Source organism: Lissotriton helveticus, chromosome 7 (genome assembly GCF_964261635.1).
Source record: "Lissotriton helveticus chromosome 7, aLisHel1.1, whole genome shotgun sequence".
Classification (NCBI taxonomy): domain Eukaryota; kingdom Metazoa; phylum Chordata; class Amphibia; order Caudata; family Salamandridae; genus Lissotriton; species Lissotriton helveticus.
The window spans coordinates 731188366-731332544 of record NC_136068.1 but is presented as its reverse complement, the minus strand read 5'-3'; the positions used below and the strand labels follow the sequence as shown (position 1 = coordinate 731332544).

Sequence of the window (144179 nt, the reverse complement as noted above, 5' to 3'; positions counted from 1 at the left end):
TGAACTTAGAATTGTATTTGAAATTTAGTTTGCGATGCCAAAATAGATCTTTGAATCACAATATGGTGGCGAAGATCCGTCACCTAAGCAGGCACGGCCGGTAGTAGGTGTAACTGCAGGGCGGTGACATAGGGAGGGGGAGGGGCAAATGCGATGCAGTGCACACAACGAAATTCGTTGTATTTATTTATATGTTTACTTACCTGTTATAGTCTGTAATCCATACATTACAACCCCCCACCCTGCCCCTCCCCCTCCCTACGTCACCGCCCTGCAGTTACACCTGCTACCGGCCGTGCCTGCACCTAAGGCGTGAAGAAAGCAATGCGGGGACAAGACTTGATCCTGTAATTGGTGGTAATTGAAATATTGAACAATATTATTTAATTTTGGCCCCAAAACCGCGCTATCAAACGTAATCATTTGTAATTACCTAAGAGCTCCCTGAGCTTACGCGAGAAGAGTATTCCAGCACTAAGCGCAATTCCTTAGTGCAAAAATGCCCTCACACATCCAAAATGGAAGTGAGGACGCATTTTTGCACTAAGAAATTGCGCTAAATGCAGCAAAATACGAATAGCGAACACGAGCGGCCACTCATACTCACTACATGTGCTGTTAGGTTAGGATTTTTCCACAACTTACTCCTGCCATTTAGCGCTATTTTTTAGCACAAAATGCACCCTCATGTCTAAAATTGGTGTGAGGATGCAGTTTTGGTTTAAGAAAAAGCACTAAATGCAGCAGAACACAATTAGCGAGCAGTCACTCGTGCTCACTACATGTGCTCTTACGGTAGTATCTTTCCCACCAAATTACGAGAGTAGGAGTAATTGCGTAGTTATCCATAAATGCCCCCACACATCCAAAATGGAAGTGAGGACGCATTTTTGCATTAAGAAATTGTGCTAAATGCAGCAGAATATGAATAGCAAACACGAGCGGCCACTCATGCTCACTATATGTGCTGTTATGTTAGGAATTTTCCACAACTTACTCCTGCCATTTAGCGCTATTTTCTTAGCACAAAATGCACCCTCATGTCCAAAATTGATGTGAGGATGCATTTTTGCTTTAAGAAATAGCACTAAATTCAGCAGAACACAATTAGCGAGCGGTCATTGGTGCTCACTAGATGTGCTCTTGCTGTAGTATTTTTCCCACCAAATTACGAGAGTAGGAGTAATTTCGTAATTATCCATAATTCCAAATCAAAGAATAATACGGAATTAGCAAAAAAGTCTCACATTTCTCTGAAGTAGTTGAAATTCTACCCAGGCCTAAACTTATGGCACTTGTAGTGTTGTAGACCAGATTTATGTCTCATTTGTGATGGAGTGTCCCATCTGTCAAACTCTACAGATTGGTCACAATGTTTTTCTGTCAAAAAAATCTGCATACTTTGAAAATGTATGCTTGGCTTACAATTGTACATTAACAGACATTGGGCATCATTTTGAGTTTTGTCGAGGGGTGCTCTGTCACAAACATTACTGACATCCCTTCCGTCTTCTTACAAGTGCCAGAGAATATAATGCACTTGTAACAAGGCAGATGAGCTATCCATCACACTTGAGAAGGAGTAATCTGTCCACCAAATTCAAAATCAGGCCCTTTGTGATGTCACATTGGGTGCCCTTTATTTAGAATATTAGCCTTCATTGAAATCTTTCCTGTTTGTACATGATGTTTAATCACTCTGCATTGTGTAAGTGAGATGGGCATATTTCTGTTTTCAGTTTCCTCCAGAGCAAATGATAGAGATGCTGGCCACACTTCGGGGGTCTTTGGGAGGGCCTCTGGGAGTCAGATGGCAGAGCAACCAACAGTGAAGGACCCAGTGGCACTAAGTGTGAGGCAGCTGGCCAGGAGGACACCTCACAATATGTGAATGCTGAAATATTGGAGAAAACAGCATCTGCTCTTGTTGCTGCCACCACTAGCACCGCCCTGACTATTTTTCCTACTTTTACAAGCTAGCACCCAGTCAGTTAACGTACTGGGGCCTCCTTTACCCTGGACACCTCTCCTATCTTGCAAGCACCTGTGCTGGAGGAGGCAGAGCCTCATTCTGGGGAAGATGAGTTGCTGTATGCCATTCAAGTGTCTATCAACAACTCGCTCAAGTGATTAACATTCTGGATAGCATGTCTACACACCAAGAGGACCTGTCTCTTGCAGCGCCTCCTACAGTGCTGAAATTGCCAAAAAATAGTGCTGGTTCTCTAAGCGTTGCTCAGAATCCACAGCTGGTAAAATTAAATATTGGCGTGCTAAATACCAAGTCTGCGTGGTTGTCAATCCACATCATGTCTCTTTAATCGAGTATCAGACACTCAATTGCCTTTATCTCATTGGTTCAGGTTCCTGCTTGCACCATTCCACTATCTGACCCCATTGCAACACCTGGCCATGTCCAAAAACCCACCCCAATTTCACTTTATGACCAAATTCTTCCAATCCCTTCACTATACCCCTTGTACCAAGTCACCCCACAGCCTGTAACACTCCCACTTCCATAAAGCTCGCCATATCCCTAAATATTTCTCCCCCAGAACTCTAGGTCCCGTCCTCCCTGCCCGCCAATATCCATAAATCTCCATCTAGTCCCAAAACATAGGTGCCCAACTATCATCTGCTCCTGGAGGATTGGGAACCATCTGAGGAAGTAGGACATTGCGCAAATGTTGGCAGGCTAGTACCACGCCTAGTGGTGACAAAACAAAAATTGTGATAGGATACTATTTTTTCTGCCCCAACCCAGGACTTTTATTTTTATACATTTTTTGGGAGTTAGAATTATTTACCCGAGGAAGAGTTTTGCTGTCTCTTTAGTATTTGATTGATAAATAGTCAATATTGAGTTTTTGTGTCTGTTGCTTATAGATATTGGTTGGTATTGTTTTTGAAAATGTTATACTTTTTTGGCATATATGATTGCATACTTCAATATGTTGCTTATGCTAGCCAATTTACTTCAATGTCCAGAAGTTGTGTTCTTCTATTTGATGCTTTGTGAGAGATGAAATTCTTTCCCTTTACCATGTCTTAATGGAACTGTGAGTTGTAGTGTGAGGGGTTAGTTGGTGTGGCATGCAGAGTGGGAGTATTTGTGACTCCACTTTACATTATTATTTGGGTAACAAAAAGTTTCAGTACCTCTGTGTGTCACTTTTCTAGCTCGGCATGAATGGTACTATGCTAATCCTATGCTTAAAAACTTTGCAAGAAAAACAACTTTTAAGTGACTATTTTTAGTGTGTTGGTGGTGTTGCAGAGTGCTCCTTGTAAAAGAGCAGCTCTTCCCCTAAAAAAAGAGAACTACCCAGAGTTCTCTCCTTTCTTTTTTGCACATGTATGTAGCAATCTAAGCCTGAAAGGGTATTCCATTGACTTTTACTGGTTGCTCTCTTGTGTCAGTACAAAGCGTTGTCTCTCTGATGAGCTCAAATAGGAGTGAAACACATATGTCAGGAACTGCTGTTATTCATTTCATGATGGCATCCTACCAATATTGAAAGCTGTAAAAATTTGCCTGAAGTTGTAAAAGACATTTGTAATTTTTCAGCTCAACGTGGATGTTGCTACCTGATTGTATGCTTAAAGACTTTGCTACAAAAATGCCAAAATACTTTTTCACTTTGCTAGCTTATCATGGATGGTACCATGCCAATACTATGGTTAAAAACTCTGCTTGTAAAACAGATATTTTAGGTGAGTATTTTTAGAGTGTTGGTGGTATTGTAGAGTGCTCCATATAAAAGAGCAGCTCTCCCCCTAAAATTTGGTAACTAGGGAGCGTTCCCTATTTCCTTTTTTGCATAATTTATGTGGCACTCTAAGCCTGAAAGGGTATTCCTTTGACTTATAATGGATTCTCCCTTGTGTCTAGATGAAGCTATGTTTCTCTGACGAGCACTAATAAGAACAAATGATGTGTCAGGGATTGCTTTTATTCATTCCCGGCTGGCTTTGCCAATCCAAAGCTGAAATACTGTCCTTGGAGTGGTAAAAGCCTTTTGTCATTTTTCAGCTCAGCATAGATAGCATTACGTAATCCTATGCTTTGCCACTTTTCTAGGTCGATATGAATGACACTATACTAATCATATGCTTAAAAACTCTGCTAGAAAAACAAACAGACATTTCATGCGTGCATTTTAGAGTCATGGTGGCATTTTGGAATGCTCCATATAAAAGAGCAGCTTTTCACCTAACGCTTGGGAAATATATATATATATACATATATATATATATTCACTGAAAAAACCATAGGTTTCAGGAGTTATATAGTTAGGAATTAGCTTTTACAAAACCTTTGAAATTCACTCAAAAAACTATAAGTTTTAGTGGTGTTATAGTTAGCTTGACATTTTACTCATACAAAACCATTGAAATTGCTCCTATATAGTTAGTTGTACTAAGTATATATCGCGCACCCGCAATCCACTGCTGATGATGTCACATATTAGATCATTCATGACATGGTCAGTGACATCACTGATGACATCTCAAATGACATCACTGATGACATCACTGATGACATCATCCAGTGAATGTGGTTTGCTTCGTTATTTAAATATGCATTATATACATAGCAATTTGCATTGAAGAATGAGTGGATATATATAAATAAATATTTGGATGGAGGATTTAGTAGCAGTGTAATTGACTGTTTACTTGACCAATTTATAATGTCTCACTAAACATAGTGGATAGTGACTAAACTGTGTGAATATCTGTATCACTTTGTCAGTTGTTGTGTAAACTGATTCTACAGTTGGTTACTAGCTATGTGAAAGTCTATATTAGTTATTGATTAGTTAACTGAGTATTTGTATGGGAGTGTGAAAGTGTGTGTGGTTCGGTGGGGGGTGTGTGACTATCCAAAGATGTGTGAATAGTTGATTCAGTAGATATATGAAGGTAAAACTACATGTTCTAACAGTTTGGGTGAGGGAATCTCTTTATGGGTGTGGTGATGAGCAAATATATTTCTCAAAGGTACAGGTCCAACAAACTAGAAAAATAAAAGGCAGTGTATGTGTCAGTTGTTGTATATAAATAAGTACACATAAGACAGAATGATTGTGTGAGTGACTGTATGGATAACTGTATACTTGTAATAATGATTTTATAATTCACTAAGTATGACTTACTATCTAAATGAATAGAAGAAGTGTTGTTTGTATAAGTGTTTTGCTAAGTAAATATGTAAGTATGATCCATTGTTTGCATAAGTGAGTAGGATGACTTCATATGTGAATAGGATGCGTGCTGTTGTTTAATGTCGATATAGATGTATAAGTATTTTTGATAGTGTTCTATTGTTCATTGACAGCATGTATGAGTGAATCCATAGGTAAGGGATTAGATGTGTGTATACATGTATGAATCACTGAGTGGATTCTTAGATACTTGTATTGCTGTGACAATGGATTTAAATATGATACTCTGTATTTTACAAAGAGTGATGAAAAATTGTAATAGTGTATGAAAAGGTGTATGTGATTGTCACGTGGATGATGTCATCAGTGATGTAATCAGTGATGTCATTTGAGATGTCATCAGTGATGTCACTGACCATGTCATGAATAATCTAATATGTGACATCATCAGCAGTGGATTGCGGGTGCGAGATATATACTTAGTGCAACTAACTATATAGGAGCAATTTCAATGGTTTTGTATGAGTAAAATGTCAAGCTAACTATAACACCACTAAAACTTATAGTTTTTTGAGTGAATTTCAAAGGTTTTGTAAAAGCTAATTCCTAACTATATAACTCCTGAAACCTATGGTTTTTTCAGTGAATTTCAAAGGTTTTTTAAATGCTAATTCCTAACTATATAAGGCCTGAAACCTATGGTTTTTTCAGTGAATTTCAAAGGTTTTTTTAAATGCTAATTCCTAACTATATAAGGCCTGAAACCTATGGTTTTTTCAGTGAATTTCAAAGGTTTTTTAAATGCTAATTCCTAACTATATAAGGCCTGAAACCTATGTTTTTTTCAGTGAATTTCAAAGGTTTTTTAAATGCTAATTCTATTAGCGGATAACGTTTAAATATATTAATATCCTAGTGGGACCACCTGAGCAGCCCAAGGGGGTCAGGGTGTTTCTACCCTGCCCCCTTTTTGTGTTCTACACGTTTGTTTTTCTGCTTTCTTGTGCCTAATTCCTAACTATATAAGGCCTGAAACCTATGTTTTTTTCAGTGAATTTGCAAGGTTTTTTAAATGCTAATTCCTAACTATATAAGGCCTGAAACCTATGGTTTTTTCATTGAATTTGCAAGGTTTTTTAAATGCTAATTCCTAACTATATAAGGCCTGAAACCTATGTTTTTTTCAGTGAATTTGCAAGGTTTTTTTTAAATGCTAATTCCTAACTATTTAAGGCCTGAAACCTATGGTTTTTTCAGTGAATTTCAAAGGTTTTTTAAATGGCAATTCCTAACTATATAAGGCCTGAAACCTATGTTTTTTTCAGTGAATTTCAAAGTTTTTTTAATGCTAATTCCTAACTATATAAGACCTGAAAGCCCACCAGGAATCTCCAGTATGCACCAGGGGACTTCTTTGCAGAGAGGTGTAATTAAGCCACGGCCCTTTTTACACCTCTCTGCAACGCAGCCCTCGTGCATGTTTGAAGAGGGGGAACTCATTCCCCCTGCATACTGGGGTCCCCTGGGGGCTAACTAGCCCACCTGGAACCTCCAGTATGCGCCAGGGGGCTGCATTGCAGAGGTGTAATGAGGCTATGCCCCTTGTTACACCTCTCTGCAACGCAGCCGCCTGCCACGTTTGCAGAGGGGGAACTAATTCCCCTTGCATAATGGGGGTCCCTGGGGGCCAACTAGCCCACCAGGAGCCTCCAGTATGCGCCAGATGGCTGCATTGCATAGAGGTGTAATGAGGCCACACCCTTTTTTACACCTCTCTGCAACGCAGCCCCCGTGCATGTTTGAAGAGGGGGAACTAATTCCCCTTGCATACTGGGTGTCCCTGGCAGCCATCTTGTGCCTTGTTAGAACCAAGGCACAAGAAAGCAGTGAAACAAAGGTGTGAAACTCGCACAGAGGCCAGAGTAGAAACACCCTGACCCCCTAGGCCTGCTCAGGGGGTCCCACAAGGACCCCCAAGGCAAAAAAAATAATATTTTTTTTTTAAAGTCGTGGGGTACAAAAAAACAATAAAAAATATAAAACAACAATAAGAATAAAAAAACTGTTCTTTTCAGAACTACTTCCAATTTATATAAAAATGCTACATTTTTAAAAAACTCTGTCTTTCTTTTTTTCTCGGGGGTACGCGTACCGGTACGTGTACCGATACGTGTACCGGGGCGCGCACCCCCTCAAAAAAAAATAATGAGTGTGTGTGTGTGTGTGGTGTGTGTGTGTGGGGGGGGTGGGTGTGGGGTGTGTGTGGGGGGGTATGTGTGTGGGGTGTGTGTGTGTAGCATGTGTGGGTGTGTGTGTGGGGTGTGTTTGTGGGTGTGTGGGTGTGAGTGTGTGTGGGGGTTGTGTGGGTGTGTGTGGGGGTGAGGAATGTGTGTGTGGGTGTGTGTGTGTGTGTGTGTGTGTGTGGGTGTGTGTGTGTGTGTGTGTGTGGGGTGTGTGTCAGAGGTGTGTGTGTGTGTGGGGGAGTGAGATGTGTGTGGGGGATGTGGGGGGTGTGTGTGAGGTGTGTGTGTGTGTGGGGGGGGGAGTGAGGTGTGTGTGGGTGGGGGTGTGTGGGGTGTGTGGGTGTAGGTGGGGGTGTGGGGGTGTATGGTGTGTGTGTGGGTGTGGGTGTGTGGGGTGTTTGGGTGTGGGTGGAGGTGTGGGTGTATGAGGTATGGTGGGGGGTGTGTGTGGGGATGGGTGGGTGTGGGGTGTGTGTGTGGGGGGGTATGTGTGTGGGGCACCCCCTCAAAAAAAGAAAAAAACAATGAGTGTGTGTGTGTGGTGTGTGTGTGTGGGGGTGGGTGGGTGTGGGGTGTGTGTGTGGGGGGGGATGTGTGTGGGGTGTGTGTGTGTAGGATGTGTGTATGTGGGTGTGTGTGTGTGGGGGGGGTGTCTGTGTGAGAGTGTGTGTGTGTGTGGGTGTGTGTCTGTGTGTGTGTGAGGTGTGTGTGGTGTGTGAGGTGTGTGTGGGGGATGTGTGGGGTGTGTCTGTGAGGTGTGTGTGGGGGGGAGTGAGGTGTGTGTGGGTAGGGGTGTGTGGGGTGTGTGGGTGTAGGTGGGGGTGTGGGTGTGTAAGGTGTGTGTGTGGGTGTGGGTGGGTGGGGTGTTTGGGTGTGGGTGGAGGTGTGGGTGTGTGAGGTATGTGTGGGGGGTGTGTGTGGGAGGGGTGAGTGTGGGGTGTGTGTATGTGGGGGTATGTGTGTGGGGTGTGTGTGTGTATGAGTAACATGTTCAGCTAACTATAACTGGTGTCAAACCTATGGTTTTCTCACAGAATTTCATAGGTTTTTTAAATGCTAATTCCTAACTATACCTGGTGTGAAACCTATGGTTTTTCAGTGAATTTCAAAGGTTTTTTAAATGCTAATTCCTAACTATATAAGGCCTGAAACCTTTGTTTTTTTCAGTGAACTAGCAAGGTTTTTTAAATGCTAATTCTATTAGCGGATAACATTTATATATGTTAATATCCGTATGGGACCACCTGAACAGCCCTAGGGGGTCAGAGTGTTTCTACAAGGCCCCCAAATCTTTATTTTTTTTCTTGTAAAAAAATGAGGTACGCGCACCGTGCGCGTACCGGTACGCGTACCATAAGCGTACCCCGCGATTTATTTATTTTTGGGCCTTGGGGGTCCTTGTGGGACCCCCTGAGCTGGCCTAGGGGGTCAGGATGCTTCTACCCTGCCCCCTTTTTGAGTTCTACGCGTTTGTTTTTCTGCTTTCCTGTGCCTCAGTCTACCGAGGCACAAGATGGCAGCCAACAGTTTCTGTTTTGGAGTGTTGACAGACATTGGCAGCCAATCAGAATGCAGCTCGCGCACTAGAGGTACGCGTACCGTACGCGCATGTACTCGTACCGTAAGCGTACGGGTAAGCTCACGGGTAAGCTGCCATAGATATATACATTTTTTTGAACCTAAATTACTCAAAATCCTCTGGAGCACATATCTTGAGACATAGCAAAGGCACATCGGGCTACCAGTCCCTACAATTATGCCAAGTTTGGTGAAAATCCATTCAGCCGTTCGAGCTAAAAGTGCGACCGACCGCCCTATGGAAATTAACATGGGGAAAACATGTTTTGGGACCCCCCTTTTATCTCAGCCCCCGCTTGACGAATCCCCCCCAAACTTTCAGGGAAGGAGCGGAGAGCCGCGAGGCAAAGTTGCTGAAAAATTCAGGCAGATTCCTCAACCGGCGCCAAGGTTATTCCCAATAGAATGTTGCGATTTCCCTATGGAAAACAATCCTAACTATATATACCTACTGGCGACCGCCAGTAGGTAATATATATATATATATATATATATATATATATATATATATATATATATATATATATATATATATATATATATATATATATATATATATATATATATATATATATATATATATATATATATATATATATATATATCCAAACAACAAGAGTTACCCCAAAGAAAGAGTCCTCAAATAGTTAGGTAGTGCTTCAGTATTTTAATGAAGGCTGTAACACAGGAGACCAACCAGTTCCAAGCAAAGTTTTTCAGCCTGACGCGTTTCGTGGTTTACACTTCTTCAAAGGCTTCAGTTATAGGATTCACAAGCTACGGGTGCCTCTACATTTTAATATTATCTCCAGCCCATGTAGGGGTGGCTGCTCTCTCAGCAGCATTCTGGGATCTGTAGTTGCGAAACAATGAAGCTCCAGTGAGCCGGCATGTAATCCTATCAATGTTCAACATATGTTCATCCACAGTGGGTAGCTGGGCATAGTTTCGTACATGTGTTTCACCTTCTTGCCTTCATTTTCACGCACCTGTCCCATACCGCGCATGCCGGTTGGCGTTGCCTGGGTCCGTATCACACGGCAGGCCTCTTCCACGGCTGGGTCAGCCGTTTTAATCCAAACAACAAGAGTTACCCCTACGAAAGAGTCCTCAACCAGGTAGGTAGTGCTTCAGTATTTTAATGAAGATTAAAATAAAATGTGTAAATTGGTATGGGCATGAATATATAATATGAAGTGATTGAAACAGTTAGCTTCACTTTGTGCAAGTATTGAAGAGTTTTTTCTTCTTTAATGTGTGATAAATCAGCATTAAAAGTTAAATATTTTGTTTATGACCTGAGCAGCCCTTTAGTGACTTTTGTTTACTTCAATTTATATGTTCTTGTATTTAATTATACTCATACTAAGAATGCCCTGTGATTACTCTAGCGATATTCTTTTGTGCAAATAGTAACTCCCATTTGCATAAATGTTAACAATCTTGTGACTGAAGAAATATGTTTGAAAAAGCTGTAATTAGTTTATTTGTCGCCCTTTTTAGGTCGAGTCTGGGCAGTGCATGTGCTGCTCTGAGAGGCATGCTGTTATCTAGACTGTGCTTGAATCTCCTCCCATCTTTTCAAGTTGTTCCTGTTTGTGCCCTTCAAACATGCCTGCTTTTGTTTGGTCAGCATTCGTAATTATTCCCGCCTTTTCGTGTTTTGGACCTTCCCAGCAGACTGCCCCTGCTACATATGGTCTTACACTTTTTAAAATGTATGTTCCTTTGTGCACTATTTTTTTGGGGGGGGTCTGCCTCGGGCTTGTGTATCAGCATGGCGCCCGCTTCACGGATGCCTCACTTGCATTTTCCAAGGAGTATATTTTTATTGTAATCAACACGACTGCTTCTGCAGGGAGTCATGCTTGTATTTTGTTGGGCATCCTCTCCCTGATTGCTGCCTTCCTGTCCATGTTGATGTCCCCCCACCACCTCCTGCATGTCATTCTATTTGGCCCTTCCTTCTGTCGCATCACCATGCCTGAACATGTCCCAGACTTCCGGGTCAGGCATTGGCCGCAAGCGGATGGGGATGGGCAGCGCGAGTGCGCGCCAGTCAGGGAAAGTAAAGAGATTAATAAAGACGCACCTATACCCAGCTTGCGTTGGTGTAGTAATTTCAGGCAGAATATTAAACCTGGCGACGAAGGTGGGATGCGAGGACACCCTCCTCAGTCATACACGAGTGGAGAGCAGTGTCGGACGAGTGTCCAGCCAGAGAGAGGCATATTATCCAGCTGAGTAATTAAGCACTGTCAATCAGCTCACTCTGCTGCCCTGACGAGGACACCCGGCGAGACAAGTCCCTGAGGCCTGAAAGAGTTAGAAATACAGCACTGGGATAAGAACAGCAGTCTTCCACACGTTTTGAACTGGCATACAAGCGTCACATCCAGCAGCCATTTTAAGGTCAAACGCCCCATAGGAAGACATTAGTACCAGCCCGGTGGCCATTCTGAGGTCAGGCAAAGACAAGAAAAGCACCCTAAGCCCGCCAAAAGGAGATTTGAGGCTTTGCAAGTGCCATGGGGAGCATCAGAAGGGACAGTGGAAATAGCAATACATCACCATGTCCACCCGACCTGACTCCACCCAAAACACAACACCAGGACCAGCTTCAGCCGCGCCGCCAGTGCCACACGGGCCCCTACTAATGGGTGTATCGTTCCTGTGTCCACCCGGACCTCTAATACTGACTTCAGGAAACAGCATGGGCCCCAAGTGGAATAGCTGGATGGAAGATTTTTAGGATTTCATGAAAGGTTCAAGAGTAGATGACCCTGACCATCAACTTATAGCACTGAGAAACCTAGTGGGCAAACACATTGGACAAATAATCAAAGAATTGCCCCAAGCAAAAGCTGCATCGTATGCAGATGTGAAGGACGCTCTGAAAAGGAAATTTCTCCACAATCGTAACCTAGATTACGAAGACTACACCTTCAAACTTGCATCCCAAGAACGCGATGAGTCTATGGACGACTTCATTTCACAACTAAAGCGTCTGACAGCGACAAGTATGTATGCATGGTGGCAGACCAAGACCGATTGAAGAAATACCCCCGATTGAACATTCGAAAGGGAAATTATTCAACCAAGTTTGTCCTGGACACAGGGGCGTCACTGAGCTACATCTGCACAACGGAATATGAAAAGATTTGCCCGAAACTGAAGCTAGAACCGGCCACAGTACGAGTCTACACATGGATGTCCAAAGAGCCACTGCCATGTCTAGGACGTTTTCCCACAACACTTATCTGCAAGCACAGAACAATTCAGGCCCAAATCCATGGCACAGAAGGCCCTGAAGCTGCTGACTGTCTACTCTGCTGACCCACAGCAGAACGGCTGAGGCTAGTAGAGAACCTATTTAAAGTGGACGACTCACATGACATGATCAACAAATTCCCAAAGTTGTTCTCAGGCCTAGGGAAACTAGCTAACGTCAAAGTTAAACTCCACATCAATGAGCACATAACACCAGTGGCCCAACACCACAGAAAAGTACCGTTCCACCTCCAACAAGCAGACGATGACGAGCTCCAAGCCCTGCTGAGAGCAGACGTAATAGAACAGTCTTCTGGACCCACTCCATGCGTGTCTCTGGTGGTAGTGGTGCCCAAACGAGGTCATGAAAACAAGGTGCGCCTCTACGTGGATATGCGTGCCCCGAATACGGCCATAGAATGGGAAAGAAATCCTGTACCCCATATTAGCAACATGATTCTCGCCTGAATGGAGCGACAGTCTTTTCAAAGTTAGACCTCAACAAAGGATACCACCAGCTTGAACTCCATGAGAAGTCGAGATATATTACCACGTTTACCACCCATCACGGACTCTTCTGATACAAACGCCTTAATTTTGGCATTTCGTCAGCGGCGGAAATCTTACAAGAAGCCGTTCGGTGAGTGATCCACCACATTCCCAACTCCTTCAACTACAGCGACGACATACTCGTATTTGGTACGACACGCGAAGACCAAGACAAAGCCCTAGACCCCGTGTGCCATGCCCTTCTCAATGCCAACCTCACACTCAACAGAGACAAGTGTGAATTCCACAAGTCAACTCTCAAATTCTACAGACACATCTTCTCTGAAGACGGCATGAGACCAGACCCTGACAAAGTTTCAGCACTCGCTGACTCACTGCAACCTCGCGATGTCAGTGACATTCAGTCATTCCTGGGCCTGGCCAGCTATTGTGCCAGATACATTAAAGACTATGCCACCATCCGCTATCCACTGCGAGAGCTCAAGAGACAAGGCCAACCATCCCACTGGTCCAAGGTGTGTGATCATTCGTTCAACAAGATCAAATGCGCTGTGAGCTCTGCCGCACATTTGGCTTACTTCACTCTCAAACGGAAAACGGAAGTCACTGTTGACGCCAGCCCCGTGGGTCTTGGCGCCATTCTTGCCCAGTGCTATGATGAAAGGGACCATTGTCACATCATAGCCTATGCCAACCGCAGCCTCACTGACACCGAGAAGGCGTACTCACAACCGGAGAAAGAAAGTCTGGCTGTTGTGTGGGCATGCAAGCATTTTCATCTATTTGTCTACGGGAAGCATTTCACACTTATTACTGAACACCAGGCCTTGATTACCATCTTCGGCAACCCTCGATCAAAGATGCCTCCAAGGATCGAGAAATGGGGGATCCACTTGCAGGACTACACTTACACCATTATTCAAAAACCAGGAAAGGCAGAGAACCCAGCAGACTACATCTCACGCCATCCTCAAATACTGACACAGACAGGCACTTCGCTAGCCGAAGAATACCTTCACTTCGTTATTGACCAAGCGCGCCCACCTGCTGTCCCACTAGATGCTATTATATTCGCCACTGACAAGGATGTCACACTCCAAGACGTCATGCAGCTCATTCGAGCAGACTCATGGAGACATCTGGAGACCTCCCAAACTACCACTGCTATCAACATGCATGAACTGTCATTCTTCAGTCACGTCAAGGAGGACCTCAAGATCAGTGCAGATGGACTACTACTGAGAGACAGGAGGATTGTCATTCCTCACCAACTACGACAAGGGACTGTTAATATAGCCCATGAAGGCCACAGAGGTGTTGTAGCTATAAAGAAAGCACAGAGAGCAGGTCTGGTTCCCGTCCCTTGATCAAATGGTAGAAGCCACGCTTCAAGATTGCCCACAATGCCAACTAGTGGGGCGAGAAGAACCACCTGCCCCACTGCAGATATCTGATCTTCCGAACAGCGTTTGGCATCAAGTTGCTGTTGACTTCTTCGGCCCACTAAAGTCTGGGAAATATGTCAAATGTCATCATGGACGAATATTACCATTTCCCCATTGCACACCAATTATCACCTACAAGAGCGTCTGCTTTAATACACATTCTTGACAAAGTGTTCGCAGCATGGGGAATCCCCAAGATAGTGAAGACGGACAATGGACCACCTTTCAATGGATGCGAGTTCACAGAATTCACAGACCATCTGAACTTCAAACACCGCAAAATCACCCCCTTATGGCCGCAAGCCAATGGGAAGGTTGAGCGCTTCATGGCCACCCTGAAGAAAACAATACAAGACGAGCTGTCACAGCGTGACATTTAACCTGCGCTCAGTGAAGTACTGAGAGCATACAGAACCACACCACACAGCACCACCAAAAGGTGCCCCGCCACCCTAATGCTCGGGAGAACCCCGTGCACCAGGATCCCGACGTCAGATGCAGTTATACACTCCAGACTCCCGACCTCGGATCACGAGACACTGATGAACATTGATAGAGACAAGAAAGCAAAGATGAAAGACTACGCTGACAATCGGCGCCATGCAAAAACATCCAGTATCCAAGAAGGAGATTTGGTTCCAGTAAAGCAGGAACAGAAAACTAAAGCGGATAGCTGATATCATGCCCACCCGCTACAAGTAGTGAAAAAGAAAGGAACCATGATCACAGCAGCTTCCACAACAAAAAGAACCACGAGAAACATATCACACTTCAAGAAGTGTAATCCGGCAGCTTACAGTTGAGAAGATGAAATGGAGAGAGACACAGACACCTCAGACCCAGGAATGGACAAACTTGAAGAACGCCTTTGTGTAACTAACACAGATCAACCCGGAGAACAACATCCTTCTCGCCGGACACACAGGACTACTCGAAGGCCAGTTCGACTTATTGAAGAACTCTAAAGAATAATGACTTAATTTACATGCCAATTTACAAAAGGGAGAGATGTCGCATCGCCATGCCTGAACATGTCCTGGACTACCGGGTCAGGCATCGGCCGTAAGCAGATGGGGAGGGGCAGCGCGAGTGCGCGCCAGTCAGGGAAAGTAAAGAGATTAATAAAGACGCACCTATACCCAGCTTACGTCGGTGTAGTCATTTCAGGCAGACCATTAAACCTTCTTGTAAATTGAAACAGCGGCACAAAGGCAAGCTCCGGCTAGTCTTGGGGGCCGTTAATAGCTCTGCCACCTACAAATATTGTCTGCATAATTAAGGAAGAAATTCCTCATAAAACAAATGATGCATCTAGTCAAGTGATTTTCGAATTGATTGTGGGGACAGGTGCATAGTGATTAGGGAGCACATGCTTTAAAGGTCCTCCGTGTGACAGCACGGCCAGTCGAGGAGAAGGCACCCAAAAGGAAATTGATCACAGTGGTTTGGGTTGCTGAGCTCAGCAGCTGGTTCTGACTTAAACCATGGCTTTTCTCAGCCCCTCTCACACTGGTACTGCTATTTTGAAGCTTTCTGGCTGATTTACATGGAGCGGACCCCTCCGCCTCACAGAGGATCCTTGCTCTGTAGTGGCAGTCGGTGATGGACGTTTTGTTGTTTTTCGCATGTTGGTAGTGTTTTTTACCCATCTATATCATTGAGCCAGAACACCCAATAACTTAATTCACTGAAGTCCTTAGGTGCCATTAAAGCTTGTCTCTTGAAAATATATAACTTTACCCACATTAAAATTATGTTTGCAGGTGATGTGCATTTAAGATTGTGATGGGGATTGATATTTTAATTAATAGCGGGGCTTCTTGTTGCCAATTCAGCCCCGCTCACACTGGGACTGCTATTTTGAAGCTTTCTGGCTGTTTCCACTCTCGTCCCAGCCGAGTCAATTGGCACAGCAGTTCATCATATTCAGAGAGGGGGAGAGGAAGCTTAGGGCAGCAACTTTACAACATGACAATGGAGGGTTAGGTCCAAGCCTGAACCGATGTCGGCAGACTTGCACCACCACAGCAGCCCAGCAACAGCTCCAATAACCGAATACTTTTCCTTTCGCTGGTGGTCTTGCATTATTCGCCAGTAGCCTGGCAAAATCATATGGAGGGAGGCTTCCACTATTGCCTTATTGCCAGTAACCCAGCAACACCGACAGCAACATTTCACTATCAACAAAAGTGTTTCACTATTGCCGATAGACTGACTCCATTACCAGTAGCCCAGCAGCCTCAACTGTCGTCAGCAGCTTTCAGCTATTGTTAACTTAGCTTTATAGCCAGTAACCAGGCAACATCTGCAAAAGGATTCCACTGACACACTCATCATTCTATTGTCACTAGCCCTTTAACATCACAAGCATCATGCCACTGACCCCAGTATCATTGCATGATTAACAGTATCCTTCCACAAGCACAGTAGCCTTCTGCTATTCGCAGTAACCCAGCAACAATGTAGCCAGCAGCCCTGCTCTGTAGTGGAAGCCATGCATGATCCTCAGTAGGCCATCAACTGTCCCAGCAGTCTTCCACAACCGAAAGCAGTATTAGTTTTTAGCCATAGCGTTGTCCTTGTCAGCCAGCAACATTTCACTCTTGCAAACTATTAACACATTTTTAGGTTATTATGTTGCTCAATTGTGCTTTGTTTGGAACTATGATTTCTCGTTGTACTTGTTTAATCTTTAGAAACCGTTGCCTTCCCCTTAAAGTATCCGTGTCTGCCATCGCCCGAACCCCCTCGGTAGGGACACATACGAAGACATTCAAAGCTTGCGCTAAAATGTTTATTATCCCTATTGCAGAATTCTGGATCCCTTTAGGGCACGATTACATGCCGGCCCACGTCTCAGTTTGTAGAAGCATTGCCAATTCTTGTTTGTTTATTTTTCAATTTAAAACCGGTATTAAATCTATCCAACTATCACAGCTTTCCTGATTGTATTTTATTCCGCCCTCACCTAAAAATGCCCCCTCGTGCTGTGAATTCCACTAAACCCCACCAATCAACAGGGAGGAGGGCTGTGTGTTATTAAGGTGTAATCCCTAGGGCATTATGAGCTAATTGTTGTTGAAATTCAGATTGGTGCTGCCAAAGATGCACAGAGACCGTGCCCTTTTGTACTGCCTCGAGCATTCTAGACAGCAGTCACACTGCTCTACAACATACTTTTAACACATTGGCAAAGCCAACAGTTGTAGCAAAACACTTAAAAGATCCACAAAGCGAGACTACAAATTTGAGATGCAGTGCTTTTTTTAGTGTTGTTTTTATTTGATTTCCAGAAAAAATCACAACAATCTTCTAGAGGCCACAATGTACAGAAGATATGAGGCAGTTCAATTGTTGGTATGAATCACCGTACAGTATATACTACCCCGCAGGGCCAATAGTGCAGAAGGTTAGTCAGTGCCTACCCCAATCCTCCGAGAACACAGTACAATACAACTATTGGGCATATATCAACCATAAGCCATCATGACGATTAAGGGAATGTGTGCTTGTATTACCAGGGAGCACAGACCCGATCCCAACCCCCCTCTTTTACCGTCCGCCAGCTAAGATAATGATGGGCCCTGTTAAGTCACTGAGTGAGTAGGTACACAGGCCTGTAGGGGGCCCGATATTTTGTGATGACGGAGGGCCTGCGGCATCATGGTATATTATATGCTTGAGCCATAGCCCCATGGTGGGTGAGTGTACCCGGCCCCTGAAAAAGGCCACGCACTGCTTGGCCAGAAGGAGGAAGATGGAGGCGAACCACTGACGTCATGCTCCACATCCCTGGATCAGCACAGCAGGGCCATCTTTGGGGAAGGTGTAAGTGGACTCCTACCATATCCAATAGTGTGGAAACACCTCGTCCCAAAATGTGTGGATACGAGGGCATTGCCAGACCATGTTGGCAAAGTCGGCTTTTGGTACAGTGCCACATATTCCCCCGGAATCCGCTCTCAGTTTGATCTTGAAGAGGTGAAAAAGGGTGTAGAAAATGTGGTGCAGAGATTTGAAGTGTGATAGTCAGAGCCTACCAATGGGGGAGAGTTCCTCTATCCTGGGGCAGCAGTATGCCCATTCCTTATCCTAAAATGTGGCTCCAAGATCCGCTTCCCATTGTGCTCTAGCCTGAGGAATTGTGACAGGGTCTTCAGATTGCATGGTGATGTAGTGTCTAGTCACCAAGTTCCTTGAAGTGGGGTGGTGCAAAGCAGGGCCAGAGTTTTGGAGCTGGGGGGGGCTGTAGAGGAAAGTTGGGATATTTCTTTCTGCACAGCGCCTCGAGCCAGTAATATGTGAGCGCATCAAGGGCAGAGAACTGTCCAAGTGGAGATTGATGCGTAGTCCGGGAAAGTCGACCATGTGCCTAATGCCCCAGCACGACAGCTTTATCCTCTGTGAAAAATTGCGATGGGATAGTGAGTGATGGGCTGCTTGGGAGCCTACAGAATAGGGTGAGCAAGTCGTCAATGGAGGCCCTCTGTGCTGGTTGTGCACAGGAGACAGAGCTGATCTCAACGCAGGCAAAGTGGAGTACCACGTCAATTAAAGAGGGCAGTGAGGCCGGATGCACAGGTAATGTTCTTTCGCCAGATGGGCCATGTATGCGGGTGGCTGCAGCCAGAAATGGGCATAGTGGGCTTGGGCCAAATGACAGTATAATTCAATATATGGTGCTGCCAGTTCCCCTTTGTCATAAGTCAAGGTCAGTACTTTCCAGCTAATGCACAGCTAACTACTAGCCAACACCAGCATCATCGGGAAAGATCTGAGTGTCTTAAAGAAGTGCTGGGATTGTGGGGGAAGAATGTTATTAAATAGGTAGCATAGTTTGGGGAGTATAATAATCTTTATGTGGGTTATCCTGCCTATCAGGGACAATGGTAGATTCTTCCATCTACTGACTCAGTCTTCTGTTTTGGCCATCACCACGTTGTAATTTTTGAGCAGTACTGCAGATCTATCTCTACTGACCCAGATAGCCAGGTACTTCAGGCATGTGGTGTTCCAAGGCAGGGGGAAAATCCAGCTCCCTGGCGGGTGTGGCCAGTGTCAGCTGAAAGATGGTGGATTTGTTCCAATTGATTCCAATGCTGGACAATGCCTTACAGAGGTTAAATGTCCTGATGATTGGGCTGAGGCTCTGGGCTGGTTCCTGTAAGTCGAAGGTTATGTTGTCGGCATACAGGTGATAGAGCGCGCAGGTCACCTCGACAATTTTTTTACCATACTCACCTGGGCCCATATACAATAAACATATAACTTAATCAGGTAACCTTCGCTCTACTACCAGATATTTTTCCCTACTAGGTCCTGTACCATTAACTTACCATCCCTTGTTGCCGGTACCTGTAAACCTACTGGATCCGGGAGTTAGTTTTAAAATAGGCAGCTAAAATTAACATTGCACTCATATAATAACCACAGACTCGGGAAAGTTTTAATTCTTTATCTAAGTTTTCTTAAATGGTCATGATCCAAAGATTAAACACCAAAAGACTTTCAAATATGAAGATCAGAATCAAAATGTAACTATGCATTTAGCAATAGTGAGGGTAAAGAAAAAGAACATGAAATACAATCAAACTTTTGGGCTTTTAACATGTCAAACTTTAACAGTAGGAAGGATAAAGAGAAGGAACATGATATGCAAATATGCAGCAATTAAACATGTAGCGAATGGGAAGGGTAAGAGAGAGAACAAATCAATGACGAACCCACATGGATTTTATATTTACCTAGAATGCTGTGAAGAACTAACCCTGGCCACAGGTCAGTTTGAAGGACAGAACCCCGAAAGTTGCAGCCGCCAGTAGGCTAGCAGGTGCGGATCAGAGTCAAGACAGGTAAAGCCAAATTGGATCAGGACAGGACCACCAAAGGTTAAGACTGGCACCCGCAGTTAAGTTGCAACGCCTGCGCTACTCCCTCTCTGCAGCTAACAGTCAGAACCCCGATTGGGTTATCGATTTCCCCAACAAAGTGCTTCGCCAGCACTTCAGCTTCCAGAACCCCGATTGGGTTATCGAATCTTCTGACAGAGTGCTCCGCAGCCCTCTGTTCTTGGTCACCTATTGAGTGCGTTGGGTCAGTGACAGGTCAGCTATTCGGACAAGTCGGACAAATTAACAAGCTAAGCCTACCCTAGTTATACTATTTTCCAGGTCAGTGTACCACCCCCCTATGTTGCAAGTGTAAGGATCCCAAATTTTGATAGGACAAGGAATGAGGAGAGGTCATCACACCATACCAAATTGAAACTTTCTGCATCTCATATTTACATTTTCGTTCCCACCCATCAATTTTATTTTCACATGACATCTTTATTCCGCCCAACAATGAATGTTCTATTATTTGTTACATTTTAGTTCATATTAGAATTCTGTTTCCTTCGTAGAGTTCAGGAGGTGAGGTTCCCAGGCGCATCTTGGTCAAGACTGTCCCTGGCACTCATTCAATGGCATGACTTGATGGATTTTAGACTCTGGTGCGCAGGCTCAAAGGTTTCAATATGGAGTTCAGCGACAGGCATCAGGCCCAACATGTATTTACATGTAAGAATAGAAAAGAAACAGTTTAAGAACACAGAATAAAAGAATGTATACCACTTATCTCTACTCTATTCCCATTACTTTATATTTAACTATTGCGTTAAGGTTAAGCAGAACGAACAGCTTAGCAAAAGCAGCAATGCAAGCTTTATGCATGCTGTAACACAGATCAGCCATTTTAATTCTAGTGCGCAGAAGTGAACGTTTCCCTCCAAAGCAAAGAGTACGCCATGTCACGTGAGTATGACAGACGCATGCGCAGTAGAAAATCCCGCGTAGCAGCATCCATTTTAATGCAAGCGGATTATAGTTAGTAAAAGCACATATGCAAGCTTCCCTCAGATGTTGGGTAATGCAATATTAGTAATACAAACATGTTGGTTAGTTTATTAACGTTTTGTCGAGAGGACTGAATACAAGCAAGTCGCGTTACGTGCGAATCCTTGCTCCATCAATCCCCTCTTTGATGATATTTTATATCATCACCAATTAATAATACAGATGCCAACTTTCACAATTCACCCAACTGAATTGCTTCAATCTTTCTTCTAGGATTTTTATCATTATTTAAATGAAAAGTTTTCATCTTCTTATAAATGTTGCAATTTAATTCTTCAAACTCTATTTCATTGCAGTTTCTTTTCTTCCCTCTTTCATTTACTGTATATCTCTTTCAGTGTTTACGACATTTGCAACATATTATTATCCCTAAAATCAGTAGGCCTATTCCCACCATTGGCATCAGTATTCTACTTACAAAACTTTTCCCTACGTTAGAAATCCAACTACCTATTGAAGTGAGACCATCAGTCAGTCTTCTCCATGCACTATCAACCTCTAGTGGTTTGAGTTATTTTTCCAAATGTGTAATATTTCTTACATACCCTTTAATTTCAACACTTATGTCAGGTATGTAAGTGCAACAATGTTGCGCTTTCAACATTCTACAGACTCCGCCCTCTTTTGCTAATAATGTATCAAGAGCAAGTCGATTTTGTAAAACCATTGATCTGATCGCAACCAATTCGGTATTGACCATCAAGAACCCTCCAGCAGTGTCAGTTGATAACCGATCCACTACTGTTGACAATTTGCAAATTCTTTGTGTATTCAGAGCCACTCCCACTGTAGGTATCAATGCACTAAATATATCACCTACTATTTCTCCAAAACTAGCTCTTTTATTACGTATTAATCCATTAGTTTCTTCATTGTTTCCAGTGATTTTATTTACATGATATATCTTTGGGAAGACTATTCCAAAATAACAGCTCCCATACCAATGATCTGGCAATTTGTAATAAGCCTTGTTTCCACATATAAAATAAATTCCAGGAAACACAGGTTCAGTTCCATCTTTGAAACCCCAACCCCGATTACCTTATAATTGTGTTCACATTCACTGGAATCAATGAATGTAATGTTATAATAACCAGTTCTTTCCCTATGGAGACAGAGCTTCCCCTTCTTTTCGAAATCCAGCAACATAGCAGCATGAGTCTTGCCATTTGGGGTGAACCCTATATTCTCATCTCATTTAGGAATTTTATGATTCTTGTCATTTGCTTTTCTTTGGAAACTCTCTCCTCTTTTCTCAACCATATTCAAAAATATTTTCTCTTTTTCACGTAATAAGCATGTTAAATTCTTCTTGTGTGCTTCAGCTATATCTATTGTACCTATAGTTAGAAAATATTCACCCATATAACGTGTTACATCACTCTTAGTATGTACAGGATTCAGGTTACTACGTATAGGAAGTTCTGAAAATATCACATCTGAATTAGAATAGTAATACTGCAAAGGTCCTCTCTTATAGAATAGACTAGCTAAAATACTACATGAAATACCATATGTTAGTGGTAAATGGTGGTAAGTAACACCTTCGGCTACCTAAGTAGGTAATTTCATACAAACATAGCAATCTTCTATTTCCATAGCTTCTACATAGTGTACTAATAAGTTTGCAAATACATTTAAGTGAGTTCTGTTACTTATCCCGGTATAATGTAGTCCTTCTTCATCTGATGCTTCTAAATCTAACTTCTTTTGTTTAATGCTAAGTGCCTTTTCTTGTGTATCTATCCTTATAGGTGTATCTATCGTTTGTGGCTTATTAGTATCATTCTTCATGTCTCTTCTCATTATGTACGGAATAGCTATTGTCAGTCCTAACCATACTATGAGTACTATCGCTATACTACATGCGCATATTCTACAGCATGTTTTCAAGCAGTTTCTTTTCTGTCTTCCATTAACAGTACGATCAGCCATTTCTGACTAAGGAGATTTAACCCCTATTTGCAACTTCCACACAATCGTTTTACCCTGTGAAAATTTCAAGTGGGTCTCACTTCTCCGTCTGTCTGATCAGCAATCAGTTCGTCATCACTTTCATCACTTATTTCTAGATTTTCAAAATCTTCAAGCAAGAACAATGTAAGTCCATTCAGGGCCTCTGAATTTATTATTTAGCCTTTTCAGTCGTGTACTTCTCCTTCTTGGTTGTATTTCAGATTGTTCAGTTTGACTTTTTATTTCATTAACTTGTTCAGGTTCTTCATTTATGGTCTTTAGACGGAGGTTCAGCCATTTTACAAACCTAGGCCATTTGCGTCCTTTTCTGAGTCTTTTAGCTGGCACTGTGCTCTGGCCTTCTTCCAATGCTCTTTTATTTTCATTCAGTTGTGGCACATCTATTTCAATGTTGTCTTCTGTATCCCTCTCTATCTGACTAGGACCAGGTCTTATTTCTGTCTCTTCCGCCTGGTTACTAATCTGGCCTTGTTCAGGTTTTGCCGAATTTGACTTTCACTTTGTTTTGACTCACTTTCTTCTTCCTGAACACCTTTTTCTACACCTATCTGGTCCTGCTCGGGCTCTTCTAACTCTTCATTTTCTTCTGCCTGAGCTTCCGTCCTAGTACCTGTCTGTCCCGCCTTAGACTCTGGAGTTCTTGGTGGGGTGTCAGTTATCTGAGTATTCTGATATGTCCTTATCTGGTCCTCCTCAGAATCACTTTTGACTTGTATTTCTATGATCTGTGTACCTTCTTCTATTCCTCTCTCGTCCTCACTTTCACTCTGACTGTCTCGATAAGTTTGATTCCTGGTTTTCACCTATTCTGCAGGTATCTCAACTACTGGAATCCAATCATCTTGACTGGTGCTTGGTTGTTCCTCTTCAGCTACTTCAGGATTGATATCTTGAGACCCCTCAGCTGAACAACCTTAAGCTTCAGTTTCATCAGGTTCGGTCACTCTTTTTGTATGACTGGCATGGATCTAGTGTGGAACTCCTTCGCACTTTACAGCAGTGGTAGTAACTAATATCACTTGACGGGGATTTCCCCACCTCGGTGCAAGGCAAGATTTTCGAGTGTGTTTCTTCAGCACTACCCAATCACCTGGGTTCAGGTCATGTGTGGAGTGGCTTGTCTGGCGACAGCGTCTTCCCCAACCTGGTGAGAGATAGAACGCACTTGGTCAGCCAGTTCTTTGTAGTACTCCAGTACCAAATCATCAGATATATTTATCAACTTGTGTCCTGGCACCCATGCTTGCCTCATTGCTCTTCCCATTAGTATTTCATGAGGACTCAAGCCTGTGTTCCGGTCTGGAATAATTCTGAGTCCCATCAGAACAAGAGGTAATGCATCTGGCCAGTCTAGACGGGTGGATTCATACATCTTTCCCAATCTTGACTTGATTGTGCCATTCAGTTGTTCTACCCCTCCAGAAGCCTCTGGGTGATATGCACAGTGTAGTTTTTGTTTTACATTGAATGCTTTACAGATTAGGCCAATTATTTCATTATTAAAATGGCAGCCTCGGTCTGATTCAATTGTCACTGGAAAACCGAACCTCGGGATGAGTACTCTGAGTACGAGTTTGGCTACATTAATGCTATCATTCCCACGTGTGGGGTAAGCTTCCACCCATTTTGAAAAAAAGGCAGACAATGACAAGAATGTACTTTAGTCCTCGACAAGGGGGTAACTGAATGAAATCAATTTGTAATCGTATGAAGGGACCCTCTGCCTTCCCAATCTTTCCTGGTAACAGTACAGTTTTCTTTCCAGGATACATCTGTTGACAAATTAAACATCTTTGGCAAAGTGCTTCTGCTATGTTCCTGAATTTCGCATTAAACCAACTCTGTCTGAACAATCTTATCATAGCATCTCTTCCCAAGTGGGAATCTCCGTGTAACATCCTAGCCATAGGAGCAAGCATACAGTCTGGTAACACAGGCCTACCATCAAGGTAAACAATGACACCATCTTCAACCCTTCTCTGACAACCTATCTTTCTCCATTCTTCCATTTCCTTTGGTTCTGCTTCATTTTACAAGTCTCTCACTTCTTCCTACGTTCTCACACCTTCAAGCAACATAAGTTGGCAGCTGTTTTCACCTACTTCAAATTTCTTGTTTACAGCCATTTTAAATTTGGCACAATGTTGGGCTAACTGGTCTGCATATCTGTTACCAGCTGTTACTTTGTCATTTCCAGATTTGTGAGCAGCACACTTGACCACAGCCACTTTTTTTGGCAATTGAATCACTTCATGTAAATCTTTTACATAATGACCATTTTTGATTGGAGTACCTGAAGAAGTCAGAAACTCCCTATGCATCCATAATTGGCCATAGTCATACACAACCCCGTAACCATACTGGCTATCAGTGTATATGGTTACTTTCACATTTTTCCCAAATTTGCAAGCTTTTGTCAATGCAATCAATTAGGCTACTTGTGCAGACTTGACGCCAGGTAAGTAGGATGCTTCAATTGGACCCCCCAACTTGCACACTGCATAGGCAGCACTCAAACCTCCTTCCTCATGTCTCATGCATGAGCCATCTACAAATAGCTCATATTCAGAATCAATTAGTGGCTCTTCTCTTATGTCAGGACGTGGTTTTGTACTGTATTCAGTCAAGTCGATACAATCATGTTCGACTTCTTCCTTCACCTCTGCAAAATGTGAATTAGGTAGCAATGTTGCTGGGTTCAAAATATTACACCTGGCAATGGTTACATTTCCTGCACCTACAAGAATATACTCATACTTAGTCAGCTGACTAGGAGTCAAGTATTGAGTTTTTGTTCTGGTCAGTAATATTACAACTGCATGTGGAACATGCACTGTTACAGGATGTCCCATAATGATTGACTCGCTTTGCTCAAGACTCATGCAAGTTGCGGCTACTGCTTTTAGACAACCTGGTAATGCAGATGCTACTGGGTCTAATGTGGAAGAAAAATATGCCACAGGACGTCTCATCAGACCGTGAGTTTGGGTTAAAACTGAAAGTGCACAATTATCATGTGTGTCACAGAATAATGCAAAATCTTTCGAATAGTCAGGCATCCCTAATGCTGGAGTTGTACACAAACATTCTCGTAATTTCAGAAAAGCAGTCATGCTTTCAGCATCCCATTCTACTGGGTCTTTTGCTCTTTTCTTTGTCATTTGTATCAATGGCTTTGCTAGGACTGCAAATCCCACAATCCATTGCCTGCAGTAACCTACTACTCCAAGAAACATTCTGATCTCTCTCTGGGTTTGGGGTAAATTCATGTTTCTGATTATCCTGATTCTTTCTGAGGTAACCCTTCTGACACCTCTTTCTATCTGGTGCCCCAAATATTTCACTGATGTGGTGCAAAACTGTAATTTTTGAGGTGGCACTTTATGCCCCACTCACCTAGATGGTTCAGTAAGGCAATGGTATCAACAACACAGTAATTTCGAGTTTTAGACGCCACCAATAGGTCGTCTATATACTGAACTAGGACTGACTGTCCTGGCAGCACTAAAGACTAAAGAATAGAGCTACCAGGTAGACCGTAACTCACGCATTGAGACGAAGGTGGGGAATTTTGAAGTAAGTTGCGAGGACACGTATCGCTTTTATTACATCATTATCCATAGGTTCAGAACATTAAGTAGTCTTCCATTTATTTTAGCACTGGATTACATCGCATAGGATTCCGTGAGATTGAAGCACATTGACACGAGCAATTAGAGGAAGCGACACTGTTGAAATTCACCACGGGTGAGTGTGCCCGTTAACACAATACCGATAATTCAACATTTGAAATGACAAAGGACTTACGATAATTTATATTTAGTTGCAGAGAGTATACACGCAGCATCCTGATCCATCAAAGTACTCATACCGTCCTGAAGGATTTTTCGGTTGATAGTAGCGGCGGTGAGTCTTAGTTATAGACGAGTATATGTATCATGGAGGGTTTGAAGGTGTATGAGATGCACATTAGGCACATGGTAGGCATGCATATCTAATGATGGAATAACATGTTAGTTGTTAATACACTTAACGGGAAATAGAGTTGTGATGATATGGTTGTTAGTTCACATGAGGCAGATTACCATTCTTATACAAGTATTACAGGTGTTCCTTATCCACTACTCCACATATGGTTATTATGCAGCACAGCATGCACTTATATATGTACCCTCAGTGTGTGATGACTTTAAAGATACCTGTAGTAGAAATGACTCTAGATATTAACGTGGAGGATGTAATATTGATTAACTTTCAATGATCTAGTGGTGGACCCCACAGATATATAACAACTGAGTGCTTATATTTATGATTGTATATATGTTTAGTAATGGAAATATTTTCATTTGCAGAAATATTTCCCCTGAAGAAGGAACTCATGTTCCGAAATGCATTGGGCCAGTAACTACATGTGGTTCAACAGTAATTTTGGATTTAATGCATAAAAAGGATGAAGTAAAAAAGTGATAACATTCATGTATTGCATTTCAAAAATAATGGTTTATCATTATATGTGATGAAACAACATATAAACGATTTATGAACTTATAAATGTGTTAGAAAATGTATCTGTGATATGGTAAAATACGTGAAATGAAATAAATCAGTTGATTTGGATTATGATGTGTTTGAAAATTATGACCATAGTTAAAAATTGGTGAACGGTTAGTTCCATAGGAACAGTGCACACTAGAGCAGGTTATTCCTGTTCATGGTTAGAATACTATTTGCATGTGAAGCCAACACATAATTTTAGTGTAGCACCCTTGTGTTTAAATTTGGTTTAGTCATTAAAAAGAGTTTAAAATTGAGTGCGCCTCATACCCTCTGTTGGGTACTGTACTCTTAGTTTAACGATTGGCACCAGAGGCTGCACCTAAGTAGAGATTTCAAGAAATGGCCACTTTTGAATCAATAACAAACATCACTGACAACAGGGCAGAAACACATATATACACTGATGCACAAGCAACAGACATCTATGCATTAATAGATGAAGTTAAATTAGTTGACTCGCGTGGGGGGTCCACCATGCAACAATTAAAACAGTTAGAATTTTTAACAAGACGCCAGGTTAATCAAAGGTTACATGCCTCAACACTTGTACAGTATCATAGAGCACAACGTATACCTAGGGGTTTAAGATTAGCTATACGTCCTATGTTATTTAGATTTCATTTAAACGCAAAATTTATGAACAGGTGGTTCGCGATTCTGAACAAGTGTTCCCTCGACCTTATTTTATTGATAATTGAGGAGTTATCGAAAACGATACGAGATTTGGAGGAAGAAATATTTAACATCAAGAAAGATCTAGAACGACAACTAGAAACTTCAATCTGGAGCACGACACTAGAAGAGCTTAATGTGAGATTAGACAAATATAGCAAAGAGTTGCAAGAAGGAAAAATAAGGAAGTATCGCCGAGATACGGTAGATTATAAGCTCAACGAGGTGTATACTTGGGCTGAAATCTAAGCCCGAAAACGATTCACCCAGAATAAGAAAACTGCATCATCATCAGAGGAGAAAGTATAGCTACGGACCAGGATGCATCTATGAATAGACCACCAGCTACAAAGAGCATTGGACAACCAGTTGAAGCCAGGAAAGAAGGCACGGGTTCACAACACAGCTTGAGTGAAGGAACAGCTACAACTTCGTCGTCTTTTTTGTTACAGGCCACAGACCAAGGACAACTTCCTTCGAGTCCTACAAGAACAACACTGAGTTTGCCACCAACAACTGCTGCAGATATTTTAAAACCAGGAGAGGACAAGGTAGGGAAGCAATTAAGAAGCGGCAAGAATCTAGTTTAATCATCAATATCTTATCTGTCTCATTAACCCCGCAAGAACTGGCAATTCTCAATAAAGGGAGAACATTTGTACCAACTGCTAGTACCACTAAACTAGACACCGACACTGCATTGTTTAGGTTCATGCGGAAATTAAGGTTAAAACATTACTTCACGAACATAGTGCAAGATGTCACAGAAGAACGTGATGAACTGTTTGAAAAATTAAAACCTAAGAGTACATTTTTGGCTCCTTGTTCACACAAGACACTGGATATGTTCGAGAATTTAGTGAAACATGATTGCGCTAAATTAGATTACAAAAAAAGAACAACGCCGAATTTGACGAAATATGAGATTCAACTGGTACAAAAAATTGCTAACAATAGAGATTTAACGCTGAAACCTGCTGACAAAGGAGGAGCATGGGTAGCAATGGACACTGAGTATTACGAGAGAAAAGTCAATGAACATGTGTTGAATACTGACACATATATATTGCTTGAAGGTGATCCTACAAATGAGTTGCAATCTGTGCTACAAGAAATTCTCAATAATGCAGTTAAGGAAGAGATTATTGACATGAAGCTGAAAGGTTGTTTAACTTCTCATAACCCAAGAAGACCACAGATCTACATGACACCAAAGATCCACAAGAACCCCACAGACCCGCCATTTAGACCGATAGTGTCAGCCTGTGCTTCTATTTTTGAACCCCTGGGGAAATACTTAGATCATTTTCTTCAACAATTCGTACAAAGTTGGTGTACGTATGTGAAAGATACCACAGATTTTCTAAACAAATTGCGTACCATTGAATCTTTAGTCCAGGATAATTGGCTACTCTGCACCATATATGTCACAGCTTTGTATACCTCCATAGCACATGAACAAGGGATGGAAGCGGTGGAATGGGCGCTTTTGAAGATGGATCTATCACAAGAACACAACATTTTTCTTTTACAGCTACTATTTTTTTGTTTACACAATAGTTATTTTCAATGGCAAGAAAAGTTCTTTGGTCAGCTGACAGGAACATCTATGGGTTTTTCGGGGGCACCCGCCTATGCAAATATTTATATGGCCAAGTTCGAGTATGACCATATTTTATCACACAAAGAATGGACACAAGGATTAGCGCAATATTGTCGATACATCGACGACATCTTTTTGATTTGGACTCGTCCACAGGAAATACTTGAACAACTGATTGATGAACTTAATACGAGAGAACCCAGAATCAAGTTCACGTATTCAGTTAGTCGAGATAAAGTTAACTATCTGGACGTGTTGTTAAAGAAAAAAGACAATAAATTGAGCACTGAAATCTACACAAAACCGACTGATAGAAACAGTACGTTGATGCATTCCAGTTTCCATTCAAGAAGCCTTGTGGAGAATTTACCCTACTCACAGTTTACGAGGATCAAAAGGATATGCTCGGATCCGGAAGTTGCAGAACAGAAAATCACAGAATTCAAAGAGAGATTTGCAAACAGAGGATATCCAGAGACAATCTTGCAGAAGAATATGTGTAGAATTCAGATGAAAGATAGGACAGAGCTGTTTACAAAACAAGTGAGATCAGCATCCAATACCCCAACTTTCGTTTCTAAATTTTCAAATAAATCCATGCAGATTAAGAAAATTATCAAGAATAGATGGGAGCTGCTGATTAATGAACCTGAGTTTAATGGAATTTTCAGTCAACCACCAACCTTTGCGTACACGAGGGCAAGAAATCTTCAAGAACTTATTCAGATGGGAGCACGTAAAGTTAAAAATTTAGAGTATAAAGGAACCCAGAAATGCTATAACTGCATACACTGTAATAACATCATAACCGGGAAAACCCTCACAGATCCTAATACAGGAGCAAAAATTCAATTAAGGCATACTTCAGACTGCAACACAGTGAACATTGTGTACTGCCTTAAATGTCCATGTGGAAAAGCCTATATAGGCAAAACTGAGAGAAAATTTAAACTTAGGTTAACAGAACACAAAAGTACTATTAGACTAAAAAGTACTACATCAGGGGTAGCTACACATTGGTCGGAAGAGAAACATACAATAGCGCAGCTACGAGCTCAAATAGTTGAAGTAGTCACGAAGCTTGAGGGGATTGACAATGGACAGAGATTACTACAGAGAGAGGTGTTCTGGATTGAATTTTTACAAACTTTACAGCCAAAGGGTCTAAACGATAACATTGAAATGAGCTGTTTTCTATAGCTATGCATAAATACCAAATTTACATTGAGTAATTATTAGCTTAACAGTTACGTTGATGTAATGGCGACATGTGTGACAAGGTACGCATAGATTGATGATCAGCTTGCAATAACTATAATGGCCGCAGGTTTTATAAGTTGAATGTATACTGGATTTAGCATGCAGGCATCATGACAAAGTTTCTACCATCAGTGCAACTCTAGTATTATAATGTGAACTTGGAATCATTACATCCAGTATGAAGTAGTAGATAGGAATTTATTAGTGAAGTAATGCATTGTAATTTGAATAGCAATAGTTATAGTTATTCTATCATGCTTGTATCTATACAAATTGTATATCCGGATTAGTAATTATTACTACAACAGTCACTATGATCTAATAGCAATATGTGTGATTTGGTGTGAACACTGTGATGACTATTTAGTAATAAGTGTAATGTTCACAGTACCTAGATGTTGAACACATATAGCATTCAGGATAATGGCATCACGACAAGGTTTCAACCATGTGTGTAATTCTTGGATTATAACGACAATTTGGGAACATCAAAATTAGCATGGAGCACTGGACAGTAACATATCGGGACAGCAATGCATTATATTGAGAACTTGGAAACAGTCATTGTATCTGTATGAAGCCAGTATTAACATGATGGGTGGCAGGAATGCCAATGCAAGTACGAATTCACTGGCATATCGAATTTTGACTATTTGGACATACGTGCAGCAGGGAAGCTCATTATCTGCTATTTGACACTGTGTCTACTCTATATATAATGCTTGTTAATATATGAGTTTATTACGCATCACTAGTACATTATTATATCTATTAGCATATCCAGATAGGATAGGTATGTTGTTCTCACAGTAGGGATTGTACGCAATTACCATATCCAAGTTGAGCAGGTATACGTAGGCAGTAGGGCTTCCGCCACCAATATAGGATCAATTCTTAATAGTCTCTTACGAGTAGACCATTATTCATCGAACACATGTTAAATGACACTTCTCGGCAGTTGAACAATATTTCGATAGTTTCCATACAACTTTATCTAAGTGCATTTAACCTTGGTAGTTAAGTTTTGGAGGCACACGTGGTAGGCGGCGCTGTAGGTCCTATCACGGGACATACTCGCACAAGTTTCGCGTTGTATTACGTAGACCGAGAGGCATTCTCGCATAAGGTTCGCACTATACACTACAATTCCCATAAAACTATGTGACACGTGACGTATTACGTAGATCTAGAGGCAGTCTCGGATGCGGAAGCGTTTGGAGTGTTTGTTTGGAAGGGCGGCGCGCTAGTAGCAGTTGATGGTACACCAGCACACGCTGAGATTCGTAGCGGCATCATTCAGAAGTAAGTTTGTATTTAGGAGTGGATACTAGTAACTAAGTTAATAGTACGATGGGATAAGGTTGTAACACGGCATTGTATTTACTGTCTAGGGCGGCAGAGGAGAGTGATCACAAACGTGAATAGAGCTACCAGGTAGACCGTAACTCACGCATTGAGACGAAGGTGGGGAATTTTGAAGTAAGTTGCGAGGACACGTATCGCTTTTATTACATCATTATCCATAGGTTCAGAACATTAAGTAGTCTTCCATTTATTTTAGCACTGGATTACATCGCATAGGATTCCGTGAGATTGAAGCACATTGACACGAGCAATTATAGGAAGCGACACTGTTGAAATTCACCACGGGTGAGTGTGCCCGTTAACACAATACCGATAATTCAACATTTGAAATGACAATAGGACTTACGATAATTTATATTTAGTTGCAGAGAGTATACACGCAGCATCCTGATCCATCAAAGTACTCATACCGTCCTGAAGGATTTTTCGGTTGATAGTAGCGGCGGTGAGTGTTAGTTATAGACGAGTATATGTATCATGGAGGGTTTGAAGGTGTATGAGATGCACATTAGGCACATGGTAGGCATGCATATCTAATGATGGAATAACATGTTAGTTGTTAATACACTTAACGGGAAATAGAGTTGTGATGATATGGTTGTTAGTTCACATGAGGCAGATTACCATTCTTATACAAGTATTACAGGTGTTCCTTATCCACTACTCCACATATGGTTATTATGCAGCACAGCATGCACTTATATATGTACCCTCAGTGTGTGATGACTTTAAAGATACCTGTAGTAGAAATGACTCTAGATATTAACGTGGAGGATGTAATATTGATTAACTTTCAATGATCTAGTGGTGGACCCCACAGATATATAACAACTGAGTGCTTATATTTATGATTGTATATATGTTTAGTAATGGAAATATTTTCATTTGCAGAAATATTGCCCCTGAAGAAGGAACTCATGTTCCGAAATGCATTGGGCCAGTAACTACATGTGGTTCAACAGTAATTTTGGATTTAATGCATAAAAAGGATGAAGTAAAAAAGTGAAAACATTCATGTATTGCTTTTCAAAAATAATGGTTTATCATTATATGTGATGAAACAACATATAAACGATTTATGAACTTATAAATGTGTTAGAAAATGTATCTGTGATATGGTAAAATACGTGAAATGAAATAAATCAGTTGATTTGGATTATGATGTGTTTGAAAATTATGACCATAGTTAAAAATTGGTGAACGGTTAGTTCCATAGGAACAGTGCACACTAGAGCAGGTTATTCCTGTTCATGGTTAGAATACTATTTGCATGTGAAGCCAACACATAATTTTAGTGTAGCACCCTTGTGTTTAAATTTGGTTTAGTCATTAAAAAGAGTTTAAAATTGAGTGCGCCTCATACCCTCTGTTGGGTACTGTACTCTTAGCACTAAAGACTCAGACACCTTTTCAGAATCTGATTAAAAATCGATGGACTTTCTGTGTAACCCTGAAGAACACGATTCCAGACGTACACATGACTGTTGAATTCAAGAGAAAAAATAAATTTGCTATCTGGATGCAATGGAATCGAGAAAAATACGTGACACAAATCGATTACGGTGAACCATCCAGCCTCCCACGGCATCTGATACAGAATCACTGCAGGATTTGGCACAACTGGACAACATGGGACAACAATTTTATTAATCTTACGGAGGTCTTGTACGACCCTGTACTTGCCACTCGGTTTCTTTATTCCAATTATGGGCGAATTGCATGGACTGCTCATGATTTCTTGTAAAATGCCTATTTCAATCAAACGTTTTATTTCTGCTGCAACACCTGCTTTTATTTCTGGGCTCATTTTGTACTGTCGAGTATTTGGGTAAACTGCACCTTCCTTCACTGTCACTTTTATTGGATCGACATTTGCCATTAATCCTACATCTTTTCCGGTAAAATCCCACACTTTAGGATCTACAGTCTGTCGTAATTCTTCTGGTAAGTCTTCTATAGTTAACTTTTTATTTTCAGTTTCCTGTTTCGCAAACATTAATTTATAAACTCCATCTTCGTCTGGGGTCTGAATTTCTACACCACTTGGTGAGCAAAAGATGGTGCAATTCATTTTTCACAACAAGTCTCGGCCTAACAAATTTACTGGACTTGAATCACATACAACAAATCTATGAATTTCTTTAAAATTGCCTATTCTAACTTCCATTGGTTCTGTAACTCGGGTAATAATTTGTTTATTAGAAACGCCCACTACTTGGATCTCTTCTCCCAAGAGGGGTAGGTTTGGAACGTCTGCTGTTCTAACAGTAGAACGGATAGCTCCAGTGTCCAATAAAAAGGTGATGTCATTTCCTTCAACCTTTCCTTCAATATATGGACCTGACTGATCTACCGGCAAGGAGGCGCCAAGTACGCACTCCTCATCCTCCCCTCTCAGGCACCGTCAATAGGTGTCCTCACTGAAAAATGTGTCACTCAAAAGAAATTGTGATGTCGCTGTGTCTCTCCTTTCACTTACCTCCCAATTTGTGGTGTCCACATTCTGTTGTGCTTTGCTCCTATAATTTGGCATAGGTGCTAGGGGTAACTGGTTTTGTATTACCTGCTGCTGTTGCTTCCGTGGTACCTCATTCTGCGTCTCTGGATTCAAATCATTAGTTTTCATATTACCATTTTGCATAGCCTTACACTCGTTCTTCCAGTGCCCCAATTTGCCACACCCGTGACCAGGAAACTTCTTCTTTGCTTCTTCTCTATTGAATTTTCCCCTTGGCTTACCCCCATTTCCATCATTTTGATTCTGATTATTGTTTATTTGACTCAATTTCAATTTATAATCTTTATTCGGTTCTTAAAAAGACACCATAAAAGCACATGCACAGAATACACACAAAAATGTTTTTTTTAAAAAGACGGAGTAAATTTCATTTTTTAAAAGAGATTATAAAGAGATAAAATTGTCTATCATCCTTGTTCTTAAAAGAAGGGGCACAAGAGTTAATTATTCAAGTGGACAGATAATATTAGGGTCCAGATTCTCTGGTGTTCCTCAGCCGTATTGCCATCCGGATAAAATTTATGGTGCAAAAAAGAGTGTAGGCATCCTCGGCTTCCTGTAAGAACTTCAAGGCTAATTTTGCATGTTTGAATTTTAGGTCTTTCAAAATCCCCACCAAGAACTTACGTCTTGGGACAGTGTAAAATGGGCACAATAAAACAAAGTGAAGGGTGTCCTGCGGAGACCTGTGGTCGCAGCCGCAGGGACCCTTCTCTGCCACTGTGCGGGTGAACCCGACTGGGACCGCGAAGAGGTGGTGAAGCATGTTAAATCTGAAGCGGGTCATCATGTACCGGTCTTGGGCGTTATACATGACCCTCAGGTAAGGTTCCATTCCTTGCTTTGTTATAAGCTCATTGTAACATGCATTGGTGGGTTTCTGGCTTTCTTTCTCTGCCCTTAATAATTGAAGCCGAGCCGGGAAAAGTTTTTTCACCAGAGCTTTGCTCTCGTTTGTTAGACAGTGTGGGGCTGTGAAGAAGTTTGTGCAGTCAATCTCTGCTAGTGATTTTTCCACGTACTTCAGCCAGGGAATGACTAGGCCTTTATCTCGAGTGAGGCAGTCCAATATAATTTGTCTTGTTAGGGCCGCCTCAGGGTTGGTCCATATTTTGACCCATACCAAGAGAGGTTTAATTTTGATCTTGTCTTCTAAGAAGGGTTCTCCCACTTCCTCATGAATGATGTGAGCCGATACGCTCTGGGGCACTTTCAGAATTCTTCTTAGGAATTTGTTTTCTTCTGTCTGAATTTGCTGTACTTTATTATCCAGGAAGCCCCACACTTCTGCCCCGTAGGATACCTTCGTGCAGCAGGTTGACCTATACAGATTCAATATTTGTTCTGGGGACCATCTTCCTAGTCTTTGACCATACCCCATGATGGCTCCTACTGATGCTGCCAGTTTTATTGAGTGCTTTTCTACCAGGGGTTTGAAGTTAAGATGATCATCGAACAATACCCCCAAGTATGAAAAGGTCTTGACCTGGTCTATCTTGTGTGACCCGATGTGGTAGGTAAAATTCCCTTTTTTCAGATGCCCCGATGACATGATATAGGATTTTTCTAGGTTTGTCGCCAGGTCCAGTTTAGCCATGAATATGACAAACCCGTCGATCAGTTTTTGTAATCCTAGAGGGGTTCTGGCAAGCAAAACCGCGTCATCGGCGTATAGTAGTACAGGCACAGCACGATGACCGATTTGAGGTGAATCCACCTTGAGTTTGAGGAGGTCTCTTTCCAGCGAATTAATATAAATGGTGAAAAGGAAGGGCGCCAGGATGCATCCCTGCCTTACTCCACTGGTGCAGGTAAAGGGATCGGTCTTTTTTCCCTCTTGGCTATACCTCACACTTGCGGTGGTATTCCAGTGGAGATTTTGCAGGGTCTCAACTAGCGGTTGGTCCACTCCTAGTTCTAGTAGCATGGACCAGAGCTTCCTCCTGTTTACGCGGTCGAACGCCGCTGAGAGGTCCATAAACCCCATGTGAATGGACCCCTTCCCAGCGATGGTATATTTGGCTGTCAGGAGGTATAATTTTAAGCATTGGTCGGTGGTGGATCTGCCCTCCCTGAAGCCATATTGGATTTCCGAGAGGACCTGGTGCTCCTCGGCCCAATCTTGCAACCGCTGTAAAATGACTCGGCCGAATACCTTTGCCGTCACATCAATGAGGGAAATGGGTCGGTAGCATTGAGGGTCATCTTGGTTCCCTTTTTTATAAATAGGGACTATGGTCGCTGTTGACAAAGACCGAGGCAGTCCTGCCACCACTGCCTCATTCAGCACCCTAGTGAGCAGTGGGGCCCATAGCTCAGGTTTGCTTAGGAATAAGTCAGGTGGAATACCGTCCGGGCCAGGGGCTTTGTTTTTACTTAGCCCTGCTATTCCCAGTTCAATTTCCTTCAATGAGAAGTCCAGTTTAGCCGGCCGAAAGCTCCTTGGTGCGTCCCCCTGGGTTGAGTGACTTGAGTGATTGTATAGATTCTGGAAGTGGTACTGCCATTGTTCCGGCAAGATAGTGTTCATGATTTTTGGTGCCCCTTGGTCCTGAAAACATGGGGAATTTATCACTTTCCAGAAGCTTGCAGAATCTTTCATTTCAGCAGCGTCACTTAGGTTCCTCCCAGGCTTGTTTTTGAAGGCTTTGTTTGCGTTTCTTCAGGGTTTTTTTGTATACGGCTCTGTTCTGTGCAACCATGATCTTATCCCTTGGTTTAGCGTGTAGACTGGCTTTCAGTTTTTTAAGTGCCTTACTACAAGTCATGTCAAACCAGCGAGGGTTTGAGGACGCTTTGTTAGTCCCAGAGGTCTTGAGGGCATTATTTACATGAGACGCAATTTCTTCAAATGCCCTGATCACCGATATTCCATCCATGTTTGGGTCAAGGCATTTGTTTATTGCTTCTGAGGCCTCTGCTATCAGTTTTTTATAAAATCTCTCCCCGTCAATCTTAGCCCATTTGATTCTTCTTCCTTGGTCCACTGCTTTTTCTGTGGCAACAGCTCTATTTGAGCCCAAGTTAAAATCAAAGCCTCCAATTGTGATTATGACCGGGTTGTGGTCACTAAAGATGCTAACGTCTATAATTGACTTACTAATATCTCTTTTAAGTATGGACGAGACTAGAACATAGTCAATAAAGGACTCAATTGAAGCTCTTGTTGCTCTGCTAATTTCACTTGTGTTCACATTACCTTTCTTTTAACTCTTTCCGTTTATTGTCAAGTTCATCCTCACAATACTTTGCGTATTTAAGGATTTTATCAATCGGTTTGGCCTGCTAACAAATTTTATGGTCCTTTATCCATTGAGAGATTACTGGCCTTAATCCTGACACAAACTGATAGATGAAATGCATCATATCCTTCATATCTATATTGTCCAAACCACTGTACTGTTTAAAAACCTGCAACAAACGTTCATAATACGCATGCACAGATTCATCTTTATTCTGAGTGGTTCTATCTATTCTAGTCCAATCAGTCTCCTTAGCAGGCACCTTTCCTTTGAGGTAGAGTATTACCAGGTTGTATTTCTTCATCACCTCATCAGACGGTGCCCCTGTCTTTGGGTTTCTTGGGTACTCATCACTAGGCCAATCAATAGCTATTTTGCGTTCTTTCCACAGATTTACAGGTACAACAATGTCAAATTTTGAAACCTTTACAAATCTCTCAACTTGTCTATACCATTCTACAGGTTTTTCTCGAATTTTTTGGAAATCATTTGTAATGACAAAATATCCTGTTGGGACCATGAGACATGTACATAACCTCCACCTGATACTTCTCTCATTGGACACAACCTTTCTACCTTTTTGTTTCTTTTAAAACATATTCAGATGCAACTTTTGATCGAGCCTCTTCTTTTTTCTTTGCCAATCTAGTTCTCCATTTTTCTATATCACCCCATTTTTGCAATAATGACAAAAGCTCCCTAATTTGTACCTTTCTTCCTGACACATTCATATTTTCCAAATCTTTGTCAGAAAATTCAGCTCGATATGGTTTCTGTAACACTTTAGACTTGCCAATGTCAATTCCCATATTAGCAGCCATATCTGTTAGTTTTCGTGCACCACTCTGGTGTTTCTAGTAATGCTTTTACATATGAATAATAATTCATCTTCACTGAGTGTATTTAATCTGTCCACTCCCACATTCCCAGCCCTCAATTCTTCTAATTCGACTCCTAGTTTATATATGTCTAATACTTTTGGCTGTGACTTGGGTTTTTCTATTTCTCGTGACCATCTCTCTATTCCCTCTGCAGTTACTACTGCGGCACTTGTTGTACCTGAAGGTGTCTCAATCTGTACTTCTCTAGAAATTGGGCCAAAAGTTACCGGAATTGTCAGGGCTTCAGGACTTGTATTTAATTGGGAGATTTTCTGAATCAACTCACTTCTTTGTTTATTTAATGGTTCTCTTTCCCTGTCTTGCAGCACTTTTTCTAACGAAGTCTCATGTACCACTTGCGGAATCAGAGGAGGTTTCAGAAACGGAGCACTAGGATTACTCGTGCTTGGCTCCTCAGTATACGGTGGTGGATTTTTCATTAACAAATCCTCCAAATAATCATCTCTGAATTATCACTATTCATTAGATTTCCTGCTTTGTCTGTGCTTTTACTTCCTGACATTTTTTCTTGTGTAAATACAGAATACAACCCTTCTACCATCATAGATTGTCTCCATTGCTTAATTTCTTTATCTCTAGTTTCTCGTGGAAACTTAGGGTAGAACTTACTCAACCCTTTGTCACTTCTGGGTCTGTCTTGTTCAAACGCTTCAATCTCCCACTCTTCTAGTGCCTCATACTGCGTAAGTCTAGGTCTGAGATTTAAGTCACTCATGCGTGTCCTCAAATTAAACAAAACTCTGCCATTAAAAGTACCATATTCGGGAAATGCCAAAACTCCATATTCTTTAGTGTATTCCACCCAATTTTCTAACCACCACAAGTGTGGTAGCCTCTGTCAAACATCATGTATGATGCAGGCATATTCAGTGGTGGAATAATAATTCCTTCTCTGGTTTTAATCGGTTTATCTTTCTTAAAGAAATTTTAACTCTCTTAAAAAATGACATTTTCCTTTCACCTCCGTACATGATATAAGGTCTGACCCTTATCATCTGTTCTCTAGCAAAACCTAAGTATCTTCTATCAGGTCGATTTGCTATAAATCCTGGATCTAAATGCCACATATAATTTGGAATTTTTAAACCTTCACGATAACACTCGATTGTTTACAAAAATACTTCCAATACCAGCGCGTCTTTTATTTTCTAGTGACCAATCAAAATTTTGAATTCAAATAAATCCAACCAATAGTTGCGCGGCTTTTCTCATGAGACTAGTTCTCACGCTCCTGTACTCACCCCTCCTTTACAATTATTACCTCAGCTACACACCCGCTGTTTCAACCAACACCAGTGCAGCTCTGAGTGACGTCAGCGCAGCTCTGCAACTGACTCCCTCCTTTGCAAGGTAATACGAAAACTTAAATCCTTTCATTTGCAAATTTTTATTATTTAACAATGTAAAAACATTCGCCACTGTACCTGAGTGACTAGTTCAAAGGAAAGATAAATTTCACTGCGAGTAAATCCCTTCCGCTTACTCTTCATATACTACGAGTAGATCCCTTCCGTCTACCCTTCACACAAGCATTAGCGAACCTGCTACTCCTTTAGACTTATCCCTTCTGGGATGTACTAAGACCAAATTTTCACCAGCGAACCCCTTTGCTATCAATCAAGCTCGTACGAACCTGCTACTCCTTCCGTGTGACCCTTTCTAGGTGATATCACACCAAAAGTTTTGCTACCGAACTCTTTGCTATCATTTATTCATACATTCATACAGAAAATCTCTAATTAGTGCTTCCGGTTTTACCTAACCATGCACTTATTTCCTACAGGTAAGTGACCTCACTGCAGTGTGGCTTCCATTTACCACCCGCTATTCTGCCCCCGGGGATTCCAGACAAAACATATAACAGGTATGAACAATTTTGGTTAATACATAAATTCAATACAATCAATAATACATTTCAAATATGCAAAAATATTTTTCCTCAACCAACTAACTAACTACCTATTTTACTAAACCCTAACCATACTGCTGCTACCAAAAGAATATACTGATAGAGCACACAGGTCACCTCGACTATATTTTTACCATACTCACCTGGGCCCATATACAATAAACATATAACTTAATCAGGTAACCTCGCTCTACTACCAGATATTTTTCCCTACTAGGTCCTGTACCATTAACTTACCATCCCTTGTTGCCGGTACCTGTAAACCTACTGGATCCGGGAGTTAGTTTTAAAATAGGCAGCGAAAATTAACATTGCACTCATATAATAACCAGAGACTCGGGAACATTTTAATTCTTTATCTAAGTTTTCTTAAATGGTCATGATCCAAAGATTAAACACCAAAAGATTTTCAAATATAAAGATCAGAATCAAAATGTAACTATGCATTTAGCAATAGTGAGGGTAAAGAAAAAGAACATGAAATACAATCAAACTTTTAGGCTTTTAACATGTCAAACTTTAACAGTAGGAAGGATAAAGAGAAGGAGCATGATATGCAAATATGCAGCAAATAAACATGTAGCGAATAGGAAGGGTAAGAGAGAGAACAAATCAATGACGAACCCACATGGATTTTATATTTACCTAGAATGCTGTGAAGAACTAACCCTGGCCACAGGTCAGTTTGAAGGACAGAACCCCGAAAGTTGCAGTCGCCAGTAGGCTAGCAGGTGTGGATCAGAATCAGGACAGGTAAAGCCAAATTGGATCAGGACAGGACCACCAAAGGTTAAGACTGGCACCCGCAGTTAAGTTGCAACGCCTGCGCTACTCCCTCTCTGCAGCTAACAGCCAGAACCCCGATTGGGTTATCGATTTCCCCGACAAAGTGCTTCGCCAGCACTTCAGCTCCCAGAACCCCGATTGGGTTATTGAATCTTCTGACAGAGTGCTCCGCAGCCCTCTGTTCTTGGTCACCTATTGAGTGCGTTGGGTCAGTGACAGGTCAGCTATTCGGACAAGTCGGACAAATTGACTAGCTAAGCCTACCCTAGTTATACTATTTTCCAGGTCAGTGTACCACCCCCAATGTTGCAAGGTGTAAGGATCCCAAATTTTGATAGGACAAGGAATAAGGAGAGGTCATCACACCATACCAAATTGAAACTTTCTGCATCTCATATTTACATTTTCGTTCCCACCCATCAATTTTATTTTCACATGACATCTTTATTCCGCCCAACAATGAATGTTCTATTATTTGTTACATTTTAGTTCATATTAGAATTCTGTTTCCTTCGTAGAGTTCAGGAGGTGAGGTTCCCAGGCGCATCTTGGTCAAGACTGTCCCTGGCACTCATTCAATGCCATGACTCGATGGATTTTAGACTCTGGTGCGCAAGCTCAAAGGTTTCAATATGGAGTTCGGCGACAGGCGTCAGGCCCAAAATGTATTTACATGTAAGAATAGAAAAGAAACAGTTTAAGAACAGAGAATAAAAGAATGCACTGTATACCACTTATCTCTACTCTATTCCCATTACTTTATATTTAACTATTGCGTTAAGGTTAAGCAGAACGAACAGCTTAGCAAAAGCAGCAATGCAAGCTTCATGCATGCTGTAACACAGATCAGCCATTTCAATTCTAGTGCGCAGAAGCGAAAGTTTCACTCCAAAGCAAAGAGTACGACATGTCACGTGAGTATGACAGACGTATGTGCAGTAGAAAATCCCGCGTAGCAGCAGCCATTTTAATGCAAGCGGATTATAGTTAGTAAAAGCACATATGCAAGCTTCCCTCGGATGTTGTGTAATGCAATATTAGTATTAAAAACATGTTGGTTAGTTTATTAACGTTTAGTCGAGAGGACTGAATACAAGCAAGTCGTGTTACCTGCGAATCCTTGCTCCATCACAGGGAAACCACGAAGTTTTGTGGTACAAATGCGAGGCTATGATGGCTGTTTAACTGGCAAATAGCACAAGCCAGGGCTTCTGAGGCCAGGGCATAAAGCATGGGTGCGAAGGGGCAGCCCTGGTGCATACTCCTTTTGTTGGGGGAGGGGTCAGTGAGCATCCCATTTAGGTGTATTCTGGTGGTAGGACTCGTGTATAGCAGTCAAATTTAATTCATAAATGTTTTCGGGATTACTAGCCTGGCTAGAACCTCATAGAGAAACCCCCACTTCAAAGTGCCGAAGGCGTTTGTGGTGTCTAAAGAAACGCTAGTGTCAAGATTTGGCTGAAGCTGATGTGACAGACCAAAAAGCGTATGGAGATTGTGGGACGTTATTCTACCCGGGAAACCCCCACATGGGACGGTAGGACATTTTTGGGAGTTGTAATAGGGGCCGAATTGCAAGGATTTTCAACAATATTTTTTAATCTGTGTTTATAAGGGAAACTGGTCAGTAAGGTGATTTATCTGAATTTATAGAGTAATCACTATGGACTCTCGAAGGAATTGATGAAGGAAGCCTATTCGCAATGCCTCACCGTACATCTGGGGTAAAGGGGGATCGATGGGAGCCCTCACCCCTTGTAACCTTGCAAGTAGGAAGGATGGCAATCACTGTAGTGACGTCTTCAGAGTTATGGGTGCAATTAGAAATTGTAAATGGGGGCTCTCAATCCAAGGAAGTGCTCTCCAAATAATCTGTGTACTCCTCAGTGAATCTGGAGACAGAGGATGTGTAGAGGCCCATATCATATCAGACACATTCGTCCACAGTGTCATCAGTATCCTGAAGTGTTTTGCCCTATATGAGTCTATCAGAAGTATGCCTGGTGGTGATGTCAGCTACTGACCGTGAACTGGATTAGGTCATATCTCCCCTGTGTGTCAGTGTCCCCATTGAGAATGGAAAATGGCTGGCCACTCTGCACGAATATGTCGGTGCCTAGGGAGTAGCATAAGTATATGGCCAGCAGTCTGCGGTCACTCCAATTCTGGACAAATGTGGAAGTCGAGCATGCACCAAGGTGAATCTCCTGCAGGAGGGCTCTATGACAACCTTATTTCAGTCAAGGTAATTAAATACATGGCACACTTTGCAGGGGTTATTGAGACGGTCAGCTTGTCTCCCCGAGAGGTGAGAGTAGCTAGCTTTTTGTCAATGGAGGTTAGACGCCTCTGCATGTGCGGGAAGACTGACTTTACACCAGTATTGACCTCCCCTATTGCAGCGCCAGGGTTGGGTAAGGCATCACCAGTGTGCTGCCCCCAGGCCATCATTGGTCCCCTCAGTGTAGTTTGGAATGTCTGGTGTTTCCCTTGCCCATCTTGTTGACTGAGGGGGTCTTCCAGCCAGTCAATGGAAGGCTTAATGCTGAGGATCGTGGTGCCGTAACAACCTTCCAGCCAAGGTAGGCATTTGGTCCCCCATGTGACCGGCCAGGTAGGTTGCACAGAGAGATCTTCACAGGAGAGGGAGGCCACCACAGGAGTTCTCAATCAGTGTGCTTCTGGTGCAGTCAGCTCACTTGGACAGACAGCCAGGGTAGACTCACCCATGGTCAGGAGATTCAGGGTAGCATCCATAATTGATGGGACATTGGGAGAGGGCCTCAAGGACCAATGGGTCACGTTGGGTGGGGAGGCACAACTCAGGGAGGGCTCCCTGCCATAGTAAAGCCGCCCAATCCAGGCACATCCATCACCATAATATAGCTCCCATGAGGGTGGTCACTCACAAGCTCCTGGGCCTCCTGTGTACTATGGTACCACCGTGGTCCGAGAATCACCTAGTCCATAGCCCTGCAGTGTGGGGCGGGCCAATCCGCACTCAGCTCAGGCAAGCACAGTGCTATGAAGCCCAAGGGATGCCAGTCCTACACGGCTCACGGCAGCTCAGGCACGGACAAAACAAAGTGGCTCCACACCGGGTTTACAGGTGTTTGCAGTAGACACCAGCCACTCCTCATGGACCTCAAGGAGACCCCAGCCGTCATCATAATGCCAGAGATTGTGGATGGTGCTCTGGGCCGCTGATTTTTACCAGATAGACAGCTGGGCACAAAAAGCCTCACTAGGGTGCGGCCATCTTGAGGCCAGGCACTCTGGTGCCCCCCTGAGATGCAGTGCATTAACTCTGACCTATAATACGCATGTTTAGGCCCTTACGGAATTCTTGACTTTAACATTTTTTTTATTTTACAGATGGACTTAAGAACAGCCCCAATAGCGCGCATGTAGTGATATGTAAGATATGCAAATATGGTAAACTGAGGAAACGCTGTACTTGTGGTTATATGTACTTGGGGTGGACAAGGCTACATGTACTCTTAAGCAGGTTTGTTTAGCAAAAGTGTTAAAGTGCATGGTCACAAAAATTCAATCCCCAAATACTTATAGGATTGTACCTCCTCATGTTTTGAGGTAAAATGCTCCAAAGTGAGTTGGTTTCTTTCCTAACTGCATTACCTTAGTTTAAGTTATGTTAATAATTAATCTATTGGTTCTACAATACGTTTCCAAGACATGCACTGCAATCCAGCATGATTCCAATATTTTGGAGGCCAACATAAATAAGCCACTGTACGGAATTGCTTTCGCCTCTTTATCGTACATTTCTGCACATTCTTAGCACCTACACACACACCTGTTGCCTACAATTAATATAAATGGTGCTTGACTAGAAGCAGCAATAGAGGGCAACCAGATAAGTAGAGGAACCAGTACTTACTCTGCAGGCACAATCTGATAAAAATAAATGTGGGCCATGACAAGATCCACAGTCATCATTGTGCTGCTGCACAGGCATGAACAGGTCCTACACGATAGCAGACAGTGCAAGCATAGATTATGTGCTGAGTATTTAAGGATATTTAAACAAGTTGCCTAGTAGTATAAGGAGCATTGGCCCAGGTCAGCAGTATGACAGTCAACCATAGAGCAGAAAAGCAAGGGCGGTAGCAGGAACCCCGTATTGATTGTTACTGGTTGTATGTTCCAATACGGAATACCAGATATAAAGAAAGATGAACAAGTGAAGACTGGACAGGGGCAGGAAACATTCAAGGAGGAGATCTCTACCACTCACAAGAAGCCACTGCTGGCACCCAAATACAGAAGTAGTTGTAATATGATGAGATATAGACTTAGCAACATTAAAAAGTGCATATTGTAAAGTGAATGTGTGTGATGAAAAGCGAATGAGTTGGGTCACTAGAAACATTGTAGTTAGTAAGGTAGACCTACCATATGTTGTGTTAAGTTTTAACAGGGTGGACCCTTAAAACTATCTGACCTGGGTCATATTGGCAGTACGTTAAATAAATGGTCGATGTAGTCCCTATACAATTATATTAGCATTAACAGTTCACCACAAGACATTTCTGATTGAGTTCATCAGGAACACAAATTTATTTTTCACTTTCAATTAAGTATTCAATAAATGCTCTTGTAGTTCAGAGTATTCCTATTAGTCCATGTGGTTTCAATACACTTTCATTATATACAATATATACAGTGCTCTCAGTGTAAATAGAGAGAAATAGGTTTTAAGGGGAAATGGGGGTGGTTGGATGAGTGAGGGACAGGGTAAAGGTGGTGTGACATAGGCACAATTCAATTATGTACATTAGAACCTTTACAGCCTGATATAGGTCTATAGTTCCCTTATGTTCATCACACATAGGGCCAAACAGATTGATTTCTTCAATTCCTATGGTTTGTGTATATACGGTAGTCGTATGGTAGTCTACTTTTCCACCCCGGGTGGAGAAGGGTTGTTAGTTCCTCATTATGGGGTCTTCATCAGGACAAAATGGCATTATGGAGCACCTGAAAATATATAAATTGGATTCAGTGCGTGTATTCAAATGTGGCCAATTAAACAATGGATAACCTGGAAGGTACCTATTTCGGAAGCGACTCAGAATGTCCGATCCCGGGGGCTTCAAAACGCTCCTTGGTATCTGTAATAAGAAATGGTCGTCAGGTAATGGAAAGGAACAGCTAATAGTCCTTAAAAGAGTGCAAAAGTGAGGGAGACTCATTGGATTGGACGTGCATTCAATGGGATAGGTACTCTCCCATTGTTGAACAGTCTCGTATAGTCTGTAGTTGGTGGGGACCAATCCATATTCTTAATTTCTTTTGTTGCTAATTATTCAACTAGAGTGTCTATAACGAGACGAAAAGTAAGGCAACCTTTAAAAATGGGAGAAATTGGTACATATAATAGGCATAACATGTTTACAAAGTGGAATACTTCATTACCCGTGTTACTGGCAAAACATGGGATTATAAAATACGCAATGGTTGTGAATAGCGTTTGAGACCAATCGAAAGAATGATCTAAATATTATCGTTAGTCTTCCTAAAAGGCCCCAATCAGATTCACTATGCCGGTAGGCGCTAGTGAGAAGGACCGACAGGTTCTTAACAAAAAACATACTCATCTCGGGGTCCCAATAGAATTCACTATGCCGGCAGGCGCTAGTGAAAAGGACCGACAGGTTCGTAACGGAAAATCTACTCCTGTCGGGGTAAGAGCCACACGTTCTACAAAGCGTGTATTTCATGGTAACCCGTTAAGCGGATTCGGAATCGCTCTCCTCAAGCATCTCGTTACAGTAAGTGGGGGCGTAATCTAAATGCTCCTCGTGGAGCCATCATGAAATGCCCCAGCGTGCATTATTAAACTCCGCAGCGGAGGACAGGCTCTTACCTTGCTCGCTTCAATGCTCCCAATGACAAGCAGATTGCTGTCGGAACTAGTCATTAAACCTCACTGGAAGGCAGGGGGCGTGGCCTCGTCACGCGGTGCTGCCGCTCAATGCTGATGGGGGCTCGTCTGTGTAGTAACCAATAGGCGCCAGTGGTTAGTAACCATGGCGATCGGTTTGGTTTGATAATTTTATGAAACCCGGAGGAAGGGAAGAAAACTGAGGGCAAAGTGAAACTTCTCACGGCGATTTTCAAGAAAAGGAAGTATTGTTCCTGGATTAGATCAATGGATCTCTCGTTCCGGCACAATGTTAATCAACACAAAAATGGTATTGGTCAGACGTGAATTACATTACTGTACATGTGTGCATTAATACATTATGCTAAATGGTGACGCCAATCGCTACATATTACCATTTCACCTCCAGTTGTAAAGGTGCTGATACAATCAATAGTGGTGTTGTAGTGTAGTTCCTATAGTCCCAATAGGCTCTGCACATTGGAATAATATCTTCAGTAGTGTAGACGTAGGACTGAGGTTAACTAGGTCTCTACTGACTATATTAGACTTAAGTTTTTTGCCAGCTAGCTCAGAGTTCACTAGAAACTTTCTCGAATAAGCGAGGAGGAGTTTAACCTCCCTGGATAGACAAGAAGGGATTTAGTTTCTGACAACCATGAAACATGACAACTTTGCTCTCCCTGAATAAGAGTGTATCTCTAGAGTCGTGTGAAAACAAAAGACAGCTATTTCACTCAGTCAATAAGTGCGTACTTAGTTTCACCAGATTGCAGAGAAAAAGAGAGACGGGCGTTTTCAATAAAAGGTGTTATTTATTGAGCAGTCTCTTTCCTCGTACAAGAGAAATGAATTGCTACAATTGCAATACTTATTGTAAAGTAAAGTGCATACAGTAAAAGCAGGAGTATGAAATAATACTGTAAAAGCATTGATATGGCTTCTTAGCCATATGATACTTTAAAATGGATAAAATAGATACATACATATATACATTGACTAATCGTACTCAACTGGTGCTTCTAACTACGCCCACCCCGGTGTACTTTACCTAAGCCTAATACGTGGGAAGGAGTAAGTAAGTAGCAGTTTAAGTTAAGTTTGTTTTGCCAAGAATCTGACTCAAGAATTCTCTGTAAGGGTTTAGTCAGTTCAGTACCTGGGTATTAGAAGGCAGGAGGGCTGGTATCTCTCTCTCAGGACTCGGTATCCCAGTCACCCGCAAGGGTAGGCTGGAAACGCCGGAGCTGGATTTTCTCGGCAGGAGAAAAGACAGCGTCTTTCTCAGCGCGTCAAAAGGGAGGGGCAGCGTCCGTAGGCTCTCGCATCAGCTGGGCTCTCGGGCAAGTAGTAGCTGCTCTGCTCCAGGATTACCACTGTGTGTTTGCTTAAGGCAGCATTGGTATATTTATACCTGAAAGGTGCTGGGTTTGACGTAAGGATGGACATAAGACGTCAATAAAGATGTCACTAAGAACTGGTCGTTCTTACAGTGCTTCACAGGAGTTCTCGGACGAAATCAAAACAAAGCAGTGGGGATTTCCCAGGTTGCTGGAGGCTTGGATTTGTTTAAGAACTCGGTGTGCTTTCTAGGGGGCTGGGGGAATAGGCTTGCTTAATGTGACAGCATGCGCTATGACTGAATTATGAAAAGGATTTCTATGCCGTTGTAGGGATATTATTGATTTATAACCAGACAAAGGCAAAGAATAGAAATATCGATTCAGGTACCTAGATAAACACACTACACCCACTCCATGAATTCATGTCCATAATTACTAAACTAAGCAATAGTAAACATATCTAACGGAGCATGTGTATACCGATCCACCCCAAAATACATTTTTTTGCATCTGAAATGGCATATGCGAAATACACGAAAAATGAGTATAGGTACAGTATTTCAAGCAGAGTAATCATTCATAAAATAGGATGCATATATATTAGCGGGATGATTTTGCAAAAATTACACATGAAAATGGCTCTCAATACAGAAAAGAAAAGTGCGAGACCACTTCATCACATATAAATACAGTTATTTGTAAATATGCTAGAGGCTGAGGTAATATATTGTCTCTAGAGTTCCTAAAAATAGAAGCTCTGTTCTCTAAGAATAGTTCTACTTTAAGCAGAGGATGAGTGCCAAAAAAAAAGTAAATATTTTGGAATCGGGGAAAAAAATAATTTCGTTTTCCAGGGGAAGAAGCCAAAACAGTACCAAATATTTCCAGAAGCTTTTGTTGTTCAAAGCTGAAGGCCAAATTTCAGAGTTCAGGGAACGCTGAGTGCTCGTTTGCTTAAAAGTTATTCTTTTTGTTCAGGGGAGAACATAATTTCAGACAGACTTTCAAAAAAGCAGTTTACCGCTTCAGGTGAAAGTTCGACCAAGTTAGAAAATGCCGCAACTGTGCAGTCGTGAGAATGATTGCTATCATCGATGTATTGATCAGCATTGCTCACAGAAGGTCATACCTGGTTGATGCTGCTCTCATCTTGCACTTCACTACCCTTTAATCGCAGTGGTGAAGTTTCCACGAATGCCGTCATCAGGATGGGTAACCGCTGGGGACAACACGATGCATGAGCCGTTACTGGACTTAGCAAAGTATCTGTATCCATTGGTACTTCTGATTGTAGTGTAAGACAGACGTCTAACACGCATTCTTCTCCGCACAGCATACATCTTAACACAGGTAAGATACAATTCTGCCAGATGGGTCTGAATGAAAGAAACCAGGTCATATTCAAATCTCTTAGCCGGGCTAATCCAAGGACTTTAGTTACGCGGTCCCGATAGCGTATTGCTAGGATCGTTTCTTCCATTGTTGCTGGAGTTTTGTCTGTGATATGGCTTGCCATAACGAAGCAGGAGTATCAAAAATAAAATGCCTGCTACGAGTCCCAACAGGAGTGGAAGGCCGCCAAAGACCGAATGGACAAAATTAGGAAAAATGCCCAGGACTGCTTTGAAGGGTGTTAACAGTCCCAAAAAAATTGTCTTAAATACACTTGGGACACCATTCGTATCAGAAATGTTTAATATTTGGTTTAGCATTTCAGCGAAATACAAGGGGCAATTTGTTGATAAAAGTGCATGAATCTCAGTTGTCCTTGCGACTTGGAGATCATACGTTTCTTTTGATGACGTCAAGGGCACAGGAGTCTGTAGAAGAACAGACTTCATTCTGCTTAAAGTATCAATTCGAATAGAAGAGATTTTCAAACTGGGCCAAATGTTTCCCTCCCTGTCTGGAGTGTCGTTCGGATACAATACTTGCATACAACAAGTGACCATGGACGAAACGCTTACTAGATAAGCTTTTCCTGGCATCAAGCCACAACATCTGTGGTCCACAATTAGAATGTAGCTCCCGTTCGAAAGCCGTCTAAAAAATGCCTCTATTCGAGTTGCAGGTGTGCCAAGCTGGTGACATGAAAGGTTATTTGAAGTCCCCTCACAGGCCCCATGTAGATTTATACCCTGACACAGAAGTATACCACTTAGTGATCTTTCACAATTATTACCACTAAGAAATACATTCTGTCCTTTTTCACTATAACATGTGTGTGTGTGTAAGGTAATTTCCATGATGACTTAATGTATCCTTTACCCAACCTTTCATACTGGCCTGCCTGTATATACTTTTGGCAGTATCGAAATTGGAAAGTTGCTATCGGAATAGTTATGATTCCGTGTATTATCCATTCAATGACAGGTCGTTCTGACATTGTCAATGGTAATCTCTCAAGTTTTTCAATGCTCAGAATTGTATATTCTGCTCCTTTTTGTGCCAAGCTGATTTGTGTATCAGTAAGGTTAAAGATAGAGAATAATGACGTTGTGTTGATTAAACGCCAAGGCACGTAGCCTGAACGCAGATTTTGTAACGTCCAGCCAAGCTGTACAATAGAACGCAATTGGGACTCACCATGTTGTAACATTAGTAAGTCCTGCTCTATTATATCGATTGCAGATGATACAATATTGTTCAGTGAATATATTCTGGAAGACAGAGTCATTAACCCATTGTCCACAACAGAAAGTGATTTCTCCAAATTAATATGGTCAATTTCCCGTATTTTCTCTGCTTTTTCAATGTGAGTTTCTTTCCAAGCTTCGTTATAAGCTGCATATATAGAGGCCGCTATGAAACGTTTTTGACGCAGTTTGCGTGGTCCCATAATGAAATCACTCAAGTCAGCACCTTCTTTAAGTAAAGTTAAGTGTTGCTTAATTTCTGCCAGTGTGGATGTATGTAGCCATGTGAGGCACAGTTTTCCTACACTGTATGTTGTTACTATCCCTGGATGTTGTCTCTGGGAGTATCTAGGGTCTGGACTGGTCAATTTGAACCCCTGTATTTTGTTCAGGAATCTATCTTGACAGTTATTTGTGTCTGTGGGCCAGATCAACCATTTTTTCCAATCAGGATGTGTTCTGTTTTGGTTTAAAATATGGGATACGTCTATCTCAACATCTGTAGTGCTATTACTGTCAGGTGTTGGCTTTGGAATAGACGGTTTGTTTAAGTCTTTAATTTTGGCTAGGCCAAAACAGGTTGTTTGTTGAATTGTGTCATTCAAAAATATAATTTGTTCTGGGATCATGCAGGCTCTGAATAATGATTCTATACCTTGGACTTGCCAATCTTTGGTACCCCAGATGGTTTTCGTTTTAATGTTATTTTTCCAAAAATCAAAACCAAATGTATTCATTTTTTCAAAAAATGTTTCTGAATAGATTAATTTTGTATTTGTCAACATGGTTTTCATTCCTGTCTTATTTAACAGTTTGAAATAAAAGGTTTCTGCTTCACTTGTGTTAAACCCCGAGAAGTATGGGAATTTATCATAAAATGTTTTTGAACTGCCTTTTGGTGGAGTTGCACAATGTTCCCATTGATTAAAATTAAAAACATTTCTAGGTTGAGCAGATTTATGCAAATAATGGTTAGCACAGTGATTGTAGCAATACATCTGTTCATAATTTGTTGAACCTTGTAAATAATCATGTTCTGTAAATTTTGCTGACATAACTAAGTCGGACATCATATCATTAATACTTTCAAAGTCCCAATCATCAGAGAATGTGCTCGGTTTTACAAAGTCACTTAATGAAACCTTAAATTGATAAGGATACTTCAAGAGCTCGACCGGGCCATATATGTCGTAATCTGTTTTGTCCCATTCTACCCCACCGGGTATCGGATTGGCTGTGAAGTTTACTGAAGAAAGTTCTCTTTTCTCGATGTGTGAAGACTTGTGTGGCTTCAGGACCAGGTTGATATTCTGGCTTGCTGTGCCCATTGTAATATATTTTCCCTCAATGAAGTGTCCCAAGCATAGCACCATGATGAGCCAAAGCAGGAGGAAAAGTACACCTAGCACCACCCAAAATTCAATCCATGGGGAAATCAGATAGGTTTCTTGTAGTTGATGAAAGAGTTCCTTAGCTCTGTCTTTAAAAGTTTTTGTTGTTGTTGGCTGTTCCTCAGGTTCGCTCGGATCCTCAGAAAAGTCATCGAAATTGATGAAGTAGCCTGATGCAGTTCTGTCAATTGTTGGAATTGCTTCTGGATTTTTCTTTGTTTCATTAGCATAGTCTGTGGCTACATCGTTGTAGACAGGTGTTTCTTGACGAATTGTTGCAATTTGGGTTTGAAGAGGCATAAGTTCCATGGCTTTGTTGAATAGCCCTTGTTGATTCACTGTAGGTTTATCAAATGTGATTAGTCTCTCAGTTTGAACCTCTTGATTTGCAGCAAACTTTGGTGTTCTGCTATTTCTTGGGAGTCCACTTGGCCTACTACTTATTATTGGCCACATGATTGTGGTTTAACCAGGTTGATGGATACAACTCGGTTCTCCTTTTTACCAGCAAGGGGCGGTAGTACAACTGATCTTGTTCCGTTGACAGCTAAGACAGGTACTCCTTTTCTGTAAGAAGGCCCAAATTCCTTCTTCACCGCGATTTTCTCTCTGACCAGATCCCCAATCTTTGGAATCCAGACAGGCCTTGCTGGGACAGGTGGTTTCTCTTCAGTGGCTGTTGGCTGTTGTTTCAACTTTATGTTGCTCAGGTCTTTTCTTGTTTCATTTAATTCCTGTAAAATAGCAAAACGATCTTTGATATCAAAGCATTTTCCTTCTACCACTGAAGTCTGACTATCGAGGTCCTGGATATGCATTCTAGTCCCGAACAATAGTTCGTACGGACTGAAACCTTTTAGAGAATTTCTTGGCAGATTGTTAAGACTACGTTGGACACTTGTTAAATGTTTGACCCACCCAACCCCCGAACCTAATACCTTTGCCGTTATAGATTGCTTTATGTCTCGGTTTTTTCTTTCCACCATCCCATTTCCCTCAGGAAGGAAGTGATAAGATTACCGCAATGCAATGCCCATGCTGGTCATGTCCTCCTTATAAGCTCGAGAGCTAAAAGCAGGACCCTGGTCAGAGTGTAGCATGCCAATTGCGTCTATGCCGCTATAGACTCGCAAATCTTTTATAACAGTTCAGACGTCAGCCGAGAGCTGGGGTCTACATTTTAAGTGAAACTAGTCGCTTTATGTTAATTTGACGCATTATTCCTACTGGGTTTTGCATATAGATAGCATTGTCCTATCTAAGCGAAGGGCCATGGCAATACACCGGCCGGTTCGCCACTGCGATCTCTGTTGCAGTTTGGGCAGTTTATTGCGAATTTGTGATGTTGCAGGCTCATTCCCGGCCACCAGTATATTGATTGTAATTCTTTCAGAGATTCCTTAATCTTAAGGTGTCTTAGACCCTCACCCATATGTGCATCTGCTATTAACAAGTTTCTCCTGTTCGTGTTTGGAATCACTCTATCCCCCACTCCAGGGATTTGAGCAAAAGGAACGGAGTTTCCATCGATTATGTATGTATAATTGAGTGGATAGTTGACGGGTAGCGCTGCACAGTCGCCTTTTGATGACGTTTTTACTGCCAGCATGGTTTCCCCGTCTATGTATTTTTCTGAACGCTTTTTTGTAGCTACGGAAGCCGGTTTAGTTATTTCCGCTGTGGCTGTCTCAGCCAATGAATTCCCTGTAACGTGAACGCCATCACGTTCATGACTCAATGAATGTATCACGTGAGTCTTTGGTAGTTCTTTCTGTAAAAGAACTACTTGTTCCCAAAGCGATTTTTGCTTTATTGTGGCACCTGTGTCATCTTTGTAACCGTTTTGAACCCATTTCTGCAAGTCTTTATTGTATGATTTGACGCAGTAATATGAATCGCACACTATTAGTGTCGGGAATTCGCGATCGGCATTTTCTAGCGCCATTTTTAAAGCTATTATTTCAGTTTGTTGATCTGAATTGTTCTCTACAGAGTGTGATATTGTTACCAGAGGTCCCAATTTACCTCCGCGCCACACGTATTTAATAATCTCGCATGTGGCGTTATAGGCTTGTTTTCCCCAAACTGAGGGTTGTGCATATCCGTCTGTATATATTACACAGGCGTACTGTTGTATTGGCAGAATGTCGATTGGCAGAGGATATTCTCTTTCAAATTCTAGATTTTTTAATCTTTTCAAGTTTGGACCAAAATAGTATTTCACTTTGTCTGTAGCAAGAGAATTTTCCCATTGTATCCATTTTGGATTTAATGCCACGGTAGTTAAATTACATGGGCTTGTTAATGCCTCAAAGACTGATTCTGCTGTTATAACAGTAATCCGTCTGCCTTCGGCTTGGTCTCTTTCTTTTGCTACAGCTGTTTGAACCGCATGTAAAATGTTTTCCTTAATACTGAATGTTTTTTCAGCTTATGTGTACAAATGTGATTTGTATGCTATTGGTACAGTTTCTCCCTCATTAGAGGTTAGGTATGTGAATCCGCATCTTCCTGGGATGACCCGGATTACAAGGTTGCGTGTGTTATCGCGTGTTTGCAATTTTGTTTTAGCTAACATGTCTGTTTGCAATGATCTCAAAATTTCTGTGTGTTTTTGAGTCCAATTGATTGTTTTAAAATCTGGTTTTATTAGTTCATAGAGAGGTTTAACCCTCTCTGCATAATTTAGAATGTAAGTTCTTCCGAAATTCTGGAAACCTAGAATTGATTGTAAGTTTTTCAGCGTTCTTGGTGCTTGGATTACAGCGCATTTCTCTAAGAAATTGTCTGCCAGGCTTTTGCCTTCACTTGATAATTCATATCCTAAAAACAGGACAGTTAGATGGGCAGTTCGTGACTTTTTAAAGTTGAATTTGTAACCCTCTGCTGCGAACCCAAGTATTATGGTGTTCCCTCTTTTCAAGTGAGTATCCAAGTCATCATCTGTTAGATAGATGTCATCGACATAAGATAATGCCTCATCATCATACATTTGTAGTAACTCTGTTACTCTTGCTGAGAATAGTCCTGGGCTGTTCTTGAACCCCTGTGGGAGTCAACAGAATTTTTCTGCGAGCCCATTATTGAGAAAGCGGTCAAATACCTGCTTTCAGGTGCTATGTTTTGACAAAAGAATCCATTAGAGATGTCTAATGTTGTTTTGTATTTTTTGCGCACGATGTTATTCATTAGTGCTGCACTATGTGAGTTTTGTACTGCAAAAGTTTTGCAACATGAGTTAAGGTGTCTGTAGTCCAAAACTAGACGATATGACTCGTCTGGTTTGGAGACAGGAAACAAAGGATTGTTCATTTGTGAGGTGCAAGTTTCAATCACCCCCTGGTATTCAAGTTGATCTAAGATCTCCCTGACCTGTTTTTTAGCTTCTTGCTTAATTGGGTACTGCCTCTGTGCAGTTGGTTGACATTTTAACTGGATTTTGTGAGGAGGAGAGTCCTCATCCTATCCGACATGATTTTTATATAACGCAGGAGCTTGGGCTACTGCCCACTTTCTTGCAAGTGTATATTTTTTATGAATTGGAATGTGATTTGAGAAGGCAGGCATAATCATTTCTTCGCCATGAGGGCACTCTCTGACAAACTCTGGTGGCCAGTCTTTTTCAGCTAAAAGGATGTCATAGCCTTTGGAGAGGTTATCCCAAAATAGACCCCTTATTTTCCTAGTCTTATCTCCCTCTATACGAAACGTTATTTCGTATATCTTATGAGGTTTGCTAACTCTGAGATCTGCAGTTTCCACCTGAATGTATTCATTCGTGTCCACTGTCTCCAGATGATTCATCAGGTTCTTGCGAGCTATGCTCACTTCTGCTGCGCTGTCTAGCATTGTCTGAGCCCACTCTCCGTTTTTCAGCTGTGTCCTCAGGATCCTCGGCATGTTTGATTATTTTAATACTGGCTACCTTCTTTTCTGGAAATTGTAATTTTTTACTTTGATGAGCAGGTTCCTTGTCTTTGGACTTGACGTGCTCTTCCCTGTGTTCTGACCGTCCTCTTCTTTCCGATTTCTGCGAGGAAGTCTGAAAAGATCGAGAGGGACGTGTATCAATATCTTGATATCTATCAGGTTTCTTCAAATTATCCCTTTTTCTAAGGTTGTATCTTTTCTCAGAGGGCTCGCTCTGGGGAGACTTGTGTCCTTGGTCCGGAGATCTTTCTCTCCACCGAGGAGACCTTCCTCTGGACTGGAATCTTTTTTCTTTGGGAGTGGATTGTTTATTTCCATCCCAGCTCTTTTTTGGAGTGTTTAGATTATTTTTAATAAATATCTTTTCAGGATTTTCAGTTAGTTGGGGTTTTACTGGTTTACCACCCAAACTATCTCTTCCTAGTTCTTCATAGGATTTTTCTATGATTCTGGCAAGTTCAAATGGTTGTTCTGCTATATCTGTTTCTTTCAATTTCCGGCGGATCGCCACAGATGCTGCTTCTCCTTTAATGTTGGATAATAATAAAGCTGAGACCTGCTTGAAGTCTTTCAGTAATTTCATACCCAGAGTTAAAGCAGGTTCTGGACCGTAATCATTTTGAATCTGTCTTAGCACATCGGGTATTACCGCCATGGACGGAATACCATGTGTTTTTGTGTAAATGGAAGCAAAGACTGTGCCCCAAGTGTCACAGTCCTCCACATGTGGTGCGATCCCCATTGGAAGACAGATAGTCAGAATTCTGTGTTTCTCAACAGGGGTAGTATCCGGAAATACTGCCTCTATTTGAGTTATTTTTTAAGCTAACCAGAATGGAATTTGTTCCCGTTTTATGGGTACTTTACCCAGACATGACTGTATGTTCTGTGGTGTAATTTTATTTGTGTTCCCCTGATGAGGGGTCAGCTGTGGAATGCTAATAGCTGGTTGAACTGTTGAAGTCCGCATTACATATTGGACTAATTGTCTATGTATTTTAATTAGTACTTTTAGTTGGACTAGAAGTTCTGGTATTGACATTTTTTCGATGTCTGGATGTGGTGTGTAGCTGGCTAGAACCGGCCACGTTGCTCCTGGTCTACCTAGTGGACCGAGCCTGTGATGTGATTATTATGTTTTAGGGCGCTTTTAAACCAGAGCAGGTGCTCTTGGTATTTTTTATGGGATTTCCACTTCCTCGAAAGGAGTGTACTCTTCCGGAGGTTCCTCTATTTTGTAATAGTGGAACTCGTGTGTGACAGCGTTTGCTGCTGGAAAGTTTATCCATGAATAGAATACCTCTGTCTGCCGATATTCATGTGCCTCAATTACGAATATGACTGTACCACCTCTCGATGTCAGTCCATTTTCTATAAGTTTAAGAGTTATAGTTTTTCTTATGTTGACCAGAATGAGTATTGCATCTGGGTCATTCTGTAGGAGACTATTGTCATCCTCTAGGAGTCGAGCTGCTATTCTAGCTGCCTCCCTTTCATCTTCACTCTCCCCCATTTTACTGGCAGAAAGGTTTTTGTTTGCAGATCAAGTTTCAAGGAAACAAAGATTAGGTGCACAATAATTTGGAACACTGTATCCTTCAACGTTGAATAAACCAAAAACTATACATAGAAATCTCTTCCTAATAAGTTTCGGCGGATTTTTAACCTTTGACCCACTCCAGACGTCTTTGGAGTATTTACGGGAGAAAGGGTCTGTGTGAAAAAGCACGACTGAGTTACTCTAACGTCTTGCGTTAGATTTATCGCCTTACCAAACGTTGGGCGCCATGTAGTGTAGTTCCTATAGTCCCAATAGGCTCTGCGCATTGGAATAATATCTTCAGTAGTGTAGACGTAGGACTGAGGTTAACTAGGTCTCTACTGACTATATTAGACTTAAGTTTTTTGCCAGCTAGCTCAGAGTTCACTAGAAACTTTCTCGAATAAGCGAGGAGGAGTTTAACCTCCCTGGATAGACAAGAAGGGATTTAGTTTCTGACAACCATAAAACATGACAACTTTGCTCTCCCTGAATAAGAGTGTATCTCTAGAGTCGTGTGAAAACAAAAGACAGCTATTTCACTCAGTCAATAAGTGCGTACTTAGTTTCACCAGATTGCAGAGAAAAAGAGAGACGGGCGTTTTCAATAAAAGGTGTTATTTATTGAGCAGTCTCTTTCCTCGTACAAGAGAAATGAATTGCTACAATTGCAATACTTATAGTAAAGTAAAGTGCATACAGTAAAAGCAGGAGTATGAAATAATACTGTAAAAGCATTGATATGGTTTCTTAGCCATATGATACTTTAAAATGGATAAAATAGATACATACATATATACATTGACTAATCGTACTCAACTGGTGCTTCTAACTACGCCTACCCCGGTGTACCTGACCTAAGCCTAATACGTGGGAAGGAGTAAGTAAGTAGCAGTTTAAGTTAAGTTTGTTTTGCCAAGAATCTGACTCAAGAATTCTCTGTAAGGGTTTAGTCAGTTCAGTACCTGGGTATTAGAAGGCAGGAGGGCTGGTATCTCTCTCTCAGGACTCGGTATCCCAGTCACCCGCAAGGGTAGGCTGGAAACGCCGGAGCTGGATTTTCTCGGCAAGAGAAAAGACAGCGTCTTTCTCAGCGCGTCAAAATGGAGGGACAGCGTCCGTGGGCTCTCGCATCAGCTGGGCTCTCGGGCAAGTAGTAGCTGCTCTGCTCCAGGATTACCACCGTGTGTTTGCTTAAGGCAGCGTTGGTATATTTATACCTGAAAGGTGCCGGGTTTGACGTAAGGATGGACATAAGACGTCAATAAAGATGTCACTAAGAACTGGTCGTTCTTACAGTGCTTTACAGGAGTTCTCGGACGAAATCAAAACAAATCAGCGGGGATTTCCCAGGTTGCTGGAGGCTTGGATTTGTTTAAGAACTCAGTGTGCTTTCTAGGGGGCTGGGGGAATAGGCTTGCTTAATGTGACAGCATGCGCTATGACTGAATTATGAAAAGGGTTTCTATGCCGTTGTAGGGATATTATTGATTTATAACCAGACAAAGGCAAAGAATAGAAATATCGATTCAGGTACCTAGATAAACACACTACAGTGTAAAAACATGATCACAGCTTTCATGTACCCATGTGACACGGAACATACTCCAATTCCTTTATGCATATTGACATCTCGTGCTGGGCAGTATTACCATAATGCAAGAGGAAAGCAACTTGTATCTTTAGCACAATCATTACATTGCATGACATGAAATCAGCTATATTGTGGGTCCACATAGGACCTCCTGTTGTGTGGTAATGTTGTTATAGGTGGGTTATCTTCATCTATTGTGTGAAAGGTGAGAGTCCAGATGTTTGCAAAGCTAAAGATTTAAAGATTTAAAAAGGGGAAACGTCTTGGATTGATGGAGACATATATCTACACAAATCATCATTACAGACCATGGCACATGCTACCAAACTGTACTGTGTTTCACAAGCCCCTGATTTCTACGGATCTTTAGAGAGAAATTGTGTGTGGGGGTGATAGTGGACCCCTAAGGTACTGATCAAGTGTAGTCAAAGTTAACTATTCTGTTTCCAGGCCCGCCATTTGTGCATAGGTGGCATCCAGTTTGTTAAGACTGTTATCAACTGTGTCCAGTAGGTGCATCCACTTACATTCCCTAATGTTCATAATAGGGCTAAGGTATCCTCCTCTTGGACCAAGCATTATTTTCTCAAGTACTACCCATTTCAGTGATTCTGGAGTGTGGCCTTTAGTGCGGAAGTGTTCTACCAAGGGGGCTCCTGCAGTCTGGCATCTGATACGGCTGCAATGTTGTAGGATTCGATTTTTTACCCTCTGTTTGGTCTGGCCTATGTATGCAAGATCACATGGGCAGAGAATGGCGTATATCACCTCACTAGTATTACAGTTAGTGTGTGACATCAAGTCGATGGTATGGTTCCTGTAGTTTCGAGTTTTGGTTTCTAGACACATTGAGCAAGCTTTGCATCAGGTGCATCTGTAGTGACCCACTACCTCTGGTAGGTTCCATAGCGTCTGGATCGTTGGTGCGGGAGGTGTTTCCAATAGTGAGAAGATTACATGGTCCCTGATATTCTTGGCTTTTTTGAATGCATGATGCATTGGCAGTTCTCGCATCTCAATGGTGTCTGCAATAAGGTCCCAATATTTATTGATTGTCCTTTTTATGTCATTACTTCTTGTACAGTGAGTTGTAACGCATATCATTCTATCCTGTCTGGTGGTCTGCTCCTTGGGTGTCAGCAGATCCTCTCTGTTGTCGTACCAGGCCCTCTTCCTGGCTCTTTTGACTAGTCTCTTGGGGTATCCTCTTACCAGAAGACGAGAGATAAGTTCATCCGATTCCTTAAAGAAGTCTTCTTTCATGGAGCAGTTCCTCCTAATCCTTAGGAACTGCCCAAATGGTAGATTGTCCCAGAGTCCTCTCGAGTGGTGGCTAGTATATCTAAGCAATGTATTCCTCTCTGCTGGTTTTCTATACAGGGTAGTATATAGATGGACTTCATTGACCTTTATACTAATGTCAAGGAAATCAATGGTTTCTCTATTCCAGTGCATGGTGAATTTGATATCTGCCGATTGTGAGTTCAGCCACGTGAGGAAGGATGTTAGGTCTTGTTCTTCTCCTGTCCAGATCATTACTCTTTCATTGGTAACTTTATTTCAGTCAGATGACCATAAAAGTGCACATAAAATACATCAGCACAGTCAATAAAACAATAAATAGTCATAAAATGTTAAAACAGAATTAAACTACAAGTTATCAAGATAGAAATAGAAACAATAAGTAGAACAAATAAGTTAAAAAAGTTTGTCTTCTACGCCACATGCTAAGAAGATAACGGGAAACCGCAAACACAATGGGAGGATGGGTATCATAAGTCAATATCCTGCAGGCCTGTGTAAAATGCAAGAATCCCAAATTCTTACAGATAGGGATCAGCCAACATTTTCTGATTTCAGAGTAGGCAGGGCAGAAGAACAGTACATGAGTTACATTCTCATTTTTGTGATTACATGCAGGGCAAACTTCATTTTTATCTTTTAACCATCTAGCTGTAAAAGACCTGATAGGTAAAGTGCCGTGTCTTAGCTGGAGATATAACTTTCGAGCAAACGGCGGTTCAATTTTGTCCACAAATTCCTCGATCTTAGATTCAGATTTGACTAAGAGGAATTCAGAAGTCAACCTACCCAGTGATGTAGAGCTCGATAGTATCTGAGCATTCAGCGTGCGTATGTGAGAAAGAAGTTTCTTCTTTGATGTCCCTAGGCAATAATTCTCGGGGTTTTCCCACAGTCCCAAAAGGCCTAATCGGATACTAACCGCACGAATGTGCTGAAGCCAAGGGATTTTTTTTATATACAAGAAGAGGCAAAATCTCAGAGAACTCCGCTCTATAATAGACGGCCAGTTCGGGGACTGACCACAACCTCTTCCAGTACATAATTGGCCTTGCACTGATGATCTCTTCTATTGGGACCATGCCAAGGTCCAATCTAAGAGGGATCAGGGGCGTCCTAGGCGGTAAGCCAACTAGATTTCTCACAAAAGAGTTCTCTACCGTTTGAGGTTCATTATCTGCTTATGCCCCCAAAGTTCAGCCCCATAAATTGCCGCCATTCTAGCCTGGCGGCAATATATTTCCAGAGCAGGGGACACCGGCTTAAAGGTTGACTCCCTAAAAACTTTGCTTATACTTCCCGCAAGCTGGGATAACTTAAGTGTAGACTTAGCAGTCTGCACGTCCCAATCAAAATTCTCAGTTAGGGTAACACCCAGATAAACGAATGTTTTAACCCTTTCAAGGGGAGTGCCATTTAAGACTGGATTTGGCCGTACCTGCTTAGGGGGATTAAAAATCATGAACTTGGTTTTTCCCAAATTGATTTCCAGTCCCCGAAGCTCACAGAACTCCACAAACCCGTCCAGTGTTTTTTGAATGTCCGATGATGTTCTAGACAACAACAAAGTGTCGTCTGCGAACATCAGAGCGGGCACTCGACCCGTGGCCAACTTGGGGGCATCGTTATTAACCACACCGTTCAAATGTTCCACAAGGCCATTGATGTAGAGGCTGAATAGTGTGGGTGCCAACACGAACCCTTGGCGAACTCCTTTTTGGACAGGGAATTGGTCTGTGAGTTCGCCATGCCTACCGCACCTGACCTGGGCAAAGTTGCTTACATGAAGCCTAGATAGTACATTTAATAGGTATGGCGGAAGTCCCAAGTCTGCCAGCACCTTCCACAGTTTATCACGCGGAACCAGATCAAATGCCGCCTGCAGGTCCACAAACACAAGGTAGAGGCTGCCACCCTCTACCTTTGCTGTTTTCCAGTGCAGAACCTGCAGGCGAAATATCTGGTCTAGGGTAGATATACCGGACCTAAAGCCTGCCTGAAATATAGAAAGGATCCCATTCTCTTCGATCCATCCGAGAATCCTATCAAGGATGACCCTCCCCATCAGCTTTTGTGATGTGTCAATTAAGCTGATGGGTCTATAATTAGAGGGGGTTAACGGGCAGCCCTTTTTAATATAGGGACAATTTCTGCTCCTAACCAAGTGGGGGGCAGGTCATCTCCCTGCAAAATGCCATTAAATAAAACGACCAAATAAGGAGCCCAGATTTTAGGTTGTGTCCTAAATAAATCCCCCGGAAGTTTATCCAATCCTGGAGCCTTATTAGGGAGCAATTTACCTATGGCCGTCTCAACCTCGAGCAAAGTGAAGGGCTCGGTTGGAGCGAGGAGCGTAGGGGCTTCAATCAACCGTCCACGCTCCTCAGCCCCATCAACACCATGCAATTGCAGGGGTTCAAGGGTATTAACAAGCGAGGCATTGAAATCAGGTATACCATAAAGAGCAGCAAAGTGACTTTCCCAAATTGTGGGAGCAATGTTGGGAGCGAGCGCCTGAGTATGCCCACTGAGTCCAGTTGCAACTATGGACCAGAATAATTTAGAATCTTTGCACCTAAGTGCAGATCCCATCTCCTCCCACATTGTGGATTCCCATTCCCTTTTCGCCTCACAGATTGCCTTTTTATATGTAGTGCGATGCACCTTAATGGCCTCAGTATCATTAGTTTTTAGTGCTATGAGCAAGGCCTTTTTGGCCTTCCGACAGGAAGCGTTAAACCATGGGGAAGTCGAAGTCAGGGGATTGTTTGCCCTTCTAACAGGGTAAAGGATATCTTTCAATATGGCAACCAGTTGGTTCTGTATCTCAGTTGCCCTGCCCAAATGGCCAGATTTCCCCATCTCTTCAATGAGCGGGATAATGGTCTCATATAATTCAGCATGTTTAGTAATCGACGCTTGTAAATCAGGCCATTTAACCCTATGCCTACAATTTGTTAATGTTAGTGGCACAGTGACACAGTGCTCAACCAAAGTTGAGGCTTTCAGACCAAAACTCCCCGGTTTTAGGGACAAAACTAGGGCATTATGGTCACTGTCAAACCTTTCAATAACCCTAAAATCATGCAGCCTATCCCAATGCCTAGCCTCAATAAAAATATAATCGATTATTGAGGTCTGGTTTAGTCGGTTAAACGTGGCACTCCTTGGTCTGTCAGGCTCCACCCTCCCATTGCATGCTCGTAATGATGTAACTAGCGCAAATGATTGCAATTGCAAAACGAGAGGGGTCCATACCTTGACCTGAGGGGACAGTGACTCTGGGATAGCCCAAAGCAAATCCACATCGTCTGGATCACCGAAGTTCCGGTCCATAAGGGGTTCGAAATGACAATTGAAGTCTCCACCCAAAATTAATGTGGTGGAGGAGTCAATCGAATACATGAAGGTCAGCAATGTTTCAATAACTTCTGACTCAAGACCCCGCCTGACTGGCCTTGAATATACATTAATCAAAGCAATGTTTGGCCCATTGGGCAAGGTCAACAAAACACACTGGACATCCAATGAGTTGGGATTGGATCATAAGTTGCAAAACCCTGGGCTACACTTTCTTTTAACGCCCAGGTTTCTTGCAACATACAAATGTCGTGGGAGGCCATAAAGGAGCCCCACTCTGGAATGGGCAATTTACTCTTAAGTCCCGCCACATTCCAGGATAAAATTTTGACGTGGCCATCAACCGGATCTTGCTTGGTATGTTCGAAATCGAAGGGATCAGGAAAATCATTGGAAGCAGAGGAGCTAGCTCCTACACCTTGGTCAACTTCACATTTCAGTGGGTGTTGATCATCAGAAAAAGAGACAATTATGGGCTGGGTAGTTTGTTCGGTGACCAACTCTTTTGGGGAAAGATTCGATTTTGCATTAACAGCTAAGTTATCAGTAGTAAGTAGCATATTAATGAGAGGCACTGTTTGTCAATCGCAATCATCAAAGCCTGAGAAAGCATTGAATCTATTTGCCACTTCCAGCGGGGTAAACGGCAACAGATGTTCCATCATCCTATTTCTATTTCCATAACTCTTAAATGGTACAGTATCCCACCCAGGCAGGTCATCAAAATTCACAGGGTTAAATGTATGCATCCTTTGCCGTTTGTTGAAGGGCATAGTGAGATTAGTGTGCAAGCAAGATGGTGCCCCGGGGTATGTTATAGGGGTCACTAAGGATCTTCGATAGAAATAGGTCAATTCACACGGAACAATTGAGTTTCCGGCATTCCCAGGAAACCAATTTAGAATATATCTAACGGCTTCAGGATCTCTGAAATTAATTACAATTAGGTCTCCCTTTAAGTCTTTAGCTCTGCTTCCCAACCATTGGAGTCGCTGGACATGGAGGATATCACCATTAATATTATAGGGAAGTGGCCGATTTTGGCTAAGCCAGTGTATAGTTTTGTTTTCTAATTAAGAGTACCCTTCCCTCATTCCATCTGCTAATGTGGGGACTCCCGTAAGGACAACCACATAAGGTACCGCTTCTGGGGGTAATTCAACTTGACGGCCCCTGTGGTTCCCTGCCCTGACGGGGCTAGTGCTTCCCCTCTCATCTCGATTTTCTCCTGTGTAAGATTTTTTATTATCTACCTTCTGTACTTGACTAATATCAGGAGATGACGATTTTTGGAGTACATTGGAGGGTATTGCCCTATGCTGTTCAGAGCCTGTAGGCTTGTTGGATTTATTTACACTTTTATGAGGAGCAGGAATAGGAGTTAGCACTGTTGCTACAACGGGCGGTGCTGGCTTCGCGAGGTCCTTGGTTGACCCAGCTTTGTTACTAATAGCCAGCTCTAAATTCCCCAACCGTTGCTTAATCCTCTTCAGCCTCTCTATTATAGGTAATACAGATGACCTAATTAAATGTTCCAAGGCTTCCAATGGGGCAGCAGACAGTGTTTCCATTGGTAGGCAATGTGGAGGAATGGCTAAGCCTGATGACGTTAGTACAGATGTTGTAGGGACTTTTGGAATTGGTACAATTGCTATGGGGTCCGTTAAAGTTGGCACAATTAATTTGATAGCCTTTGTGGTTTTACCAAAATCAGAATGACTAATCTTCGTTCTTGGCGGGTCACCACCCCTCTTCCGTCTTTTACTAGGTGGTGGGCCAAGAACTTTAAGCATCCCTGATTTCTTGTTCCTCTTCTTAGCAATCCTAACTACTGGAAAAGGTGGCTCAACTGGCACATCTGATCCTATGGTAGAATTACTACTAGGAAGAGATATGACATTTGTGTACAGGTCGTTGGACACATCAGTTGAGGGAGATGTGTCTCGCAGGAGCAAGGGAATGCTATCTATTAAAAGAGGATCATCAGTTTCAATATGGGAGCTTATATCAAGTAGGGTAGTATGTTTCACAAGGTTCAAAGGTGGTCTATTTTTCATACCTTCAACAGAGCGTCACCGCTCTGCGCGGCGTTCAGCCAGTACCCTCTCCCTTTCTATGTCAGAAACAACCTTAGTGAAGTAACTATCCAATGTGCCTTTACTAGTTCCTCCTGACTCCACCAGTGGGGGGTTTTCGGGGTTCAAGGACATGGTTACACAGACAAAGAGCACAAACAAATAGACCTTAAAAAAATATTAGGGAATAAGCCCAGCCCAGCCTCTTCTGGCCTCTGAGGGCCTTAGAGGGCCTGCCCTTTGCCCTGGCTTCGCCCGGCTCGTCCCGCGCGTGTCCCGCGAGGCGCGTTTCCGGTGCTAATTTGAAGCACCTGGTCGGCTCTGGGCGTTGCCGGCGATGTTCAAGGTCCCCCACTGCCTTATGGGAGATGTAGTCAATTAGGCAGTGACAACTCGCTGGTCCCAATGGCGGGAAACGCGAAGAGTAGCTGCTTGTGGCGTGCAGTGGGGTTTTTTAGAAGTCAGCCCCTATTCCAAAGTCCTGCTTTGGCTGCTGCTCTCACGCTGTGTCTCTGGCCAGCCTGCCTCCACGGCGCCCGGTGCCCCCCACCTGTCCCGGGCCAGCAAGACTCTCCTTCCCCAGCTTCGGGCCGCTTTCGCTCAATGAAAAGCACGGAGAGCGGCGGCTCCTGGAGTCCAGGAACTGAATCCTACGTCAGCGCCGCAGCTGCTCCCGCGGCCCGACAGATCATTACCACATCGTCAATATATTGTCGCCATTCACTGATGTTATTCCTGTATGGGTTTACAGGTGACAAAATACAGTTCTGTTCATAATCGTACATAAATAGAATAGCTAGATCGGGAGCAAAAGCTGCTCCCATAGCCACTCCCTTACTTTGAATGAAGAATTCCTTTTGAAAAATTAAAACGTTTTTGTCATTGCTAGTTACAGTAATTCTATTAAGAATTGTATAGGGACTACATCGACCATTTATTTAACGTACTACCATATGTTGTGATCATGATTCCATGATTAAACCTACAGAACATATTTTGTGTGACAGTAATTGTCAACCAACAGTGATAATTTGGGCCATGGAATACTGAAACATTTAAGAGAATGACAAGTGCATAATTCACAAAGCAGTTGGAACAAAATGGCTTCCATATCAGGAGTGGTCGTGCAGAGACCAGATGAGTGAGAAATCGTAGTTGTGCCCATGGTGGTACATCTCTCCCTAGAATGCATACTCACAGGAAGGAAGAAGTCTGCGAGGTCTTCTCATTGATCTGTCAGACAATGACAGCGCCTCTGCCACAACTGTAAAAAGAACTAGGACTATACCACAAAAATTCCCTCTTAAATGGTATTTCTTCAGTCACAGAATAAATCACAAAATACTAACTGACGCAAAAACATGTTTTTTATGTAAAAATGTGCATTTCTTTACTGTTATGTATAAATGTAGATATGAGATGCTTCAATCTGTCTTATCGCATTCCAATATTTTTTAAATATATATATATATCTGATGCTCTACATATTCTCATTATACAATAAGAAATACAATTCATAAATCACAAACCCCAATCAAATGTACAACCTCTCATTAATATCATTCACAAAAACTCATATATACTCATAAACAATCATCTACATGTGCCAAACTAATCCTTGAAACCTCAACAAATAGATTTGCCATTTATCTCTTCCGCTGTTGTTGGGTCATGACTTGGACACTCAGAGAGCCGCCAACACACATTTCTGTGGCAGCATGCCACCTACTTCAGGACCCACATTGTTACAAGCATACCTTCATTCCGTTATGGGGATGGTGTTTGCTCTTCCTTGGCTCGTAGGCACCAGAAACTAGTCAACAGGAATCAATTTTAGGAGTTGCACAGGTAGTTGAGAGCGGAATCAACAACACCCAGTTGCCAGTCCTTTCGTATGCCATCGCTATTGCCAAATCATAATCAATCAGAGAACCACAATTAGGTATGGCTCTTTGGTTGATGGTGTTCACGGATGGAAGCAAGATTAAATAGAGCGCAGGTGCACTAAAATATAACTACAGATCTGTGTATTAACAACACTGCACCTGCAAAGAAAGATTGTGAATGATCAATAGCCATTGCAAATCCCAAATGAGTTGAAAAGCATACTTGGAACCAACCTAAAGAAAGTAATCAAGATATGCTTGTAGTAATATGAGTTTGTCAGAATGGAATGTATGAGAGGTGGCTGTGGTTTGTTATTTATGAATTGTACTTCTTATTGTATTATGAGAATATGCAGGGAATTAGTTGTATTTCTGTTAGTTATTGGAATGCAATATAACAAACGGAAGCACCCTATATCTATATTTGAACATAATGATATAGAAAAATATTTATTTTTTTATAAAATAAATTTTTTATGGGTCAGGTACTATGCTGTGACTGAAGAAATACAGATTAAGTGGGAAATTGTGTGATATAGTATTGTCTAATTTACTCCTTTCCCGAACCTAAAGAGATTTATGGGGGTTTCCCTATGTGTATTGTTCTTTTTGACACAACTAGAACTGCCATGCTGTGGTATTGCCGTGTCATGCCTGGAATCGGGAACTCTGCTGGGTTCCAGATTCCAGGGAAGACAGTTTAGACCCAGGCTCGTTGTATCAACCTTGTCTCTGACCTGTGAATAAATATCCTTTCTTTAAATCTACTTATCCTTGAAGTGACATTATTTCACTGGCGACGTTTGGGGAAAGAACTATCCGAGCCTGGAGTCCCTACCTGCAACGTTGGAGAGGGCGCTGCATATGGAGGATCACGAGTTGTCTTCTATTTTCGTACTGGAAGACGGTGCTGAACCACGGACAGGAGCGGAGGCGTGTTAGTGAAACTCCCGATGTTGAAAGCCCATCCGTGAGTAAAATAGTGAATTTCAGCCGGTTTCGGCGCTTCTGAAGCCATCGGCGCGAGAGGGTGTCAGCGCATCTTCAGCGCGAGTGCTTGTCAGCGTGAGAGCTGGTGCGCATGCGCGTGACGTTTCAGCGCGTCATCACGCATTTCGACGCGCGGCGGCCATCTTTTGGGCTAACTTCAATTGAATATCACAGCGGATGCGTGATATCATAAGAACATGTGTACATAACTGTCCAGCTTTACGAGATAAATCCTAAGAACCCTGTAAAGGACCGCGAAATACTCAAAAGGAAAAACTAAACGATTTTACAAGACAATAACAAAGGAAAACATGAAGTAAAATAAAAAAAATAAAAAGAGATTTTTTTGTTGTTTTTTTTATATTTATTGCAAGAATTATTCTTCTGCTGTTAACTTAATATTATATTTATTCAATGGAAGGTTTCTCTGCTCCTCCACCTTTTCTACCAAATCCCGGTGAACCTATCTTAGAATGGAAAAGGTGGAAAGAAGGTTTTTGTGCATACATTGAGGCTATTGGTGGTGAAGACTACACCGATAAAAGAAAACTGGCAATCTTAAAACACTGTTTGGGCGCTGAAGGAAGACATGTCCTAAGTCATTTACCAGTTGAAGCACGCAATGTAACATCTTCTGAACAAGTGATAGATGTTTTTGAAGAAGCGATCACACAGTTGGACAAACAATATATTAAGAAAGTTAACGTGGTGGTGTCTCGACATAAGTTCTTAAGTAGGGGTCAATTACCAGGTGAATCAATTGACTCGTTTATAAATGGCTTAAGAATTTTAGCGTCTAAGTGCAATTATTCAACCTTTCATGATCAAATGTTGCGAGATCAAATGGTCCATAAAGTTGCGAATATCAAACTTCAAGGGAAACTTTTGGACACAGAGGATCTAACTTTGGACAAAGCATTAGACATAGCGCATCGTTTTGAAAGCATGAATCTGGGTGTAAAAGAACTTACAGAAAAAAAATCTGCTGAAGTGAATGTTATTAAAAAATCCAACCTTGAAGAGAAGAGTTCGTATAGAAGCAAGAACCAACCATTCCAAGAGAGGAGAGAATATGCATGTTTCAAGTGTGGGAATCCTGACCACCTGGCGAATGACAGAAAATGTCCTGCTATTGGACAATTTTGCAGATATTGCAGATTAAAAGGTCATTTTAGTAAAATGTGTAAAAATAAGAACAAGTTTAAAGGTAAAAGTTTTGTACAAAGAAAAGGTTCTAATGAGGAGGTTAACGAGATAGATGATGATAATTTAGAAGAAGAATTTCTTTTTGCTGTGTATGAGGTTAATGAATGTGATAAAGACTCTCCATACTGTACTGTGGATATTGGGGGGAAGAACATCAATGTTATGGCAGACTCTGGTGCAAAACGCACTCTCATTGGTGAAGAATGGATAAAAGAATTTCCGGGTTTAAAATTATCCCCTCCTGACGTAAAATTGCTTGGGTATGGGAAGAAGCCCATTGACATCCTTGGTTTCTTTACAACATCACTAAGTTTTAAAGGAAAAACCATTAATTCCAAGGTTTACGTGGCAAGGGATGGTTCATGTTTATTGGGGTGGCCTCAACAAAGGGACTTAATGATAAAATTGGATCCCAACCATCCTGATCAAGTACTTGGGTATTCAGACCTGGTCATGAATGTGGAATCTGATCTTGGCCATGAGTGTGAAAAAAAATTTCCCTCTGTGTTTTCTACTTCTGCTTTAGGTCTCTTGAAGAATTTTGAGCATAAAATAATCCTTAGAGATGACGCAGTACCAAAGGTTCATAAAGTAAGGAACGTGCCTTTACATTTAAGAGACTCAGTGAAGGCTGAACTCAAGAGACTGTGTGAATTAGATGTCATCGAGGAAATAGAATCTTCGGTTTGGTTGTCCCCGGTCGTTGTTGCTCACAAGCCCAACGGCAAAGTAAGACTTTGTGTAGATTTGAGAGATTTGAACGAGAATGTATGGGTGGATAGGCATCCTTTGCCTAATATAAATGAAATGTTTACAAAATTGAAAGGGGCATCCGTTTTTTCCACTCTGGATTTGTCCAACGCTTACCATCAAATTGCTTTACACAAGGATAGTAGGCATTTAACATCTTTCATCACGTCAGAAGGTGCTTTCAGGTACAAGAGAATGCCCTTTGGCCTAATATCGGCATCTTCTGTCTTTCAAAGAGTGATGCACAATCTTTTTAAAGATTTTAAAAACGTCTTATACTTTCAAGACGACATTTTGATTTTTGCATCTAATTCATCTGAGCATTCTGAAATACTGTATGAGGTGCTATGTGTGTTACAAGATAGTGGTCTAACTCTTACAAAAGAAAAGTGTAAATTTGGGGTATCTTCTGGTGACTACTTGGGACATACTATTAATAAAGATGGTATTTCCCCAAAATTAAATTTGATCAAGGCCATTGAATCGGCTCCAGACCCTGTAAATAAAGATCAGCTCAGGTCTTTCTTGGGGCTTGCCGAATATTATTCAAAATGTATTCCCCTGTTTTCTGATAAAACTGTAAATATGAGAAATTTGATGAAGAAAAATGTTCATTTCCTTTGGGATGAAAATTGTAAAAAAGAATTCATTTCATTGAAACAAAGTATAGCTTCTGCACCTGATTTAGCAACATTTAACACTGCTTATGGTTCGGTCATCATTACGGATGCCAGCAACGTAGGAATTGGTGCAGTTTTAATGCCAAAAGGGGCAAATGGTAACAATTGGGTTTGCTTCAAGGCCTTTGAGGGATGCAGAGTGTAAATACTCCACATTAGAAAAAGAAGCTCTTGCTTGCTGGTGGGGTATAGAATATTTCCGCAAGTATGTGTACGGTACTGTTTTTAAACTCTGGTCTGACCATCGTCCTCTAGTAGATTTATTTACAACCAAAGGTTGTGGGAAAGCGACTTCAAGAATTGCCAGATGGCAATACAAGCTTCAGGACTTTCATTTTAAAGTTGAATATATTCCTGGTGTTAGAAATGTATTAGCTGACTGCTTATCTAGATTACCTGTGCCTGATGACAATGTAGTTGAGGTGGACAATGATGATGACAACGTAGTGTCAATTTGTGAAATTTCTAAAGGTTGTATCCGTGAGGACACATGGAAATTGGCATGTGCTGGTGACCCTATTTTCAATGAGATTTGTGGTTTTGTGAAAACTCAGTGGCCACGCAAGGACTTGTTGACCGATAGTGTTCAACCTTTCTTTCATGTTGCCCAAGAGTTATCTGTAGTTGAGGGGATTTTGTTCAGAGGTCTCCAATTGGTAGTGCCTGTTGAGTTGCAGTCCAAGATTTTAGAGATGGCTCATGAGGGTCACCCTGGAATGACATCCATGAAAAGGAGAATCAGAAGCGAGTTTTGGTGGCCAGGGATGGATAAGTGTATAGAAAGGTATGTCAGGGACTGTATGGATTGTTGTTTAAGTGACAAGTCTCAGAAGCATGTTGTGTATGAACGTCTCCCTGCTTCTAGACCTTCACGGGTTTGGGAGAGTGTATCTTTAGACATTGCAGGTCCTATGTCATTCAACAAGAGTATGATGTATGCTATTATCTTGGTTGACCAATTGTCCCAATGGCCAGAGGTAAAGATGGTCTCTAGTATTACGTCAGGGGCTGTGATCAAGTTTTTAAATGAAGTATTTGAAAGAGAAAGTTTCCCAGAATCTATTACAACGGACAATGGTGTACAGTTTGTCTCTCTAGAGATGAAGGAATTTTTAGCGTGTCACGGTATTAGACACAAACGTGTTTCAGTCTATTATCCCAATAGTAATGGCATTGTAGAGAGATGGATCAGGGTGTTTAAAGAGGGTCTCCAATTAGCTGTACGCAGTGGTAGTGATTGTAAGCAAACCATAAGTGAGATTCTGTGGTGCTATAGAAATACACCTAGAAGCATGGGTGATCTCTCTCCTTTTGAAAAGATGAGGGGGAGGAGGTGTGTCTCCAACATGAGCCAACCTTGGATGAGGTTACTTGACTCGAAAAAGGCTATAGATAGTGATTGTTATTCAAATAGTAGTAATTCTTCTCCGTTTAGTGTCAATGATTGGGTTCGAGTCAAGAAGAGCAGACTAGTCAGGTCAGGTGAGTCACGATATTCAGATCCTTTGATGGTCAAGCGTGTTGGTCGACAAGTTCTAGAACTTTCAGATGGTAATGTGTGGAATATGTCCAAGGTAGTGAAAATCCCCATGTGGTTGTGGCCTAAGGATGCAGTTCCACAGTCTAGTATTCCATCCAACTCGAAGTCCTCCAACAGTGCTAGCAATTGGAGGAAGTTCTCTGGTTCAACGTCACTTCACAATGTTCCTGAAAGCAGGATCGCCTGTTGTCCTGCCTCTAATTCTGTTCAACGAACACAGAGGAAATGTCTCACCCCAGTGCGGTTTAAAGATTATCATCTTTATAGATAATCTGATTTATTTCTTCTTTAACGTTTTTTTTTCTCATTATTGATGTTTTTGTTTTCTTAATCTGAATCAAAATGTACTTTGTTTAACAATTTCTGTTTTTCCATGTTCTGTTTAAATTGTTTCCTTATTTCTCTTTACGAAGGGGAATGTGTGGTATTGCCGTGTCATGCCTGGAATCGGGAACTCTGCTGGGTTCCAGATTCCAGGGAAGACAGTTTAGACCCAGGCTCGTTGTATCAACCTTGTCTCTGACCTGTGAATAAATATCCTTTCTTTAAATCTACTTATCCTTGAAGTGACATCATTTCACATGCCTTATGCCACGACTGACCAGTGCCAGACGTCAATAAGTCTCAGTACCACTGCCAACACAACTTTTTTAAGTGCAAGTAGAGATGGTGATGCAAACCCAAATGAGTGGGCATGTCCAGTAAGGTGAAACTGTGGTGTGGAAGGGGGGGCCTCAGAGTGTTCAGGCTGTATAGAAATATTTTGCTAGGAATAATGCCTGTACAATGATTCTTGAATGTGCAAACTGAGAAATTGGTGGCCCACAAGAGAGCCATTTTAAGAAACTGGTCCAGCTTCTTAAGGCGAAGGAAACAGATTGGCTTCTCTAAGCCTTTTAGACTCCAAAAAGGAAAATATTTCTCATCAGTGGAATGAACCTGATGTCATGGAGTGCATGCCAGACTGATGTGTGCAGGTAATGCAGATATGGTGTGGCTTAAAGGTGTGTGCGGCCGACTTTGAAGTTGGGGAACCAGGTTCATGTCTGGGGAGGCTCAAACATCCTGTGATTCTGGGCAAATCACTTAAACTCCCTGTGCCTACAAATGAATGCGTCCGTCTGTAATGCAACTGGTGCTCAGGTAAAGCACTCTGATACCTTCGGGTCAAGGTCGCGCTATATAAAAAACTGCAAAAAAAATAAAAATCCAATCCATCTTCTAAAAATACCCTCCCCTTGTTTCCTTTTATTGTGGTGGCGGGGTAGGGGGAAATACCCTCCCCTTGTTTCATTGTATTGTGGTGGCGTGGTAGGAGATGGTACTTTTAGAAGATGGACAGGCGTTGGGGTGAAGAGACTGAACTATCTGCTTTACCTGCACACATCAGTCTGGCAAGCACTCCTTGACATGAAGAGAAGGCAGTCTGTTTCCTTCTTCTTAAACTGCTTGCGCCCGTCATCCGCTCTCTAACAGCCTCTGTGTGTGTTTATATGCTTTAGACGGCATGATTTGCTCTAAAAAGCCATAAAGTGGAGACAAAATGATAGAATCAAAGGCCCCGTCTACTTTCAAGTACAAATGTGAAATAAACGGGCCCTTGATTCTGTGATATATAAACATGGTAAATTGCGTTGCTTTGACTTAAAAATACAGCATTTCAACCGGGTGACTTTTGGAATATTTCCAAATAGTACGAGATGGGCCACATAAATCACGCTTCTTTTGAAGAAACATATTTGAATAATAAGTGTGCTTTTCACTGCGAGCCTATTTTATCCATCTTTTATGGCAAAAAAATAAATATAATCCAAGAGAAACACCATATTCCTGTGCATTAAAAGCGTCTGAATGACGAAGATATGATGAGTTGTATGCCAGAATATCAAGGACAACAAGCATTTGCAATGCAATCGGTCTCGACTTTGGGACCTTATATAGATTTAGCTATGCAGCACAGTAGCCTGGGTGCTGAAACATCTACAGTCCTATAACATTTATTTATTTGAGAAGTTTTATATAGCGCTGGCTGGACCCAGAGGTATCAGATCGCGTTACACGAGGAACATTAAGTTACATGTTACAAGAGCATAGCAAAACACAGGCAAAAAAACAACAATGTTGACAGCTGAGGGAAGGAAACAGAACAGGAAGATGGGGAATAGCAATGTCCAATGTCCGGCTGGGTAGGTGACGGCTGGGGGGGTGACCTGAACCAAACTCCTCTATAGCTGCCTAAACAGCTCCACCGGGCAAACGCCATGTTGTACAATCTCCACGGTAAGTAACGTGTTCAAGGTTTCAGCCCAAGGGGTATTGTCATAGATCGATTGGCAGCATCCCTCCCAGTGTTACTGGGAAGCGCCGTCCCCTTCACTCTGCGGCTTGCCCTCACCTCATTTAGGCCCTGTGCCGAGGCATCCACCTCTGTCTTCGTGATTATGACCTTTGTTTAGGTGAGGAATTGCAGCAGGGCACTCCTGATTGCAGGAAATAGGAATTAAATGCGGGAGCTCCAGTTTCAAACAGTCCGGCCCGCCCATCATCTGCACACCAGTGCCGATCAAGCCAGGCTCGAATTGATAGTAGTAGATGTTGAAGATTTTGTTGGATACCTTATAGGTGGGAAGGGGGCTGCAGCGGGAAACGGTCCAGTTAAGAGCACAATTGTCCTTTCGAACTCGCAAGCCCCTTATGCCAGAAGAAAAAAAACAGTCAAAGACTTGCTGTTGGGGTGTTAAGTACTCGGCAGTAAAGCTTCCAGCTATGAGGTCACGACAGCCATCTTAAGGTGAGGCAGACAGAATGTGTAGGCCACTCCACTGTTGTCCCATGCGATTCTTCCGGAGTGGGTGAGGCTGTAGCAGGATTAAGTTGGAAAACAGTCCCATTGCTAGACTTTTTTCGCTGTGGAGACCTTGATATGAGCACCAAAACCACTCTCCGGATGCCCTTCTAGGGTCAGGCACAGCCCTTGCCGGGTCCACCTTCAAGCAACTCTGCCCCATTTTTCCTCCCAGGGCAAGACACAGCTTGTGTGGAACATCAGGATCATCCCAGCCGGCCAGTATAATGTACCCCCGAGCTCACCTCCCAGTCGTGTCAACTGCGTCGGTGAGATCACACGCTGTGGCCTCAATCACTGCGGGTTTTTGTCCCAGACATCCCAGACATCACCGGTGCACTCATCCTGAGCAAGGGAGACCATCTCCGACTCTCTGACAGCCGCTGTGGAGATTGGGGAAATGCCTCCTCTGTTGCTGCACTCAGTGCAGCCTCCACGGGTTAACGCCGCCATTGGAATCCCGCCGGGCATACAGCCACGGCACCATCTTATCCCCGCTGCAGTGTAGGCATCAGATACCTTGGCGATGACTCGATCGAAGGAACGTGAACAGAGAAAAGCAACATTGGTCCCAAGGTGAGCCGCTGGTGTTCTTGCTGCGGAATCCTGACCAAGGGTAGGAAAACAATGCGGTGGAACGTCGCAAAGGAAGCTGGAAAGAGGGCTTGCAGCAGAACATCAGATCTGTGAGGTCATGATGTGTCAACACAGGCTTTTATGACTGACCTGCTACATGGTGGCACTGTTTGTCTTATTTTTTGAGGATCACAACAGCTGTTATTTAACAATTAAAGATTCATAAAAATCACTAATACCTTCCACTTGGGCGGCATGTATAAATCATTTTAATGCATATTTAAAGTCTGAATTGTCACAATTGTATGAGTGCGATGGCTAATAGTGATAGCGCTCTCATTGGCAGCACTAGTGGGAGTAATTGGTGGTGCAAGCTTCAGTGGCCTGCTGACATGTGCACTAGCACTGGAAACGTCCTTTTTAATGAAGGCCTTATTACAAATAGCCTTTAGAACAAAATCGGCACCACAATGGCGTTGTTACTATGTCCGTCTTCATGCCGAATTGTTTCATGAGTGGCATCTCAACACCTGTGTTTAGCGTTTGAACTGGCGGTTTAGGACTGAGGGTGTGGAGGGGGGATTTAGGGCTAAGGGAAGGGGCAGTTATAGTGCCAAGGAAAGTGTGGGGCAGTATTAGGGCTAAGGGTGTGAGGGGGCGGCTTAGCATTAAGAGTGTGGAGGGGGATTTAGGGCTAAAGGGAAGGGGCTGTTTTAGTGCTAAGGGTAGTGCATTGCATTATTAGGGCTAAGGGTGTGAGGGGCGGCTTAGGGCTAAGGGTGGGGGGTGCGTGATCATGCACCATCCTCTTGCCTGAAACAAACGGCGCTATCTCACTCTGAGGCTCAGTGGCACCCATTAACCAGGAGCGGCCTGTGCCTTCCCTGACTTCGGCCATGGATAAATCATGGACAGCTGACTGTCCTGTAAAGTTGACCATGCTAACAGAGCTCCCTGCATAGTAGACTCACCGCCTCAAACATGACGAACTTGGCGAGCCCTGCTCTGGTGGCCGGAACCACCCACGGTGATTTGAAGGCATGAGCCGCAGGCACCCCAAAAGAAGCGGGAAACAGCCATTACCACGCAACTTTCACAACGCACTACCATTACAATGAAACTTTTACATCGCAGGATCTATTACAATGCATGCGATTACAATTCAGATGCTATTACAACGCATGCCATTACAACATAAGTATGGGTAAGTATTTATTTTAATTTTAACCCCTACACTAGCCAACACTTACCCTACTATTACACCCCCTGGAGTTAGAATAGTAATTTTAACCCCTACACTATCCAGCATTTACACTACTATTACATTCCCATTAATTAAAATTAAAAAAAATACTTACCCATACTTACGTTGTAATGCATGCATTGTAATAGCATCTGCATTGTAATGGCATGCGTTGTAATGGATCCTGCGTTGTAAAGGTTTTGTTGTAATGGTATGCGTTGTGAATGTATGCGCTGTAACGTCATACATTCAAGGAAGCTCAGTCTTTGAACTTTTTCCTGACCTCCGAAGCGGTAAGGGGCATTCAACATGACAAAAATTGAACCAAAGTTCAATTTTTGTCATGTTGAATGCCCCTTGTGTTGAGGGATGACTGCAGAGCTCCACGCCTCTGCCTAGTCTCCCGTGATCCTCGACCCATGACCCCGCCTCCGTAATGGCGAATGCGATTCTGGAAACGCCGAGACGCTGACGCTGCTGTTGCTGGTATGGGAGACCGGGAGCTCAAGTCGAAAGGAGAATTTAGATTTACTGGTGTAATGCGGCGCAGAGCGGAGAAATTCCGGAGATCGCCAGAATGCGCCGAGAGAGAGATGATGCCTCGCCGCTGCAGTTGCTGATTTGACCCGTCCGTCAGACAGGAGCTCGGGAAGCTCGGTCCGTGCTGGACACGCCGCTCATCTGCTCCTTTCTGAGGTGAGCATATGCGTATCCTTAATAGCGGGCCAGTCACGGAGCTTTTCATCAGACCTGCTGTAACTGCATCTTTTGAGGTGGCGGGGAGCAGGTTGATACGGCTGATTGCGGAGCAGCTATGGAGCAGATACAGTCACAGAGCTAATTGTGCAAGGCTGTGCAAGGTTGTGCTAGTCGGCTGATTTTCCACGGAGGAGTAACTGGACTCCCTGTGTTGAAGTGATTATACACCTAAAAAAAAAAGAAAACTCGCTGGGGGTTCCTGAATTCATTGGAGCATCAAAGACTTTTCTCTGTCCAAAAAAAAAAAAAAAAATGAACTTACAAAAAAAATAAGGGGAGCATATTTCTTTAAAAAATGGGCAAACTTTTGAAGGATGACGACACGGTTAAGCTCAGCAAAGTAGAAGCGGCTGCCCGACAGAGAGCTAAAACTCGTCACGCTCTGGCTCTTGCTAAAAAAGCTGCACGAAAATCGGCTTGTGAGAAAAATAAAGACACCAATAGGGAGGAGGCGGGGTGCCTTGTAACAGATGATACAACACCTGAATCTTCAGATGATGAGTCGCCCTTCTCCTCCTACCCCCCTACAGCATAACGAACAGCAAGAAGCAGTAGTGGAGGGAGACAAGATGAGTGATATTAATACAGCAGATGTACTTGCACAGCCACAAGCGGAAATAGAAATCCATCCTCTAACTCTTAATCCCACACCGACATTGGCAACAACAGCGCCTCAGGTGGTAGAAGAGAGGAGAAACAGCGGGACGGGAGGAAAGCAGGTGAGAGATTTTCCACTGTTTACAAAAAGAGCTACTCCAAAATCTCCCCTTCCTAATTCATCACAGCCCCTTTCGGTCTCTCTTGCTTTGGATCCCCCGGCCTCTAATGTGTTATCTAAGGGCCCTGACATGACAGCATCTCCACCTAAAACGCAGCTCTCTTTAGTAAATGTAACAAATGAAGTGGCACAAGATGGGGTGTGTATACATGATACAACTACCGGGAGCAAAGGAATTTTAGGACTCGATTCTAGTCTTATCGACAAGGAAGCAAGATCTGAGGTAAAATTCCAGCTAGATATTCGTGAGATGCTCAACCTAATTCTCGATGAGATCTGTGAGATCAAAAATAATCAGCGTACGGAACTTGCTGCTATTCACGCTAGAATAGATAAGCTGGAGGAGTTAACATTGGCGCTCCCCAACAGGGTCTCGGAAGCTGAGTCAAGGATTGCAGTCCTTGAAGATCAGATGAATCTGGTTTCAGGAGAGACTAAAGAGGCCATAAAAAAGAGGATTATTATGGAGAACAAACTTGAGGAGTTGGAGAACCACTCCCGTCGATCTAATCTGAGGATTGTAGGGGTTCCTGAAGGAACAGAAGGATCCGATACTGTGCAATGGGTTAACTCTTTTATACAGAAAGTAGTTTTGCCAGACTTTGAAGGAGACTTGACGATAACAAGAGCCCACAGAGTACCGGCTCAGCGTTTTGCGAACTCTCCATTTCCTAGAACTATTCTACTAAATTTTGCGGATTTCAGAATTAAGGAACAGATACTCTCCAAGGCATATCAACAACGCCAGTTTTCCATTTCCGAAACTACAAAATGCAGGATTTTCTCGGATATGACAGCAACTGCGGCTAAAAGAAGGAAAGAGTTTGTAAAGTCGCTGCAGTTATTCAAAGCTAATGGTGCCCAGGCCTCGATTGCACAGCAATCAAAGTTGAAGGTTCTCGTTAGGGGAAAACATTTTCTATTTACTGATTTAGAAGAGGCTCAGACCCTTCTTAATGAAATATCAACAAGGGCCTAGGCTCAATGGTTTGGTTTAATTGAATATCGAATATGAGGAATCTAATGTTACAATCTAGAGCTATAATCGGGGAAAAAAAAAAAAAACGAGAGTGTGGAAAAATCCAGGCGGGTGCTGCTGGGTCAAGGGTCACACCAGGGTGTAACAAGAAGACACCCGAAGTAGAAGAAGGGGTGGGATGTGGGCAGTGTGGACAGGAAGGGGGTTCCCGCATCCCTGGGGGGGTCCTTGGTGGGGGGGTGAAAGCATTAAAAAAATACAAGAGCAGTAGGTTTTCTATTCTTAACATTGGTTGGTACAGAAGAGGTTTAGAACTTCATAGCCTTGTCAATGCCATTTGACTTATGTAATATCCTGTCCATTAACGCGAATGGGCTGCTAAATAAGCAGAAATATGGAGCCCTTTTGAAATGGGCAATTGCTTTTAAACCCCACGTGGTCTTCCTCCAGGAGACGCACTTGAAATCGAACTCCCCAAAGTTGTTTCTTCCTAGATGTTTTTCCTATGGGTTTTTTTCCTCAGCCGGGGTCGCCCAGAGGGGTGTTGCTATTTATTTCTCAAGGAATTTACCCTGGGAGATTTTGCAAATGCAAAGAGACTCTAAAGGGAGATGGCTTTGGGTTGCAGTGAAATTGTTGGGAAAGATATTTAATTTTGTAAATTATTATGGCCCAATTTTTGATGACACCTCGGCCCTGACTGAAATTGGTGAAATTCTAAGGAGTACTGCTGGGCAAATTATAGTAGGAGGTGATTTTAATTATATTCAGGATTTAAAGAAGGACACCTGTAATAAGAACAAGAAACAACTAAAACCAAAGACAAAAGGGGTGCTAGAGGCTTTCATGTCAGAATATCAATTGCAGGACTCCTGGCGCTCCCTAAACCCCAACCTAGAATCTTATAAGTGCTATTCTAATAGGTTTCATACAGCCTCTAGAATAGATTTTTTTTTATCCTCAAGATCGCTCTAAATCTCCAACGCATTGATAGGTTGCAATCCATTTTCAGATCATGGGAGGATTGAGGCGGAATTAATATTAGAGGGCACGACAGGGGAGCGACCTAGGTGGCAGCTGGATCGCACCCTTCTACAGAATATGATATGGGTTGAGGGTTTCAAAGAGGGGATAAGGGAATTTTTTCTAATAAATAAGGACTCTGCAGAGCCTTTCGCAGTATGGGGGGCATTCAAAGCAGCAGCGCGGGGACAGATTATAGCATTTTCTTCCAACAAAGCTAACGACCGAAAAAGAAAAATATCTGCCCTTCAGGACGCTGCAGAAAATGAGTATGCCTTGAAACTGAATCAAAAACCAAACAACTGGGAACAAGCTAAAGCATTACTGAGGGACTTCTTCATCTTGGAAGAGATAAATAGCTCAAAAGCCTTCCAACAAAAGCTATATGAAGATAGTCAACTCATGGGTAAGCTGCTGGCAAATTCGATTAGGAAAAAACAAGTCTTCCATCATTTTAAAAATCCAAGATCCATCAGGCAGAATAGATACTAGAAGTGAGGGAATCGCGAAAATATCCCTTGATCATTATGAGAGAATATTCTGATATTCAAGTTGAAGAAAATGTAATCAGGGAATTTTTTGACAACCTGAATATCCCCAAAATTTCCAAATCTAGATTTAATCAAATAGGCGGCGATATAAGTTATCTGGAAATTCAGAACAGTATAAAAGCCACAGCGGGAGCAAAGGCTTCAGGGATTGATGGATTCCCAATCGAATTCTATAAGGTTTTTTTGAAGGAGTTGGAGGATCCCTTGAAACATTTATTTAATTATATTAGACTAGGTGGCAGGGTTCCCTCAGAGTTTAAAGAGTCCACAATTATTAGTTTTGTTAAGAAAGGCAAGAATCCGGAGGACGTAAATTCCTATAGACCAATTAGTCTATTAAATTCTGATTATAAGGTTTTTATGAAAATTTGGGCTCAAAGATTCGTGTTGGCCGCCCAGGAGGTGATACATCAAGATCAAACGGGGTTCATAGCCGGACGCTATATGGCTGCCAACACAGAATATTTATTACAGGCACTAGATTATTTTAATATTAATTCAATTTCTGCATGCATTCTTATGATTGATGCAGAAAAAGCATTTGATTTAGTCAACTGGTCAACGTTATTTTTTTCCTTGGGTGATTTTGGATTCCCCGCCCCTATTATTAATATGTTACAAAACATTTATGAGGGGGCATCTGCCCAGGTGATAATAAATGCCAAGCAAGCAGGGAAGATTAAAATAAATCGAGGCACTAGGCAAGGTTGCCCCTTATCTCCCCTGCTTTTCACCTTTTTTATCTAACCCCTGGTAATAAAAATAAGAAATAATGACGCAATATCCTCTCCAATTGCCGGAATGTCGAAGTTAAAATTATTCGCCGATGACATCATTCTTTACATGGCTCCTGACAATGAAAATATAGTACATCTTATGAAAGAGCTTCAGGAATATGAGAAGATAGGGGGCTACAAAATCAACGAAAAGAAAACTGAGGTTCTTATTTTGAATTCAAATTTAGACTTCCTTCCGCCAGATTTACAGTCTCAAGCAGAAAAGAGGGACCCAATAAGATATCTAGGGATTTATGTGACCAGAGACTACCAAGAACTTTTTCAATTGAATTATATAAAAACAAGGAATAAAATCAAGAGCCTTTTAGAACATTGGGATATACTGCCCCTATCATTGATAGGCAGAGTGGCATTGATAAAGATGAACATATTACCTCTGCTTTTATTTTTGTTTAGTAATATCCCAATTAAAGTTAATTTGGCCTTTTTTAATGAACTAGATTCCATGATAAGAAGATTTATTTGGAATAAAAAGGCCAATAGAGTCAAACTCGCGGTAATAAAACTTCCTGTGAACCAAGGCGGACTTGCTCTTCCCCATTTTTATACATATTACGAGGCAGCTTTTTTCGATATAATGGCAGGATTCTTAAAGGCGAGACAGACAAGAGACAACTTTTTTTCAAATAGAATGCTTGAGGAATCAGGCTCTCAAATTTTTATTTTCTTAAAAACTGCAAAACTTCCAAAGAGAACACGATATAAGACACTGGTGGGGTATTCATCAAGATTACGGCTTCTATTTGAAAAACATGGCTCAGATGGATCTATTTATTTGAAACTTTCAGAATGTGTTAAAATGGGTCTTAGGATTTCTTCAAGTCATTTGACAGAATGGGAATCGGCCGGATTTTGTGAAATAAGGCATTTTCTCACTCAAAATACGTTAATTAGCTGGCAAATGGTTAGAGATAGAACGCATCCGAGACGGCTCATGTTTTTTCAATATTTGCAATTGAGCTATTTTATAAGAAAGGTTGTAGGAAGTCTTGATAGAACACCCAATGCTTTGTTAACAGCGTTATATGGGGAGAAACATAAGGGTATTGGATTCTGGTATAAAAAGTTACCCCCTTCTGGATCATCCAATATAATAAGCAACCATCTGGAGAAAATAAGTCTCACATTACAGTGTGTATTGTCAAACAAAGATTGGGAGACAATATGTTATCTAGGAAACAGGGCACTCCGAGCAGCTAATTATAAGAGAATGTCTTTTCTTTGTCGCTGGTTGGCATATTATACCCCGGAAGCCCTTCAAAGAATGTTCCCTGAATACGAGAATAAATGTTTTAGATGCAAAACCAGGGGACAGGGTGGCTGGTATCATATTTTCTTCTCATGTCCAAAGTTAGAACCCTTCTGGAGGGAGATTTTCGCAGATTTGGAGATGGCAACTGGGAAAATTCTTCTTCCAGAAGTGGAAGTGGCCCTTTTTGGCATTAGTAAGGACAGGAACAGGTTCAGTGAATCAGAAGAAGTATTTATTTTTGTTTCAACTGCCGTGGCACGGTCCCTGATTCTGCAAAATTGGAAATCTACGGTGTGTCCTTGCCATGTTAAGTGGGTTAATAAAATGAGAAGAACATATAATTTTGAGAGAGCCTATGCAGGTAGAGTGGGTGCGATTGCAAGATTTGAAAGGAATTGGAAATATTTTGACCAGCTTGAACTATTAAAAGGAAGGTGATTGTTATATTTTAGTTAACTGTAAGATGGTATTACATTTACATCTGAGGAAATATAAGTATCCATCTGCTATGCTATATCAATTTGCTAAGCACTTTTATCATGTAAAAAAAATTTTGTATGTTATTTCATTTTTACATTATGAAATGTTTTATTATTTGTGCTACTATATATCGGCACTTTATTGCACTAGTCAATTTATATAGGCCAAAAATTATGCACATAGTAACAATAGCACTGTCAAGCGCCGTTTTTTTGACTTTTTGCATTAGCACTTTATGAACGGTATAGTAATATTATTGTGTTACTATACATTGGCACTTTATTGCATTAGTCACTTTATATAGGTCAAATTTTGTAAATAATAGCACCTTCAAGTGTTGGTCTTTCTACTTTTTGCATTAGCACTTTACGATCGGTATAATAATATTATTCTTGGTGCTGCCCTATCACCAGTTGTTTATATATTGGATAATCTAATATGTTTTGGAATTATTATTTTAAGTACGGCAATGATAATGATTTTTCCTTCTCTATATTATTATTGTATTATATCGACAGGTTTAAATTTTGTAGCACTATTCTCCTATTTTTACTGTGGCATTCTATAGTCCAGGGTTGTCTCTTGGATTTTATAAATTTTTGGCTAATGTATGTCTAACTATGAAGAAATTAATGTACCAATGTATTTTCCTTACCTACGGCTTGTAATAAAAAATTAAAAAAATTTTTTTTTTAACCAAAGTGAAAGTAAGTAAAGTGTTTAGTTACACAATATTTAATTATTAAATAATGAGTATTTAAGGCATTTGCTGTTTTTGTCTGTTTAAAAGTACACGTGCTTTTGTACTTCATTCTAGAAACTGGTGTGAAATGCTGTTGTTGTTGGGGCCGTCGGCCTAATGGTTATTGTTCTAGCATCATACATTCCCCTGGCACTTATTTTTTTACAAATTAAGTACTGCTGTAAATAGACTCTGATGGAACACCAGTGGAGATAAAAAGAGTTATACCTTTAGTTTTTTCAGAGCATGTGAACCAGGTGAGCATATCTTGAAATGAGTGTCATCAGTGAAGTGCAACAACAGATCCAAAAGACAATTAGGACCTGCTGGTTTTGTGGTTGTGGGTAGAGGGCATGATGAAGAAAGTACAGTTTTCTATTTATGAATAAATGACAGAATACTTCTGGTATAAGTATGAAGCATTTGATGAAAGACAGCAATGATCATGGGAGAGTATTCAGCAATAATGTTCCTAGGGCTCTCCTGTTTACACAAGTGATTACATACTTAAACATTTCCCAATGGAGTAGATGCGATGTTTACACAGTCAATTAAAGGAAATCCTGATGTGATATTTTGCAAAATAAGAATTGCTGTAATTTTATGGCAAGGAATGCTATTCACCATCTAATAAAACATTATATTTATTATCATTGATGTGCAGAGCATAACACTATTTGCTACAGCATGGCAACAACACAAGTTTATATTATGGAAGTGTCAATATGCTGAGCATATGCCAGTAAGACTTATCCGTCCATATGTTCCAGGTTATTGCTTGCTTCTTGGAAATGTCCTGTCTATTTAACCACAAGCCACCGCTCTTACCTATTTAGGAAGGCTGCTGTTATAGCCACAACTTCTACTTCTGCTCTTGTTCAACCCTTGCAAACATGCAAAGGTCCACAGCTCCCCATCCAAATGCTAATCTTATCCCGCAAAGATTGTGTTGACATTTCATGCAAATTACCTACCTCCTTTTGATGTGCAATTAGCTTACAGACTACACCTTTGATAGCGGGTACATATTTACATAATCTAGAGCCATTCTGTTCTGTATTACTGTTTCTCTCATTGCAACCATTGTCCTGTCACGAAGCTTAAACCGTTGGTAGTAGAAGTAGCATTGTTCTATATAAGGACAGACCGTTTCTTAACTTCTACATGGTTTAGTCCTACTCCTGCCCAGGTATCATCACTTTTATGGCATCCAAAATTCCCTGTCAACTTCTTTTTTGACTTTCGCTCCTGAAACTGGGGTTATCTCAGCATGACATATGGTGGAATATACATAAGACAAATAACAAGATCTTCCCCAATCCATAGGGAATCAGAAATAAGCCCTGCCACCCCAAATGAAATAGAGCATTTTAAATGCCAGAAGCCATCTCTTATCTGAATTATTTGCTAAGCTTTAATGCAATTAAACTGTCTATACCCTACTATTTTCTCCTCACAGTTCTTTTCCACCACTTTTAGGAAGCTTCAATAAAGGAACAGTGCTAAGGCCAGTGAGATGACAACCTGATGGAAACGGTGATTACCTTCTATCAGCTTGCATGACCAGGCTCAGAACAGTTGGGTAAGTCAAAAAGTATTTGGGGTAATAGACAATTTTCAAATGCATTTGGTGTACATGTTGTAGCCCCATAATTGTTCTTCCCAATTTCTTTATATAAGAATTATGATTCACAAAAGTGAATAGGAGTGTGCAATGTTGATAACCCACTATTAGTACTTCTGGGAGCATGTGCACAGATCCAGCAATTGGTAATAACTCATTATCATGTGCACCCAAATATTATCTTGAAACCTTGGATTTCCATATCTGCCTATTTTGGCAGTGTCTTACTGTACTGAGAACTTATGAGCTAATGTTGTGTAGAGAAGAGGCTGTTGTTTAATTGTATTGCCCATTCCCTATTACTTGATTAAAAAAATGAAGTGCCCAATCCAACATACATATTTCTTACCTAAAATAGATATAACAAACATGAATATGGGTTTTGTATACGCATCTCTTCACCGATGAAATGATTCATTTGTTTTAGCCTACAGGAAGTGAAATTGTCATGTATCATTGACACATTTTTCTGGTACTAATTGTTGGTTAATATAGAAGACTTCTATTGTATAACTTTCAGTAGTATGCTTGTCTGTAAAGGTGAATTGTGAAGATCTCTGGCAGCACTGTGAATTCTATTTTATATGTACAGGAATTTGTGTTGAATTCCCAGCATGGGTCCCCAATTTACACACCAGTAAAATACGCTCGCTTCACTTAAGCACACAGTAGTGCATTTTTTGGTGTCATATCTATCACAGGTTTTGCATTGTCCTTGCATCACACAAGGGGGTACAGGGCGACACAAAACATTTAATGAGATTCACAAAGCCACCCAAGGCCACATTGCATGACTCTGTGTTGCTAGGTAAATCTGGAGTAACGCAGGGAAGCACATTTCACTGCCTTGCATTACTCTGCTCCAGGGAGACGTTCCATTTTGGAGCATGGGTGTTCCCACACTTCCACCCAAGGACCCTGAAGAATTCTCATATTTACCGATACTGGTAGACCTGGGAATGTGTCAGAATGCCAGAATCCCAGGGAAGGCGTAACAAGGAGAAATATCTTCATTTCTCCTCAATATTTCCTCTTTCTACATGTGCTGCATTCTTTAGCACAGGCAGAAAGACAAAAAAGCCTTAGAGGATTGTTTTGGTGCAGGAACCTGCACAAAAACAATCCTGCCCACAACACAGACACCCTTGCACAATGGTGAAGGGACCCTGCGTTGTGCAGCAGTTGGTGTGCCAGCACATATTGATTGAAATGGCACATTCCTGCCCTCTCCCTTGCATGCAGTGCAGCAGAGCAATGTGTCTTGCTGCGCTGTATTTTGTGAAATAAGGATGAATATGGCCCTTTGTATTTACGTGTCTTTATTATGCACTATACATGAGAAATGGGAAACCTTCATCTAAATTAGGAATGGGAGTGGCATATTGGAAATATGCAGAGAGGAATCAAAGGAGTGACCTCGACGAGGCAATGCAAATGGTGGTATATACCTGCAAAGGAGTCAATCACAGATTACATTTGGTTGTTACGTGAGCAGTCTTTGTTAGTAGATCAGCACTATTGACAGTTTAACAGCAATCATCCAAAGATGACCATGGTTTGACTGTTTTTGACTGTGGCTCAGATCTGTTTGGAGGACAAGATTGTCTATTGTTTTTCTTGAGAAAATGTACAGAACTTTTAGGTCGAAAAGATGTGTTGGAGGGTCTTTTCTTGGCAAATATTGTAGAAATCAATGCAGGTATCTGCCTACAAGGTTCAGTTTTGAAAGTGGAGAGAAAAGTGACTTTTTTTTTAGTTCAAATAAAAGTTTATTAAGCAAAAAGAGGTGTCAATACAATAAACATAGGTGATACAGAAGAGAAGCAAAATAAGCTAGAGAAATATTGCATAAATAAATATAAAGAAAAGTGACTTTTGCTCACTCTCTGCTTCCTTTACTGCACACCCAGTTGCTGATATGGGGTTTGGAAAAATATTGAGCTGAAAATATCGGTTGAAGAAATATCAGAGAAAGTGACACAACAATTTTGTGACGCAATAATATAATTGTGAAGAATATCGATATCTTAGGAAAGTAATATCGTTTTCAAGAATATCATTGTTGTAAGTATAATTTTCAATAATATAGCTGTAAAAAATGTGTTTTAATTATCTTTATGTGTGTTTGTTTAAATAATTAATGTTGTGAGTTAGTATTGTTTGTTTAATTGTTAATAATATTTTTAAATATAAATTGTAATGTTAAGTGAGTTATGATTTTTAATTTAGTAATAATATTATTTAATAGTTGTAGCAGGTTGCTAGGTTTATAGAGGTGCAGGGTGGGAACTTCATTCAGTATAATTGATTAATTAATATTATTAATTATTTAATTGATTATTAATTATGTAATTTTTTTTTATATTAGGTGTGGGTTGCTGGGTTTGTAGGGTAATAGGGTGGGAAGTTAAATACCTAATAATGAATTAACACTTTATTAATAATTGTTTAATAGACTATTAATTAAGTACATTTTGCAATTGTTATATTTTGTACGTTAGTTTTTAGGTGCAGGTTGGTGTGTTTGTAGGGGTATAGGGTGGTAAGGTAATAATTATTCAATAAATTAATTATTACATTATTATTAATTAATCAGTAAATAATAATTTATTGATAACTTATGTAATGAATAATCACTAATTGATTAATTAATATGTTATTAGTTATTAGTTCTGTTTGTTGTATTACACATATTTATTTTAGTTCTAATTTGAGTGTGGACTGCTAGGTTTGTGTGGGTATTGTGTGATAAGTTAAATAAGTAATAAATAAAGCAGATTTTTAAAAAGTGATAATTAAATTGTTTAATAACTAGATTTTAATACAAACGAAAAACACAGACTTATTTAGTACTGTTTAAACAGGCCCATCAAACGTGCTTTAGTGAGAGTTTTTTATTCAGGGCAAAGACCAACAGCATAACGCTTTTCGGCTTCCACAAACCTTAATCATATGCAGATAAAGATGGAGGCTTGTTTGTTCTTAAAAGCATGATTCCAAACAGTGAAGAAAGATCAAGGTGCCCATGCATTACAATGTTTAAAGGGGTAGGGCAACAATTTAGAAAAAGTTTTTATGAAGTCTGTTACACAAAGACAGTGAATATTTCATTGGTTTTTGCAAAGGTCAATCCTTTCAAATTCCAACAGCTTTGCATTCTCCTTTTGGGCACTGTCTTTATTTATTGTGCACATTTCTCACTGTGATCAGAACCACAACAGTCAAAATGCATTGCTCTGGCTTTATTTTCATTTCCCCAATCCTTTACTGTTTTTAGTTACATTAACTCCTCCCATCTGCTTCTTAAATGTCTTTGAAGGATCGAATTCCACACATGGCTAAAGCATTTGGCTTAAGTCTAATGACACGAGAATCCCAAACTCAGTTCTTGCTTCCCAGACAGCATGACGTGCAAGGGTAAAATTCCAATACAAATCCTGGCAGATCAGAAGTTTTCCAAGTCAGGGCGGGCCACTCAACAGTTGCCCTGCCATACACACTCCTTCCACATCCTGATCTTCAGCCAGCGGGCATCCGTTTGTCCTCTTAATCCAAAAGCCTGTGGTGCTAGGGATTCCCAGCCTCTCGGGTTGGGGCCTGTCAGGGTTTGCCAAACACCAAAATATTCCAAACGAAAAACCCAGACTGATTTAGTACTGTCTAAACAGGTCCACCAAACATGCTTTAGTTAGAGTTCTATATTCAGGGCAGAGACCAACCGCATAACGCGTTCATGCTTCCACGAGCTTTAATCATATGCAGATAAAGATGTATCTTTACTTACCTTTATAAGCATAGGAAAACTATATTTTTGTAATCAATATTTTTAACCCAATATTTCTGTATCACAATTTTGTTGCGGTCGATATTATGTCAGTGATCTGCTGATACACAGCTCAGTAATACAATTTCCTTAGTCATGTTCACCAATGTAGCCTTCATTATGAGTGGCCTCTTCACTTGTCATGGAATTGATAACAGAAATTATTGGCCTCAACGCAACATGAGATCTGCGGTATTTCCAAAAACATCTGCTTGTTTTCATACGGAGGTTAAAGCTGCTAATTACATTGGAATTAGACCTGGAATTTACAATTTGCTTGGTAATTCCCAGTTTCTTAGGGGACCCCCAGGGTCCCTTCTTGCAAAGGACTGGACTTTCCCCAACACTTGAGTAACTCATCCCTACACCCCCACCCACCCTCGTGTAGAGAAAATACAGGCCATTTTCCCTCCCACTTGCGAGGAAGGACTAAATATGGAAATTATGTTGATAAGACAGGAATAAATTAACAAACATATAGAAGTTGTTCAAGCAAAAGCAACGATCTAATAATTAAAAGGGGGTGATTAAACAAATATAGGAAATGAAAATGTGACCGCTGTACGTACATCATGTGGGCAGACACAAAGTAAAGGCTGCATAATGAGATTCAAGGTTGAATGTGTATGCTCACAGGGTCACCTTGAATTTTGAAGTAGTGTATGACCCCTGGGATCAACTGAAATGGCATTCCGCTGATACAGGTGAAGAGAAACTAGATAGGCACACCTAAGCGGCTGAAGTAAGCACAATGCAATGTCAGTTAAGACAGGAGAGAAAGTTAACTTGGTAGGGAAGAGAAAGACATCCCGTGCTTTAAAAATCAGAGTTAGGAATTAGAACCTGGCACCATTGCTGACAGATACACATCCTGCCTGCCGCTGGTAGTGTGAGGAAGGCAAGTGAAGCAGCATTATTAGTCAACGCACCCCAATACAAAAACACCTAGGGGCAGATTTACAACAACTTACGCATCCCCAGGGATGCGCCAGTTATTGTGCGCCGCAGCTCCGCCACCCATGGTGCGCCGCATTTACAATGCGGCGCACCATGGGGCAAAAACGGCACGGATGCGTCACGCATCTGTGCCGTAAAGGTGGCGCATTGCTGGAGTTGCGTCGCTAGCGCGACGCAGCTCCAGCAAGGCTCGGGGGTGCCCTATCTGTCCAATGCTGCGTCAAGCCTTACGCCTGCTTGAAGCAGGCGCAGGGTTTTGACGCAGCATTGGCCTAAAAGTGACTGAGTGAAATCTTGTAGATTTCACTCAGCCACATTTAGGAGGCGTTCCTGCGCAGGAACGCCCCCCCTGCGCCGGGACGCCTCCTTATGGCGCAGGGCTTTACAACGTGACGCATCTCCCAGATCTGTCACATTGTAAATACCCCGAACCATGGCGCATCTTTTGCGCCACCGCTGCGTCACAAAAGTGACGCAACGGCGGCGTAAAAGAGGCGCATGGGGCTTGTAAATCTGCTCCCTAGGATGTATGGCAATCTAGGTTAAAGCTACCACTCCATGCAGGGAACTGTAATAGGGTGCAAACCAGAAATAAAGAAAGGTGTAGTAAGCCGACCCCAAAGACAAGGCCTCCAAATTTTACATAAAGGAATATGTGGGGGGATGAATAGGAAAAGAATCTGAGACAAAATAGTGCCAAATACATAGATTGTCGAAGCCATTGGAGGTGTTTCTCTCAAACAGTGTTTTGATAATTTCGCTAAGAGAAAACGAGAACATCCTGCAACGTCCTGCAAGAGACTATAATATCTAGGTGGACACCGCTCAGAACAAACGCACCTCAACAGCAATACAGAACATGTAATCCATGGAGCTCAAACAATTAATAAAGTATTTGCAAATATGGGACCAAATGGGTGGTCACCTGTTTGACCTTGTGTTCACACACAATCCCTAAGTATGGAAGTGACACTGCAACACCACCATGGCTGAGCCACGTGTTGATAACAGTACATTCATACCATGGTGTAGTTTGTTTGAAGTCTAACAATGTGCTTTGACCCCAGAATGAAGCCTATGTAAACAAAAATGCAAAACAATACCCCTTGTAGACATTAATTGTGCAGAGCTCTACGCCACACAAAAAGCACAGCGTAACACAAGGACAGGTTAAACAAATTAACAGAAATCAACTTACTTAAAATATGTTAAAATGTGTATACAATACTGCCAACATTATCTACCATCTGTCAACGTTCAATGTTGTCACGTGTCCTAAAATAAAAAGACTAACGCACAGCAGCAAGAGGTAAACAAATGGAGCTACTCAGCGCAATCTGAAAAGAGAAGCTGAAAGGTTTGTGGTTCCAACTATGAGGGAGGCAACGCTGGATGGGGAATACAAAGGAGAGAACTCTGAAGCGAAGTCAGGACAGCTCACAGAGAATATATCATTGACACCACAGCTCACCAAGAATTAATGAAGCCAATCATAATGGAAAATGCTAAAACCTTTTATCTAGGAAAAAGAGATTTTTACAGGAAAAACTGAGGCATGATACGCTGTTCTATCCTTCCGCCATCATTACCTCTACTGCGAGTGAGGTTGACCTTGAAATAGTGCTTGAGAAGCGGGGAAGGGATGTGGGGTATTGGCCAGAGCTGCTGAATTTGTAGCTGGGGAACTAGGTCCGAGTCCTGGCGTCAGCTCAACATCCTTTGATTTTGGCCAAATCACCATGAGGCATATTTATTAAAGCGTTTTGTTGCCCTTGCGCCATGCAATGAGGCACTAGAGCGACGCAACTCTTAAGTTAAATTTATCAAGCCATGCAAGGCCACCCTGCGTGGGTCGATAAATCTAGAGTAATGCAACACAGCACACATTGCGGCGTTGCATTACTCTGCCCCAGGGAAACGATACATGGGTGGAGCACGGGTGTTCCCACGCATCCATGATTAGATTTAGATGCATTTCCAGATTTACCATTAGAGTGTAGGCCTGAGAATGTGTCAAAACGCTACGTCTTCAATGGTGAGGCGTACGGAGGAGAAATATATTTCTTTCTTTTTTGTTACTTCCTCTTGCTAAGTGTGCTGCAGCACACATAGCAAGAAGAAAATGCCTCTCAGGATTGTGTTTGTGCAGGAAGGTGCCCTTCCTGCACATAAATAATTCTGCTTGCAACGCAGGCACTCTTGCACCATGGCGAAAGGGTACCTGAGTGGGCAGTAGATAGCATATGTGCACTAGTGCAGGGAAAAGACAGGAATGTGGTGAATGATGTTAGATATGGCACATTCCTGCACTCTCTCTATCACACAGCACAGCACAGAAAGGTGACTTGCTACACTGGGAATTTTTTTTAAATAAATATGCCCTTTAATCTTCTCTATGTGATTTTAATTTAAAAAAATATGAATCTGACCTTGTGTAATGTAACTGAAGCTTATGTGAAGTGATCCAATGCTATTGGGCCTGAGTGGGGCTAAATAAAATAGTAAAATAGTAAAAAATGCAAAAGCTCAAAGCAGCAGTATTCTAAAAAATAAGGTGAGGCTCGCGCGCAGCTCAGAAGCATGATCTGGAAAGAGGGCCCTTTTGCACACATAAATTATTTTGCTTTGCTACCTTTCCTGGGGTACCGCCCCGTTTTTTCTTCATTCTTTAATAATTTAGCAGTTACTTTTTAAACCTGAAAAGGTAAACCATCTTGCATCAAAATCTTTGTCCAGCTCTCGTCATCCTCCTGCGATTCAAAGGATGCCAGTTATGCAGCTATGCATCTTAATGGCTTACAGACAGAGTTAAGCACAGTTTAAGTAGATTATAGGACAAGATGAAAACAATGACCGCTAATGGGATGCGTGCTCAGGATCAAAGGGGTTTTCTGAGGATTATAAAGCCAGATAGAATGAAATCATAATTACCCCAAAAACTAAAATGAGTGGGAACTGCATCATTCGAGGCAGAAATGGATTTACAATTACATGCCAAAGAGGACACTGAAGACATCATTAGTTCCCTTGACGTCAGTTATGTTTTTTACCAACTTCCTTTCTATCAAAGTTCTTAAAGGACACTCCATGCTCAGCTGGAACACACTATAGTGAGTGAAATTCGGGACATGAAGGCAAACCAGGTCAGAAGAAAAAAAAGCAAATGTTGTAATTCTGCAACAAGGTATGGCCAGAATGGTAAATCTCTTAAACCTCGAACGAGCCAATCAGATTTATAGATTTCAGTTTAGCTATTTGAATAAGACACTTTATTAGCTCTTAGCTGAATGCTATTAAAAAGCAGCTAAGTCAAAGGGTTAGCCTTTACTTTCTTACAGAGTTCAAATAAGTTGCTGCCTTCAACCTGGTAAAAAACGTCAGCTGATCAGTGAAGTTTTAATGCATGGGCAAAGTGTGGCCCAGTGTCCCAGCCTGTCAGTGGGCCCCCTGATAGAGCCAACTCTGTTCTGCAGACAGTCTCCCCCCATGACCTTGAATAATTCTTCAAAAAATTGTTTTAAATGGGGTTTTCCTACAATTTATTTTCAAAGTGTGTGATGCGTGGGAATCTATTGCAGACATTTTGCAGAAAAATGTTGTGATTGTTTCAAGCGACAGTCATAGAAAAAGTTTCTTTTAGAGCAAAACAGGCCCTCACATAGGATAAACGGTGGGGGGCGCAGAGACTATTTGCAATATTTGTTAGCTGCTGCTGTGTTACAATATTGAAAACACGCATCCCCATCCCTGAATACTAGATGTAAATACATTTAGAATTTGTACCAATGTGCCTGTGCGCTGTCAGTGACCTGGCCTAAAAGGGCATGAAACTGAAATTGTATCAAAAATTCAAATCTGTTTCCAACAGGGCCCCAAAAATAAGTTTGGCCCAGGGCCCTCAAAATCCTTAAGATGTGGATTCCTGTTGTACAATTCAAATGATAATACTTGATTGGGGGCTAGTCCTTCATCCAAAGCCCTCTGTCAATAGCTAATGTTATGTTCCCAGAGTTTGCGGTGCGCCACTGGTGGGCCAGTGGCTGGCACAGCTGTAGGGACAATGGCTGGCACAGGGCCTGGCCACTGGCCAGGCTCACTGCCTAGGACTACTATGCAATGCCCAAGGCATGCACATCTGGTTTGGGTGGCGTGGGAAAGGGGGCGAGAACTGCAGCCATACTTCTCTGCGAGTAGTTGTGGGCCTGCCACAGTGGGTTTGGATGGTCACATGACCTGACCATTGGCCAGATCCTGTGTCCAGAGCTCTATGCACCTATGCACCTTGCACAGTTTGCTTGGATGGGTCGAGTGCAGTATACCATACAATAGAAATCTCAGAAATAAATTTCCTAAAGGTACTTTATGTTTACCTTTACTCATAAAACATTACCATATGTTTATTACCCCTTTAGGAATCCCATGATAAAAACAAAACTAAAGTCATCTTATGGTGATAATTTAAAGAGTAAAACGCATGGAAATGCCCGCTTATGATGAGATGTGCAAACCATAAAGCAGGCCTGCCCCATGAACAGTAAATTTATACTCATCTGCATATGTTTACCTCCAAGAAGTTGTGGTAGTCGATATTCCGGCTATCATATCTTTATAGGTTAACATTTAAAACTCAATATTTGGCATATTACTACACAGAATGTGTTCTCGAACAAGCACTCAACATCACACATTATTTGAAAGTCCTGTGCAGCTACCCACTTTATTTCCCATAAAGCTGTACGTGGCCAGAGGCCAGGAGCCATGTGCAGCGCCGGTAGAGTCTGGCCTTTAACCCTTTCTGGTGCTCTCTGTTCATGCACACAATTCACATCGCAGACGTTTGCCTGTAAAGCTTATTCGTGCTATGGCCAGGAACTCAGTTTCAGAGTCTGCAAAACAGATTTTAAAAAAAAAGTTAACACACATAAGTACAGGGCCTAGACCCAGTGTCTGCATCGGAGAGTTCATGGCTTAGCGAATGGCCAGACCCAAGGCCAACCCCTGTGGCACATGGCCAGTGGTAATACACAGTGGTTGGCTACCTTTCGAGAGTCCAAGGCCCTGCATGGGATTGTCAAGGACTCTGGATGGAGCACCCCTCAGGGTCAAGGAATATCTGCCTATGCAGCTAGTGTACAAATGCTGAGGAGTAGGCAAAGACATACACCAGTTAAGAGCAGACACATATTGGTCAAACCACAGGATGGAGAAGGAAAAGCAATCTTAATGTGAACAAACAGGGAACAGAACCAATAATGGACTAACACCTTGGGTTACCACTAGAGCAGTACATAGGTAAGACTCAGAGGGCCAGATGCATCAAAATTGGATTTTGCGAGTCTATAATAGTGAATTTTACCGATTGACTATTATAGACCCGCAACATGCAATATATGTAGGTTTCTGCAAATTTGTGCGATTCCGACACATTCCTTATTAGCGAGTCACAAATTGCAAGTCACAAATAAGGATTGGCTTCCAATTCACTTCTATGGCACTTAGAAAAATGCAAAATTGTGCATTTTCCTAAGGATTTGCAATTAACCATCAACTTGAAGTTGATGGTAAATTGCGATTCCTTAAAGCAGGGTCGTAATTTAAAAAGCGCTTCCTGAATTGCATTTAGAGAATTGCAAATTGAGATTCTCTAAATGCATTCGTAAAATAGGTAATCGCAAAAATTGTGATTCCCTATTTTGCAATTGCCTTTTGGGATGATACATCCCAAAAGGCTTTTTCCTGGTCTCAAACGGGACGATTCTGCAAATCGGCCCATTTGCAAATGGGAAAACGCTTGATACATCTGGCCCAGAACTTCTAACAGTGACAGGGAATGTCAATGTCTCTGAGCAGATTAGTCTTACAGATAATCACCAGACAACTTCCATAGCAAGCAGTCAGTACAAGTGATTCTGTATCTGGACTAGAGGTAGGCGGAATTTGCATTGTCGCGCTACGCGAAGCTCCGCAAAACGGTAAAAAATCTCCGTGAGCACGCACAAGTTCTGCGAACACACGAAATTGTTTGTCCCGCCCGTTCGCAATGCTGTTTTCCTGTTCGCGAACGCTGTTTGTGTGCTCGGGGAGAAATATCTCGCAAACACACATTTTGAAAGCGCGAACAAGCGAAAAATTCAGCAAAGCTGCGAACCGCGCAATTTTTGGCAATTCCAAATTCCCTCGGAACGCAAAATTACCCAAATTCCACGAACGGAACAGAATTTACCGCCCAGGCCTTATCTGGACATTAGGGCACAAACGAGAATTGTACTTACATACATGAGACAAGCCCTTATGGGTCAAGCAGGAGACACATCGGTGATTCCTAAGAAAATAGAAATGTCTCACCATTACAGTTAAGGCACTTAACACTACATGTAACATAAGACAAATGATGGATCAAGAATTGCTTCCTTAGAACCAGGAGCCAACCACTGTTAAAAAAGGAAAACACGTATACACAGGTGAGGGCAAAACAGCATACTTACCAGACACACAATCCCAAGAGTAGTACACAGAGCAATCACTAGCAAGGAACCTGAGAGCTGCAGCAAATAGTCCTTAGCAGAGTATTCAAGGAAAAACTGAAGAACAAACAGGCAAGTCAAGCATAATGATTCTGGGAACTGTAACAGGCAAAAGACTGAAGCTTCAAGGAAACTAGAGACTGCATGAGACTCGCTGAGAAAGGGAACATAAAGAAGATGCAACATCTAGGAGGATGGGGAGAAAATACAAGAGTAATGACAGAAGCAAAAGTGGTACATAAAGGAAAATAATAACAGGAATGGAAGGATCAAACTAGGAACAATTAGAAAGGGGCAGCCCAGGGGATGTACCTGACTGTAGAAAAAGGCAGACAAAGGAGTCAAGCAAAATTAATGCAAGTCTGAGAGAAATCTGCAGCAAGCTACACAGGACGCAGGCTCTGACTAAATTAAAGCAGGAACTGGGCAGGAAATCAGGTAAGAAGAGGTCTAAACTTCAATGCTCAAACCAAGAGCTTCAAGCTATGGCAGCTTATAAGCAGATCTAGGCAACTTCAAGCCCAGGGTAGCGTCGCATAATTGGACTGCACAAGACTAGTCTGTCACAGATGTGAGCAATTCCCATATCTCACAAGTCCGGGAGGAGTAAATCCAGTTCTGAGAAACAGGAGGGAAACTTTCATTAAAAGCAATGCACAGTGGATGCTGGGTCTTACTGGATACTTGGCAATGTATTATGGAACATGTAGTCCAATAAAGCAAATGTAGGTTTTCTAAATGTGTCCAAAATTAAAAACAGTAAGGAATCATACAGGAACTTTCAATGAGTTTTAATGGTGATTTAAAAAAAAAAAATCCTGCTACGACATTGAGTACTTTAATGAAAACGTATTCCTAATATGGATAGTCAGCCAGACATAGGGATGCTTCAAAATGATGAGAAGGGCAAAGTCACAAACATACTATTTCCTTCTTATGTTGCCCTCTGCTCCTCTGATACAAGGCTATTGGAAAGTCTCAAATCGTTTTTAACGTGGTAGCAGTCATGATACATGCACTTCACGGTTAATTGCTTGGAAGGTGACTTCTTTACAAAAGGTTGTGTGTTCCCTATTATTTATTTTTTTAAACTTCATTTTATTTAATTAGGCATAAGAGTGCATAGTAATACAACACAAATACAGGTCAATGTGTTTCTTCCCTCACACCACCTCCCCCCCTTGCACAACCTCTGGCCCATCAGAGGAGTTTTTGGTTTCTTAAGTGTAATCATCTATCTATTCCATTCACTTTTCGGTGTCTATCCCACCCTGTTCCATCCCGCCTCTTGTAGTCTTCATTTCACCTTATGTTGCTAAACCTCTGTATTTCGTCCAGTTTCCCCAAACTGTATCCCATTTGCTAGGACATCCCCGCCCTTGAAAGATTACCTTCTCAGCGGTGCAGCACCAGTCCAGTTCTTGCTCCCATTCCCTTACTGTAGGTATTTGCGGTTTGCCCAACATTCTAGCTATATTTCCCTTCTACACCATGTCGGCTAACATTAGCCGTAGTTTAGTGTATCATGGCCAGTTCTGAGCTTCTGTACGGTCAATATGTGCCATTTCACTTCCATCGGAACTATCTGCTCTAGCGCCTTGAACAGTACTTTTATAGTCCCCTTCCAGAATCTCTGCAGCACAGGACAGCTCCATAGCGTGTGGAAGAAGGAGCCCACCTCACTACAGTCCCTTAAACATGTAGTTGTACCACACTTGCTCATCCGAACAATTCTCAGTCTGGTTGTGTGTGATCTGTGTATTATTTTTAAGCTGTATTTGTCTGAAACGGGCCCTGATGGCTGCTTCTGTTCGGCTCTATATCTGACATTTTATATTCGACCTGCAGCCTCTGGAAGTCTACTATATCCTGACCTTTCCATATGTCTCCCAGAGACTCTATGCCCAGGAGTATCCATGCCTGGAATCCTTTTAACTCTTGCACCTCCTTTAGGAGGTACCGTTCCACAAGGGAGTCCGGTCTGTCAGTTTGACTCCACAGCCCAGAAACTCGGTTGCTTCTCTCCGTATTCTGAGAGTCGTTTGCGTGTGAGTCGGCAGTCTTCCATAGGTCCCTTACTATATAAAGCCTCCAATTGCCCCCTCTGTCTCATTGCCCACTTATCTACTCAGTACGCCAGTTCCTCTCTGTCTGCGAATACCCAATCGTTTACGGTGACTAGCTGTTCCGCCCAATAATATGTACCCATGTCTGGGACTGCTATCCTGCTATCGTATCGGCCTCGCTGCAGCTTGCTGAGAGATATTCCGGGGTTTCCTCCATCCCAAAGAAGCAGTAGCAGTTCCGCATCTATTTTTCAAAAGAACCCCACTGGTATCTTATGAGTGTTTAGCAGTACATATAATAAGTGTGGTAGTGCCATCATCTTAAAGATGGCCGCTTAACCCAACAAGGAGAGTGGCAGTTTCCTCCAGTGTGCACATTAGTCCTCAATCTGTGCAATTGGGGAGTTAAGTTGTCATCCCTGAATTCATGTTCTGTAAGTGAGATCATCATTCCCAAGTATTTAAATGTGTCCCTTATCGGAAGTGCATTCCCTGCGGTCAATAGAGTCAGCACATCTCCTGCCAGTTCAAATATTAGAGACTTACTCCAGTTTATTTGATAGCCAGAGTAACTACAGAAAATCTGGAATATATGTAGAAATTGGTGTACCATCGTCTATGGTCTGGTAGAATTTATGATTATGTAATCTGTGCATATTGAAATTATTTCTTCCCAGTCTTCTACTAACCCTATACATCTTGTTATAGGGTCGCTTCTCATCCACACCACCAGTGGCTACAATGCGACTGCAAATAGCATGGGGGAGAGGGGACACCCCTGGTGAGTGGTCTGAGAGGCCTCTCACCCTGTGTATTGTGCCCTGAAAGTGACCAGCCCCAAATGAGTGCATCAGTAAGTAATCCAGGTGAGAGTGTCCTTGGTATGCAGCTGAGAAATATGTGTATTGTCTGGTCAATGGACTGTGTGCTCGCCAAAAATCTACCAGTCCCATTGCCTCCACAAACGACTTTAGTGTGTCTCCTCCCATTTCCCTATTGGTGTTCCTTATTCTATCTATGCTTGGATTCATCACACCATTCCAGTCCCACCCATTACCAAAATCTCATTTGGGAGTTTTAGGAGCAATGTGCTCAAGTCTCGCAATGTTGTAGAACGCATTTTAGTTGGCACACACATTGAGCACAGGTTAAGAACTTTGCCTTCCCACATCCCTGTGAGTGCTACTGGTTGGTAATACCATGACTTTTGAGGAACTAGTGGCAGTGTCTCTTTCACTAATCTTCCCACCCCTCTGGACCCTGATGTGAACCCTGCCTGGGCCAGTAGTTTGAATCCAAATCTGTCTAGTGCTCTGAATGTGTTGCCCTTTAAGTGTGTTTCCTGCAACAGGACTATGTCTAGGGCATGCCATCGGATTTACTGCAATACCATTGTGCATTTAATCTTGTTGTCCAACCCGTTTACATTCCATGTCATGTTCGTGATGTCGTTACCGACAGTAGTACGTATTTCAGGTGGGAATGAGCTCTGCTTCAGATTGTTCTTCAGAGTCATTTTTGCTCTTTGGTGTAGTGCTGTGCAGAATGTATATCGCTGTTATTGTTGTGTCTAGGGCGTGTGTGCCTCCCTCCATCTTTGCACCCATTTCATTTCCCTCCTGTATAGTGTCTATGCATTTGATAAATTTAGCAAATAACCTGTAACTTTGTAACCCGCTATTGTATAACTCCCCTCTCCCTGCTACCCTGCACGGTGGGAAATCAACAACCCACCCCCCAACTTTCAGAGCACATGTCACCCCATAACTCAACTTTAGTCCGCTGGAAGGGCCTGAACCAAACCCCTGCCTGCCAGTGTATTCCCCCCCCCCTGTTTTCCTTCCCCGACTGCTACTTCGTCAGCATTACACAAAGGCATACTAGGATCAGATAATACTTGAAACCTATTGCCTAAGGTCTGATTTTAGCTTAAATGTATCATGTGATCTGCATAAACAATTTCTTGTAAGAGTTCCTTCTATCGATGTCGCGGCTTAAACAAGCCCTTAATTTCCATTCGCTCCTCGCAACCCCTTGCCGGGCTTGAGGTTGTGCTACAGCTCAGTCATCTGGCTGGGCCTGGGTGGTTGTTTATTTCCTGGATCCTCGTGTAGCGTCTTCATTAACCTCCGTCTCGTTGTCTGTCACAGTGCCACCGTTGCCTTTCATGTGTCTTTGTTTACCAACATTCCTCAATCCATCTAGCCACTCCCATGTTTCTTCTGGGTTGGAAAACCTCCAGGTTTTACCTTCTGCAGCTACCCTGAGTGTTAATGGAAAGAGCATGGAGTACTGTATATCTCTTGCCTTTAGCGCTTTTTTAACTTCCGTGAATGTCCTCCTAGCCTGTTGCATTTTTGCTGTAAAGTCCGGGTAGAAAGATATGGTTGCATTGTCTGTCTTAAGCGGTGGGGCACTTCGAGCAACCTGCAGAATTACACCCCGGTCCTTGTAGTTGAAGGTACGTGCTATGATGGGGCGTGGCGGGCCCCCCAGTCTTGGCCTTATTCCGGGTACTCTATGGGCTCTTTCCACAGGGAACTATTTGGACAGGCCCCTCGGTTGGAGAGTTTTTACAATCCAATCCTCTACAAACAGGTTGACGGAGGGTCCTTCTGCCCGTTCCGGCAAACCTATTATGCAGACATTGTTCCTGCGTGATCAACCCTCATGGTCTTCAAGCTTTGCTTCTAGTGCCTTCGTCGTCGTGGAGAGCTCCTGCGCTCAAATCTGCAGTGCTTTTGAATCTTCCACCAGAGTGGTTGGTAATTTTTCAATTTCTTTGACTTTGATTCCTATGTTCCGCAGATCAGCTCTCATCTGCGACACCTCCATGGTCACTATGTCAATCCTGCCAGCTACATCCGATCGCACTCCTTGCAGCGTCATCATAATGTCTTACAGTGTTGGCCCCCCTGCTTCGGCACTGGGTTGTGATCTTCTGTCTGAGTCCATCTCGTCCACGATCACTGCTGTGTGTTCCCTGGGCACTGTGAATTTGTCTAATTGCATTTGTTGAGTGCCCTTCGGGCCCTTCCCGTCCCTCATGACTCTTGGGCCGACTGTGTGGCACTTTGGGTTTGTTTCTTAGCCCTCTGCGCAATGACTTGAGGCAACTGGGTTTAGGGTATTCTGTAAGCCCTCCCAGAACTCACTGCCGCCTGCCCAGCCTGGTAGAATCTTGGTACCTGGCGGCCTGTCGGATTTCCTGCCCGGCACTCTTGCTCAACTCCCACCAACCCGAGCCGGTCTTCGGTCTGTTAGCCTGGCCTCTCCAGGGCCTTGTATCTAATCTACTCCAGGGTATGTGGCACCTGGCAGGAAGTCTTGCACTGGTCGTTCTCTTTATCCGTTACTCACTTTGTGTCATCAGCTTCCCTCCCTTTATGTACTTGTAGTACAAACTCGAGAGTTCCCGGGTCGTTCTCTTCGCTGCTGGTTATCTTTCCCGTTTTTACTCTTAGTATGTGTGCTTCACTATCGTGTTGTTTGTTTCCTGCAGGGGGGTCAATTTATCAGAATTGCTGCTTTCTTAGAGGGCCTCAGTCAGATGGGCCATTCCGTTGCCTTCAATTTGGTGCTCTCATGATATAGCTCTCCACTCACCACATCGATCACTCTAGGTCCATTCACTCCGAGATCCAGAGCTTACCGATATCCGCTGCGTGACCCGGAGGTCCTATTTTAGTGTTCTCTTCGGGTTGTGCTCTTCTCTATCTTCCATCCCCGTTCGATCCGTAGCAGGTTGCTTCCGCGTTGTCTCCATAGCGGGCAAGCTGCTAATTGTCCCCACGCCTGGCGCAATTCATCCTGGGCTCTGCAGACTTCAATTCGGAGTGAGGAGAAGGGGGTTGGGGCGTTCTGTCTACTTATGCCGCAAATAGACCCTTCTTTCAGCGTCTCTGTTCCAGGAGGTCCTCCGACCTCTTCCACTTCACTTGCAGCCCAGAGGGGAATTACAGGAGTAGACCGATGGAACTCTCTTAACTTGCAGCCCTTTTCCTTCACGTTAAGCCACGCCACTTTTACTGGTGATTTTCAAGCTGCAGTTGGTAGATGTACAGCACCCCACAGGTGGAACAATGTAATTGAGAAAGTGGTAGGCTGCTTTTATAGAAAAAGAATGTAGTATATCTTAAAAAGAAATGATCACTGAAGTTATGGCTTCTTCTGCTCACAACCCATTATTAACTTATGTTTAAACATTTTTTTTTAAATCTGCATTGCCATTAAAACACCGTTAATTTGAGACTTGAGGCCGAGTCCCAGAAAAAAAGTAAAAAATAAAGAAAAAGGGGGCAGAGTAGGAATACCCTGCCCACCAGATATGGTGGGGGGTGTCCCCACAGAGACCCCGCTGGGGTTTAAAAGTTTTTTGTTTTTTTTTGCAACAGACGCAGTGGATCTGCGAATCCATTGCAAAATGTTTAAAAAAGACACTCCTGCGCATCTTTTGAGAAAAAAGCCCCAGGTGGGCCAAATGCTGAGGGCTTGCTAAAAATAAGGGCGGGAGCATAAGGCCGCCCTCCCAGAGTTCAATTGAACGCCAGGGACCGCCATCTCCTCTGGGTTTTCCTATTGTATTATGCGGGGTGTCCTGGGACCTGCTTCCTTAAAAAATCGGGGGACTCTTGGACCCCCTCAAGGCTCCGGGAATCGCCACATCCCCAGGGCTTTTAAATGAAAAAGATGCGGGACTGTGTTGACCCCGGCAGTCCCGGGGGTAGCCACCTCCCTGGGGCTTCAACTACTATTAGTGGGGGGGCTGCACAGACATCCTCAACCCCAGGGACCGCCACCTCCCCGGAGCTAAATTAAATAATAATGCAGGCAGCCTCGGCGACCGCCACATCCCCAGGGCAAGTATTTTAAATTAAATACGGGGACTGCGCAGTCCCTGCAGCCCCGAGGACCACCACCTATCCAGAGCTCAACCTCTTACATGCGTCATACAGCCCCCGGCCATCCGACGTCATGGTGGGCATGTGCGTCGGACGGCCGCGGGCAGTCCGAACAGCGCACGCGTAATTTTTTCCGCACTGCGGCAAAATGTCCGCCGCAGGGAAGCGGTTAATTAACAAAGGAGGATACACTTATATACCCATTTATTCTTACAGTGACTTTGAGATATACATATATAAAACATATTTAATTTTCTGAAAAACACACATTCACTGGATGATGTCATCAGTGATGTCGTCAGTGATGTCATTTGAGATGTCATCAGTGATGTCATGAGTGATGTCACTGACCATGTCATGAGTGATGTAATATGTGACGTCATCAGCAGTGCATTGTGGGCACGCAAGTTATAGTTAGCTGAACTAACTATAAAGGGGGAATTTCTATGGTTTTGTAGGAGTAAAATGTCCAACTAACTAACGCCCCTGAAACCTATGTTTTTTTTCAGTGAATTTCTAAGGATTTTTAAATGCTAATTTGTAACTATAACGTGCCTGAAACCTGTGGTGTTTTTCAGTGAATTTCAAAGGTTTGTTAAATGCTAATTTCTAACTATAACGTGCCTGAAACCTATGGTTTTTCAGTGAATTTCAAAGGTTTTTTAAATGCTCATTTCTAACTCTAACATGCGTGAAAGCTATGGTTTCTTTTAAGTGAATTTCTAAGGTTTTTTAAATGCAAGTTTCTAACTATGCCTACAGAGGTAGGACATGTGAAGAAAGAAGAAAAAACGCACAGAAAGAAGCAAAAGAAATGCAGAAAGAAGCAACAGAAGTCCTCAAAAACGAAGAAAAGTGCAGGAAGAAGCAAAACATGCAGAAAGAACAAACAGAGGAGCAGAAAGAGGCCTTGTTGCAAAATCATCCTGTGCCCTCAACTTTCTCAGAGCAGTACTAGTGGTAACTGTCTCTGACAAACCAGGCCTAGAGCCTGTGCTATGCTAAAAGACACTTAGAATACTGCGAAAACACCTACACACACTAGGGAACACTATGCATTGGGGTACCTCTGTGATTAGCATGACCTCCTCTGGAAGGCCCTAGTACATAATAGGGCAGGGGGATTAAAACTACCTCTAAGTCAGAGGTGCAGAAAGGCCCGCGCCTTCACAACTGTGCAAACGTGCACTGTGGCGCGTTTTAAGTTGGGGGATTAAATCCCCTTGAATCCTGATGGTCCTTGGGGTCCAACTAGCCCATCAGGTACCTCAGGTAAGCGCCACAGAGCTGCGTTGCAGAGAGATGTAAAAAGGTGCGTGACCTGGACCACCTCTCTGCAACGCTGGCCTCTGGCAGTTACTGGTGGTACCTGGTGAGCTAGTTGGCCCCCAGGGACCCTCAGGATTGTAGGGGCATTAATTGCCCAACTTAAAACGCACCAAAGGGCATGTTTGCACACATGTCACCTTAGGCCCCGCCCCCTCCCTTCACCACTGTGCAAACGCACCCCATGACATGTTTTAAGTTGGGGGATTAAGTCCCATTGATTCTTGATGGTCCCTGGGTCCAACTACCCCACCAGGTACTTCAGGTAAGCGCCACAAAGCTGCATTGCAGAGAGGTGTAAGAAGGGGCGTGGCCTGGACCACATCTCTGCAAAGCAGGCCTCTGGCACTTTTTGGAGGTACCTGATGGGCTAGTTGGCCCCCAGGGGCCGTCGGGATTGAAGGGGAATTAATTCTCCAACTTAAAACATGCCACAGGGTGTGTTTGCATACATGTCACCTTAGGCCCCGCCTCCTCCCTTCACCACTGTGCAAACACGCCCCATGGCACGTTTTAAGTTGGGGGAGTAAGTTCCCTTGAATCCTGAGGTTCCCTGGGGTCCAACTAGCCCACGAAATACCTCCAGTAAGCGCCACAGGGCTGCATTGCAGATGGGTGTAGAAAGGGGCGTGGTCTCTGAACACCTCTCTGCAACGCAGCTCCCTGGCGCATACTGGAGGTACCTGGTGGGCTAGTTGGCCCCCAGGGACCCCCAGTATTCAAGGGGAATTACTTCCCCATCTTATAACGCGCCAGGGGGCGCGTTTGCAGAGTGCTGCTGGGAAGGGGCGGGGCCTCCGGCACGATCACAAGATTTTTTTAATATGATTTTTTGGAAGGGGGTCTGTGTGGCCACTCTTCATTTTACTATTTTTGGGCCCTTGGGACCCCATCCCCCAGGGCCTGACCCCATTACAAAAATATATATGTATATTAGCGGGAAGGGGGCCGCGTGGGCCCCCCTCCCGTGGCCATTCCGGGCCCTGGGGACGCCATCCCCCGGGGCATGGGCAATTTCTTTTTATTATTATGGAGGGGGCCTGCATGGACCCCCTGCTCAGGCCATTTATGGCCCCGGGGACCCCATTCCCCGGGGCCGGCCTTTGCGTTATTTATATAATTTTTTTAATTATAATTGTGGAGGGGGACAGCGTGGCCCCCCTCCCTGGCCACTTCTGGCCCCAGGGACCCCATCCCAGGGGCCTGGCCACCTCTTTGGGGACCGTGGGGGGAGCCCCAATTCCCCCACCGTCCCTGCCAGCACCCCGCGTCCTGCGGGAGCCGGCGTTGCTTTTCCACATGGGGAGCTGCTGACATGCAGCTCCCCATTTGGAAAAGCAATCTGGTTTGGATTTTGGAAGAGAGAACAGGTTTCCTGCTCTCTCTTCCAAAACCCAAACCAAGTTTGCTATGACAGGGCGGGAGCAGCACGTCTCCTGCCCTGCCATAGCAAACTGCAGTGTACCGGGGGTGGGCACCCCAAAAATGCATTTTTTTACCCTGGGGGTCCTTGTGGGACCCTCAGAGCAGGCCAAGGGAGTCAGGGTGTTTCTACCCTGACCCCTTTTCTTGTTTTATGCCTTTGTTTTTCTGTTTTCTTGTGCCTCGGTTGCCGAGGCACAAGATGGCTGCCAACACTTCCTGGTTTGGAGTGTTGACAGCCAATTAGAATGCAGCTTGTGATCGGCAGGGTGCGCGGATCCACCACACCTCTATATATCGAAACTTTTATTTTTTGATTTTCACAGCAACTACTGAACGGACATTTACACCATTTAAGAAAAAGAGTTCTTACTGAGGCAAGGGCTACCATTTATGCCAAATTTGGTGTAATTCCGATCAGCAGTTCGAGCTGTAGCTGCGTCTAAAATTTCCTATGGGAAATGCATTTTTTGACCTCTTTTTTTTAATTTCTCAGGAACTACTGATCGGATTTACACCATTTAACAAAGAGAGTTCTTTCTGAACCAAGGGATACCCTTTTGCCAAATTTGGTGTAATTCCGTTCACGAGTTCGGGCTGTAGCCGTGTCTAAAGTTTCCTATGGGAATTAACATGGAGAAAACACATTTTGGGACCCCCCTTTTTTCTTGGCCCCCGCTTACCGAATCACCCCGAAACTTTCAAGATAGGAGCTGACAGGAGCGCCACGCTAGTTTTGAAAATTTCGTGAGGATTCGTAAAACCTTTTTGAATAGAAACAAGGTCCTAACTATAACTACCTACTGGCGACCGCCAGTAGGCAATGTATATATATATAGATGTATGTACATAAGATAAGCTGGGTGCTGGTCATGATAACTTAGTAAACAATGCAGTTTGTTTTTAGGATTGTATAAGTCAGCAGGTGGAGCCAATGGAGTTCCATCAGGAAATACTTTTGCAGGCCTTTGAGTCAGATGAGGGTTGTGTAAACTAGGTCCAAACGGGAGGAAATATATCATGATTCACACATCTTAAATGAAAAGTAAATAAAAGTTAAATTAATCTGTATGAAATTCATTGTTTTGGTCTTGAGTCTCAAGTATACTAGTTCGACCAGGTGTTTAACAGAGTCAGTCACATAGACCTGTCATTTCCAGAGATGGTCCTAACTAGACTGACACTAAATGGGCTTGCCTGACGCATGTGTAGCATGAATCACCACTAGGCACCTATCCTGGCTGACTCTGCCTGCCCAGGCCCGTGGTACACAGACTCACTGGTTCCAGGCAGGAGAGTCATGAAAGAAAGGCAGAGCTCCCAGAGGAGTGGACACTGCTTCATATGTTTGCACCTCACCCTTGCGAGCCACTGGGCAGAGTTTGCAGTCGTCAAGCATGCCCTCTCTGCCTGACACACCCAATTCTATTTGAGTGGCTTTTCTCTGTAAGGTCGAGCAACAGATAGGTAAGTTTGTTGACAGTGAGTCTATCCTGCTCTAGTCTGGATAAAGAACACTCTTCAGCTCCAAAACAGTGAGTACTTCAAAGCGTTGTTAAGAACTTAAATGCTCAGAATAAACTGAATAAGTTGCCATGTGTGGGTGATTTATTTGCAAATACACTCAAATTTAGAACAACCACTTTAAAAATTGCGATTTGCTGACTTTGAGTAAGAAATTAAACTAAACCCAACTGCATTGTGTTGGTATCTAAAAGAATACCACTTACAAAATATTAAAGGTGGACACAGGGTTATAACATTACAGACAGCTACACAACACATTTTAGTACTGGACACTTAATCTGTCCATGCTCAAATAAATTGCTTTCTAGTTATTCTCAGTCTGACATCAGGCAGTAATACCCTGTTTTATGTGCAGTACACAGTTTTGTTTCATATATGTAAGTATAAAGGAATCAGCAATGATCGGTCGTTCCGCTGAATCAATAAATGCAATGCAAAAACATTGTTGCAGGCAGATTCCGTGTTCAGTAAAGCCATTATGCCTGAAGTTTATAGCATCTGAGGGAAGTGCATGGAAAATTCAAAACTTTACTCTACCTACAGGTGGCAAGAGCAGCTCATTTTCAGATGCCTACAAACATACTGACTGCTGGCATATGATTATGGGCTTGTGTTTGTGGTGGCAGAAATTCAGTTAGAACATCCGAATATGTGACAATCACTTACTTTCCTTATAAATAGTGTGATGAGCCTGATTCAAATATTCTGGATTAGACACAGAGTTTAGGACTCATCGTGATGTAAAAACAGTGTTCAGTTTTCCTTTTAGTGCAATGATTAATAAGCATCTCGCATTCTCTATAAGGGTTCATGAAAACTGATCTGTAGTGGAAATATAGGTGTAAAATAGGATAGGGAAAGAGACAGTGTCATAAACCATTTTGAACCTGTCCCCTAATAATGTCACTAGGTTGTGGATGACTGTGTATCCTGCAGTCTCCAAAGGGGGCCATGTAAAATCAAAGCTCTAGCCAAGTCTGTACCTAATAATGACCAGTAGCGGCCCTTGGAGGGAGTTCCATGGGGCGGTAAGGCGGGGATAGGCAGGGTGGGGGGAGTAATAAACACCAGAAGATGGATGATCGGAGGTAAGTAAACAATTAAATAAATAAAACAAATTTTGTTGCGCGGGCTGCATTGCATTTTGCGATGCAGAGCGCGCAACAAAATTTGTTTTATTTATTTAGTTGTTTAAATTATTTATTTTATTATTTAAATTGTTTTATTTATTTAATTGCTTAAATGCAAACTAATGGAAAGGTCAAGAGAACAAATATTAATTTCAAAATAAAATGATTTCACTGTATACCACCTATCTACTCTATTCCCATTTATTTATAAAGACAATATCTGCATTAGCATTTAGTATATAACTCGTTTTAGTTTCAGCAAGGTAGATGCTTAGCACATGAGCTTCCAAGTGGCCATTTTAAGTGCTTTTGCGCAGAAGTGCAGTTTATGTTCCTGCGTTAGCAGCCATCTTTAGTCACACTTAGGTTACTTGTTAGTAGAACACATAGGCAAACGTTCCCCTTTCGAGAAAATTTAGAATTTTGAGCAAAATTAGTATAGCAGACATTTTTAATACTTAGTTACATGGTTATATGAGAGGATTGCGTCGGAGCAAGTTTCCTTTTCGCGAGTCCTTGCTCCATCCATCCCCTCTCTGATGGCATTTATGCTATCAAAAACTACTTATACCCAACCAGATACCAACTTTAGCACACCTCAACTCCCTTCTCTGACTTTCCAGTTTCAACATCTTCTTTGTCCTTCAAATTTCTCATTTTCTTGTATAATTCTTTAATTTCTTCAGCCTCATTTCTTCATACTTTCTTTTCTTTCCTTGCTTAATTACTTCATACTTTCTACTCCTTCTACTACATTTGCACCAAATCATTATTATTAAAACTATCATTGTTATTCTGAGTATAGGTAGTATTATTTGAGCCACAACTCCTTTGCCTATGTTAGCAAACCATGAACCTAATGATGTTAGACTGTTTGTTAATTTCTTCCATACACTGTCAACTTCCAGTGGTTTCAGATCTTCTTCCAAATGTGTAATATTTTTAATATATGCTCCAATTTCCACACTTTTGTCAGACTCCACCCTCTTTTGCCAATAATATATCAAGGGCAAGTCGATTTTGCAAAACCATTGATCTGATCGCAACCATTTCGGCATTGATAATAAGAAACCCTCCAGCAGTATCAGTTGACAAACGATCAACTACTGTAGATAATTTGCAAATTCTATGTGAATTTAGGACTACTCTCACTGAAGTATCAATGCACTAAATATGTCACCTACTATTTCAGAGAAACTAGCTCTTCTATTAAGGATTAGCTCATTATTATTTTCATTGTTTCCAGTGATTCGTTTTACATGATAGACTTTAGGAATACTATTCCAAAATAGCAACTCCCATACCATCGTGCAGGTAGCCTATAATAAGCTTTATCCACACACAATAAATTCCAGGAAATACTGGATCGGTTCCCCCTTTTAATCCCCAACCTCCAAGAATCAAAATGTTTTGTGCACATTCACTGGACCCAATAAAAACATTGTTATAGTCAGTCTTTAACCTATGGAGACAGCTCTTCTCTTTCTTTTCGATGTCTAGGGCCATAGCAGCATGAGTCTTGCCAGGTGTATAAATTCTTTCTGTTTCAGCCCATGGTGGAATATGACTTTTCTAGTCAATAGCTTTCTTTTGAAAATCTTGTCTCCTTTCCTCTACTAAATTCAAAAATATCTTTTCTTCTTCTTTTAATGAACATGTTACATTTTTCTCATGAGCTTCCGCTATATCTATCGTCTTTTGTATTAGGAAAAATTCACTCATAAATTGTGCGACCTTGTTACTAAGTACTGGGTTCATATTCTTTCTAATAGGAACCTCTCAAAAAATCACATCTAAATTCAAAAAATAATATTGTAATTTTCCTGTTCTATAGAATAGACTTGTTAATACACTACAAGATGTGTGTAGTGTAAATGTAGGTGTACTTATATAGCGCAAACCTGTCACCCAAAGGGCATCCTGGCGCTTGCTTAGGGAACCCGTCCTGGTATTCCCCTGTGAGAAACCCCGGCAGGGTGTCCACAAGGTGAAAGTCAGGCATCCCGCCGCGAGGGGCCGTTGTGGAGATTAAGCAAGCTATTGCCCAGAGTCGCAGAGAGTGAACCCGTGAGTCGAGGAGGCACCGGGGTGAGAATTATCGAGTCCGTGGAATTTTTAGCCCAAGACCCGCCGAGGCGGGGAATTGAACCCTGGTCCAGGACCGATCTCAGCTTCGGGTCTGCCGCCTCTAACCCCTGAGCCACACTTCTCCATATGTGCCATATGTTAGTGGTAAATGGTGATATGTGACACCTGCTACTGAAGCTGGTAATTTTATACATACATAACAATCACTAATCTCCATAGTGTCTACATATTGAAATAATAACTGGGTGAAACCATTCAAAGCTGTGTTATTATCTGTTACTGTGTGATGTATTTCTCACTCATCTGATGCTTCTAATTCTACTCTGTCTCCTTTTATGTTAGGTAGCTTTCCATTTGTGTCTGTACTATTTTTCTTTTCTATGCTCATCACATAAGGTATTGCTATACTTAAACACAACCATACTATGATCACTAATAGGATGCTACATATGCACATTCTACAGCATTTCTTTCTACAATTTCATTTTGGCCTTTCAGCATCTCTTTCCTTTGCCATTTTAAAGAAGATTTATCTTCTTCTTTCTTTTACTTTATTTCTGTAATTTTCTTTTATTATTTTCAAGGGGGTCTCACTTCTCTTTCGTCAATCTGATCAGCGTCTATTTCTCCATCACTTTCTTCACTTATATCAAGATTCTCAAGCTCTTCAAGAATCACATAGGTCCACTCAGGGCCTTTGAATTTATTATTCAATATTTTTAATTTCTGACTTCTTCGTCTGGGGTCTGTTTGACTGCCCTGATTGACTAGTGACTTCATTCACTTGTTCAGGTTCTTCATTTATTGTCTTTAGATGGTATCTTAATCTTTAGACATACCTACGCCAATTATCACCTTTTCTAACTCTTTTTGTTTGTACTGCACTTTCAATTTCCTCATCACTCTCGAGGATTCTTTTATTCACGTTATGTTGTGGCACAATTTGATTTTCGTTGTCTTCTGAATCCCTTTCTAACTGACCTGGTTCAGGATTTCTTACTGTGACAACATTTGCCTGAACTTGTTCTGCTTCCTCTATCTGGTTCTGTTCAGGTTTTATTCTAGTCTGTATTACTTCTTCCTGAACTTGTTCTTCTTTTTCTAGCTGGTCCTGCTCAGGTCTTATTGCACTTGACTTATTTACAGCCTGAAGGTGTTCTTCTAAGCCTATCTGTCCCTCTTCAGATCTGTGAATCTTTTGATTCACCTCTGTCTGAGTGTATTTTTCTTTCCTTACCTGTTCCTGCTCAAAATCTCTAACAATTTTGAACTCAATTTCCTGAGCTTGTTCTTCTATACCTACCTGGTCCTCACTAGTTCCTTGCCTTTCTAAGTGTGTTCTGCTTCTTGTTTTAATATTTACATCAGGAATGTAAACCACTGGTATCCAATCCTCCTGACTAGTGCTTGGTTGCTCTTGGTTAGCTGTTTCAAAATCTGTTGTTCTAGATTTCTCAACTGCACAACCTTCGGCACCCTCAACTGCAGGTGTCAGTTGAGGATTTTTCTCATCAGGAGCTGGAACTATCTTGGTATGACTAGCGTGTATCCAATTAGGCAAACCTGCACATTTCAATGCTGTTGTTGTGACCAGTATGACCTGTTTTGGTGTTCTCCACGTCTCTCTGGTGAGATTCTTCACCACTACCCAATCTCCAGGTTTTAGATTGTGTGCTTGATCCGGCTGCCTGGCAACTGTGTCTTCTCAAACCTGGTGAGAGACAGAACGCACTTCTAATAGTCTAACACCAGATCATCAGTTATGCTTAACAGTTTGCGTCCTCCTATAAAGGCTAATTTCATTGTTCTTGCCATGAGTATTTCATGGGGACTCAACCCTGTGTTCCTGTCAGGATTATTTCTGAGTACCATCAGAACAAGAGGCAGTGCATCTGGCCAACACAGTGAAGTAGATGAGCACACTTTCGCCAATTTTGTTTTTATTGTGCCATTCAATTGTTCTACCACCCCAGAAGCCTCTGGTCGGTATGCTCAGTGCAGTTTGTGTTCAATTTTAAATGCTTCACAGATCAATCAAATTATTTCATTATTAAAGTGAGATCATCTATCTGATGCCACAGCTACTGGAAAACCAAAATGAGGTATCAGTTCCCTTAACAATAATTTTGCGACCGTTATACTGTCATTCCTTCTGGTGGGATATGCCTCCACCCACTGTGAAAACAAACATATTATGACAAGGATGTACTTCAATCCCCTACATGGTGGTAACTGAATGAAATCTAGCTGCAACCTTAAATATGGTCCTTCTGCCTTTCCAATTCTTCCCCAACGGACTACTGTTTTACTTCCTGGGTTGTTTTGTTGCCAAATTAAACATCTCTGGCAAAGGCTTTCCGCGACAGTCCTAAACTTCAGATTTTACCAATCTTGTCTAAAGAGTGTGATCATTGCATCTCTACCTATGTGTGTATCTCCATGGTACATTCTGGACAATTGTGAGAGTGTGCAGTCAGGCATGATTGGTCTACCATCTGGATAAATCCAGTCACCATCTTCTTCTCTCCTCTGACATCTTACTTTTAGCCAAGCTTCATTTTCACTTACTTCTACATCATCCTGTAAATGTCTTACTTCATCCCATGTCTCTATGGCTGAGGTAAACATAAGTTGGCATCTGATGCCAGTTGTTTTAATTTTCTTGTTTACTGTCAAATTGGTTTTGGCACAGTATTGAGCAACTTGGTCAGCATAACGATTACCAGCTGTCACATAGTCATTTCCAGATTGATGTGCAGCACATTTGACCACAGCTACTTCTTTTGGCAATTGTATTGCTTCTAAAAGCTCTTTTACAGACTTTCCCTTTTTTATAGGGGTTCCTGAAGAAGCCATGAATCCATAGTTGCCCAAAGTCGTGCACAACCCCGTAACCATACTGGCTATCAGTGTAAATGGTTACTCTCCAATTTTTCCCAATTTTGCAAGCTTTAATTAAAGCAATCAATTCAGCTATTTCTGAAGACTTGACTCCTGGTAAATTGGATGCTTCGACTATTCCAGCCAATGTACAGACAGCATAAGCAGCACTTAACCCTCCTTCCTTAATGTCTTAGGCACAAGCCGTCTACAAATAGCTCGTTTTCACATTCTTTCAGAGGCTCTTCCTGTATGTCTGGGTGAGGGTTGGTACAGTATTCCGTAACATCTAGGCAGTCAGGTTCAACATCATTCCTCACTTCTTCTTCTCCGTACACATCAGGTAATAATGTAGCTGGGTTTAGGACAGTACACCTGATTCCTGTTACATTTTCTGCTCCTAATATGATTCTTTCCTATTTTGTCATCCGACTTGGAGTAAGATACTGAGTTTGGGTTCTGGTCAGAAGAATTTCTACTGAATGAGGGACATAAACCTTTACGGGGTGTCCAATCACAATGGACTCACTTTGTTCAAGACTTGTGCAAGCAGCAGCCACTGTTTTAAACAGCCAGGTAATGCTGAGGCTACAGGGTCCAAAGTGGCAGAGAAATATGCCACTCGACATCGCATGAACACACGTTGTTGAGTTAGTACTGATAAAGCATAATTATCTCGTTCACAACAAAATATTGCAATTTCTTTTGTATAATCTGGCATTCCAAGAGCAGGGGCTTCGCATAAACAATTTCTTAATTTCACAAAAGCCTCCATGCTTTCATCATCCCATTCTATTGGATCTTTTGCTTGTTTTCTTGTCATTTGTATTAGTGGTTTTGCCAGTAAATAAAACCTACAATTCATTGCCTGCAATATCCTACTACACCAAGAAACATTCTGATTTCTATCTGGGTCTGTGGTAACTGCATCTGTTTTATTACTTTTATTCTCATTCCTCTTTCTAATTGATGTCTCAAATAGTTTACTCTCGTTTGGCAAAACAATATTTTTTCTGGTGACACCTTATGTCCTCCATCAGCCAAATGATTCAACAAAGCAATTGAATCAAGGACACAGTCATGTCGTGACTTAGATGCCACAAGCAAGTCATCAATATACTGGATTAGAATTGAATTTCTAGGCATCGCTAGTGTTTCTAAACACTTCTTCAAAATCTGATTGAAAATTGAAGGGCTTTCTGTGTACCCCTGAGGAACTCTATTCCACACATAGATACGATTCTCAAATTTGAACGAAAACAGATACTATCTGGGTGTAACGGGATGGAGAAGAATGCATGGCACAAATCAATTACTGTAAACCATCCAGCATTCCATGGTATTTGGTACAGTAATACTGCTGGGTTCAGTACTACAGGGCAACAAGGCACTACTGTTTTATTTATTTTTCATTCACAGTCACATTTACTGGATCTACATTTGACATTAACCCTACTTCCTTTCCAGTAAAATCCCATGCCTCCAGATTTACTGTCAATTTTAATTCATCCGGTAAATCATTTGTCATCATTAAATACATCTCACCTACCTCAGTACCTTGCTTTGCTAGCATTATTTTGTAAATGCCATCCTCATCAGGAGTCTGAATTGCAACACCATCCAGTGTACAGTAAAGTGTACATTTCATTTTGCACAGTAAATCTCTTCCTAATAAATTTACAGGACTAGAATCGCATACTACGAATTTGTGCATTTCTCTAAAATTACCAATGCAGACCTTTATGGGTTGGGTAACTGGATCTGTTTCTTTGAAACACCAACTACTTGGATTGCCTCACCTGAGAGGGGTAGGTTTGGGATGTCTGCTGTTCTCACAGTAGAACGGGTAGCACCAGTATCCAATAAAAAGGTAATATCTTTTCCTTCTACCTTTCCATCAATATATGGACCAGACTGATCTACCGGTAAGGATGCGCCAAGTACGCACTCCTCTTTCTCCCCCCTCAGGCACCGTCATTGCTCGTCTTCCGAAGAACAACTGTTCTGTAAAAGAAATTGTGAAGTTACTGAATTTAGCTTTCCACTTTCTCCTGGATATCCGGCGTCCACACTGTACTTTGCTCTGTTCACAAAATTTGGCATTGGGGCAGGTGGTAACTGACTCTGTTGATTAACAACTGGTTGCGGTTGACTCAATATCACCTCATTCTGCGTCTGTGGATTGAAATTTTGATTTGGACCATTGTTATTTCCAATATTTTTAAACTTGTTTTTCCAATGCCCCAATTTTCCACACCCATGACAAGGAAATTCCTTCTTTGCTTCCTCTCTGCTCATTTTCCCTTTTTGTTTTCCCCCACTATTTTCATTCTGTCCTGATCCTCTATTTTGATAATTATTCTGGTTATTTAATTAAAGCTCTTCTTGCTCTGCCAATTTTACTTGTGCCCACATTACTTTTCTTCTAACTTTTTGCGTATATTTTCTATTTCATCTCCGCAGTATTTTGCATACTTTAAAACTTCATCTGTTGGTAATGATTTTGAATCATCTGACAAATCTCAGGTCTCAGACCAGATGCAAAACGATACACAAAATTTCCCATACCTTTGTCAGCAATATTCCCAAACCCACTATACTGTTTGAACACCTGTAGCAGATGCTCATGGTAAGCATGTACAGTCTCATTTATTTCTTGTGTCATTCTATCTATTAAAAAGTGATCACTTGGTGATGTTTCTTCATTACTTCCTCTGAGGGGGCTCCCGTTTTCTCATCTCTTGGGTACTCTTCACTAGGCCAATCAACAGTGATTTTACATTCTATCCATAAATCTGCAGGTACTACTATGTCAAACAGACCATTCAGATCCTTTAACAAAACTTTAGAAATGTTCACAAACCTTTCAACCTGTCTATACCACTGAACTGGCTTCTCTTGTAATTTTGGAAAGTCATTAGTAAATGACAAAATATCTTGCCGGGTCCATGGAACATGTACATATCCTCCTCCTGGTACTTCTCTCATGGGACACACTCTTTCTGCCTTTTTGAGTTCCCTTAATAAATATTCTGATGTGGTTCTGTTTACCTGTGCTTCCTCCTTTTTCTTTGTCCACCTTGTTTTCCACCAGTCTAATTCTCCCCACTTCTGTAAAATTGTCATTAATTCTTTAATCTGTAATTTTCTCCCTGACACATTCATATTTTCCAAATCTTTGCCAGTAAAGTTTGCTCAGTAAGGTTTCTGTAATACCTTGGATCTCCCTATTTCAATTCCCATTTCGAAAGCAAGCTCTGTCAGTTTTTCATGAAATATTTTTACATTTCTAGTTATGCTTCTACATGTGAACAATAATTCTTCTTCACTGTATGTATTTAGCCTGTCTATTCCCACATTTCCAGCTATAATTTCTTCTAATTCAACTTTTAATTTAATAATGTCCAAAATCTTTGACTGCTGACTCGGTTTGTCCATTCCCTGTGCCCACCTCTCTAATTCTTCTGGCGACACTATTGTGGCACTTTTGGTTCCTGTGGAGGTTTCTAATCCTATTTCTATTTCTTTTGAACAACTGGGTGTAGCTCTTCTTGGGGTTTCATTCATCTCTTCTCTTATTGGCAAATCCATTAGTGATATTACTGATTCACTTTCACTAGCTTGATCCTCAAATATTATGTTTTCTTTTCTAGATTCTATTATAGGAGTAGCCATGTCTGGTGGTTTTGGACAACTTCCCATGTCCCCATATAATGGGACAACAGGTCCTATAGTCACTGGTATAGTTAATGCTTCAGGGTGTACACTCAATTGGGTTCTTTTCTGTATTAACCCCTTGCATGCTCGTGATGGCCAGGAGGCGTCACGGTGGGCGTGTGCGGACAACGGCCCCCGGCCTTCCGAATCCCGCCCACTAATTTAAATCCCCGCACAGCGCAAAACTTTGCGGACCATGCAAGGGGTTAATTCTTCTCTATTCTTATTTATTGCTTCTCTTTCTCTCTCTTGAAGTATTTTTTCATTTAATGAATCATGCAACACCTGTGGAACTAATGGTGGTTCTAAAACAGGGGCACTTGGAGTAGTTTTACTGCGTCCTTCCTGATACGGTGGAGGATTCTTTGTTAGGATATCTTCCTTGAATTCATCTTCTGAGTCCCCACAACCTGCCATATGTTTTGTTATTCTTGTACATTTGCCTCCTGACTGTTCCTCCAAGATTAATACAAGATACAGTCCCTCCGTGACCATTGCCTGTCTCCATTGTTCCATTGTATCTTCTCGGGTGTCACACTTTCTTTTAGGATAGAACCCTCTATAACATCTAGTACTTCTAGATCTGTCGCGATCAAATGCCTCCATTTCCCATTCTTCTAAAGCTTCATACTGGGTTAACCTATGTCTGGGTTCTAATTCTTTCATCTTTGTCCTTAAATTCTGAAGAATTCTCCCATTAAATGTACCATTTTCTGTGAAAGCTAGTATTTCACCAGCTTTTGTATATTCAATCCAATTTCCTAACCTCACACAGATGTGATAGCCTCTTTTCATCATCATAAATTAAGCAGGAGGTTTAGGTGGTGGGATACAAATTGCTTCTCTATTGTTAATAGGGTTATCTTTCTTGAAATAATTCTTGATTCTCTACATAAGTGACATTTTTCTTTTCTCCCCAAACATATTATGATTTGGTCCTCTTATATATTCTTGCCTTACAAAACCTAAATATCTTCTGTCTGGACGATTCCCTATTAAGGTTGGATCGTATTTCCACATACAAACTCCACTGTCTATTACTATTACCACTTCTATTTTGACAACTAATTAATCCTTTTGTTTACACTCTGATTCACCAATCCTAATACAGCTTTTATACTCTTCATCCAATCAAGCTTGAGCTTATAATTTCAGTTACCCAATACTAGTGCGGCTCTATTGTGACGTCTGTATCACTCCTTACTACTGACCCCTCCTTTACAATTCTCCATAAATCACATGCCCGCTGTTTCAACCAATCCCAGCGCGGCACTCTGTGACATCAGCACAACTCCTACAGCTGACCCTCCCTTCACAAGGTAATACGAAAATATATTTTCTTTCAATTTTTTCATCAAAATCTTTATTAATAACAACATAAAACCATTTGCTACTCTGTCTGATTCATAAAACTAAAAAGAATGGTTGATCTCTTACACTACGAGTAAAACCTTTCCGCTTACTCTTCATAGACGCTCAGAAGAACCTGCTACTCTTCTGGCATTACCCTTTTTAGGTGATATAACACCAATATTTCACTAGCGAAGTCTTTGCTAACAATCACTCTCACTTATTCACAATTTATTTTCTATAAACCAGGCGAATAACCTCACTGCAGTGTGGCTTCCATTTACCACCCACTATACATTTCCCGTGAATTTCCAGACAACATAAAACAAAATTAAAAGAACGGGTTTGTTAAAACATAAACCAATAACCAATAATCACATAAATTGATAACCAATAATCACCAAACTAATCAATAAAAACCATCCCTCTACTACCTGGAAACTGATCCAGCAAGCTTCCAACCTGCGGACAACTATTACATAAACACACACACACATACCCATTATAAGCCAGTAAACACCACTGGGGATCAATTTATAGAGCTAAGCTGATTTATATATTCATTTCCTTATAGTTTATACTCACTTACCAAGAGAAGCCCTATTTATGACTAAAGGATCTATTTTAGTTGATTATGTTTGATATTTATGACATAGACTCTTTACCCTATTATGTCATTAAATAACCACAGACTCAGGTGCCTTTTAAAATGTTTATTAAAATTATTCTTAAGAACAAGCAAATTACAGTGTTAACTCCATGTCTCCAAGGAAGTATGATCAAATATACTGATTTAGTATGAGATTTTAGCAATAACAAATACTTCAGGAAAAAGAGGACAGGGAGAGAAGTAGATTGACACACGTACACAGAGATATATTTACCTAGGATGGTGTGAAATCAGACCCCTCTGGCCAAGAGTTAATGGGTCCCTGGAAAAGTTCAGGTGACGAAAGGTTTCAGGACAGGTTTCAGGACAGGACAGATGACCTCTTCTGGATCCGACACCTGCTTCTCACCCCTCTCTGACACTAACTTCCTCCTCGATTCTTCCGCGCTCTTCTTCTAATTCCATTACCGCCTCGAGTCTTTATCAATCTTTTTCGAATTCTATTACCTCCTGGAGTCTTCCGTGATCTTCTTTTAGCATTAAAATTCTAAGTCTGCTTCTCTAGGGTTTCGATCAGCATTCGGACAGCATCTCCGCTTCTCAGCGTTCTGACTGCGACTGCCTGGGATACCTAATCTAATTAACTACTCCAATTATACTTTCCTAAGGGCATGTACCACCCCCAAATGTTTTAACCATGTGAAATTATTTATTCTGATTGGACGAGCTGACTGGATGATCATCACACCATGCAAAAAATGTATACTTTTTCTTAACAGCATTGTCTTACATTCCCGCCCATGAATTTGTTTCTCCCAAGCTTTATTCCCCAACCCTGTTCATAAATGTAACAACAACAATGTATATAATTTTCACAGTTGTCTGTTGAATCTTCAAGATGTTCAGCTGGTTCCAAGGACATGTAGAGAGAGTGTCCTTGGCCGGGTCCCAAGACTTGAGGTCACTGTTTCAGAGTTGTCCCTTCCGCGCATGCGGCTCAGCTCACGTGGTTTTCAGACTTTAGTGAACGTTTAAGGCCCAAATTCAAACTAATAGAAAGGCCAAGAGAACAAATATTAATTTCAAAATAAAATGATTTCACTGTATACCACCAATTTCTATTCCCATTTATTTAAAAAGACTATGTTTGCATTAGCATTTAGTATATAACTCGTTTTAGTTCAGCAAGGCAGAATCTTAGCACGTGAGCTTCAAAGTGGCCATTTTAAGTGCTATTGCGCAGAAGCAGAATTTTCCCTCCAAGCGTTAAGACCTCATGCAGTAGACGCATGCGCAGTTTATTTTGCCGTGTTAGCAGCCATCTTTAGTCACACTCGGGTTATTTGTTAGTAGAACACATAGGCAAGCTTCCCCCTTTCTAGAAAATGTAGAATTTTGAGCAAAATTAGTATAACAGACATTATTAATACTTAGTTACAGGGTTATATGAGAGGATTGGGTCTGTGCAAGTCTCCTTTTCATGAGTCCTTGCTCCATCACTACTACCACTCTGGAACTAGATTGTAAATGCCTCATTACATCATGGCACTATCCCAGACTGCTTAAAGTTTCGGCAGTTAACTCCTATTCTTAAGAAACCCATGGCAGATCCTACGGACCTAAAAACTTTCACCCTATCACCAACATTCCGACCCTGGCTAAGCAACTGGAGAAATGTGTTCAAATCCAACAAGCCAATCACACTGAACAATTCCAATTGCTAGACCAATTCCAATTGGAGTTCCGTCAAGGCCACAGTACTGAATCAACTCTTAAACACATTATTGATGATGCGCTAAAAATGCTCGATCAAAATCAATCCTGCCTCCTGATTCTCCTTGACCTATCTTCAGCTTTTGACACAGTTAAATACGCCAGTCTCCTTGACCTGCTAGAACAGAGAATGGGACTATTAGGGTCTTTCCCTAACTGGTTCACTTCCTTCCTCTACAACAGATCCTAAAGAATCAAGGTTAACCAATCCCTTTCCACTTCCTCCCCATCACACTGGGGGTTGCGTAGGGATCAATGCTGTCAACCACCCTCTTCAATCTGTTCACAGAGCCACTAACCAATCCTCAAGCAATCCAACATTCACTATCACATGTACGCTGATGACGTCCAATTGTACTTGAATGTCTCTTCCTCTGATGATATTCGGGCTCTTAACTCTACTTTTCAAACAACTCAAAACTTGCCTAAATGCAAAGACATTAAACTAAATGCACAAAAAACTGAATTACTCTTAATTACCTCACTCAAACAGTCCTCTGATGTTGGAGAATTGATGAAGTAACTAACAGCTTTTAACAGCCTGGCAAACATCATAGATTCGGCAAGTTCGCTAGGAATAACCGTTGACAAGAACCTGAACATGCAGTAGCACATCAGCTCTGTCATGAAAGGAGCTAACTTCCAAATGAACATCCTAAGGAAAATTAAACCCTTCTTCCCCTTCGATGAATTCAAATCAGTGGTTCAAGCCCTTGAGATTCCAGGTTGGACTATGGAAGCTCAACCCTCTATGGCCTACCTAGAACCAACACTGGCCTCTTTAAGGGCCCCTTTAAAGATTTCTGCTGCAAGGCTCATCACAAGATCCAAAAAATACTATCACATCACTCCTGATCTACTGGCCCTAAACTGGGTCCCATTTGAAGCAAGGATTGAATTAAAAATCGCATGCATGACCCATGAAGCCCGACATCTTAACTCCCCGTTGCACCTAGCACAAAAACTGGAGCTCTCTGGGTGGTGTAGATTTTCTAGAAGCTCGAACACTTTATTAATGAAACCACAGAAATTCTGTAAAAACAAATCTTACAAACAAGCCTTCTGGGGCATTGCCTTGAGAATCTGGAACTCACCGCCCTCCAAAACAGACTGAATCCCTCACCTGTATCATTTCAAAAGGAACTCAAAGTGCTACTAATGAACACATTCTTGCTCTAAGGTTCTTGCACCTTAGTGACCTTACACATTGGCCCAAGTGTGATATACCCATGTGTAGTTCCAGACTCTTATTATATTTTATATTCTTTGTCGACTTGGTCCCCCTGGGGGCCTCCTGCCTCTCTTTGGAACATTAACACATCTTGGTTAGCTTGCGATTTTGTTTCTTGTGGTACTGTTTCTTTCTTCCTGACATCTTCTGAAGTGCTCTGATATCCTCTTAGATGCAGAAGGACAGCAAGACTGCAGCGGGCTGCAGCGTTGAGGTCAGACACAGCGGCAGTGTGTGTGGGTGACCGTCCAAGCCCTGCCCACGAAAGTGATCCACCGGACCCTAAAGAAGCCAGGAGGCTGAGGACTGCCAGAGAGGGCCAGAACTGGGATGCAGCAGAGTCTGGAGCAGTGGATAGGAGAGTGAGGCCCCAGGTGGCAAACCGCACAGCAGCCGAAGGTCGTGATGCTGAGGTGAGATGCAGCAACAGTGTATTGTGGTGACCGCCCGAGCCCTGCACACAAAAGTGATTCAGCAGACCCCCGAGTGAACGGGCCGGAGATGCGACGTATTGGAGTCTGGAGCAGCGGATGGAAGCATGAGGCCTCAAACGGCAAACCGCACAGCTGCCATGGGTTGTGGCGCTGAGGTAAGACAATACAGCAGTAGGTGTCGAGCGGCTGTTTTTGCCCTGATCACTGAACGTCCTGCCGGATTCCTGAGGGAGCGGGGGCTGACGATGCCAGAGTAGGCCGGAGCCAACTATAGAGAGCTGCGAGGCAGAGCACAGAGCCTGCCCCCTCATCTGCCCTACCAAGCTGAGCGCTTGAGATCGGCTGCACTGTGGAGGGCACTTTGGTCCCAAAGACAAGCTGATGCCGGGATTGGGAAGGTTACATCACATCTGTGGGTCCGAGAGTTGCACGAACCAGCTGTGGAGGAGCTGGCAGTACAGCCTCATGGAACATTGCTCAATAAGGCTCGCGGGAGGCTACTAGAAGACACACAGAGGGGGCCTCCCCCGTGACTGATCACCCGGAGGCCACAAAATGTGCAGTCGAGCACTGGCGAAGTCCTGCTGGCGTGCAGGAGCTGCCCTGAGAGATACTAAATTAAAAAAGGCTGTCCTTTGCTGGGCCAATAAGAATACATGGTCAGAAATACTCGCACTTCCACCTACTGAAGGACATATTTGACACTGGACTAAAAAGGAAGACAGCCTCCCTTTGTGGTGTGGCAGCTCTCCTTTGCCTTTTATTACGTTGGGCCTCAAGTTGGGTGACGTCCTGGAGCATTGCTCATCACTCGCACTGACCTTACTGGGGATGATTTGAAGCTGCTGAGGCTCAAGGGATTCGCTGCTGGGGGCATACTGCAACGCAATAACATAACAGGTTGGCATACAACCCCACCATACACCCGTCATACTCCACCGCTGTATAAACTGGTTGGCTGACTGGGGAGGGAAAGAGTCCCCACTCATTGCAACTGTGAGCATCAAGGGCCACGGAAATGGGCAGCACACGAGGAATTAGATTTGGAATCCCCTCATGTTCCTTGGCTGCAATGGAACTAGAACAGTTGGGCTCCACGGATCCACCTTTGCCACATAGAGCTAAACTGGATGCTATACTAAATGCTATAGAGAGATCCCGCGTCTCAATGGAGTCCAAAATCGATAGTGTAGTGGCAGACCTCATGCTACTCCATGCAGACCACAAGAAACTGTAGGACCGAGTAACGGTCAAAGAACAAGCCCTATCCACACTACAACCTGCGTCGAAGTTGGTAGAAAAACAACTGTGAAAGAACAAGGCCAGAATTCAACATTTGGAAAAAAGGGTAGAAGATGCAGAGGGAGCTCAAGGTGCAACAATGTCTGCCTAATTGTTATGCTGGAGGGGGCGGAGGGACAAGATGCAGTGTCATTTGTGGAGAGGTGGATTAGGGAGCTAATACCTGCTTTCTCTATTTTGACATACTTCTTGATCGAGCGAGCACACAACATACCCTCCAGGAGGCCAGAACCAGGTCCTCGTCCATTCATTTTCAAGGTCCTACATTTTCGAGATAGGGACGCCATACTACAAAACACATAGAAAAAGCAGGAGATAAATTTAGAGAGTGCCCGTGTGATGTTCTTTCCAGATTACACCCTGGTGGTGCAACGCCAGTTTGGGGCCTTCTTGCAGTTGAAACAGAAACTCCAGCAGCTGGATATCCAATACTTCCTGCTATTCCCGGCACGTCTTTGGGTAGTGCACAGTGACAAAGCAAGATTCTTCAATGTGCCACAAGACGTGTGGGACTGGGTAGAATCCACTGGACAGTTCTCAGGCTCTCGCCCAATCAGTAGGGGTGGGAACTGAAGCACCTCGGAGGGGGCTCCTTTGTCACGCTGGCGAAGGAGCATAAGACCCCACCTAGGTTGACTGCAGTTCCGGATCTGGAACAAATCATAAGAGAATGGCAGTGGGCAGTTCGTGAGGCAAAACGCATAGCGGACACTTCCAATGGCTCTGAGAAAGATGCAGTATCCGCCCAATCTTCAGGAGATGAGGAGTCATCATTGATTTGCCCGTTGGATACCAACTCACTACATCTAACAGACTTTACACCACAGACATCCGATGCTATTATTTGAACCATGATATGCCACTATATATTCTCTGATCTCCTAAGTCATTTTACTCTCTAATTTGCATGTATGATAGGTCTGATATGCTGCTACTGTACTGAGGGAAGTAAATTGCAGTGGGAGCAGCTGTATGTTGTTATGGCCCCTGAGAAGGGGGGCAAACGGGAAGGATCTGCCTTCCTCTGAAAACAGGCTTGAAGATGCACCGCCTCCAAGGGTACGCTATCCACTGGTAATATAAGGGATGTTAATCATAAGTCCCTTGCAAGGTTCCACGTCCCCCTCACCCATACTACTTGAAGGTTTAGTAGATTGCCCAAAGTTTGAGATATAGTTTGGACAGCCCCTACCGTTTGTAATTACAGCTCTTTTGGTATTGTTTCATTAGAATAATGGCACTTAGGTTACAGTTCAGGTTACATACATTCAGCTGTACACACTCCCTGTACGTTTTCTCTTGTGGCCTCTCTAGGTACCCCCATGCATGCTCTGTGCGCACCCTCCTTGAGGTATACTCTTGCCTCAAAAGACACAATGCCCAAGAAACACACTTGACACTTTCTGAAGCACAGAAATTACAGCGTAGGTGGAGGGGCGAGTATTCGCCACAAATTTCTCTTCATACACTGGAGGTGTGCTGATCTGGATTGGCCTGGCCACCCCCTTCTCAGTGGAAGAGGTGGACTCAGACTAGGAGGGTAGATGTGTCTTCATAAAGTGTAGACTGGATGGCTGAAACCTCCTGTTGGGTAACATATATGCCTTAAATGTTGAGCAGTGCCCGTTCATACGGTCATTATTGGGGGTGCTCTCTAAGTGGTATTGTCTACCATGGCTGATAGGTGAGGACTTTAAGAGTGCCATGGACACTGACCTCGTTCGATCCTTTCACCCTCTCCGCTGCACAATCGCCTCAACCAATGCAGTGGGGACTAGTAGATATATGGAGGCAACGCAACCCTATAACAAAAGTGTATTCGTTTATTATTCAGCTCCACATGCGCTTCATGTCCGGTTAGATAGAATATTAGGCACACCTAATCTGCTTACCTCTGTTGTGAACACTGATTACTTGGGGCACATTCACTCAGACCACAACCCACACTACAGAACACGTGCCTGGTAGATTAGAACTTCTCTGGCTCCCACCTGGCTTTCCAGACGGCCATGTTGGAGAAGTTCCCTTTCATGAATCCCTTAATACTGCCATCATAGACTATTTTGCATGCAATGCTGGTGCAGCTACGTCATCCCTGGGAGAATGTGATGCTTCAAAGTTTACACTGTGGGAGCACTGTCTGGGTGTGGGGAGAGGAATGAGGAAGCAGGTGGAGGCAGACCTCTTGAAAGTCGAGCGTACCCTATTAACACTCGAAACACGCGCTGCCACTGAGACCTCCCGTGTTCTGTCACTCACATAAAACACTTGCAACACTGACTGAACGACTTAGATGCCTGGACTATACGGCACAATCAGCGAAAGTGCATGCGACAAATGACTGCCTGAGTACCCTTCTGCCCGGCTGATTAAGCAGTAAAAGTCATCTGGACCCATCATTGCACTGTCCTCCCCGGACAGCATGATGCGATACACACAGCACGAAATTCATGGTGAGATGGTCCTCCACTTCATGAAATTATATCAATCAACACTGGAAGCATCGGACTCGGACATAGGTTGCTTTCTAAACAATCTCACATTCCCCACACTGACCCCAGATCAGCGTGTGGAACCGGACACCCCCATCAAACCTACTGAGATGCAAGGTGCAATGCACAATGCGTGCTTTAGCTGCTGGGAAAGTACAGGGTCCGGATGGCTTCCCATCCAAATTCCACAAAACATATGCAAACATCCTAGCCCCGCAGCTGCACTGGGTGTATGGAAAGGCACTACAGTCTGCACATCTACCCGACTCTCTTAACAAAGCTACAGTAGTCAGACTACCAAAACCTGACCGAGATCCCACACAACTAGGTTTGTACCGCCCAATGGCACTATTAGATGCAGATTATAAGATACTGGCTGGGATACTAGTGGGGTGATTGGCCTTACTGACACCCCAACTGATACATGGGGACCATAATGGGTTGTCCCGTCACGCAACACCTCTCTAAATACATATGCTATTCCGAATAATGAGATGCGCTCCACAAACTTGGCCCAGATTAGGGTGCCTAGTACTGGATCTGGAAAAAGCCTTTGACACAGTTGAGTGGTTGTTTCTCTTCAATGTACTGCCGAGGCATGGGCTGGGACCGTACTTTTTTCACCTGCCAAACTTTTATATGACAAACCCTCTATACGGGTTCGGACTGGGAACTTAGTCTTGAAGTCCATAAAAGTGCACAGGGGCACTAGCAGGGTTCTATTCCCACGTATCTTTTTGTTAGCCATTGAAATATTGTCAATGGCCATACGCACCTCTGCAGGTCAGTGGGGTATTCCACTGGGAGCGGATACCCAAGCAATATCACTGTACATGGATGACATCTTAATATACCTCAGGGAAATCGGACTGAACTCAGCTGCCATACCTAATATTCTTAATCTTTTCGCCAATCTGTCCAGGCTGCAGGTTAACTGGGGGAAGTCATGTTTGTTCCCATTTGCCTCGCATACACCAGACCCGGTCCTCACTGTAGGTGATACCTCAGTCATGTGGCACCCGACTATGTTCCTGTACTTAGGATTTCGGATATATCATACCAATCAAGACGTGATGAATGGCAACCTCGCCAGGGTGATCACCTCCTTGGCATAACAGATAACATTTTAGAAAACTCTTGCTCTTTCAGTTTCAGGGAGAGTGGCACTAATTAAAATGGTGGTGCTCCCGCGACTGCTATACCACTTCACTAATTTACCACTGTATCTACCCCTATCTTTTTTTCTACCACAAAAACGTACACTTTGTGACTTCATATGGAATACATCCCGCCGGAGAGTAGCGCTAGTGAAACTATACTTACCCTCGGCTTAGGGCGGAATGCTGTACCCAACTTAGAACACTATTACCTAGCAGCCGCGGCCGGTAGTGGGAGTACTGGCCGGGCGGTGACGTGGGGAGGGGGAGGGGCAGGGTGGGGGTAGTAATGTATGGATTACGGAGTTTAACAGGTAAGTAAACATATAAATAAATAAAACAAATGTCGTTGCGCGCACTGCATCGCATTTGGTGATGCAGTGCACGCAATTAAATTTTTTAAAATAATTTATATGTTTACTTACCTATTAAACTCCGTAATCCATACATTACTACCCCCCACCCTGCCCCACCTCCTCCCCACGTGACCGCCCAGCCTGTACTTCCACTACCGGCCGTGGCTGTTACCTAGCGTCCAATATACAGTAGGTAACCAAATGGGTAGCTGAACTACACCTATGAGATATGGCCAAGACCGGTACCCCATACACCTTAGACACAGTACTTCATACCTTCCACCCATGCGCCAAACCACCCAAGACGCTTCCATTACTAGTACAAGTGGCCAGCCACTACTTCCTCCTTGGCATAACAGATAACATTTTAGAAAACTCTTGCTCTTTCAGTTGCAGGGAGAGTGGCACTTATTAAAATGGTGGTGCTCCCGCGACTATACCACTTCACTAATTTACCACTGTATCTACCCCCATCTTTTTTTCTACCACAAAAACGTACACTTTGTGACTTCATATGGAATACATCCCGCCGGAGAGTAGCGCTAGTGAAACTATACTTACCCTCGGCTTAGGGCGGAATGTCAGTACCCAACTTAGAACACTATTACCTAGCAGCCGCGGCTGGTAGTGGGAGTACTGGCCGGGCGGTGACGTGGGGAGGGGGAGGGGCAGGGTGGGGGTAGTAATGTATGGATTACGGAGTTTAACAGGTAAGTAAACATATAAATAAATAAAACACATTTCATTGCGCGCACTGCATCGCATTTGGTGATGCAGTGCCCGCAATGAAATTAGTTTTATTCATTTATATGTTTACTTACCTGTTAAACTCCGTATTCCATACATTACTAACCCCCACCCTGCCCCTCCCCCTCCCCACGTCACCGCCCGGCCGGTACTCCCACTACCGGCCGTGGCTGTTACCTAGCGTCCAATATACAGTAGGTAACCAAATGGGCAGCTGAACTACACCTAATAGATATGGCCAAGACCAGTACCCCATACACCTTAGACACAGTACTTCATACCTTCCACCCATGCGCCAAACCACCCAAGACGCTTCCATTACTAGTACAAGTGGCCAGCCGCTGCTTCCGACGCTGCCTGTTTCTAATCGAGCACATCACACCATATGCACCAGCACTGGCACTATTGGGAATGCTGAAGGGTGGCAGGAGAACAGTGCCAGCCCAACTGGTAACATGGCATGAGATGGGCATCCACACTATGGTTGACCTCTACTGCGATGGCATGCTTGTTACATACGATACTTTAGTGGAGGAAGAGGGTATGCCGCCGGGTTTATTTCTCAGTCACACATCCTGGATATACACACACTGCAACGACACTGGGGAGACATTACTCAAGAATTACAAACACATCTCATAATGCAATATGTACATGTCCTGTGGGAAGGAAAACCTCACTAATTGGTTCGCTGATGCACTTTGCATTCAGAAGGCAGTAGACTTGGCATCCCTGCGCACTTATTGAAAAACTGACTTGGACCGCCCATGCACACCTAGGGAGTGGGACACGATATTAGCGAGCCCCACATTCATCCCTCATAACGCAAGGTTTCGATTGATTCTGTGTTACATACTGCACAGGGCATGTCTAACACCAGATAGAATTAATCTGTATTTTCACAGAAATTATTGCCTGCTGTCCGCGATGTAATCTCTGCAACGCTGATTTCCTACACATGCTATGGTGGTGCCCCGCGTTTCATGAATACTGAGAGGGGGTGGCGCGGTATCTGTCCGAGTGTACTGACAGAACACCCTCAAATATATGGAAGGCAGGGGCGGATTGGCAATGCGGGCATTCGGGCATGGGCCGAAGGGCCGGTGTCTTCGTGCCCTCTGTGGGCCGTTTTTTTCTCCCCTTTCCCAGCTGCACAGTGAAGCTGCATTCATTTCTCTGTCTCCATGCTCTCTGTGGTCTAGAAAAGGGGAGGAAAAAAAACCGGCCCACAGAGGGCACAGAGACAGAGACAGAAAAAATGAATGCAGCTTCACTGTGCGGCCGTACAGCGAATATTGGCTGTGGCCTCTCCTTCACCCCCTGCCCTGCAAGGCATTCACGGTGAGGGTGGCTGGGGAGGGGGTGATTGTTTGCAAAAATCGGCCTCCCTGGGGGTCAGGTGTTGCTCAGGCCTTTAGCCATTTTCACCTTGGCCCCCCTGGGGCCCACGCAGCACATAAACAGTGTTAGTTTCAACACCTCGCCCACAGCCCTTCACATTCAGGGCATAGTGGGCGAGGAAGAATGGGTCTCGCTGGGGGGGGGGGGCAGGTGATTTTTGGAACTTGCACCATCTTCACCTCAGCCTCCCCCTGGCTACCTTGGATGACCCAGCAGCTGTGTTTTGTGCTACCCTGCCAGGACATTGCCCTGAGGCCTAGAGGGCTTGGGTGGGCTGATTAATTTACTAATTGCAGGGGCCTTACTGCTGTGCATGTGCTCCTGAGCTGAAGGTCTGGGGAGGGCTGAGTAGCTTAGTAATAGCAGGGGCTTCCTGCTTATTAGGTGCTCCTTCCCTGGAGGGCTCGAATAATTTTGTGACAGAAAGGGGCCTTGCTGTTTTTTTAGTTGCTCAGCATGTAGGCCATTGTCACCTTGGCCCTGTGTCCTGTGCAAGAAGAGTATCCTCTCACTTTCATTCCTTGTCTGTGCCAAACATCTTAAGGATTTTGGGGGCCCTGGGCCAAACATATTTTTGGGCCCCTGTTCGGAACAGATTTGAATTTATAATCCAATTTCTGCTCTTTGATGCCCTCTTTCAGCTGGTCACTGGACAGAGCACTACCATACTTGTCCAAATTCTTAATGTATTTACATCTAATATTCAAGGACATTGACGTGTGTTTTCAATATTACAACACAGTAGCAGCTCACTAAAATTACTGAAAATAATCTCAGTGACATCCTCCCATTTCTCATATTTGATGGCCTGTTTGATCTCAAAGACATTATTTTATGGATGTTGCATGAAACATAAATACATTTTTCTGCAAAATCTCTGTGATAGGTTCTTACTCATCGCCCATATTAAAAATAAATTTGAAAAAATGGTATTTAAAACAATCTGTTTAAGGAGTATGCATGGTCATTAGGGCAAGATTCTCTGCAGAACAGAGCTGACTCTATCAGGGGGCTCCCTGAAAGGCTGGGGCCCTGGGCCAGAGCCCACATTGCCCATGGCTTAAAACGTCTCTAGTCTGTGCATAGGCATATGTGGCCTGACGCCAGAGTTGCAGAGATCGTGATTCAAGTTTGAGTCCCAAGCGTCTGCTCAACAACCTGTGATTCTGGGCAGATCTCTTCATCGCCCAGGCCCTTAAATAAAAAATCGGATCATGTGTACTGTAATTGGTACTCATAAACAGAACTGTGTTTTTTGTATATGGACATCACCTGCTGGTTGTGAAATACATTTATGACTAGATCGTACAGATACATTGTCCGGCATTATTTATACCCCAGACTGCCTTTTCATCGTTTGTGAATTCTGAATTTTGTTATTACATGTTCTATTCCCAGAGATTCCAGTCTTACCCTTTCTCTTTGACTTTGTGCTAGATTTCTGATGTATGTGATGATTAGAGTCTAGGACATAGCTGGTTGAGAAAGAGTATCTAACGGCATTGTGCAGGGCGTTAAGACTGCAATTAAGTATTCAGTTATCAGAACTGCAGTGCTCCTAGTCTTTACCAATGTTACTTGCTCTGTAAGCTTTAAAAGGCTTAATTTACTAACTATTTCTCTACAAAATAGACCTCAAAGAGTAACCAAATGGTGTTCCATGAAAGGGCACGCCCCTTAAATGTGGGCCACACCCCTTAATTGTGGGCCACGCCCCTTGATATGGGCCCCTTTTTTCGTCAGTGCCCGGGCCAAATTGTGATCCCAATCCGACCCTGATGGAAGGTCAACCAGATTTCTGGACCTCGGCCTGGTGGTGGCCAAGTGCCTCATCACACCACACTGGAAATCTAGCGAATCACCGTCGTTACCGGCATGGTCCTACTCAATATTTAACAGGGATGGGGCGGCGGGAATATCTCCTCACAGGGAAGACACTCTAGGATTGCATAAATACCCTATGTCCACCAACTGGGTTGCAATACTGACGGCCCTCCAATTAGTATTTTGCTCTGAAGGGAATAACGATGATGGTGATGAAGTGTAATATGCAAACAAACTGATGCATACCCACATACCAGGGTTCTCATAGCTAAGTTGACTTTGAAGATGTACATTAGGTTACAAGAAGCGGGGCAACCTTGATTATATTGTTTATATTATATAGCTACTGGAAACTGCATGGAGCAACGGCAAACTCTCTTCCCTACCCTGTTGTTGGTTACAGTATTGTTGTTAATTACAGATTATATGATTTGTTCTATGATTACATGATATATGACAAACTACCGCTGATTTATGTGGAAGATCGTGGCTTCACGATCCACAAGGGAGCTGTAAGATTCCAGTATGTGTCATGCAGCAATTTCATAGAGAGTGTAATGGTTCGCTTTAAACACTGGTCCTCTCCATGCAGAATGTTCATAATTGAGATGCATTGTGTACACTATTCAGAATGTGTATATAGGGATTGACTTATTAAGCAGAAAATGCTAACATTAACGAATGCTTGCCCTGTACAAATTTCATAAACACCCCTGTACTGTATTAATGTTAAATTACGAAACGATAATGACACATGTAAAATTGCTAATTAAAAGATCAACAAAAGAATCAATATAGTTTCTATTGGTATTTCTTCCAGTTGTACCAAATTTCCAGGTGTAAATCTCGCAGTATGTAAAAAAACACTGCAAATATAACTCTAAGCCTTAAGGCCCTGATTCCAAGTTTGTGGCAATCCAGGTACATTTCATGGAACCAGAATAATATCGAAACATCGGGGTATGTTATTTATCGGGAGCAATAAATACCACCTATTACAAGTTTCTGAATAATAACTTGAGGATTTTGGTGCTAACTGGTACAGTAAATACGATACACTTTTCCCCTGTTAAATTTGGGCAGGTTTCACCTGCCAAAATGTAAAGAAGGGTGAGCTATTTCTGATGAATATGTTTTAAGTAGTTTTTGTCGGCTTTATTTGTGGATTTAACAACAACACAAACACATGGGGCAATCTGAAATCCCAGATTTCGAGGGAGGAAGAGGCATGTAATTCACTGACTGCTAAACGACCCCCTAAAGGCGAAGATTCACCAGCAGCTGTTTTATCTGATTTCTCACTGAGAGAAATGGCGAGAGACCACAATGGATTTGCTGCTGATTACCACATAAATCAGCACTAAATTAGCTGCCTGTGGATTTTATGTTTCCATCCCCTATTTGGCAGATTTTCATTGTCGTACAACAGCCACCAAACTACTTGCGTTTTTAAATGTATTCAAAATGTTACTTTTCTTTGGAGCGTTAACTACTGACTCTATCACTTAACGGAAAGTATTCCTCTCCTTAAGGGTAAGACTCACTGCATAGCGCCCTGTGACACTGGCTCGTGATTCCATAAACTAGGACAGAAATTAAACTCTACGCCATGGATGCAACAGAAAGAAATACACAAGGGCTGAACAGAAATGTGAGGAGTAACGGAACTAATCTGCTAATGAAGCAAGGGCTTTACATTTGTCGCGAACACGGTACTTAAAGAAGCGTGAAACTCCCAGAAGCCCTGTGGTAAATATCTGAATACAGCCCTTTCAGGTTCGAAATGAGTCACGAGGAAGGACAGCTCCTTTCACGGAAGTGAGACTGTGATTGCAGCTTTTCCGAATAAAAACGTCTTCAGAGCCCTTAAAGCTCACTCGTGATGACAGCTCTGTCTTGGCTATTAGCCTCATTTAGGAATGGGAGGTGGGAACGGATTTACCGAACATCCATGCCAGCTGCTTTAATTTAAGAAAACGACAACTGGGGCTCGTGGGTGCAGCTCTCAGCTGGATCCTGGCCTTGGCATTCATTATTTTGCGAACACGGTAAATTACCCTTTTCAACAACTGCCAATCAAAAAAAATCCCCCAAATTAGATTTGGTGAAAACACCAAGATTTTGCGTATACCGACAGAATAAAAACTGTAGTATAACGAGGACACATGAAAAAAACAAGTATTTGCAATGCAATGGGTCTCGCATTTACGCAAGTATATGCTATTGGCTTATTTGTTTTAAAAACGAAAACAAAAATAAAAGGCATTGTTATTTGCAATGTCAAAAATGCATGGCTAAACTTATAAGGTCCCAAATTCGAGACCTATTGGCTATGCCAATGCTTGTTATTGCAAAATATTGTGGGGCATATTTACGAGTTCTGGCGCATCTCTGCAAATCAGCAGAGATACGCCAGAACAAATGCGTCACGCAAAACTACCCTTGCGTCACGGCAGATGCGCCGCATTTACAATGTGGCGCGCTGTGGCACAAGGGTAGGCAGATGCGTGACGCATCTCGTGATGTAAGGGCGGCGCATCGCTGGAGTCGCGTCGCGACGCAACTCCAGCAATGCTCAGGGCCGCCCAATACTTAACATGCTGCGTCAGTCCTTACGCCTGCTTCAAGCAGGCGTAAGGAATTGACGTAGCAGCGTCGCGGAAGTGCTTGCGTGAAATCTTGTAGATTTCACGCAGGCACTTTTGCGAGGCGCACAGGCGCCAAAACGCCCACCCTGCGTGGGAACACCCCCATTGTGCCACTGGGCTTTATAACGTGACGCATCTCCCTAGATCACTTTGTAAATGCCTCGCAGGGATGCGCCACGTTTACGCCGCTGTTGCGTCACGCAAGGCGGCGTAAATGTGGCGCAAGGGGCTTGTAAATCTGCCCCTGTGTGTATTGTGCATATCCCCAAGTAGGAGATATTTGTATGTGTTAGTGAGTGCCTTATATAAAATACTTATTTTTATAAATACACTGTGTGGTTCTTTTTCATGTAATCTATACCAATAAGATTACGTTCTGGTAAAACAAGCTGCTTTACACTCCTTCAGGACTAAGCCTGAAGGCTTCTCTCCACAGCTACCACTTAGAGAGCTTTCTAAGGTTGTCTAAGACCACTAAAATCCCCACAAGGGTTGTCTGGATTAGTGCAGGGTGCTACACTTACATAAGTGACACCATATACTAAGCCAGCCTCCTACAGGGCACCTCTTAATACTTCACGTAATCATCACCATCCTCAGCATAGTGCGCAATACTGAGAAACTGAAGGGGTGGAAGAGGTTCAGGGGGAGAGAATGCCCAAAGGATAAACTGCAAGGATGTAGAGACACTCACAGGACAAGGCTATCAAAGTCTTTGAATGTACTGCCAATCCCAAGGAGCTTAAAATACCTTTTATTTATTTTTTGTAGAGGGAGCCACTTGTGCAACATTTTTGCACCCCGTCAGGTGTTCAGACGGGACACGGAGGCACTGGAGACCAAACACAGAGAGCGAGGATTTGATCGGGAGATAACTGCTCCAATCTGCTTCTTGTGCATACTCACGGCCAGTAGACAGTAATAGAGGACTCCCTTTCCAACGCATGGAGCATGTTCATCCCAGCGCCTACTCCTTCAGCTGGCCAGGAGATTGGGAAGTGACCCTCCCATAAGCGCCAGTGCTCAATCGCCAATGAACCAAGAACTGCTTAATGCAACCTGCACACAAGTGCTCAAAATTGAATCAATTAAACCTACATACACCGTGGTGCAAAATTGCAGAGAAAACTATACTTAGCTTAGCTGCTGCAGCAGCAAAGAAAGAGGAAGGACTATGGTCCTATGGGCATTTATAGTCCGGCATGACCCCTGTGATTGGTGGAGAAAAGGAGCTGTGAGGACTCATGGGTTATGTCATTTAAAGTTTGATTGGCTGCTGTGATTTCTAAGTAAAGAAAGAGAAGCATAATCCAAAGCCCACGATCCCGGCATCAATTACCTATCTGACATGCTGCCCTATCATCATGCATTGCAGCATGTAGATAATGGTGCTTCAGGGCTTGTTGATCACTCGCTGTCTTGCCCAATCAGAAGCTGGAATAGAGAAAAAAAGGTCTCCTTTTGTACCTTCAACCCTAGTCCATCTTCTGGTTGAGTAGAAGCTTTTGGCTGTGCTTCTGCCTGCTGCAGAAAGACTGTAGTTGGTATCATGGGCCTGCCCAGGTAAGTTTTTGTGTTTAAAACTGTGAGTGTGTGTGTTTGTCTGGGTGCTGGGGAGTGCATATGTGTGTGAATGTCTGTGTGCATGCCTGCAACTCTGTGTGTGTGTGTGTGTGTGCGCATGTCTGCTTGTTTGTGGGGTTGGAAAGCTAGGCCCAAGGCAGAGTGTTGGGTAAGGTTTTTAGGCCCCACTATTTAATAATCTACCAGCCACCACTGCACGGAGGTCACGGCTGCTCAGATAGCCATCGTGGGGGACCACCTCCCTCAACAGCTGTCATTGTAGTGGGATGCTTGAGCACTCCCTAGGCCACAGGAGTCAAGAGCTCTGGAGAGTGGACTGATTGTTTGTGCTCCGAAGCTCCTGCAGCTACAATGTTGGTTGTCAGACAGCAGGAGGCTCTGTCACATACAAAAATCAAGCCATCGCAGGGTTACAGTTCCTCACGCTGGCTCCTCTGTTAATTCAGCCTGTCCTTCGCACACTCTGACTTTGAGATTGCCGTCATGGCTGACAAGCAAGAGGGTACCACAGCTGCTGGCTTTGCCATCTAGGCTCCTACCCTTTGCTTAGCTTTTTAAAGTACCAGGACAATGGAGGCTGAACTTAATGCATAGGCCCTGATGATGTGTAGGAAATAATGCAGACTTTTAGCTGGGGAAAAATATACCAAGCATTGCTGTTGTAATTTGTGTATATTGCTATAATCATTCTCCACTTTTTCTTTGTTATCCATGCCTCTCTTTTTCTTCTTATCTTTACCTTTTCCCCTCCCCCCATTCTCTTGGTACATTCCAACTCTGGTTCTGTGGTGGCCTAAGGGCTGATGCTTTATTGAATAAACCAATATAACCTTTAACTGGCTACTTTGTAATACTGGCGACGACTACTGGTTGGGGGACTGCCTGCGCAGGCCTTTCCCCTGGTCAAGTCTGTCATCAACAACGAGAAGATCCGTAGCCCACCTGGCAGCATTATCTTACTGATTACTTATACATGCTGCTCTTTCGGATTTGTGAGATGTGCTAAGGGGCAAAGTACTTTCGTACTCTTCGTTATCGCAACATTTTTCTGTTCTCACAGTCTATCGGATGAAGGTGAGATTTTTAGTACAGATGTCTCAAATTCCTTTGGCTCGTCTCTACGCAGGCAACACTAGGTGTGATCTTCGTTTTGTCAGCCTATGTGATATTTTAAAATGCACATTTCTTACGAAATTAGATTATTGTGTGCCTATCCAGTGATTGCAATAATACAAAAGTCATGGACAAGCAGAGCTGTCTGGTATAAGCAGAAAAGTGCCTGAGGGGGAACCTGCCTGTGTCTTTATGAAGACGTGCTACACAGTGTACAACTACAGCTTTGGCCTTATTTGTTGATACAGCGCCATTCCAGTCACGGCATTAAAGCTCCTCACAGCTGTGGTGTAGTTCCTTTGCAAATTTCGGAACAGCGCACAAGCTAAATTCTGTTGTGCTGTTTGCCTCACAGGCATTGGAAGCTGTGGTCATTATCACGCGTTCTAACTAAGTAGTTTTATGGTGAAGAGTATTCACGCTGACGGGCTCACTGCATTGGATTATAAGAACAATACAGGCACAGAGAGCGAGAGCAGCTGGATGTTGTCCATCTTCAGCTCAGGAGCATCATCTAGTGGGCAAATGGAGCATTGCCGCTTGTGCCTGCAGGGCAATGCTTTTAAATAAGGGTTTCATAAACGTGTTAAATAAACAAGCCTTGCGCTAAAAGTAGGAGAGGTGGGAGGAGTGGGGCCCAGAGCACACAAAGCGTTTCCCTTGCGGGAGCGAGCCAAGGGCACCATGTGTTTGCAGGTTCATTACAAACATATGGTGTTAAAGCTCGCCCCCGCAAGGGAATTGCCATACGTGCACGCGTTGCCATTGAAAGCAATGCAATGCATGCACGTTTTTGGGACACAAACTGAATCGATGGCTAAAGGTCTTTTTTCATGCAGGCAATTGGCGCTGCTAGGCGAGACCTGAAAACGGGGAAAACTGACAGGGATTAAGCATTAGAATAAAACTTCTGCTGGCTTTTTTTATTGTGAAAATGTGTTTACCAATCTATACTGGCACAGCATGAACAGCAGTAAGTTGAGCTCCCCTAATAAAGAAGAGGTACAGGAAAGGAGACGTGGAAGAGAGAAGCCACAAATCGAAGAAGTGCGTACGTCAGCGCACACATGCCAGGCATTTCACGGGAGGCATAAGTGCAAGTGCATTATTCTCGTACGCATGCGCACTGTTGAACTGACCTGTCCGGCACACTGTCAATGCCTGGGCTGGTGGGCTAGCTTGAAAGGGCCAATGTGTCAGGCATTTTTTTGGACTGGTAGGCCGCAAGATGGTCAAACCAGTCGGTCTACACACTGCCCCTTTAAGCCGGCCCATCTGGCAGTCCCGGTGTGCCCAACAGGGCAGTGTAACACTGCACCTGCAATAGATTGAACACTGTGCCCTAATCCACATGCACTTTTCTCACTGACACGACTTGTAGGACAGACAGCCCAGTGAAGTCTTTCCTTACAACCAATACCAGATATTCAACCACACAGCAATAGTCCGTAAGATGTCACTGGTTATGGGGTAACTCTGAAGTGCTAAACCAAGAGCCTCACTGTTCAATAAGGAGCATTACTTTTAGGACATAATCAGTAACACAATGAACTATATAGCAAAGATTATGGGGAGTGCAGGTTAAAACTACTAATGGGAGCTGTGCGGTGATGGGATTGACATGGCATTGTGCTTTGAAGGTAATACTGACAAGGTACGGGGGCATAGCTTAGTCAGTAGAATTGAGGGGATCTGAGCCTGAGATTTCCTCACAACCAGTATGTACCCAGCAAAAAAGGATGGCACGACGAGTGATGTGCGTGATGGCGGCGGTGAAGGATCATGGGGCAAGAGAGTATTCAATGAAACTGAAGCTTGAGTGGGGGTTTAGGAATGTCAGTGGAATGGTGAAAAGTATTCTGAAAAACAAACAACACTAGTGAAGTACCTCAGTGTGATAGAGCGCGTAGGTCACCCGACAATAATTTTACCATATGCACATTTGGGCCCATAAATTTTAATTCACCATATTTTATTAATCGGGTAACCGACACTCTACTACCAGTAACCCAGTTCCTTCCTATTTATTTCCAAATGTTCCCGACTTACCAATCCACTGTTATGGGTACCTATGATCACAATGGATCAGGGAGCTAGCTGTAAAAGGTAAGCAGTCACCAAAAATACAATACCATTTATAACATTTGCACTCATGTAATAACCAGAGACACGGGAAGTTTTCAAAGACTTTATCTAATCTTCTTCAACGTCAGAAAGTAAAAGATTTACAGCAATTAAACTATCAATAACCAAGATCATGAATATCGTGTAGCCATGCAAGTAATAGATTAGGCCAACCATTAGAACTCTAACGAGAAGGTAGGAATAGGGAACATACTAATTTAGAACTTTAGAAATTAGACTTGATATGGAGTGACTAAAGGACAGGAAAAAAAGGGAACATACTAGAATCTCACAGTTTGAATATTACCCCTTGAAGGTGGGTAAGGAAAAAGAACTTTAATTTGTACTACGGATATTTTGAGATACCATGTAGCTATAGGGAAGGTAAGACTGGAACACGCTAACATTCAGAGCAATTACTATAATTCAGTAAAGGGTGGGTAAAGAGAAGGAACATCTATTTATTCAGAGACAGTATTTTATTCAAATATAAGGTAGAGGAAAAAATGGAACAAGCTAATGAAAACACTTTCACAATTTCAGTAATTTATAAAAAGGTAGGGTAAGAACAAGGGACATATGCAATTTATGATTTAGCAAGAGTTCAGGCAAAGATAAGGGTAAAGGATGCAAGTGTGTTTCCCTAACAGCTTTATATTTACCTAGCATGGTGTGGAGACCAACCCTGGCCACGGGTCAGTTGAGGACAGTAGGAACCCCAAGGAAGGACAGTCGCCAGTAGGCCAGCAGGTGCAGAATGGAAACCCAGGACAGGAAAACCAGATTACGATCAGGACGGGACCACCAAGGTAAGACCAGCACCCGCAGTTCAGTTGCAACGCCTGCCTACACCTTCTCTGCAGCTATCAGTCAGAACCCCAATGGGGTATTCGAATTTCCCAGCAAAGTGCTCCGCCAGCACTTAAGGTTTCCAAAACCCCGCTTGGGTCTGTGGAAATTACAGACAGAGAGCTCCGCAGCACCTCTGTTTTTCGATCAGCTATTGAGTGCATTGGGTCAGTGACAGGTCAGCTATTCGGACAAGTCGGACAATTTCTCTAGCTAAACCTAGGCTAGTTATACTGTGTTCGGGTCAGTGTACCACCCCCCAAATTTTGCAAGTGTAAGAATCCCCAATTTCGATTGGTCAAAAGAAAGGACAGGTCATCACACCAACTAGGATTTGACATTCTCTAGCCCATAATTTACATTTCAGGGACCTCCCATTGAATTTGGGGTTCCCATGACATGTGCTTTTCACCTAACAATGGCTAATACAAATTTCATATACAATTGTTTCAAATGCAGTACAGTTCAACTTTGTCTTGCTGGGTTACAGGTCGGTTCCCAGGAGCATCGTGGCTGTGGCTGCCAGCTGGCTGGGTTCCACTGGTACAAGGTTTTCTTCCCTCTGCCATGGTGACTCGCGCAGTAGGGACTTCCAAGATGGAGTAATAAGCACCTCCCAGGCCCAAAAGGTTTGATACATGAAAAGTAAAGGAAAACAAATTAGAACACATAAATAAATTATTACACTGTATACCAGGAATCCCTATATGACTCCCCTTACTTTATAATAACTATAGCATTAGGATTAGTGCAAGGACAAACAGCATAGCAAAAAGCTGCAGTGCAAGCTTCAGCATGTGAGAACAGAAATCAGCCATCTTATCGCTTATGCGCAAGCGCGAAAAGTTCCCACCAGAACTGCGAGTACGTCACGTCACATGGGTATGACCGACGCATGCACAGAAGAAATTCCCGCATAGCAGCAGCCATTTTAATGGCAGGCGTTTTAGGATGAGTAAACACATAAGCAAGCGTCACTGGGACACCCTGTTTAATATAGAACTGTGCAATATTAGTAACACGAACAGGTTGATTATACTTATTAACATTATTTGAGGTTCTTGATACAAGCAAGTCGCTTTACGTGCGAATCCTTGCTCCATCAAGTGTTCCAAGAGTTTGTTTAGACCATAACTTGAAGG

At 42.5% G+C, this 144179-nt stretch overlaps 1 pseudogene; it reads right to left on the bottom strand.

The window, feature by feature from the left end:
* Window positions 1–37674: 37674 nt before the first annotated feature.
* Window positions 37675–119451, bottom strand: LOC144769252 (uncharacterized; annotated as a pseudogene).
* Window positions 119452–144179: the final 24728 nt, after the last annotated feature.